We start from the raw sequence: 144,179 nt of genomic DNA, 5'->3' as shown, positions 1-144,179 counted from the left end.
GCTACGTATACATAGACGATGTAATCATATTTTTGCTGAAATAGTAGTTACCTACTGAAAAGTCATTTAATTCCAACTTAATAATCTATTTGTCAATCATCAAATTAATAAGTTAACAAAAGTTAGAACAAAAAATAAAGACAATCAGCTAAGGCATCTCTGACATTAATCGCTTGTAAATTACAAATTGAACAATTTGATGCCTACAGTAGTCAACTAGGTATGAAGTAGGTACTATTAAGTATTCTATGTTAATACAAATGGCGTGCCCTGACAACCTGAACACCACAGAACTAGAGAGGTCAGCGGGACTTAATTGTCACGGTAATAGACGAGTCGCGTGACCTGTGCAACGACGCGTGACGCTGCAGGACTAGAAACCCGACGTTTTGCTTCTTGCTAACCTAATGGGTGTAACAGACCTACAGCTAGCACTAGTTGGTTGTAACATTTATTGATCAAGTCTAGTATATCGTCCTTATTCGTGGTTTGTTTTTGTTGCTGACATTGGTACTCGTACCTACATAAGCAATTGAAAACAAAATTGCATTGCTTATTGAAGGAAACAGAAGCGTTGATTCTTGTGTAACAGACCAATCAGTAGTAGGTTGTAAGTTGTATATTTATGATCTAGTCTAGTTCGTCGTCTAGTAGCGTTCCCCTTGGCTTATTTAGATGGAGAGACAAAAGACAGATCGATTAAATGATGGTGAGAGGCGCGTGGGAGACATGCGACGAGGCGTGTCGCCCATGAACCAGAGTAAAAATCAAATCATGTTTGTTTTAAGAACCTTTTTAGGAAACTTAAGAAATAATTACCACCACTTCGAGACAACATACAAGCCGACGATAAAATGAAGTACATAAAGACCTACAACCGTACAAAATTTAGGAGAAAAGATATAACTTAGTTACTTTATTGACACCTTGAGTGAAGCGTAGGCAGTCGTCGCCGCCTAATCTAAATGGTAAGCAGAGTAACTCGTAAAGTTCAATGAAATTATTGTTGAACACCCTCTCTGTTCTTCAAGGATAAGGGTCAAGAATTTCATGGTATGGCGAGACTTAAGTCATTATCCAGTGTGGGTCGCAAGCGTAGGAGTCAGAGACCACGCGGCTCTTTGCAATCCTAAGCATATTTTTTGTTATTCAATCAACACGAAGATTGTTACGCTTGGGTGTGATATCATCATAGTTTTAATTGACACCATCTGCATAGATATGACGGCTAGAGTTCCACGAACTACGAAAGACGTTGACAGAGGTCCGGAATTGGAATCCCGTAGAGTACTTAGTAAAATATGTGTGTAGCAAAGGCTCTACTTTGGAACTACGAATAGATTAAATGATTCATGTTTACGAGACAAGAACCTAAAAAAATTAGGAGCTTCTTTGCTATAAATTTTCAGTGGTGGTTACGTCATCAAATCAACTATGAATGGTCACTTTAAACACAATCAACAGGTTAAAAACACCTCCCAGAAGACATTTTTCAAGGACCAAAGGCTAAGTCAGGTCAGGCCGACATAATTACAGCGATGTAGGCGTCGGGCCGCGTGGGAGCGTCGCAACGGCGCGTGACATCACAGGACTAATGCAACACGCGTCCGTTCTGAGGGTAGATATGCAAATCCCTTTGCTGCCACACTGATAGTGTTTTGTTTTACATTTCGCATTTATTTTTAACTTAATCATTGTGTAAGGTAAAGAAAACAGAGTGCAATTGACTCCTTTTAGTAGCTCCTCAAAATCATGGTAAACGATTGCATTCATGTTATTCTATGCAAATATCAAAACATCGGGTTAAGTGATGCGAAAAGCATGCATTAAACGCATATTATTATGTATTTCCATCTCCAAGCCACGTTCCGCCGATGCTGCATTTTTTTATTGTTTGCGTGTACGAAAATATCTTGTTCTTAACACACGCGTAGTTAGAATAGAATAGACTGCTGTTTCTATGCTAAACGAGCACGTACTGCAAAATGTACTACAAAAGTACGTTACATTTGCGAAACAAAGTTAAAATTTAATTTAGTTCGTTCAATTTGTAGTTCACTGTAGTTCGCTACTCAAGTCAGACTTTTAGTTCGTAAGAAAAATAATTTAATTTAAATTTGGGTTCAAAGAACAATACACGTTCGTAGACACTGTTCTGTGCTCACGTTAGGAAGGTGAGATGCAAAGTTCAAAGACGTGGTGTCACGTTGTGGCCGATTAGAACGCTCATCGAGATAGGTGCAATCTTGAGACGTGCTGACTGAACAGCTAGGGTGCAATCAAGTAGTACACCTACCTACTGATAAGTTACTCATTATTTACTTTGTTGCTGGTAACGATTTGTAACGAGAAGTAGAGTTGATAAGGTCGTTTGGGTACAGCGATTAAAATTCAAACTCTCATTCGAAGCATCCGAAGAAGTATCTGTGGTATAAAAATCTTTATCAACATCAGAATCAGCCGTAGTTCCACTTACATTTTAAGTTAAAACTCTCGTACATATATCACCAATCTATCTTAACCAATTTCCAAAAGTAGCCAAAGTGTAACAATCGTTATCAACATCAGAATCGGCCACGGGTCAGCAGTGCGGACAACGAGCCACTTCCTGCGCGCGCGCCGCCTGACCGCGCCCCGCTTCCTTCGCGTCACTTGAAGTCTCCAACTTTGTCTCTCTTAACGCAAACTATCTCCGATTTGCACTACTGCCTACGACTTCCGAAATCATTTTTAGATGACCATGATAAGAATAACTTTCTTGTGGGATTTAAAACGAATATCTTTCAATTAGCAATTGAAGAGCTCTACCATTAAGTATGAATAAGAAAGAAAGAAAAAATGTTTATTCAGTAAACAAAACATCACTTCAATTTGGTAACTAGCCCAAATCAAGGCTCCTATTGCATCTGGTTCACGGATAAGCATGCCTAAAATGTAGATCTATATTATCCAAAAAAGGATATCCTATACAAAAAATTGTGCGTGAGTCAGAGTGTAATTGCTCCGAAATCATAGCCTGCGTTGTAAACCGGTATAGGTACCTACGCGAACCACCAGGCCAGGCTGTTATTGTGTCGAAAAGGTCCTCTAATTCATTAGACTCACATGTCATTAAATCCATCCGATCGCATTTTCGGGGCGAGTGCTCCAGCAATACTGCACGAAGCCCGCTAATCTCGTAATACGAAGCAGACCATGTGTAACGGTTAGGTTCCGATAAACGGCGAGCTGTTATGAATCGAAGGCTCGATTGGATTTAATTACGTGCGTGATTAAATCTTACGGTTGAGAGGCGATCCGCGATGGGACGCGAGATCGGGCCGACGCGACGGGATAAAACATCGCAGTCCAGGTGACCCCGCTGACCTCGCGCCAATTACCGGCCATTATCGCGCGCGCACAATACGCCGCCATTAGGCGGATGTCCAGCCTGATGCTCCCGAGGCTCAATTTGCATTTGTTTGGAATTAGATCGTCACCGGCCGGCTTTATGTCACCTGTAATGCCACTCGCACTGTGTCGAGGCCCGTTTTAATGATCTCGCATACGTAACGTGCGGCCGCCTAATCGTTGCCATTGTAGACAGATTCCACTAACATTTGTAACTAAACGCGAGCCCCGCAATTACGGGCTGCGACGCAAAAACGTTGTTTGCCCCGCAAATTGAACTGATTGATGTGAATGCTCTGTAATAGAGACTCGTTTTACATCTTGTTTTTATTTGATTGTTTCAATCTATGAAACGTAGCCTACAATTTTACAAGCCGGCTATAATTTTATGGACCCCGTCGCCCGTCATATCTCAGTTTTTACAAGATTAATTGATGGTACTTACTTCACGGTCATTAATAGATCCACCCACATTATTCAAAACCTTTTTGTATGAACTTGGCTCTTTGTACGAACTTGTGGTTTCGCTTGTGTTCAGCCGGTTCCTATCACAAAGACAAAATTCCTCTCAAATTCATGGTCATATACGACTGCTCTATACAAATGCGAGACGCATGCGGTGAATTATACAATAACCATTACCATACTAGGCCGACTACGGTCACGCAACTCTTATTACGGGGACTGTAATAGCAAAGAGAACACACGCAGTCCCATGACGTTCAATTTTATCGGTCATCTTCATCAAATGAGATTCATCAGAATGAAAAAACGACTTGAAAGGCAGCAATTTACTAGTCCCGATACAGCAATTAGGTAAGTACTTACTGTTACCGCATGAAGTTCCAAACAAAAGTAACGAAAATTCAAACACAGCACTTACAGTTTGTAAACCATTTATCCGTTTTCAAAATGAGTTAATATCGGCGAAACATGAGTTAGATGCAAATGTGAAAATTGCACTTTCTGTACATAATATCAGAGCGGTTTCTTGCAAAATTGTAACGGTTTTCTCGGCGTGGTGAAACGTCGAGCGATGTCGTTAGCAAAGCCTCATTCAGCTGATATCTCCCTCGCTACCCTTCCTGGCACAACGAGCCGGAGATAACTATTTTCACCTTATCGGAGATATTGCGAAGTGTGCAACTTTTAAAGTGCTTGTTTTGTCGCCAGCGCCCTGAATTGCGCCGAATGCAATCAAGTTTCTTTCGAACAATGGCGGAGAATTTGTTGAAAATGAAAAAATCTAACGTTTTCAGTAAGTTCAGACGGCTTTCGCATTTGGATGTGGCAGCCCGCCAGTTGCAGAGTACCTTTCTTGTTATGTACAATAGGTGGAGATAGCAACGTCGTCTTTGGCTGAAATATATTGTCCCGGCTTGCGGCGCGCCCCGCACCCACACCGCCACTGATATGCAAATAAGCTCCGGCAAGATCGTAAACCGTTTCGCATCAGATAACGTAATTCGGAGCTAAAGTACACCGAGTTATAGTAATGCCACTGCCATAACTTCGTTAATCGGATGCTTTATTTTCATTTCTTAAGATTTTACAATAGCCGTAATGTCATAACGCGTCAATTTTATGTGACATAGCCTGAATGACCTATTGTTCCGATTCAATGGTGTAGATACTCGTAGATGATTAATTTGCTCACTCTGCTTTTGCTATTGTTGTTGTAGATGAAGATGTTTTGACATGTAAAGATAGGTATATAAACAAGTAAAGTTAGTTTACGTTACCGAGCCTAATTTCATGGTGGGCCTTATTTGGGGTCCCCGCATAATGAGGGTAGACTAGTTCCCCGCGGCGGAACACAAACAAACTGTCTGAAAGCAATTACGGGAAGTAAATTTGAATTGTAACATCTTTAGTTTATGGTGATTGTGTTGCGTCGCAAGCATTATGCTCGTGACAAATGTTTGCGATAGCCGTCCTACCTGCAGCAGTCTATCGGCAATCTTTGGCCGACCTCTTCCCCTTATCTGACGTAATACGTAATTCTGGAGAAAGTCCGACGCTGTGTCGCCATAGGCAAATATTTCTCTGTGTTGCTCACAATGTCTGTACATTGTGAATTAGTCATTCCGTGATTCCTTTTGGCAATTTAAAAGGTTTGAAATTCTGCCTACCTCGCAATTATACTAATACCCATTATTAGGTAGAAGAGACATTTGAAATCTACATAATAACGTTACGTAACGTTGGGTTACAATCATGTAACTAAGATAATATTTTGCACTCTAAAAAGTTATTTTTATCACTGAACAGATGCATTATGTCGCTCCGACTTTTGGCATTTGATGTGTTGAGCTTATACAAAGTAGTGAAACTGTTTAACAGAGTTCGTTTTGTAAAAAATAAGGATATTAATAAGTGGTTGATAAGATACAGCTAGTACTCNTACAGCTAGTAGGTAGGTATGATGAGTGCCACTTTTTACTTACACTACTGGCACTCCTATAAATAAATCTTATAGCATGCACTTTGTAATATATTACTTTTTAATCGACAAATTTGCGATAGATTAAATTCAAACCCAAACCTAGACAAATTAATGATCATAATAAACTCGAAAGTTGTCTACTTCTCGTAGCTCGTAGCTTACGAGTACCTACTTAAAGTCAGTAACACTGACCAGTTGCTTCAAGGTGATAATTTAGTGGATCGCATGTAGGATGAGCGACATTTATAGTAGCGTGAAATCGTGGCGGACCAATTAGTAGAAAATGTCCGGAAAACGACCGCCCACCGCGCGCTTGCTTCATATTGCGGGCACAAGCTCTCCTTGTCAAGTCGTATCGTAAGTTCAGATATCTGGCCCAGAAACGCCCATATTACTGATCCCAGCGATGGCTCAGTCGAGAATACGCCCCGAGAATGCATGCATAATGTCTTTAAATGTAGAGACGATGTTGTTGTTATTAACAATCAAATCTCTAGGCAACAAATAAGGGCTCTAAATGTAAGCATATAATTTACCTTAATTACTTCTGGAATAAAACTTTAACCCTGTAATGGACAATGGACGATGTAGGTCCAACGTTGAAATGAAGGACTAAGCTCATAAAGTAATCAAATTCGTATTAAATATTTTGTGGAGTTTGAATTCAAAGAAACCCGGATTTTATTGTAGAGTCGTCAGAAGCGTAAGGCAGCATAATAGAATTATCGCAGGTACCATCCCAAACATCACCTGTCACGTACAAATGTTCCCACAATAAACCAAAAAGCATTTATTGCCAACTTTTATTTCCTATTCTCCCTAAATAATTCCAAATTCCTTTACCATATTTAGCAACCACGCTTGCCGGTTTTCAATTATGAAAGTAGTGAAATAGGTAATCTCTTGCATAATTCACCTTTATTTCTGATTAATTATTCCATTCCATTTGCTGAGTAAGTAATTAGCATGGACTACCGGTCTAAGCAAGAATTATAGTTGTTACCTAGTATGTCATGGACTTCAAATCCAACCTGAGGCAATCGATTTTTTTTCAAGTGAAAAATCTTACCATCTCTCTCTCTCTACTCTACATCTTCGTTTCCTATTTCTTTCACTTAACTCTACATCCTCAATAAAATATAAATTTTGTTATACCATGACGTTTTGTTTATTGTTTTAACTTGACAATGGTCCCTTCCATTGTGTTTCACCAAGGGCGAATACACTATAATATTTTTTGTAATCACGAACGACTCTACTACCTGGCCGCATAGCGAGGGGTGCGTAGAATCGACTGGGATTGCCACATGTGGCGATCTTTTACGGCGTACGTCGTTAGCATTACTTCGAGTATTGTTATGTTTTCAATACGAATATTTACTAACACTGAGTTTTTAATATTGCATGCATGTTTCTTTCAAGACTAAACTTCGTGATTCTATCTGTAGGTCAAAAACCGTAGGTCTTAATTTTTACAATAGCTGCAACGACTACTCTACCAATTGATGCCCACTTATTTCAATTAAGGTATTAAAATTTTTGAAACCAACTAATGGACAAACTGATGTTGCGAGTTACCCTTGAAAATTTCGAACATCTATTTTATGGCCTCTCATTTAGAAGCGTCAATACAAAACAAAAACACCATAGAACTGGCTGGGGCGAGCGTTTGCTTTTGTAACGAAACGCTAGCACCGGCGCACGCGCAGTTAGAAAAAGACGCAACGATCTGGACAGGCAAGTTCGTGGCGCGGGAGCAGAGGGGCGCCGCCGTCGCCGCCCGCCCCAGTACCCTCGCCGAGCGCGACGCGACACCACGTGCGATCGCAGCGCTGCCGGTTCAACGCGCCCTGTAAACACTGCAACGCCAGTTGCTGTTGCACTCCTTACTTCAAAACCGGTTCCGACTTTGTGTTTCCAGTGACAGACGTCGATTGTGGTTTCCGTGATCAGTGCCCGTTGTGACTACTTTCGTTATGCCCGAAATGGAATGAGTGAATTTTATAAGTGGTTTTAATTTTTTGTGACCCACATGCGATGAGTGCATATGCATCAACTGAAATTGGATTACCTAAAATTGTGAATTGATCACGGTGAGTCCTCTTTGCGGTACGACAATCGTAGATTGTAGAGTGCGTATAGTGTTGATGAGGCGCATAGGCGCGGGGCATTGTGGAGGCGGCACAAACAAAAACTCGAATAGGGGAGCGAAGGAGAGAGCGCCATTGTTGACACGACAAGCAAGCGTGCCCGCTCCACGAACGAGTCGACGACTCCACGGAGTAAATTGTACAGTCAAATGCACACTGTCTCTATCCTCTTTTGTTGTGTGCAAGCCGCGCTCTGGATGTAGGCTATCATTTGGAAAGTAGCAGCGTGCTAATTTTGAAAGCCAGCACTAACTGGCACATGTTTGTATGTCTCGTTACTCGATACATCGCTGAAGCTTATCATTAGTTCCATTTAGCGTAACTACAATGTTTTGATAAATGAACAAATTGCTTCAAAGGCATTGTTGATAAGATACTTGTTTAATTCTTTCAAAGATAAAGTCAAGATAATTGTAGAGTTAACGTACGAATCGAGTAGTTTTGATTCAGTAATTGGTATTTTGTAACAAATTCAAATTCTCTATTTCTCCACGTTGGTATAACTCTTTGATTATTATTTTTAAAACCAGTAAAATATTCTTAAGAATATTTCCAACATCATTGGTCTTGAATAAATAGGATCAATGTCAATAAATCGTTAGTAAATTGCACGCTCCATAACGCAGAACAATTTCCTTTTATATGTCTAAACCGTAATCAAGAATCTATTGTTTAATGTGAGTAAACCTTGATCTAGTCAGCAAAAGGGCAAAAAGTTCACATAACATAAATACTGGAAATCTGATTCATCGTTTACTACTTCCTGACTGTGCTTTTAATAGAAGAAGAAACAATTACTTTAGTCAGAGATAATGTTGGTAATGAATGAATGACATTATCGTATCCTGTGCTGCATGTACCTAATTACGCGCACTCTGCGTCATACATCATACGCCTGGATAATTAAAGGTACACGAACATAGTGTAGATGGAAATAACAGATGCCCGGGCGCAGTCAAATTGGTTACTCAATAATAAATAAATTAAGAACAACGAACGGGTAGAGTTTTTACTCCTAGCAATTGAACACGTTTCTGTTCGTTGTCATAATCTAGAGCAGACTGATTAAACTTTAAAAGAAACCGTTTCAGATGTAAAAAATGGACGTCAGCACATCTAATTATCGTTATTTTTTAGTGAACAAACATTCAGGTTACATTTTTTACGGCGGCCAACAGTTACGCTTTAACTTTTAATTGTAAAGTTTTTACTAAAGTCTACTCTTTTAGCTTAGTGAGATTTGTGAGCTCCAAACTTTTAACTGGTTCCATAATATCGTGTTTTACAATGTAGAGATTTCAAATTGGTGGGTAAACTTGATAAATATCAACTCACAAAAACTCTACCACCATTAAACAACAAACTCCTAACGCCATCTGTCGCTTAGCCTCTAAGACTTTGCGTTCATTTTGTAGAGACGCGAAGAAAGAAATAAAAAAAAAGATCTGCCTCACTAACAGGTTCTATTTTATTTTTCTTTGCTGAATACTAGGTATAGGTATCATAGTGTGAAAAGTAATAGCCCTACCCTTTACAAAAAGAGGGTAGGGCTGTTTACTAGAAGAATCACACAAAAACTAGAGAAGTCACTCAAAAAACTAAGAAAATCGCTCTGGCGAACTTTTATAAGAACATAGGTTAGAACATTCGAAGTGAAGAAGTATAAATTGTTGGAATTGTATGCAAAGACAAAAGCACATCAGGCTTTTAATGTTTAATGCAAAGTAGCACTAATACCTTATTATTACCAAAGTTTTCATTGAAATACAAAATGCTAATAAAAACCAATATAACTATGTATGAAGACTGTTAAACATAATACTCCATTATTCATATTCGTAGTGCGTATAAAAAGAAAGAAAGCTACGGAAATAATATTTATCATGAATGATGTTCCAATCCGCGTTCTCAAGTCCCATCACGTAGTTATCCTTCTATCCCTATCACGTCGTTTTGTGAAACACATCTCACACGTGACGTTGCCAGAAGCAGCTATAAATTGTATGCTGATATGGAAAAATGGCGAAAAAGTGTCTTTTATCGTCTTAGCGTAGTCCTAGTCGTATGTATATCAGCCCGCGGCTTCTCAACGGGGTTTATTTATTGCGGTTGGAAGAAAAACAACCGCAGCTTCCCGAGTTGCGTGGGACCGGGCAGGACTTCAAGCTCAACACAGCCCGAGGCTCGAATGACAACCGCGTCTGCGTAATTGCAACCGTATCTCGTTTATACCACACACAACCCGTCGCCGGCCATTCGAGAAGCACTTGGAGTTATAAAACTCGCTTAATATGCGGGATATCCAACCGGCTCACCTGCGTATTTTAATAACAAGCGATCCAATACTCTTGAGAAGTGACCGCGATATACATTTGTTAGTATCCAACTCCCCGCATAAAATATTCATGTGAATGTCTCTATTAAAATTTGATATCATTGTCATTTTGTATTCCATGTAAGTACGCAATGACATTTTTATTGATCTCTATCTTGAACTTTACTATGCTCCTATTGTATTTTAGAGATGTAAGGTATCAGAGATGAACTACCTAATTTCAGCTTTAATTTACTAAACCGGAAAATAATGCACAATGATTAGCAATTACATAATGGAAATTGAAAAAGAGGACACGATTACTACTTTCCGTTCGTCATCAATTAACCCCAATTGTTGAGAGTGACGGTAAAGACACGATTTTCAAGAAGAGCCATACCGTTTGGTATTGTACTGGCACAGTTTCGTAAAGAACATCATGATTTCGTTAAAATAACGATGCTATTACCCTCGGCTCGATAACCGCCCGTTTGTTTAGCGCAGTAATTGTGCCGCCAGATCGGGCCCCGATAAATTACAGGTTACAGGTTCGAAGCGTAATATACAGCGATGGCGGAATCCGCCCTAACAAGTTACGGCGTGACGTATTACAACAGCAATCGGCAGGGAATGCTGCACTAGCACTATCGAAACTGCGACGTACCCAGTAATGCGAAGGTGACATTCTGTTTACGCAGCACGAATTGAACCTAATCATGAACGCCCTTGTAGCTCTAATTACGACTAAATTGCGAAAAGAAAATCTAACTCTCTCTAGGTTACAAAACAAAGCTCAAAACTCTACCATAGATTCTGTTTTATAAAATTATCATAATATTCAAATTCAACAAATCAAAAGCTTCTGTAATAGTGACGCACCTTAAACATCTGAAACATAAATCTTAATATTTCATGTAGTTAAAATCTTGAAACGCTACGCTATCGAAACCTCGTGAGTTTTATAAATAAATCATCCAAGTTGTCGGAGCTATTTTAAAATTATCGATCTGCTCGGACCATGCCACTTGTCTTGCCCCATCACTGGTAGTTAAAACAGATGGATAGAAAGGAGCGGTATTGTGTTACAGATGCAGCGCGCCTTTGTGTGACATCTGCGATGCACCACGCCTCCTGTTACTGTAATCCCCAACCCTTTTACCAGCATTAGAAATAATTTGTTCCAAAGCGTACTTTGCAATTTGCAATGTCGTTGAGCAAAACTGCGTTTTCCAAGAATTGATTTTAAAGGTACATAACGTTGTGTGGGGAATTTGACTGGTTTGGTTTATCGTCAAATGTTTGCTTTTAAGGCAAATATTGCCAATTTGCCAATGTTGAACTTTTGACGAAATATCAATTTCAAGTAAACCTTAGGTCTTTCGAAATGAGCACTGTAAAATTACCGACCAATTTTAGTTGCTTGAAAGTAATGACAATGATTTATCAGACTAGCCGCCATGATCGATAGTGCTTTCTAGCCCCAACCCCTAGTTTCAACCCTTTTCGAGGGGATGCGCTTATTCGGAACAACTGACTAAATTGCATTATAACAGGGCAGGGTTAAATGATTTTCCAAAGATTTCAATTATTAATGTAACACGTGATATTGCAGTGCAGGCACTCACTTTTTCGTTTACGAAATTGAAATTTTGTGTTTGATTAATAAATGAAAAGTTATAATTAAACATTACACAATAGGAAATATGTAGGTACCTATGTTCTCAGTAATAAAGGAAAATACAACATCGTTCATCATTATTAGTGCTCTATCTACCTAACTTCGCGTAGAGCAGTTTGCCCAGTCGTAAAGTGCATTAAAAAAAACTCGTTTATTTCTCATTTCAGTGATGACCTACATATTATTTGCGTACGATCAAACCGAACCATAACTTCTAATTTTAGAACTATAAATAATAAGTTATTGCTTTATATTACTAGCCTCATTTATGCATGTGCAAGCAATATTTTACTATGAAGACAACAATGTGTAAAAGCATACAATTACACGCGTGCATACTCCGCGCCCGCCAATTCAATCGACCCAATTCGAAAAATGCTTGCTTGGTTAGTAACCTACTACGCGCGTTACAATGTGGCTACTGCGTAAATGTGCAAATAACTAAAGAGTTAAGAGTTGTGCAGTTTTCCCGAAAACCTTCTCCAAGTTTGGTATACCCAGAATTTTCCAATTTAGTGGGAATATTAGGCCCATTTATATGGTCCTTGGATTCTCCGACCCAATTTAGGAAGATTTCCGCAGCACATCTCTAAAGAACTGCATTATTTATTTTTGTATTTTAATTAGTGTCATTTGAAAAGACCTAGTACCGGATGAAGCCAATAACGCTAATACGTTATCTCATCTAAGTGTGATATTCATATATGAGGTTAAACGGAAGTAACGGTACAGAAAAGAGAGTAAAGAAAATACCTACATAGTTAAACCACGTAATTATGTGTAATGACTCATTGAAAATGGACTTTCAAAGATTTTTATTCAAATATTAATATATTCATTGTGATTTAAACAAAATTATCAATTACAAAATTTTGTAATCAACATAAAGTCATTTCATAACGTAATTAAAATGAAAATGATATGCACCAGTTGGTTTACGGTTGATTTTAATGATGTTAATGAATAGGGAGATATAAATGTAGATGTATACAGGGTGTTTTTTGGCCTTGGGGGAGGCCTATGTTCAGCAGTGGACGTCCTGTGGCTGAAATGATGATACAGGGTGTTAGGTAAATGGGTATTAGTAAAGGTAAATCCGATTTGTATGAACATTAAAATAATTAAAATGAAGATATCAATTTTTGACTTCACCATACCATTTATATGCCCATGTTAACATGGGTCTAGTGTCGGCTCATATACCCATTTACCTAACAGCCTAACACCCTGTAATAAAATTATAACATAGACATGCAAAATGTCCGTAAGGCATTATTTCAATGAATCCTAAAAATAAACATGATAATTAGGCATATAACCGAAGCCTATAAAATCATTATTTACACATGAAAAACATAATACACATGTACGCCAGCCACAATATGATCGTAAACCAGTTATAACCCATCCTACAACGTTATTCTGTTTACGATAGCAATTCAAAGTAAAAGATCTGCATAAAAAAACATAAATGTCCTGCAGTAAACCGTATCGGAGCATAAAAGGTGGATTAAAAAGATATCGTAACGAAGTGGATGTCGCTGGGATCACGATCGGGACAAGACAATCGGGTTTTTCTTCTCACGATACGATCATGGGAATAGTTAAAAAATATAAAAAGGAGAATGCCAATCCAGAGTCGCGCGGATGCATACTGCGTGCGTACATATCGGGCCGTGTGAACGGGAACCTGACTGACCAGCGAGTGCGTGCAACGACATCCTCGCTTATAATTTTAATTAATTACGCACTCTGACAGCTACTTTTTGCCATTTGCCATCAAACCGACGAATTTTTTTACTCACTGTGCGTGTTTTGTTGAGCTGTTTTCCCTTTGCTTTAATTAGTACCTATCCCCTGACTCGGAATAATCAAAACTAAAATAATGTGTTCAATTTCATTTTATTTTCAGTAGTTTATCCGGAAAAGATAAACTACTGAAAATAAAATGCGATCGTTTTTATGAATTTTATTGGTTTTTTCACATAGGTATTCGTACTATACCCGTTATGTAGAGTGCAAACAACAGTAGCTAATAGAGTGCATCAAGCAAACAGTGCTTACTTTATTAGTTTTTCACAAATTGGGATCAATTTTTATAGATTCATAGGATTAAATTACCAAATGTTGGAAAATCGTCAAGTTTTCCGGAAAATTTTACTGGTTTTCAATGAAATCTTATCTTGAACTGCAAAAAGAATCTTTTTACAGAGTAATCTCGCGTGTATTCCAGTAAGAACAACGTTCATTTTTACTTTTAAATCTCGACGATTCTGAGTAAATATCACAAATGCGGCTCTACAGCTGGATTATCCGTTTATTTAACGATCTTTTCTTTTTTTTCAGTGGGCAGTGGAAGATGGCGTGCATAGAAAGGAGGCGAATCTAAGCCACAATGGCGGTAGCCCGCGCCGTCCTCGTCCTCCTGGCATCGACGGCCCAAGCATGGATGCCAGACTCCAACGCACGTATCCACGTCAAATATGGTAAGTTGACACAGCCTGTTTTACTATACAAGATACTATGGACGCGACTTCATACTGGAATCTTTTTTTGAAAAATAGCGAATATATTTGTTCAAAATAAAAGATTACGGTGAACTATAATAGTTCACCGTAATCTTTTATTTTGAACAAATAAATATCTACTTTTAAATAGAACCATGAACCTTTTACAATTATTATTTCTCTTTCTAAGTATACAAAATTATGTAACTTACTATAGGTAGGTAGAGGTCCCTACTTGTAAAGAAAGAATGGCTAATGAATATGGAAATTTAGCCACCTCAAGGCTATCTGGCATTGTATCAGTTTCCAGTTCAAAGTCTTTAATTATAGTAATTACGCTTGCCACTAATTGACTGGTAAATAACTTAGAATGATTCAGATGCTCATCAATAAGATGTGAAAAGATAAAATAGTCTTTAAATTTGATTGGATCGGGTAGGGTATCTTAGATTTAATTAATGTTGCCATTAACAAAAACCAGAAAGATATTTTTATGTACACGTGTTGTTCCGATGCCTATATCAAAGATAATATTGACTTGTTTTTCTACCGAGAAATATTAACGCCCACGCTAAGACGTTATCTCGATGGTGCGAAATCCACAGGTGCACGAAGGTTCGCAGATGTGGTGGCGACGCACACGTGAGAATTTCCCAACCAATTGTTATGAAATCGCAAATCCTCGGTGTTGTTTAATCACCGTACAATGGGAACATTGTTCGTTTGATCTGCGCATAAAAAAAGAATTTACGGCAGCCAAAAAAATCGGCCATCAATCTCAAATTACCTTGTTCTTAGATAGGGAATTCGATTTCATTCACATGAATTGCGGGAAAATATTTAACTAGCACTTGAAAAAAATAGAAGCTAGAACAAGAAGTAATTGATTAATTGAACACATAATTATAGCCTAGGGAGTTTCACATTGAATGTTAAACAGTTGGGAAATCTGCACATGCAATCACGTCAAAGCTACCCAGGCTTGGCTATGAGCGATGGTGATTACTTACCAAGTGCTCGTTTGAACCCCTCAAAATACATTAAGTAGTTCGCTGAACCCTGGTAACTTTTCCGCGAACCCCTTTCCAACTTGGAAAACCCTGACATATCTAGCATTAGTCATAGACTAAAAACATCAAAATGTCTGTGGTTAATAGAACAGCAGACAGAAACGCCGGGGTTAGATTAGCCTCGCAAGTTGCGGGTCATGCCAACTCACGGTTAACTCATGCGTTCACTTGGTCATTCAAGTAATATCATAAACTGTTACTTAATAACTTGGGTTGCGCTTAGTTGTATTAAGTCGCAGTGACTCTGTGAAACTTTTAATGAATTGGTTTGTTACAGGCGATGAAACTTCAGAACAGTTTGTGGGCAACGCGACGGCGCCGCACCACTTCCGCATTTTAGACAAGGATAACCTATCTATTATAGTAGGAGGCAGGTTAGTAGAACATTTATTACTCTTTAATATGTTTTACATAATATCAAAAGATTCAAATTCTTTATTGCTATCCCACATGACGATGATAAGATTCAGGCGCAATTAAGTGTAAAAAATTGATTACTATTCTAATCAGTTGAGATAACAAGTAACAGAGGACATAATATGAGATTACTTACGTAGAGTCCATGCCAACAAGAATACGTGTGGTCTCGGACGCACATTTTCCTATTTATTTATTTATGAAAACAGAAAGCGACATGCTACTTCAAATTCATTCATGCCATAAAACGCTAAGCGTGTCGATTACGCGGAATTAGCATCGAATAGAGTAATTTCCATAGAAGGTGCTCTCGAGAATATCAAGTCGTAGCACTCGTAGCTACCTATTTGGGCAGGTGTCGCGGCGACGAGACGGTCCACAGATTTTCCACAGAGCACTCATTGAAATGCGCATATTTAATTGCAGACAACACTCCACAGCTAATACATTTTTATTTCGTTACAGGAACACTGTTTACAATCTCAGCCTCTACGACTTGTCAGAAAACGTTGATCAGGTAAGGAGTTCTCTACGTTTGTTCAAATTACTCATTGTCATTGCACGACCGTGTTATTGAAATATAAACAGTGTGTCACATAATCAGCATACATAGTTTAGTCATAATTCTTTTAAACAAAAACAAAATTACTAAGCTCTTCAATGTAGCCATAGTAAAACTTATCGTTACCTACTTTACGTAAAATACTATTACGGTTAGATTACAAGGTAGGTTTGTAGTTCAGAGTGCAGCAAGGCAGCATGGTTATCAATAAATAAACATTTTTATCGACGCTATATTTTTTAGATTAAAATACGGGGCACTTGATAACTGTCGTCTGCTAAAGCGGTAGCTGAGACCGGCTACTGGCACTGGCAGATAGTTTTTTGCGTGTAACCGCGGTCGCCGACCTGCCGCGTACGACACTAAATAGATACTACACTGTTGAATACAGGTTTATGTACTCGTATCTAAACTTACACTAAGCTACTTAATAGTATTCCTAGTAATCCCGCGTCCTCTACTCTGTTTATTATTACTGAGATTTAGTTTGCGGTAACAGCTTGTATTTTCTAAATGAAACAAAGTGGCTCGCTTTACCACTCCTCAAACCATAATATAATTTTATTTGCACATTTTGTTTAAATGTTGTGATTTCTCTTAGTAACAAAGAGCGTTGTAAAGGTTTTCTAGTTTTCTGTATTTGTTCTTTTTTTTCTTGTGGTCAAACAGTCTCTGATATTTATAGAATCATCTGATATGGTACCCTTATCATGAATCAGTTTATCATACAATGCTATCTTTTGTTACAATCGCCTAAGCTGTTTTTCTTAGTAACTAACGTTACTCGCATATAGAATGCATATTTATGCAGTCATTGACATGATAGAAAAACGCGATATAAAATACTAATATCGTAAAACTATTGGATATAAATTGTGACATATCGGTCTTACAGTTTATTTATACCTAGCTCAACAAACTTCAAACACACGATTAATGCCATCACAATGTGAGCACTAAATAAAAAATACGAGACGTATCGGGATTCAAGGTGCGTAGAGCGCAACGCAACGTTGTCTGCTGGCGTTTTGCCATATCGAAGCCGTTATTACTAAAGTTCGGCCAGTCAAAAACAGGATTTATATTTTATACTCTAGAGATTAATCCTTCTAATTTGTGTTTGAACGACAGACACAAACAAAGCACATCCAATTTACCGTTTTTTCTTAAGCTTTAAAGTTCAAAAAGTGTTTTGAAAAATATCCGATTATCGTCAAGCTTGCATTTTGAATACTTGTCACATATTAGTAGCGTTGGTGTTGAATTATTCACGAACAACAATGTACCGCGTCCACTAGCCCGCTTTCGAATACTAATCAACTTAATATCGTTTTATTTTTTCCCTTTAGAAGTAGCACCTAACATAACAATGTACATAGCTCCAACATTATTTCTATTTACTACCAGTAGCGTCATCACATCGTCTTGCATAATACTACTTACCTCAGTTTAAGGATAATAGGTATTTTACTTATGCAATGTCTCAACACGAGTGCAGATTTCGAAACAAATACAAAGAAGATGTTATAGACGTGCATATTTTGTTCCGTGAATCAGACTCTCAGTCCAAAAAGCCGCCCACATGAACAATTTACTTAGAGGATGTACAACGCGCAAACTTTTGTTGTCATGTGAATGTAAACGTTCAACAATATAGGTTTGGCATTTTTGTATGTTTAGTAACATTGTGCTATTGTCCACAGAGGTTAGAATGGCAGTCAACGGATGCGCATCGAGAGCTGTGCCAACTGAAGGGCAAATCAGCTGATGAATGCCAGAACTTCCCTCGAGTGGCCGCTCGGGCACACGGCCGTCTGCTCGTGTGCGGAACCAACGCCTTCAAACCCCTGTGTCGGCGGTATGCAAGTCACTCGACGACCCATCACCTAGAAGAGTTCGATGGGTCAGGACGCTGTCCTTACGACCCTCAACACAATTCCACAGCAATATATGCTGGTGAGCACAATATACCGTTAATCATTCTAATAATATTATTATACGAAACAATACGACATTAGAGGTAAATTCAACAATTTCTTGCATTCGGCGTGATCACACATTAGTTCACATTACTATCGTTTCACAAAGACGGCACGAAATAGCACGCGCGCGCGAGTCTCGGTGAGGGGTTGAGCTAAACACGACGCGGCGCCCGCGATACAGATCGATTTATTACCTTTACAGTTAACCATTTCCATCCAGTCAGGTTCGCAAATGCCGTTTTAGTTATTTAAGCTCAGTTTAATTTTCACTAGCAAGATTGAGTCCACGTTAGAGAACAGGCACAGAACAAACAGTGTGTGTGCAATAAATTACATTTTAATACAAAATATTCTGACTTAGGAGTAGTCGTAAGTAATGGACGACTATAAGCTAAGTCAAGACCTATTTAGGACATAGGCAGGAGGAGACTAATGGACAGTAAGTCTGAAGCTTGCTCTTTCCTAACAATTATTTTTTTTGTTACAGATGGTCAATTGTACACAGCAACAGCTGCTGACTTTTCCGGAACCGATCCCCTAATATACCGAGAACCAGTTCGAACAGAACGATCAGACCTTCGTCTACTTAACGACCCATCATTTGTTGGGGCGATTGCAACAACCAGCCACGTATACTTCTTTTACCGCGAGACAGCAGTAGAATACATGAATTGTGGAAAAGTGAGTATCTACAGGGTGTTAGGTAAATGGGTATATGAGCCGACACTAGCCCATGTTAACATGGGCATATAAATGGTATGGTGAAGTCAAAAATTTGATATCATCATTTATTTTATTTTAATTTTCATACAAAATAATTTTTATACAATCCGATTTGTATGAAAATTAAAATAATTAAAATGAAGATATCAATTTTCTGACTTCACCATACCATTCAATGACCATGCTAACATGGGCTGGTGTCGGCTCATATACCCATTTACCTAACACCCTATATAATGAATGGAAATGAAGTGATATCACTAACTTAATTTTTTCGAAGAATAGAAATAATAGATGTTCTTATTTACAGGCCGTGTACTCCAGGGTAGCGAGAATTTGTCTAAATGACAAGGGAGGACCCCATACTTTCAGCGACAGATGGACATCATTTTTAAAGACACGGCTTAACTGTTCCATGCCTGGAGAGTATCCGTTCTACTTTGATGAAATTCGTAAGTTATTCACCTTCTCAAATAACGATGAATAATTTTTATACAAGTTTTAACGTAATTAACAATTACAATCATTTTACAGAAGCAACAACTGAACTCATTAGCGGCATTTATGGTGGCGGCGGTAATAGAAACGACATAGTATATGCTGTTTTTACAACACCCCAAAACGCAATAGGCGGCTCAGCCGTGTGCGCTTTTGCAATGAGAGATATCATCGACGCTTTCGAAGGCCCATTCAAAGGGCAAGAAAGTATGAACTCCAATTGGTTGCCATTAGAAAAAGAAAAGGTCCCATCACCGAGACCAGGCTCATGCGTTGAAGACAGTCGAACGCTATCAGACTCTGCTGTTAACTTCATAAAGACTCACCCATTAATGAACAAAGCCGTACCCTCATTTTTAGCACGCCCACTTCTCATAAGAGTCAGTTTACAATATAGATTCTCAGCAATAGCCGTTCATCCGCAAGTTCAAGCGATGAATGGCAATAAATATGATGTGATATATGTCGGCACAGACGACGGTAGAGTAATAAAAGCTGTGAATGTAGCATCTAATGAAGGTGTAATCGATGGAAGTGATGAGTACAACAGAAGTCCCGTGAGAACAGCAGTGATTTCAGAAGTGCAGGTACTGCCACAAGGCGTGCCTATAAAACAAATGCATGTCGCACTAACTACAGAAAAACTGATAGTAGCATCTAGTGATATCATCAAATCTATAACTTTATCACATTGTGGAAACGTGCAAACATGCCGGGATTGTGTCTTGTTGCAAGACCCCCACTGTGCATGGGACGCCAAGCTCCAACAATGCTCATGGGTTGGTAATAGACAATTCCCGAATCCCGAGAGATTCCTACAGAATGTGGAGTATGGAAAGACTGATATTTGTAATAAGTTGCCACCTCTATTCTCCGGGGAAAGGAATGCTAATAGAAACCCAGGTACGAAGAAGCCTGTACTACCTGAATCCGATATACGTCAGAAGAATGACGACATTCAAAATGAGATATTGATTGAAGTTGTTGAAACAAACGTTTTATCGGAAGATAAACCCACCAATAATAAACATGAAACAGGTGAGTTAGAATTTTACGTTGGTTAACAACTATGAAATGTTGAGTCGTAGGTGTACCTATACTATTTTTTCTTCCTTATCGTGCACGTTTAATTTGCAATGGATATTGTTTTCAGATTTACTAACAGTTGAAGCTGCCGATGGAAATATCTACAGCGCGCAGGCGCTGCTCACTGCAGTAGTGGCATCGTGTTTGGTCACACTTATGGTGGGATTCGTCATCGGCTACCTATTCTCACGGCGATTTCGTCACCCATTTTTTACCGATACCTCACCGTTTAATGAACAACACAATCATTTAAATAGGTATTTATTACTTTATGCTGGTATTTTTGAAAAAATTTAATATTTATAGAGATCTAGTTACTTTTTTGTTCCTATACAATGAGAAAGTGGCAACTGAAGTCTCTATAGAAATAATTTCACGATTTAATAATATTGTTCATTACTTTCAGACTAAGCCCCTTGGAAACGCCACTAAATGCAAATTCAGCATACATGCCCACCCGATCAAAAAACGTAAACATGGTAGCAAATGTTTGTCCACTTGCCAAGCAAGATAACTTGCACATGGATTTGGGCAAAGAGCGCACGCTCGACCTAAGAAACTCAACTGAATCGCTGGACAAGGACCTCAAGTGCGGAACCTTACAAAAAGTGAAAAAGACTTATATATGAAATATACCCAAACAAACTATGTATGGATCAATAAATAAGTGATTGAGACAGTGTTTCTGCGCGTAGCGTGTGCCAAGTCTTTGCGTGCCTCGGCCAAGACAGTGAATGTTCAGTGTGGTGTCCCTGTTGGTGTTTATTATGTAAATATTGTTGTTATTAATAATTGTACAGTGCAGTTGCATTAAGATACTTTATATAGGTACATATTCTTTACTCTGGTATGAAGATTGCATTTAAATTAGTAATCATTTTGAATCCACTGACTTAATATAGAATGAACTGGCAAAATACTGCTTCATAATAGCATGTATTCTTTAAACAACTTATTTTTGCCAATTACAGAAGTAGTAGGTATTAGTTTTTTTTACATTCCATGATTGTATAGGTAAGTATAAAGTATTAAGGTCTCAGCACAGCTACCTACTGTAAATAAATAAATAAATAAATGTGTATATAATGATAAAATTAAGCCTATACAATCAAGGACATAAGTCCTAAATAGTTAGATTATGATTTTAATTAATTGTAGCAAAATTGTCCGATTAAATAGATCTTGTTTAAAATTTAATTTGACAACCATTAAAATGTATTTCAATATTGACACAATAATCGCGACATATTATTTTATAACTGTGTACGTAACTAATGGCACTTATTTTAGCATTTACTCCTTAAAATGTAAACAATTGTATAACTTTTGTGTAATAAATTGTTCTGACATTAAAGTTCAAGCTAAATATTATCTATTATAAGAAAAATTGTTAAACTTACGTAATTCACTTTTCAGAAAAGTAAATTCTTATTAAAGACATCATATTGTTAAAAAGAATGAAGTTAAAATTATATTATAGCATAAATTGCTGTGCTAAATGCATAGTGCCTTGTAGGTTGCCAATTTAGTGCCTAATGTAATTTAGAATACATCGGGAAAGAGAATATTATAATTATTGTGTTTTAGGCTGTTATCTTCAGTTTACATCAAATGAACTGAATCCAGCTTGACAAGCTTTGTAAATATAGATATAAACCAGATTGAACTTTTTAGAAAATCAATTTCATAGCATATTTCTTTTATTTTTAAGTTTTGATTGTATCCATCATTTTTATCTCAATATTGAATGTGATTAAACTAACAATGTGGATTCAAATACTGATTGAAGCAACCACCAGATCTAAAAATCAAGTATTCCCACCGTGAAATTATCAAAGTCTGTTAAGTTAAGCAGAAATTATATGTTCTGTATATACCTGCTACACATGGTAGGACTATAATAAAATTATTGATATTATGTATTTCAAAGCTGAGCATGTTTTTAAAGAAAGCTTTATTTTAAAAATGATGAAATGAACCTAAAATGTAGGTAGGTTCCTACATTGTATTAAACTTGTGTTTGTAACAAAGGCAGCTACTATAGTGTAAATTTTAATACAATGTACATTTTGCAGAATTCAATAATTGAATGATATTCAATATTTTATTTATATTTTTTATATTACAAAAAATCAATTTAATAATTAGCAACTTTATCAATTTCCCATATTAGTGGTGAAATAAAAGTATTATTAAATTATAAATGTGTTTCCTTTTCATAAATCATTCACTGGGGAGGTCAATGCATTGTCTAAATTAATGTAATTTATATAATTACATAAAAATTGGCGCTTTTCTGAGGCTGTTTTAACTATATTCGTGTCAATGGTAACTCCTTCATCACATATGATCATCTCCTCTTTAATTTCTGGACAACCTTCATGTAGCAATATGAAATTATGTAGGACACATGCAGCACAAACTAATGTGTTCACAACTTCTGGTTTAACAACTTCCATATAATTTAATTTTCTGAATCTTTCTTTGAGCAATTCAAATGCATGTCCAATATAAGAACGAGCTTTCCAGTGGACTTCATTGAATTTCATTTCTTCACTAGTCAATAACTCTTCACTTGAAAATGGAGTCATTAAGTTCTTTCTTAATTTATATTCAGCATCACCTAAGATATGATTTTCAAAATCAATGAAATTTTTTATTTCTTGAGCTAATGAGCTATCTTTAAAAACCTTGTTTTTCTTAGTCCTTCCAATATCACCAATGTGTATGTCTATGAACATTAGAGATTCATCACAAACTGCTTGTAGAAGAACAGTATCTTGTTTGCCTTTAGTGCGGTGCTTTGCTCCCACTTTAAAATGACAAGCATCAATAAACCCTACACAGTTAGGAAACTTATATCTACTGTTAACTTTTATCCTAGTAACATGTTGCTCTTCTATAGATGGCCAGCTAATAAAATTATATCTCTGCTCACAAATTAATAAGGCCATTTTGTGAAAAATATAACTAACTGTTGCTTTTTGAAGACCAAACAAAGTTGCAACTTCATTGAAAGAACAATCACTAGTTAACAACCATAAAAATATATGCACTTTTTTATCCAGTGGCACAACAGTGTTTCTTTCTAAGTTCTCCTTCAGAAAATTGATCAGGGCCTGAAATAAAAATGAGACAGATAAATTATGGGTGATTTATGTACGTAAGTTAGTCAAATTGTTTATAGTCGCCCAAAAGTTCACAAATACCTGAACCGTGGATTTCTTCATTTTAAATCTTGCTAAGTAATCTTCATTATCAAAAGACCGCACAATATTTTCGTAGTATCCATTCACCTTTAGGGAATCAGGACAACTTTCAATTCCACTGTCAACCGCCTGCAGGACTTGTCCGAAATCTTTTTCCAACGCTTCGTTGAATACAATAATATTTTCACTATGTTCAGTAACAACATTGGCAATTGCCACAGTTAGTCTGTTTACTGTAGAAACATGGTCACTGTCGAGAAACATTTGTGTGATAAATTCTTTATCAAAACCATCCATATTATGCGTTTAATTAAATATTACTCCATGGGTAACACAGATGAGAGTATGATGGGTAATGAGTACGAACAAATCTCTTGTAAATACACAAGATTCGTGTGAAAGTGTGCAGGACGCAGGTTCAAATTCAAATCACATTTCACTGTCAGCATCAACAAACAAATCTTATTTTGTTTGTTTATATAATTAATGCTGATTATTGCTAGAAATTGAAAATAATTACAATAAAATTTCATTCAAATCGAATTTGACAATTGACTTCATTGACATTATTTATTTTAACGTTTGTCTGATTGCCGAGAGAATGTAATAACTGTTATACTATGGACCGGGCATACTTATGAAATAAACGTGCTTGGTACATATACAATTTGGGAAATGAACATGGTGGCCGAAAAATTACTTACAGGGTGTTAGGTAAATGGGTATAATATGAGCCGACACTAGCCCATGTTAACATGGGCATATAAATGCTATGGTGAAGTCAGAAAGATATCATAATTATTTTTTTTAATTTTCATACAAAATACATTTTATAAAATCCGATTATATGAAAAATAAAATAATTAAAATGAAGAATACATACAGTGTGAGTCACGTTAAAGTGTACATATGAAAATAGATGAAACTAGACCTATTTTTATCGACAAAAAAGTTGTCAAAAATTTTTTGAGATTTTTTTTTAATTTTTTATGGAATTTTTTTTCTTCCAATTACTTATTGCAAAGAAAACGTAATAACTTTTAAACTAAGCAGTATATCCTGATAAAATAAAAATAGTAATAATGCTAAATAACAGGCGATACTAAAAAAATACATACAATACACAAAAAATGCCAACAAGTAATAAAAAATGATACTTTTTGAAAAAAATATGCTTAAAAATTCGTGTTTTTTTGGTTATTTGATAAATTTCTCCGAAAAATGCCCCTATAATAGGTGGTTTTTATTGTTTTGTATTATTCTCTATTGTATTACCTTTGTAAAACCAAAAATTGCATGTCTCTATCCCTATCACAACATTTGCTATGATCGTTTGAACTAAGCCTCTCCGGGCGCGCCATTCAACGCTTCGTTAACAACGAAACTGAAAATGGCTCTAGATTTGTAATTTTGATAAAGACAAGTTAGATTTCAAGTAAAAACAAAAGATTTCGAAGTAAAATAAACATTTTAGTTAAAATTAAAATTGTCCCTACCTGTAGAGGAGAATAATGTTGTGGTAGGCCTTTGTTCAAATTATCATAGCAAATTTTGTGATAGGGATAGAGACATGCAATTTTTGGTTTTACAAAGGTAATACGATAGAAAATAATACACAACAATAAAAACCACCTGTTATAGGGGCATTTTTTGGAGAAATTTATCAAATAACCAAAAAAACACGAATTTTTAAGCATATTTTTTTCAAAAAGTATCATTTTTTATTACTTGTTGGCATTTTTTGTGTATTGTATGTATTTTTTTAGTATTGCCTGTTATTTAGCATTATTACTATTTTTATTTTATCAGGATATACCGCTTAATTTAAAAGTTATTACGTTTTCTTTACAATAAGTAATTGGAAGAAAAAAAATTCCATAAAAAATTTAAAAAAAATCTCGAAAATTTTTTGACCTCTTTTTTGTCGATAAAAATAAGTCTAGTTTCATCTATTTTCATATGTACACTTTAACGTGACTCACACTGTATGTATCTTACAAAAATTTAATACAAATATTTGTAAGAATTTTTTTTATAAATCTATACTTCCTCTCCACATAATATTCGTATATCCTTGGAGTTGAATGTCAAATTCCCTACCGTGACAGACGGTCAAATAAAAATGAGAGCAAGTGCAATTTTTCGAAGAATCGAAAAAGTGAGTTTTTTATTAAAGGTGCATCAGTTTATTTCATTTGAAACTTTCCGCTATTTTTCATGAATTAAAAAAGCCTATAAATTAAATAATTCATCTTACAACAATTCTTGCACTTCAATAATTGAAGTTTTATTTAGTCTTCGAACCGAATTTACTAATTAATTGAATTGATACTACTCTGTAGGTGTATAATAACATCGTTATGAGTTCTACTAAACTTGTATCGAAAGTTCAAGATTTTGCCTGCTCCTATCAAAGTAATGAGAAGTAAGTTTCTAACCTCTATTGTGTCTTCACACATTAATATTACTTATAATTAAAGTTTAATTAATTCCATAATATATTTTATTTACAGTTACAAAGGAGAAAAATTGATCTATCCCGCTGCCAACAGAAACAAAGAACCTATCCTGCAAGTTCTGAAAAGATTCATATTGTCTGATATTGATAACTTAGAAGATGAGAGTCCATTATTTTTGGAGATAGCATCAGGCTCTGGGCAACATTTGGCTCATTTTGCGCCTAACTTCCCTGGTGTTAAGTTTCAACCAACAGAAGTGGACGAAAACTTATTTGGAAGCATTGCCTATTATGCAAATGAATGCCCTACAAAAAACATACTCCAGCCTGTGTTGGTAGATGTTTGTAATAAATTCTCTTGCTATGGTTTCAATGAGAATAGCATTGACTACATGTACAATGCTAATATGATCCACATAAGTCCATATGAATGTACTATTGGTTTATTTGAAAATGCTGGCATCTATTTGAAGAATGATGCTCTGATGATCACCTACGGGCCTTATAGCAAAGATGGAGTTATAACACCTCAAAGTAATATTGATTTTGATGCCTCATTGAGAGCTAGAGACCCCTCATGGGGTATACGTGATATTACAGCATTAATCAAATTAGCTGAAGAAAATAGTTTATCCCTAATTGACACTATTGAAATGCCTTCTAATAATAAGACCTTGATTTGGAAAAAGAATTAAGTATGATGCACAATAGTATTGAAAATGTATTCAAGGAGTATTTTGAAGTATTAGAATCCTATTTCAAACACCCAGACAATTGTATACTAAATTCTTAGAAAATATGTAAAAAAAATATGCATATTGAAATTCTATACAAAGTTGACAAATAGTTTTAGAATCAATGATTTATGTTGATTTAGTTTTGTTTATATGCACTCTACATTATAGATTAATTAATTAGATTAGATTTCATCAATTTCCAGTATTATAAATCAGTATTGTAATCTCAGTATATCTGTATTGTATTAATTCGCAAATAATTTATGTTTGTGTCTAGTTGTTTTTTTATTAAATATTTAAGGATTTAGATGTATACCAATACCATGACATAAAATTGTAAGTAAAAAGTACTGTATAGAAAATTGTGATACCTACCTACAGGTTTGGCGCCGCAACATTTATCTGATTAGCTTTAGAAACACATTAGTCCTAGATAAAAAAATAATTGATTAGGATTATTTATCAGGACTATTCTGTAGCAAACATACAATTTTAAGTAGTAAAATAATAAGCCCATGACTTAACATTTGATGCGGCGCCTAGCAACACTGCCTAAGTATTCTTTATAAAAGCTTATTAAATGCTATTGCAATTATTTTATTGTTTTATTATGAAACTAAGAACATAAACATGTAGGCCTAGAATGCGCTGCGATAAGCGGTTATCGCGCCATTTTATCGATTTTGCCCATACATTTTGATGTCTATAATCATCGTGGATAAATTACGGCGCGCATCCTAGCCCGAATGGTTCCCTAGACCCGATACTTCGTTATCTCAGTCAGAGACTTGGGTAGGCTCAAAGGCAGGAGTTACGGGGTACGACTTTTAATTAATTGCCCATTGTGACTATCATCAGCACACGATAGGTGTGTGCGAACCGGTTTTTTTTATAGACTTTTCCTAAATTTTATTGACCCAGCTGTGAGAATCGAATCTGCAGGGCAGGGCTAATGAGTAACTCAAGTAGTCCTAAAATACCAATTCTAAATATCTCAGCAAGTTTATGACGAAAGGAATATCTGCCATTCCATTCTATGTTCGGCATCAAAAGTGCGCGAAATGTGCATAATAATGAATGAACCAATCATCAAAAAACATTACCCTCCTTCTAGCACAGTCGGGTATTTAAATACATACCTACCTACATACCCTACCTATTTACAATCATCAAATTATGTATAAGGTGTGGTGTATTATTGGTGCTAGTGTATCATCGTGTCATGGTTGTTGCTTGGCCTATGTGAATAGGCGTTAAGAAAAAAACAGAAATTGATTTGATCCTTTATTTGTTTAATATAGTTAACAAACATTATTTTCATTATATGACTAGTACGATTCTTGTAAAGAATTTTATTAGAGTAATAATAATATTATGTCTTGATTATCAAGTTTAAATACCCACATTACATATTGTGTCTACCTACCCAGAAAGTCAGTGTTTTAAACATATTTCTTCAAACTTTCTCCAAATACTCCTCCAATAAACATTTGCATGCTGATATCGGTCAATATCTTCGCGATTTGATTGATTAATACAATAAATAATGTGATCACTTGGACAATAACAAACTGTGAAATTGAAGTGCCTATATCCAACCAACTTCCGTAGTTCTTGACGTTGTAAAGCAATTGTATTCCCATTATGTTGGAGTAAATCAATACTATGATATGTAAATAACCCGTTGGAGCCTGAAAAGAAAAATATGGTGAGTATTACACAGATTAGAGAAGTAGTTACATATGAATTAGGATGACAAATTAGACAAAAGTAAGCGAACACGAGTGTGCCACGTGCGCCTCCATTTTAAAGCTGTTAGTCGATCCGATCATTGTCTTCCTAAATGTGGCCAGATTAATATGAGAAGTCAGCTTACTAGCCACGTTCAGCCGATCAGTGGCTACTGCATACTTGACAGTCAGAAAATAGGGTCCAGCCGGCTATGAGCTTAATTTGAGTATCGTTAAGCATTCTGCTGAACATCATAGGCCTCCCCCACATCGCATTGTTGGCAGCGGCCTGCATCCAGCTCCTTCCTTTCTTTATCAGGTCCTCGTTCCACCTTGTAGGTGGACGTCACACGCTGCGTTTTCCGGTACGTGGTGGCCTCCACTCTTATTTGATATACTTCATAGGAACTACATCAACCAACCTTTGTTAAATGCTGAACAGCTCTGAACGTGCAAGCTACACACAGGAATGGCGACAACGTCTTCAGAAGTATTAACCCAGTAATAATAAACGGTTTAAATGATGTTATGAAGCATGTCACCCATCTCACTTCAAACGAATTGAGCGACGCGATATTCCCTGTCCCGAAAAATGCTAAAATGATGTATAAGGTCTGAAATATTATTGTTAAGGAAATATTTGTAGCAGATCTACAACTTTGACCTTTTTAAAATAATAAATCGACGAGTTCCGTTTATCCACACACGACAAACAGAGATGTTTAGTCAATATTTTCAAAGATACTTATAGGTATAAAAATTGTGGAATGAAGAANTCTCAATTGGAAACTATATTATGGATAATCAATAAAATACTGAATAATTTAGATTTAAAGCCATCTTCCTTCTTCCAAGGACGTCTTTTTATAGATAACTTTAGTAAAGGATACGAATATAAATGCTCTCCTGAAATCTTGCCTGCTTATGCTTCTTTCAAAAGTTAGCAAATTTTTTGACGAATCTTCATACTCATCGAATTGGTATTCTAGTATCTGTAAAAACCATGTTTTTTTAATTAAATTGTTGTGTTTAATTATGAGATTAAAACTCATTTTGAGTAATACCACTGATGTGGACTGTAGAATACTCTACTTACCCCCATGTTATTTGCGTTTAATAGTTTATGTTCAATAACCATCCAACAAGCTGCATTGAATATTAGAACGACCATAAAAAGTCCTTCATGGGAAACAGAGAGCAGTAGATAAAAGTTTAAAATCGAAGTATATATCGCCACTAGACGGCAAATCAGTCTTTTTGAGAATGCTAGTGGTAATATGAATGAAATAACTGGAACAAAAGAAATGTAATTAGCCATCATATAAATATCTAAGGGAGAAGCAATATTAGTGCCCCAAAGAAATAAAGGGCAATATCTGATTCCATTATGTATATGTCGTATGGAAGAGTCTATGGATATACAGTAAGCATGCTATTGCAAAACTGGTTTAATAATAATAATGTACACTCACCAGAAATAATCCACGCAAACCCTTGATATATTTGCGATACCGGTGTCCCTGTATCAAATCTTATAGATTGGCTATAAATATTTTGTAGTGAAGCAGCTAGTAGCAAAATTTGGATAAAATTTAATACTATAGCTTTCCCTGTTTCTTCATTGCGATGATAAAGGGGGAATAGTACTTTCCAACTGTATAAAATAAGGAATGTTAACCAGACTATGCCTGCACCTATTCTGAAAATAGAAATAGACTATTATGTAAATAAACTGACAGTACAAAGACATAGCTAAATCGATAAATTATACTTACACCAAGTCTATGAAAGTGTCCTTTCCCACTACTGGCATAAAAGAGAAAATACTTAGAAGAATACAGCTAGCAGGCCAGGCCAAAAGTATTTGTTTTGTCAGGTGCTTCCTAGATGAGGAGAGGAAAGGCCATATAGCCATCCCCAGAAGTGGTATACTAAGCATCCATCTATATGAGAATGACAAGCCCTGTAATATATTTTTATATTTTTAGTATCAGTCTTATGATATTACACACTTTATGTGAGAGCTAGACCATGTACCATGAGGGTGGGAGGTGTATTTAAGTTCGTGTTTCGTAATTTTTGGTTGCAATTTTTATAAGCCTAGGCGCAGACTACCGATTTTTAGTTGGCCCATAGTTGGGTCGGGCTGTTGTTGCTGTTGATAAGTATGGAGATGTATGAAAGTGCGCAAATTACACCGATTTGGTATTGGCCGATTCTTCATACAAATTAGAATCGGGCCCAACTATCGGCCAGGCCAATTAAAAGTCGGTGGTCTGCGCCTAGGCTTAGTCAACATTTTTCAATGTATACCTAATTTACTTGTAAATGTAATACATACTTACCAATGCAAATGATCCTAGAGTGTAGCACAAACTTTGTATCCACACAGCATAAATCTCTCTAACACTTTTGAATTGTTTTAGCAGCTGTATCCACAAGCTGAAAGGCCTTAGTGCCCACCTCCATAAGATAATGGGCATCAAAAAATAAATATAATACTGGAATGGTAAACTTTGTACTGGAAATAGAAAATACAGTGTTAGTCACAGACAAAAAAAGTAAATAATCCTTTATGTAGATATTATTTACTCACCAAATACTAAACCAAATGCTATTACACATAGTATAAAATAAAAAGCATTTGAGAGGTGGCTGAAATGTTTCAAGATTTTTCTCTTCTTGTAATGACATATATTTATACTAGAAGATGATTCTGTTTGGTTGTTTATTTTCTGTTCCAATAATGTCTTCACTAAACACATTATCCAACCAACAAACGATAATGTGACTAGCACCAGCAAGGGATTTTGATAATAATTTTGGTAGTACTCTAAGCCAATAAGGCTTAGATCTGATATTTCTTCACTCAAAAGAATGAGTTTCTCATATTCTGCAGGGTCTAAGGCTTCACCCTCAAGCATCCTTTCAGTGAATTCTATGGCTTCATTGTACTTCTCTTTGGTAAACGCCTCAAAAGGCTTATAGAGTGCTGTTAGAGCACTATTTTCTACATCCTGTCGTTTTCTATCATACTGTGAAGCCAGCTGTCTACTATTGCTGTATACAGCTTTAGCCTTATCAGAAAGAGTTATATTTAGTACTTCTGTAGACAATTTACCCTGTAAAGAAAAAAATACATTATTTGCTGCTTATCAATAATTTTAGAATCTAATATTCTGTATCCGCATATCCTATGACTTAATACTTAGTGAATGATTCTTACCACTGAATTAACAGGAACAGGAATTGAAAGTATTGTGGACATGAGTGGTGCTAGGTCAGCTTGATTAATATCAAATCTGTGATTGAGAGACATGCCTAAAGTTTCAGGATCCATCTGCTCACTCTTGACAGGTTGGACCCCAGCACCCCATATCACATATGGCGTTTCAGTTTCATGTTCTAAACCAGCTCCATGGGAACCTGAAATTAGATTAACAAGAAACATTAATTATGGAAAAGAAATAATATTATAATTATGATTGTTGATTAAATCAATATATTGCAATATTTACCCCAGTCAGTCATGCCATGATCAGAAGTCATCAAAAATGTAGTTCTCCCATCATCATTATAAAAATTTGTTACAAGCCTCTCTATATCTTTGATCCCCTCATCTACATGCCTCAAAGTAGTCAAAAAGTTTCTGTAACAAATAGTAAAAATAGATCAATATTTCATTTAAGTATATCATGCTGGATAATTGCTGCTACTATAGACAAAATACTCACTGTGTTTTAGGCTTGTGTGTGTGACCAGAAGTATCAGTGCCCAGTAAATGTAAAAAGAAAACTATCTTTGGTACACGCAACATAGCATTAACAGTAGTATCTAGTTTAGCATTATAAAAGAAATTTTTAACATTGTCGAAGACCCAGGCATCCAAATGAGTTGTGTTTTTATCAGTACTAAAAGACTGATCGTAGGGATCAAACATGCTGACAAAAATGTGGTCATCAACATCTCCTTTCGTGAAGATTTGTACAATATCATATGCACCCCAACACCATGTGTAGGCACTCTGGTTGAACACAGAGTCGAAATCTACAGGATTTTCTTTCCAACCCTTAAGAACAGCTGACGGATCTTCATAGAATCCTGCAATTACAGCCACATGCCCTGGGCGGGATTCTGTAGGCATACGTGTGTTGGATATGCCCCATCTTCCATGGTTGTTTGCCACTGATCTGCAATCAAATAAGAAATCTCAATTTATTGTTTACATACAGTGAAAGTTATGAAAAATAATATTACTTTATTGCGTCATTATAGAATTTATTCATAAATATAGTAAACAGAAACCAAATCCAAGGAGTAATATTAGTTATTTTACTGAACATACCTGAGATAAGGCATTGTAGAATAATTTACAAACGATTCCGCTCTAAGTCCATCAACAATAAAAAGAACAAGCCGGTCAGCAAGGGCTTCATGACGTGGCTGATAAGGAATTACATTCCTTACAATTGGAGACTTGAAATAAATATCAAAAATTGAGAAAAGAAATATGAAGTGGATAACGATTCCTCGGATGAACATATTACAATGGGTAAGTGTTGGTCCAAATTTTAGTGAGAGAAGTGCGGTAATATTTTAGTAAAAACAATTCCGCAGCATTTTATCTCATAAATCACATAGTTTAATTCACAATTTTATAACTCTGACCGAACAAAAATCTGCACTCGGCCAACAACAAACAATCCATCAAATTATACTGTCAAAACTGTCAATGTCAATCTGTAATGTCAACTGTCCATGTCAAGCATGCGGTGCGGTCCAACAAAGGGGGTCTGAAAATTATTTCTTCCTTATTTATGGCAAAACCAAGCGCAGATAGCGCTACAAGCCCGGACTGTACTGCCCCCCTAGACAAAACGCACTTTTTGATCGAATAGAAAATCGAATCCGTCAAAACTCCATACAAAAAAGGGGCCTTTCGACCACTTTTCGACTGGTTTGTGATTATAATTTGCACTTTGTCTAGACCCACTGTTGTCCGTTGCCCGTCAAACTCAACATTGCGTGTGACTTATCTCATTCATAACCTTCCTCTCTCTCTCTCAAGGAGGTTTATCGAGCGTGAGATCTCTTAGAGCGGCAATACACGGACCGCTTGAAGCAGTCAGGGTCGACAGCTTCAAGCTGTCGACTGCACAGTGAACTGCAGAGTTCTATGGACGCTTATACACGAACCACTCGAGCAGTTGCAAGTTGCAACACTTGCAACTGATTCGGGCGGTCGACAGCTTGAAGCTGTCGACCCTGACTGCTTCAAGCGGTCCGTGTATTGCCGGCCTTAAAGTGTGCTCTATGTAAACTCAAGAAAAAGCAGTGAGATTTACCGAATTAATCAAAACTTTATTATTGCACATTGTGTACATATACAAAGGACGTGAACCTAACAACAAGACAGTCCGTTACTTTCCTTTTTGGTAAAATTCAATTCATTCGATTTAAAAAAATATTATTAGTTATTGTCAATATTTAAGTTAATAAACGTAACAAACAATATACTCAATAAGTCATACTATCAGATGTCGTATCTTCGCTACCTTCAGGTAAATTCATACCCGCAGCTAACAAACTGTAAAGTTCTGCCTCTTGCGTTTTTCGTAAACTATTCATTACAACATCACAAGGAATTCGGTCTTCAAGCGATTCTTCTGGAGTAAGTCCAAGTGTTATAAATGCTCTGCGTGTCTGTCCAGCACTCAACCAGCCTCTTTGACCTGGATCAAAGCTTTTTACAACTGCCTCCAAATGCCTGTAACGATTAACGATAAATAATGTTTGGTAATGTAAAATAATCGTTTTTTTTTATTCATATTCTTACATAATTACAATTATTTGGATTTACATTCTTTAGAAACTACAGTAGAGTGATGATGATAATAATACAATGTAAATGAAGTTACCGATTTTCATACAATACAGGTGCAACTCCATGTCCTGCACGAAATAGCATACAGTCGTTTAGTAGTTTTTCTAAATAAAGCATAGGCTTGTTCGAACCTTGTGATATTAACTTGGTAAGAAGAAAACGAACAAGTTCAGGTATGCGGCGCTCTCGCAGGTAGCTTTCAGTTCGAGCTACAGTGGATAGAATCTTTTGCTTACGCTCAGGAATAACAATAGATTCTGATGAATCCTGATCTATCAAGCATTTGCAAACTGAAATAGGTTCATAAACTGGCCCAGGTTCAAAAACGCTGATTTCCTCATCCATCATATTAGTATCCATTGTTGTTGAAGGAGATAATTAAATATTGAGACAATAATACAATTTATTTAAATGTATTTTGCTGAACAAACGAAAAAACAAAACGTTCGCTTAGACTTTGATTGAAACGTAATTGACGTTGAAACTATGTTTTTTTTATATTACGCTATGAAATAAAGAAAAAAAAGGTTTATATTACGAGCAAGAGTTGTTGAGACCCCTATCACAACCCTTAATGAGACCGGTATACAAATACCTACAGGGTACAGGTACAGGGTGGCCCATAAGGGACACTAAAAATGTTTTTTGGATTCCTGACATCTAGATGTACCCGGAAATACCCCATGTATGTTGTATATTCAGCGATTTTTTCAAAATTTTGAAGATTATTGACTTGACCTTGCTTGACCTTCTTAAATTTTTTTTTGCTCAGAAATTATGCATCTTTTTTTTTATTTCTTTTTTGTAGCATAGACCTCATGACATTTACTTTCACCAACTTTCACACATAAAATACCCAGCTTCCTGCTATACTTCCTGCCGTTAAGGCGNTGGTCAGGCTATATGTTGTATATTCAGCGATTTTTTCAAAATTTTGAAGATTATTGACTTGACCTTGCATGACCTTCTTAAATTTTTTTTTGCTCAGAAATTATGCATCTTTTTTTTTATTTCTTTTTTGTAGCATAGACCTCATGACATTTACTTATTGACTAAAAGAAAAAAAAACTTAGGCAAGCTAGCATAGAGGCAAGCTAGTCATCTAAATGAAATGAAAAATGTTTTATGACTTTTAAGTAATTTCAAAAACTTTGCAAGACCCTAAACTTTAGCTTTAATAAAAAAAAATCTACAAAAAAGGTTTTACCCGAAATCTGTCTTCAAAGGTACTGAATTCCTAGTTGGACCGCTCTTAACTGTATACTAAATCTGTGAAAAAAAAAAACAAAATCCAAAATGACATTTCTGAATTCTGAATAACCGACAAATGTTTTGAAAATGTGTAAAACCTGCGTGTAAAACAAATGTGTTTGCAATGAATTAAATAATGTTTTATTGGTTTACTGCGCAAATAAAGTTCTGACGAAACATTCAGTTGAATTAAATTATGCTACTCGTGGAATTCCCAAAATCCTAGTAAGCATACAAAATGTTTCCTATCATGGAGGAAGGTGCAGAAGATAAACACATAGGAAAAATAGACGACTGTAAGTACCCTATAAGTTTTACGTATCTGTTTAATTTAAAACAGTAGTGGGAGCATAATTAGGAATGTATATAACATCAGGGTTGTTATTATCTTATTACATTATTTAAATGAGGAAGGAAACTAGTGGATGATGATTAACACCACAAGAACAATTTACAATCAGATAGCAAGTAAATTATGAATAATTTTACCTTCTAAATATTATTAGAATTATATTGCAATTGCAGTCCCTTATTATAAATAGTTACAAATTAGTATTAAGATTGCAAATCACTTGTATCAAATTCTAACCATTTTAGCCTTCTAACACGGAAATTTAAAAAACTGCCAAAAATATGAACTAAAAATACATTGAACTCATGTGTTCTCACAATGTTATTTCTAGGCGATACAGATATTCGCAAGACTGGACAAGAAATGGACATTATTAGACAAAGAACTATTGCATATGAGTATCTTTGTCGTCTTGAAGAAGCCAAGACATGGATTGAAGCGTGCATTAAAGAAAAACTACCCCATCCCACAGAGTTTGAGGAAAGTCTGCGAAATGGAGTGTACTTGGCAAAACTTGGTCACTTCATATCTCCAGACTTATTACCTTTGAACAAAATATATGATATCGATCAACGGCGTTACAAAGTATGTGTTTTAGAATATTATTATTTTCAAATAGTCTTTTGCACTTGTCTTCAAAATTCTAATTTACTTAACACAATTTAATTTTAGGTCATGGGACTTCAGTTTAAACACACTGATAATATTAATAAGTTTCTGCAAGTTTTAAAAAAGACTGAGCTACCTGTGGTAAGTTAAACTAATAATAAAAACAAAGGAAACTGCATGTTCAATTTGTTCGTTTAATTTATATGTTTTATGTATTTTCAGACCTTTCAACCAGAAACAACAGACATTTATGACAAAAAGAATATGCCCAGAGTAATTTATTGCATTCATGCACTCAGTTCTCATTTGTTTAAAATTGGTAAAGCTCCACTTATTCATGATGTTTTTGGCAAAGCAACATTTACAGGTAAATCTGAAATTCTTTATTCTTCATCTATAGATAGCATGTCTTTCTGTAATGTGTTAGAACACACAACACTCCTTGCCATAGAAATAGAAATGAAGTATAGAAACACCTCATGGATGTGGTCATTCATTGTAGTAAGATCTCATGTTTAAGTTATCCACATGCATAAATGTGATTGTTATTGTATCAAAACATTATGTTAGATCTTGATAGGTTGGCAGTAATAATCGAGACCCAGTATAGGTCCTTGTAGTAGGTATACCTAAGATAAATTAGTGGGAAAGAGTAGTTGTTCAATTTGTCCTCAAGCATGTTGAAGTATGGTCATAGGAGAACAACTGTCATGTCAGCAATTGAAATAATGTTGAAAGTTTTATAATACCTCTTATTTACGATTATTGCCGAAATCATCAAAATATTTATTTTTCCAATTCATATTTTTCAGATGAAGAACTAGATTCAGTTTCTAAAGATTTGCAAAGGTGTGAACATCCATTGCCTATGTTTCAAAAGATTGGAGGGATTTTATCAAAAAATAATTCAGATGACTCTAGTGCCTTACATGATGCTGTTCTTGAACTGAATAAATTGGTTGACTCAGAAAAGCCTATAACTTCGGCTATTCTAAATCCTCAATTAAAACTTAGTTATGTACAAAACAGACTCATAAATGAGTACAAAAAAGTTTTGAGAGCAGCAAAGCTAGAGAAAGTAAAAGCTGCACATAATCGTTCTTTAAACGACAGTTACATTCCTGACGAATATGACGAATTACTCACTCAAGTTGAAATTCAGGGCCATATTACATCTGTTAATTATAAATTCTTATGGAAATCATTATGTACTGCAACACAAAACAATGACTTTAACGCCATACACAAAACTTTCAATGAAGATTGGGTTAAAATAAAAGAATACAACTCCAAAAACTTAGATTTCTATTGTGATGTAGTGAGGGAAATCATAGAGTGCAACAAAGATATTGACGTCGAGAGTGTTACCAATTGGCATAAAATATTCCAAAACATTATAAGTGAGGGAAACCAGAAATCATTAGAACATGTGGACCACAAAAACGCGATAGCCTACGTGAATAAAGCATTGGATGAAGGGGACCCAGAGAAGTTGTATAAGGCTTTGAGAAACCCTCATTTGGAGTTGAATATGAAGGTGGATAGGTATGCGATACCTCTTTTGTTTGAGGAGATGAGGTTGGAGAAGTGTGAATTGGAGAAGAATTTAAATGAGAGTGAGATAGCTGCTTCGGTGTCCTACCTGACAGCTATAGCAGCTGTATCACAGGCGGTAGATAGGGGGGACGAGGCTGCAGTTTGGAACACCCTGATGTCAAAGCAGGTGCACCTAGAAGGCTTGCGGCCTCACTGCAGACGGCGGTATCTCTCGGCGCTGGTGACGGCCTTGCAAGTCAAGGTCAGGGAGCAATGTGCGTGCCCTCTGCTTACCTTGGAAGATATCCGTGACACCATTGACATGGTTAACATGAAAGACGACGATAATGAAGAATGTAAGTTTTTTTCGTTTTCATCCAATATTTTGTTAATTACTGCTTATCTTTTTTTTCTAAATGTACCTTTTTCTCAATTGTTTTTCTTTTTCAGTGGTTAAAATAATCGACGATATTAACAAAGCTGTGATGGACGAAAACAGCAATATGTTAATGAATTTACTGAAAAATCCAACCTTGAAGTTGACTGCTCCACTACACAAGGAGGAGCACCATCTGTATCTACGCATGTTAAAAAAGAAACTACTTCATAAAGAATCCGAAAACTTATGGTTGGATGATATTGTTAACACTATCAATGATGTCAATGCTGAATCCTTGAAAGTAAAGGAACTCACAGATGCTCTTGTTCACTTGAATTTGGCAGTAATTAAAAATGACATTAATGAATTTTGGGATGCTCTTCTTTGCCCTTTGCTATCTAGTCCAGGTGCCGTTGAAAGTAGTTGTAAGGACATTTACTTTCAAATGTTTTCAAAGGCTCTAAAAAAGAGGGGACATTATATTTGCCCATGGATTGTATGTCATACAAATGCTGGCAACACAGTATACATAGATGTAGAGTCTTATACATACTGTTGGTCTACTCCCAAGGACTTCGTACCTTACGCCCGATATTTGACTAGAAAAGATGTTCATGTTATCATAGACAAGACCAATAAAAATCATGTAAACAAATACAAACAGATTGTTCTAGAAAAGTCGATTGTAAAGATTCAAGCATACTGTAGAGGGTATATTTACCGTAAGCAGTTAAGTGCGAGACTGCAGTTCCTTGAGGAAAATGTCGATTATGTTATAAAAATCCAAGCATGGTGGAGGAGAATAATTATGCAAAGAAAATATGGCACACTTATTAAAATGAAAGCGATCGAAGCTAAACTGAACCGAGAGCGAAAACAAAATCCTTGGGTTTGGTATAAAGTTCAGGTACATACTGTGATTCATTTTTGAAAACTACCCTCAATATTGGTAATCTATTGTCAATATTCATGTTTTTTTTATGTTTCAGGAGCATAAAATAATCAAAATACAGGCGCTATGGCGTGGAAAACGCGCTCGCGACGCATTCACCTCCCTATTTCATTCTGCAAACCCACCCCTAAAAGCTGTAAAGAAGTTTATTCCGATGCTCGATTTCTCTACCGAAGACTACGACAGAGAAATAGAATTGCAGTCCCTGAAGTCAGAAGTGGTGCAGTCAATGAGAAAGAATCAAGAGTTGTCAAAACAAATAGACGACATGGACTTGAAAATAGGTCTTTTGGTACAAAACCGCATAGCTTTACAAGAAGTAGCCGCGCATGGCTTGAAATTGAACAATTTAGTCAAACACAATTCAATGACGAAGCTTGTATTCCAAAATCGAGACGGGAAAGGCTCTCTAATGACAGTTTCTACAGCTGTTAAAGGATTAAAATCTTTGACTAAAGAAAGCAAAAGACTTTTAGATGGATACCAACATCTCTTTTACGAGTTACAAACCAATCCCACTTATTTGTCTAAACTTCTTTTTTGTATACCCCAAAATAAGACTAACAATTTTGTTCAAAATGTAGTGTTGAGTCTTTATAACTTCGGTGCGTATGCTAGAGATGAATATTTGTTATTGAAGTTGTTCAGATTCACATTAGAAGAAGAGATCAGTTGTAAAGTAGTAATGCCTTTTGATATTATTGCGTCAACGCCGTTAGTATTGAAAATGGCCGTGAATTTGTCGCGGCAGTTGTCTGGGTTGAATAGTCTCAAAACTATATTGGGACCACTGATTGAGAAAGTTATAAATGACAAGGACTTGAATATTGAGACTGGACCTGTAGAGATTTACAAGGCTTGGAGAAACGAGACTGAGATGAAAACGGGACAAATATCGTGAGTAAATATTCCTTCAAGTTTCTTCCACTATTATTGGTCTATTTTCTTAAAGTTCTATAACTAATTTGTACCATTTGTTCTTAGATCCTTACCATACACTGTCACACAAGAAGAAGCCCTAAAGTATCCTGAAGTTCGAACCAGGCTGGAGGCAGCCTTGAGTCAACTTAAGACGATAGTCACAATATTTTTGGAAAGGATCACGAAGTCAACGGAACTCTTACCGTTTTGCATCACGTACATGGCTCGTGTGTTACACAGGGCACTTTCATCAAAGTTTCCTCACACTCCGGAGAAGGATGTTTTAAAGGTAAGCAAGCATAAAATTGATTGATATTGATAAGGAAATAAAATTCTTTCAGGCCTCTATTCTTGATCACCTTTTAGAAAAAAGCCTGTGATTGCTCTAAATATTTAAATGCATCCACCTATGTTGAATTTTGAGATGAATTTGAAATGTGCAGTTGACTGTTTTGAAGACTGAGCGAAAATTAATTATCTTGAAAATTTTTAAAATTCTAACGTCTTAATTCTAGGTTATTGGCAACTTGGTATATTACCAGTTCCTCAACGCCGCGATAGTAGCTCCAGATGCATTCCATATTGTCAATTTGCCTAATGGAGCTGGACTTACGACGGATCAACGGAAAAACCTAGCGTCCGTCGCCAAAATTTTACATTTTTCTTCAGCGAAAAAAGGCGTAAGTTGACAGATACCTAATAGTGTTTATCTAAAACAGATTAAGGTTCAGAATTGTGAATTTTTTTATTGTTTTTAGTTTGGAGAAGAGTCTCGTCACCTCCAGTGCTTGAATCCGTTCATAGTGGAATGCCACGAAAAGATGAAGGATTTGTTCAGACGTTGCTGTCGTGGGCCTACTCTTGAAGAGTACTTTGCTGTTGACGAGTATACGGAGGCCACGCTGCTACACCATCCTCATATTTATATCACAGTTCAGGTAAATTACAAGTAAAGATTACATAATAATTTATGTTGATGATTGTCTCATTATGATGTAACCTACTTAAAAGTATACAAGGTGCATAACAAAAAAGTAGCAATTTTTGCAATGTGTGTTATATTAAAATCGTGTCTTTTTTATTGCGTCATACTGGAATTTTTCAAGTAGACAAGAACAAACGACGACCGGTAAAGGTAAGCAATGTAACTGCTATCTTTTGCAACAAAAATGTAAGTACGTAGCCTGCACATTTTTTTCTTTGAGAAGCCGAAATGTGTTTTTTTCTACATTTTCCCATGGTAATCTTATTGACTTCAATATCTGATAATCACATAGTTCCAGGACTGTTTTTATTTTTTGCCCACCCTGTATTTATTTATTTGATCACCAACAAGGTTACATTGTAGGTTCACAAAAATAACTTACACAAACGACACTTGTTAATGCTAACTTAATTAAAGGTGAAAACAACATGCATTAGAGACTAAAGAATGTATGCATGTATTAAGTTTACATTACAATAAACATTTTTACAGGAAATTGTCGATACACACGCATTACTAGTGGAATACCAAGATATCATAGCGCCAGACTCTCGGGACCGCCTAAACGAGCTACTAGATGACTTGGGTGACGTGCCCTCAGTCGCGGAACTCGCATCTCGGGACGTCGATTCGGTAAGTATTCAGCTTTAGTCATTGCATGATTTAGGGCCATTCTGTGGGTACATTCTTTGCGATCTCCTGGAGAGTTTACCGTACATTTTCAGGGGTTCTGTACAAGTTTTAAAAAGTTTTTCAAACAAATCTTACATGTATCTTTTGTCTCTCGTCTTTCACATGCTTTTTTTCTTAGAAATTAGTTTTCTTGATTTTTAAATAGAACCTTATGCCCTCAAGTATAAGGCGCATAATCATCATCATCATCATCATCATTTCAGCCATAGGACGTCCGTCCACTGCTGAACATAGGCATCCCCCAATGCTTTCCATGTTGATCGATTGGTAGCGGCCTGCGTCTAATACTAATACAAAACTCGAAATAATTCAAGTATGTGATTGATTGAATACGAGCGTTCAAATATTATTTTTCAACAGATAGGAGAGACTACAGAAGAGAACGCAAGACTAGATGTGTGTCTTGCGCTCGTGAACAAATTCCAGGCTCCAGCTGATGACTTGACGGACTTGAACAAGCTGTTCATAAAGACTAAAGAACTGTGTGTGGCCATTATTCCCTTCTTGAATGGTAAGACTTGTATTATTATTTGCATTCTAATACACGAATATCACACAAATTACTGCCAAGTTTTGACTGTGTAGCCATTTTGATACCTAGTATTGTTCTCATGAAAAAATCGTATATTTTAGGTGAGCATCTTCTAGAAGCACTCTGTATTGGAACGACAAAAGAACAGCAAGAGCAATACGCTAAAAAGATACAGCGGCGCATATATTCAGGGCAGGCCAAGCCAGACGACGTTATGACGTTGCGCGAACACATAGCCAAACTCCGTCGTAACCTGCAAATGCTGGAAGACGAAGGCTACGTCACTCGCGAAGATGGATACCAAGCCCTGGTGACGTCAATCGCTCTAGACTTGTGTAATAAAGGCAAATACAGGCAGGCGCAAAGAAGAGCCTTGGCAACGCTCACCAGAACCAAGCAGAGTTTACAGGAAAAAACTAAGTATTATGAGGAGAAGTGCAAGTCTTACGACCAGTACATCAAGTCTTGCTTGGCCAACCTTCATACTGGAAAAAGGTATGTGTAATTCTTTTAACATATTGACTTCATTGATCATAATGTTTTTAATCTTTTGAATGAGCTAAACGGTTCCTTTTTTTGTTGCAGAAGTGTTCACGCCTGCTTGAGAAGATCAGGTAAGGATGCACAAAAGTTGAAATCGAAACTAACTGCTAGGTATTCCGGTGCTAAGTTATTGGAAAGAGGTGTCCTGCTAGAAATAGATGGTCTCTCTCCTCAACAATTTAAAAATGTGCAATTTGATATCACACCGACTGATCACAATGGCGTTTTTACTATTAAAGCTAAGTTTATGGGAGTTGAAATGGAATCTATCGAAATAGATATCCAGGATTTGCTGCAGAAGCAGTATGAAGGATGCGCTATAATGGACATGTTTGGCAAAGCTAAAATTAACGTTAACTTGCTTATATTTTTACTGAACAGTAAATTTTACGGTAAATAAGCATTTTTTAATCATGTTTATTCATATTTTTTAATTCTTTTTTTTTATTGCACCTCGATAAAGAGTACCTTAAATGATATTGTGATAATTATTTTAAATTGGCTGTTACATTTTACCTTTTTACGTCGCCTATCTATTATGTTTTAATTTTAATTAAGTTTTACTTTATTACTTAGTCTTCATATTGGAAGTTAAAATACTAGTGTACACGCGGGTACATGGAAAATTAAATAATAATAAAGTGAAAGCTAGCTTCGGTTTTGTAGAGCACCGCTTTTGTCATTCACGCTTAGTTTTCGGCACCAAACTATTCGGAAAATCGAACCGCTGGTACAAGTTCTTGCAACTCACGAAGACGAGTGTGCTTTACTTGTGTGTATACCTACGTGTACATGCACATAACGATAGTGTAATGTCTGTCAAAACTTTTGAAAAACGAACAGTGAGCTTAGTGTGAGCCGTGGTGTGAGTTTACATCAAAAGTCGTCACTATTGAGCGCGTCAAAAATGACATTAAATACATGATGGCTTGTAGCGGAATCTTTCAAGAACTAAAATTTTCTTATTTTTAACACGCTCTAGTGAGGACGTTTGAAGTAAACTCACACTAAACCCTCAGTAGCGGAGCCACCCAACATATAAAGCTCACTCGCCTTCATGAATTGTAACAACTATAGTGCATGCAACATAAAATTATCAATATTCGCACCAATTTTGAAACATTTATAAAAATTAAGGCCCTAAAATGAAATTATTTTGATGTTAAAACTTTGATTGATGAGAGTACAAATAATTATTGCGTCTTTTTCGTTTTGTCACTTGCGGTTGAAAAGAAACGTAACGTAGTAGATTCATTATTTTCGATATCGTCTTGGACTAGTGGTAAACCCTTTTTTAAGTTAACGTTTCTTTAACTTTAGAGTAAATTAACAAATAATAATCTAATGAAGTCCTTTAACAATCTAGTAATAATATCTTTTTTAATCTGAAATACTCGTTAAGCGGTAATGAATTTACAAAATGTAATTTAAGTTGTATTTATTTTAAGTATTTTAAACAATATTTTGTAAGTGTATCAATGCATTTGAAGTTTACTACATCATCATACAATGAGTGACATGAATTATCTCTGTTACCGATCCATCACATACAACTGTACCTATATTAAAATTCTATACCAAAAATTCTAAATTGTGTAGTATTATCTAAGTACCAAAAACTTATTTATTATTATTTTATTGCAATAATGCCCATTGTGTATAGTTTGTAAGATTTATAATTTTTAATTATTATGATATCGACTCTTGAATGAATTTAATAATTTGTTTGTTTATTAATATCCTAAATGTAAACAAAAGTTGTTTAATGTTAACTGTGCGATATTTTTAATAGTTCTATGACATGATATCAAAAACGGTTTTTTGAAATAACGTTATTTATAACTGAAGTCTAAATTGAGTCATAAGCTCGGATACTAAAAATAAATTATCCTAAAAGCACAAAAGACTAAAAAAGAACTTCCTCAGGATAGGAGTCGTAAGTCGTCGTATTATAATTTAACTGAAAATTAAATATGAACAAATATAAAGGTTCAATGTTAGGTTTTAATGAATTTTTAAGATTATTTTGATAAAATCTCATGAAATACGCCCTTTCACAATATAACTGTGAGTATTGTTTTGTCTAAGTAAATACTAACAAACTAACAATAGATTTAAAGTATGAAATAAGGTGAACTTAATTTCTAAGATTTTGATAATGTTTATGTAGTTACAAAAAATAAAGGAGGCTACATCTGACAAACAAACTTTTCTAATTTTTATTTTTTCAAATTAGTCCTACCTACCTTCTTTTAAATAAATGACAAAATACTAAAGCGGTTTTAGGAAGTAGAAAGAACCTCGCGCGGTTTATGGTCAAAAATCTTGGGAAGCTGTTTTGATGTAAGAAAAAAAAACAACCTATTCCTATTGGTTCTATTCTCGAGTTCTAACACGATGGGACGATTTTCGCTGTTTCGAAATTATCTTCTATTTCAGGAGCATCGCTCCCTGAAAGTTAAAATTACATATTCTCTACTATTTCATGGTTTTGAACGATTCATTAAGTTTGAGCACCATTTATTTTAATTAATGGAACAGGTTGGGTAAAATTAAAGATGTTGTTTGTAAATTAATCTCAAGACTATATTTGACAATAAATATTTTTGACAAGATCGAGCACTTTGTACACTTTATACAGTAGTTACACCTTACATTTAAAACTGAACATTTCTTTGAGTGAAATTGTTTTAATTATAAATTATCACAAAAGGACCTAGTTAGTCTAGTTACATTATAATTCAGCTGTCAATAAATTAACACATAGAAAGTAAAGAGGTAGATAATAACATACTAGAGATTCATTCACTACTCACTATTAATAATAACGAATACTGGTATTGGTAATGCAACATAGAAATGAGAGGAATTTGGAGAAACGGGCATTTGAGGCAAATAAAATATGCCACAAGTTAAGTTCTAAAAAATTAAGTACCAAAACGGTAATATGAACAACTAAATGTTACAGGCATAACAGTATTATAAACTATCACCTTGCGACCGCTTAACACTTATGTCTATAAATCAGTCTATCAACTCGAAAATGAGTTACATAAAGGTACATCTACTGAGCATTCACGTAACTACCAGTATACATAATATCCAACTAAATAAGCCTGTATTATTAATACATTATCCATCCATGTTAATATTACATTGACATATTTGTGGTACTTACATACATTATTTAATATTTTTAATATTCTTTCAATGATAAAAATTGAACAACATTCTTTTGTTTAATACTTATGTTTTAATATCAAGTCTATTCCAAATAAAAACCAATGTAATGAACTATGAAGTGTACCTAATACAAGGATAATGATGTTGGCCAATTAACTTCAATACGTTACAAAGAAGCAACTACAACTACAGCCAACGCTTTCATTTTCTTTGCATGGGCGGTAAATATGCCGATGTCACATTTAAAATTAATATAGGCCCATTTACTTTAAATTAAATTTTCACACCGAACGCTGACACGCCACTCAAGGTTATTTTTGTGTCGTAGCATGTTTTAAATCAATAACATCCTATATTTATTGTCAAATTGACCATAATGAGATATAAGTCGTATAGGAGTCATACATTTGAGTGACGCTCGAAATGTAATCGTGCTTTTGAGGCATTCGTACAAATTTTGAAATAACAAAACCCTAATCTCTGTTTTACAAAATTAACAATGCTCAGAAATGAAATTTCGATCCTTCCTTCTGACATATTAAGGGTTATTATAATTTTATTATGTACTATCAACTTGATTTTCATTCAACTTAACATTTGAAAAAAATAGTTTCGATTAAAACGTACGGAACCCTCTTTACACAAAAAACGCGCGTTTGATCGGTTTTCCATTTTAAATTAAGGCACTGAATTTTTACGAGTATAAGATCTACCATACCATGAGATTTATTATTTTCTCATGAGGTCATGCCAATATAAATTAATTATTTTATTTAACACCATAACATTACCCTTGGTTTTGTCACGCCTCGCGGTATTGTGTGTCAATTAATGCATAATGCCAATACATAATAGGCCCAAGAATAAAAAAGTAACTTGAATCCTTATACATTATTATTCAGTACCGTATCACTAAATCTTGTTAAGTAATACATATCATTATTATGAATTGATTCTAACCTAATAAAACACTACACTTGTCTTCTTTAAATACTGATTAATGTAATGACTTTAACGACGTCTTATAATTACTTAATATTAACGAGAATATGGTCACACTTTGACCGTAGTAATAATTTAATTTCATTCAGTACAGCTTTTGGTAACTCAATAATTTAAATACGATAGTGTACCGCGCGATTAAAATGTAGATGGACAAAGTCGTCGCCGACAATGCCCATACCTAAGTTCTATAAGAATATTATTTGTAGCACTCTGGGTTGCTGGGTTGTGGCTTGGGCAGGCAGGTCGTGGGATCGTGACCGCGAGTGGTGGTGGGCAGCGCGAGGCGTGCGCGGCGCCGGCGCATGTTTTTGATGGTAGCCGGTATGAGCGTGACGCGCCGAAGAGCATATCACCGCATGTAAATACCGATCGTACCGGCACAAGTTAGAATCACCACCACTCGCCAAATCCAGATACCCGTGTCCAGGATTGTCAGCCTTGGTTTTTTGAAATGCATTCGTCGGCTTTTCACTCACAGTAAACGATCTATTTCGGAGCTTCTGGTATTTATTGGTGATGTCTTCTTCGTTGGCTACAGGATCACTGGGCTTTCTGAAATTAATTAAAAAGAACGAGTTAGAAAATGGCATAATGTGTTTTGCTGCAAAATCGCAACTTTTAATTAGGTGACATTATTTTAGTTTACGCAATGAACTATTTAGTTTTTACTGATAATTAAAGATAAAAACAAAAAATATAAAATAAATGATTTCAAAAAAAGTTAAAAGTTTATAATAGTTATTTACCTAGAAGCTTGAAAGCTCAGGTGATTTTTTTCCATGTTTGCCTGAATAATCTCCAGTAGCTCGCGTCTTTGTAAGCTGCCTGATCGTTTTTTTGTATGTTTTCGGTCCCTGTGATCTCTTCGATGATGGCGATGGGGCCGTGAGTTCTGGGGGGGAGGTCGCTGCGGTCTTCTGTCACCCGAGCACGACGATTTGGACGATGCGTCATCATCTTGCGATAGTCTTTCTCGTTGTTCCTCGTCGCTGTGGTCCGCGCATTCCGGCGGCGCCGCGGGCGTGCCGGCGGGCTCTCGCCGCCGCCGGCGCCGGCCTTCTCGCCTTTCACGATGGCTCCGTGAGTTCCCGTCTTCCGGTACGACCGTTAGTCGCACTTGTATGGTTTTCGAACCATAATGTGGGACCGTGACCGACTTCCCTATCGACTCGTATATCGTTGAAACGATACCCGCAATGTCCTGCAACCGAGAATGCTTTTGTTAGTTTATCGCGTCTAATTTATTGCGATTGTAAATGAGGCAGACAATAAAATCGGCTGACTAACATACATCTTTTGTCATTCGACCGTGCCCGTCGAGGTCGTAAAGCGTAAATGAGAACTGAAGAGGCTGTTGTTTTGAAGGTTCAGGATGCTGCAGCTCTACATCACATGTCAGCTCCTGAAATAGAAAAGATATTATCGTAAAGTTTATGACTTGCTTATAAGTGTTATTGATGTTCAGATAGAATTTGTTTATTTATTTAAATGTATGTGAATTTCGTGTAATCGCATTAGTGTGTTGTATAGTATACGAGTGGTAGAGATAACCTGCGTCCCGCCAGGCCGAGGCGGCGCGGCGGCGGCCTGGCGCGCGTGTACTGTAGGCTAGCGCCCAGCGGCGGCCTTATCTTGTGCATAAAAGGAAACTAGCCGCGCCTTTACGATCAATGAGATACGTGAGCCAAAGGCGAGCCGCCCGCTCTCGCACTGCGACGCGACACAAATAGATGATTCATCTCGTTATTCAATGAATTACAAATTACTACGGCGACGTACACATCGCTTTATTTTTGTTATCAAACAATGACATCGGCCGCGATAAAGCGATATCTGTAATCTTTAATAATACCCTATTACTCTTCTATTTTACTTATGCCGCGGCAGTCGTTGAACTTCAGTCTAATTATAACATCGACGGACATTCTAGGTGGATACTTGAAATAAATCCAGGATTTGAGTACTTGTTGTTGCTATTAAGACAAGATCTTATGTCACGTTTTTGGAGTTATCGCTGACATCTCGACTTTCTATCGCTCATTCATGGGTTCATGAGTTAAGTAGTACGGTTGGAATGTTTTTGAGAAGACTATGTCCGTTATTTTGTCTTCAAGCGCTGTTAGGTTGTGTAGTCACTAGTCAATTGTTAGCTCACCTCAAACCGTAGTCTAGGCTTGTCGTCATTGTGGTCCGGGGTTGGCGGCGAAGGGGGCTTGTAGGGGGGCTCGTGAGTCCTGACGGGGCGCGGGGGCGGCGTGGAAGGCGCCAGCAGCGCCCGGGCCTCGCTCGGCAGCAGGTCTGGAGGCGCCGAGCACTGCGACGCAGCCCGACCAACCAGCTCCTCCGTATCAGTCCGCTCGCTCTCCGTGCCAACTGAAATAAAAGAAATTTATGAAGACATCTCTAACAAGGCCAGTAATATTTCATTGTGGACTATCCCAAGTGTGACCTTCCCTCTAACATCAAATAATATTCGAGATAAATTCAACAATAGGATAGATACGTAGGTGTGTGATGTCGCCGCGTCCGCGATTGGAAAACCCAAAACTTTGTTTTGTCCGCCAACATTTTAGTATCATCCATTGACCTTCCTTCCTACATAATTTATTCATGTAGATATAGGATATGTCCAAACTTTTATATGTCATAAAGAAACTTACCTACCTAGGTAAAGTTTGTTAAAATAGGTTAATGGTGAGTTATTTGGTTCAAAGCAGCTCGCTGTTGAAAAAAAATATTCGGAAGGTGGCCTCAATGGCCTAGTGATGTCAGCGGTAATGACATGATACCCTTGCATTGCAAAATGGACTTCCTCGCCTCAAGCATAAGGCGCAGTCATTTTTAACGTTAAGACAGCCTACTGTGCCGGAGAACAGTATCGAACATATACCATAAAATTGAGTTTGATCAGCTTCCCAGAAGTTCCTCAGTAAAAAAATATACTGGGTAGGTACTCCAGCGCTGGTCATTGTAATCGCGGCAAAGAATTCCACTATACAAATAAGTACAATGGCAAGTAAAATACGACGAAATTATCCTAACAAGTCGTCGGCAAAGTCAAAAAGATCGACGGATCAGTGTGAGACCGACTCGGCCGGGCCGGGGGCGGCGCGTACTCTATTTCCTGGAAGGCCCCGGCGGTCGGCCCGCAAGATACGCGGCCCGCTACGCCACATCTGCCGCTAATGTTATTTTTCTCAAAAGGTACCGATTCTTTTATCTGACATCTTTAGATTTGCTGAGGTTTTAGGGCTCGCAAGCTGGAGGCGTCTTGCATCATTCTTACTTTTATAACATTTTGATAATACCAAACCAGTTTAGTGTTTATTTTTTAGGAAAATTAAGCCTTGGAAGGTCATTCTCGTAACACATTCCATGTTTTATTACTTCTTCATAATAAGTAGGTACCAGTGAATTTCTGGACTTTGAAATTTGCAGCTTTATCATAGACGAGGACATTTCAACATTGCTGAATTTCTACTACCAACCACGTTTATAAACATATTTTAATCAACATGATAAGGTTAACGACTGTTCCGTTAAACTAATCATTTCATTAATCAGCTACCGAAAGAATAATGAATCGGAACAGTGATTGTTATTTTGTTTAATTGGAAAAATCATTAATCAATCACTGGTAGCTGATAATTATTTCAAACGTAGATCGATTGAAACTTAGGTGTTAGTTAGCTGAATCAGATGTAATATTAAATGTGACTGCAATGTAATTCAGCGCGTAAACTCGAAATAATATGGCATTTAAGCTAATCAATGCAGCATTTGACACTACAAAAGCTCGTATTAAAACCACGGGTCCGTCTGTAGGTAGTATGGCTGTAGGAATGTAACACGATACCCTTGATAAACTAAATCAAAGCGAAGGAATGTGGCGAGCACGCGGCGCGGGACTGCGTTGCGTCGCGCGTCGACTAGGCCCACGGCCCGTGGGCCACGGGCCACGATACTTGGATCGGTCGGCGATCCTTTCATCTGTTAGCTGATCGACGATTTACAAATGTTGTTTACTTCGGTAAGTATTTAACATAATCTACTCTGATTACTCTTGGAACTTGGAACTAGTTATCAAAATCCAAAGAAGTCTAAATGATTCACGCAATGTAAACATCAAAGGACGCGGCGCTAACATTGAAATGTTTTGATTAGGTATTGTTTAACGTGTAAACTTTATCAGATGGAGCAATATAGATTGGGTTTGTTTACTATCAGACGGCGACTCACAGTCATAGCTTGGCACTCATAGTACACAATACAATTTTTATTGCAATAATACAGAGCGAATATTACTTGTGTAAAATGCACTAACTTCTGTCTGGATCCAATTATAATTTTCAAACCGCAAATCAAAGCGTTGTGAAACTTAGCGCACACTAAACATGACGGTGCCAAAGTAACGTGTGACGTAGTGCGTAATGAAACACTTCTGAAAGTGTACATTCAGTTGGCGTAGCAGACTGTTAGGTACCGAGCCACGAGAGCTTAAAACCAGGGGCGGGAACTTCTTTGATCTCAAATAAAAGGTATCATTGTCTCCGCTTCGGCGACGTGCTTTCAACTTTTCGCTTTGAAGTTAATCAAATGAGCGGCGCGACTCGGTTTACATCCAAAGCTTTATTAACAAACTTCGCCTCGCAGGTTTGACGTGTGTACGGGAATATTAAAATGAATGATGCTGTAGATATCGTCTTCTAATATAAGTATTCTGCTTTCGTATTTCGTAACTAAATAGAAAGAGATCAAAGCGACCTCTTTCCACTTTGATGTAGGATTAGTCGTTGAGAGCGGAAGTTTCAAATTTTTATTTTCAACATCTAACTAAATAAACGCTTCGGTGGCTGTTAGAATCAGCATTTTATTTGTTCTTAAGTTCGGTCATGATTAACTACAAAATAAGAAAGTTACGGTTAATTTGTCCGATAATAGGCTAGTATCCTATCAGTATAATTCCAGAGATTAATGTTAGGTTTCTACCCATTTCAGTAGGCAGGTAGGTAATCCCCATTATTGTTTACACAAAAACTTACTAATACCCTCTTTTAAGCTTGGGGGCAAAAATTAATGACTTGCTGACAGCTGTGCTATTTTATGCCCAGTTGGTTGACATTATTGTCTTATCATCCAATCACTTCTTCAAATTCTGATCAACTTTGATGGTACATATTTGATGATATGTCGCTATCGCTTAGATCAGATATTAGCAATCTATATTCAACCCATATTGTCTTTTTAATTAGCTTAGCTCATGTTAGTTTGTAGAATCCATTAAATTACCGGATTTTGTACGTCATGTGTTTGTTAGTTACAAAACATCGAAATGAAAACTAGTTTTTACTCATTTCTGTCGGCATTTCATTAAGAGCGAACTGAACTGTACGTGAGTAATTTTCGACTGGTTGTCTCGGATTAACCACCCGCTGTGATTTTTTATCATCATTTTATTTTTCAATTCATTCTTGCGGCGCGGACGGCGGCGTCTTTGATCTGTAAATGCGCGACTGAGATAAAAAAAGTATAGGTATTAAGTAATAGGGTTTAAAGTACCTAGATAATTGCTTTTATCTTTTGTGTTGGTTCTTTTAGAGATTCGTGTTTACTATAATAACTACCTGACAAAATCCCACTTGTTTGTGAAGAATTTTAACGAATACCTATACCAACATAGCAATATTAACGTCCATTTTATAAAGGTTTAAGTTTAAGTAAGTAGGTAACTTGAGTCAGGTCTTATTTCGCCAGCGAATTGTGTAGGTGAGGCTTTTAATTCATCAATGTTTCAGTAATATCGAGCATCAACAATAATTAACATTACCTTCTACGAGCTACAATGAAATCTGCTGAATTTCTGTGATCGAAATTCATATTTGGTTCAAGATTTACAGAGAAGAGTTTGAAACGAAGAAGATTAAAACTCAATAAAGTTCCTGCAGCAGCAGAATGCAATACAAAACACTCTTGTGTTCAATCAATTGAAAACCAAGTGGAAGGTAGATTATTTTCAAGTTATGTGATTACGATGGTCGTTGCAAAACAGCTGACTGAACATTGGTGTGAAGACCACATTGCTCAACAACAGAGGTAGTTGAAAGTAAGTACGTACTGCTAAATTTCTTGTATCCATTTCTAAACTTGTTGCGCCACCACTTGACAAAGTGGTGCGCCATGGGGGCGTCCGCGGGTGCCGGAGCTCTCAACGTTTCGTAGCACGTCATGCGCTGCGCTCACGCACGCATCCCGCACACTTCAAAAGGACCGCTGTTTGCCACTACAAAATCGGTATCCACTGTCACTGAATTGATCCACACGCTGAACACAAGCGAAGTTTTTCGCGTCACAGTTAATACACTCGTGACCCACTTGTCCGCGTGAACAACAAACAAGTTTAGATAGCGAGACGACCGCTCCGCGCGCGTGTTGTCGAGTGACTGAGTGACTGATGGATGAAGCGAGCAGGGAAGGGGAGGGCCGTAGTAGCGCGGTGCGTGCTCGGGCCGGGCGCCCGCCGAAGGTACGCCGGCTGTTGCTTGCTGCTAGCGTGAACAAAACAGCTTAACTACGATCAAAACTTTTGCTGACTACCGATTCTCTGGGTTTCCGCACGCAATACAATGATCGATAAAATATTTTCAGTGGTTACTACAGTTTGCAGTGCGATAAAATTACGGGAATACGCATAGAACTTTGTTTTTAAGCTTAGGGAAAACAAATTATCTGCATATGGCAGTATGTATTTGTTTTCTCCTTGATCCGATGATCTTTTTATGTTAGGACTATCAGATTGCAGACACTCGGTGATCCCAGTTGGCATTGGTTCGCATGTCCCAGTAATCAAAAGGTGTGAAAAGGGACGGGTCTTCAAGTTTACCCCTGACCGGGACTATTAATCTTCCCGTTTTGGATCAACCGGCAATCTCCTTTTAACAATAATATTTTTGTTGAAAATGTATCAGTTCCATACCCACCTATATGTAATGCTGCTAACTGCAAAAGTGCAAGACACCTTAAGATCTTGACGGATAATTTTGTTAGTGAAAAAAGATCGTCAACATAACAAGGGTTGACGTGATAGACATAATATTATTTTATAAATAAAAGGAGAAACTGACTGACTGACTGACAGATCAACGCACAGCCTAAATGGCTAAACGTAGGCACTTGAAATTTGGAAGGGACGTAGTTTAGGTACCGTAGAGGTGCACTAAGAAAGGAATTTCCGGAATTCCCACGGGAACGGGAATTAGCGGGAAAAACGGGATTCACGCGTACGAAGTCGCGGGCGGCCGCTAGTATTATTATAATCGGCTCGCTTCACAATTAATTAAAACTGAAGGGATTTTAATTATAAATCGATATTGTTCATAATAACTGCAAACAGCAACTACCCAGTCCTCCTACCTATTTTGTTTGCCCAGCAAACTCAAAATCGAAAGTATTCAATGTAATCAAATCAATTTTCTAACTAACCATTTGAAAGTTCATAATAGGTTGCCATGAAAGAGAGCTCTACATTGTTTCATAATATTATTATAGGTACGGCTGTCTACTAGTGCCTGCAGATAATGTAGTTAGTGTGTTTACAACACACTATACATTATCTTGATGAAAAAGAAAATGTCTCAATCAACATTCCTTTTCTTCGAATAATTTCGATTTAAGCTCAAAGCAGAAAGCTCTAGGTGTTTCGGAATATATTTGCCACATCAATTCCTGTTTAGTTAAGATCTACGAGCTTGACCGTTAGTGAAACCTCACTAATAAGATCGGGTAGTCCCTGGAGAAAGGTAAAAGTTAGGGTAGGTACTTATTAGTAATCGTGGATTCGTTGGGTAGGGTAAAAAATAGGATAAAATAACCAATAGTCAGATTTATAAGTTAAAAGCTGACATTTAACTTGTATTTTGTGTCTTTTCATCAATTCAGTTAAGTTTTTAAGTATTGATCAAGTAATTAATGTTTATTGTATAATTTCAGATGTTGAAAACGAAGCCCGTCAGTACCTAGTAGTGGGACCTGAAGATAAGGAGTTCAAAAGATGTTTTGATATGTCTCCCAGTTCAGAACTGCATCCCACTGGATACGGATATCGAGTAGTACCAATTTATCAATATCATCGGTAATCTGCAGAGAAGAGACTACTAAGTGAGTACTAAATTAATTTTTAAAGCTAAAGTTTACTTAGGAAGGAAAGTACTAGAAAATATAAAGCAGCAGGGCTTGAGAGAAAGGTGCACGCCGCACGCGCATCCGCTACTTGGCAGCCTCCGCCCGGTCGACGACCTTGTGGCGGCGATTACAAAAAAGATTGTGGTAGGTAACTTCTACCTAGTCAGAGAAAAGCCATCTGTAATCCGAAATCTGAGGAGCATCTTTGTCTACGATTATACGTCGTCGGTTACTCAATCTAGATTGGATAGGTCCTTGGAACATTCATTTGTTTATGTTCAAAGAGAAGTTACGTTTGCGTAATCACGTTATCCCCAAATTGATCCAATTACGTGGGTACTTCTGTAATAGGATTCAGCCTTGTTTGAAGTTATGCCCGCATTACTTACCTAATAGGCTATCTCTACATTATAATATTATGTGGTAGCTCTACATAGCCTGCAGTTTATGTACCGCAAGTAAAAATTATTGTCATTCATAAATGTCTTCAAATGAGCTTCAAATTCTAAATCCGCTTCCATTTGGCTCTACCTTATTTGTAATATTTAAATTGGTCAAAAGTTCTATTTTCGTTTCACGGGAAACTAATAAGCATTCGGGCTATAAAATACACTCTGACACAAATCAAGTTGTCAATCTATAGAGCCTTTGTGTCCGATTCTAGGAAGGTGACGTTTCTTATTTTGGGCTCAATTTTAGCATGCCTTCCCTGCTTCAGCTTAGAGCTATGCCAAGCGTGCGGGCGTCTCTCTGCGCCGTAGGGCCGCGGTGCACGATTCAAATTAGAATTTTACGGCCTCTTCGTGTTAGGTTTATCGTTGATGAGTTATCTGCGACCGAGATGGGGTCGTATTCCAAAACTGACTTACAACAAACACAGTTTTATGCCCGTAATAAAGAAATCTTCAGGAAGACGATGGATTACTTACTTAGTCACTTGGTTTACTTTTTTGAAAATAGACTTTAATATAGACCTCAGATACAAAAGTTCGACTTCCAGAATTTGGTAGTCCCAATTCTTTGAATTGTTTTTTTATGGTGTTTATATAATTTTAGATAGGGTCCCAATAAAATGGCCATGTTTAATGAGCACGATATGGCATACGGGTCTCTTCGTGGGTGGGCGTATTCCACGAAATAGTTGATGGCCACTTCGACGGCATTATATTGGCTCTTAAGTGTGTCAATCGATTTTTTGAAATTGCCAACAGAATATTGTAATGTACCTACAATAGAATAATGTACCGCCAACATGAGGTGATTCTGATGCGGTACAAGTGTTAGATGCTAACGGACCACCCTCATCGATACTGACACATGTTATTTTGTTCTTATCATCGTCCACCTTTAATCCGGTTGTCTTAAATTGACAGGGCTTGGATTTTAAGTCCCGTTGGACCATGGGTACTCACTAAACTTGATCAGTTACCAAATCTTTTATGCGTGAGTGCAAGAACATTTAACATTTCAATAATTTTATGAGAAAATGTTAAATGTGTGAGATTTGATCCTACTCTCGTACCTACAGAAGCGAAAGATGTTTTCGCGTTTTTGTCGGATTGTTTACCATTATTTACGACTGAATTTTTGGCATGTGCATTTACATAGACATAATTTACTGTAGAGGGTACTTAGGTACAATAAAAAGATGATCGTAAGAAGTGACCTGGAATGTTGATAGTGGCGTTATTTCTGCTATTCAGTTGTCTGGCACATCGCCAGTTGCGGTCGTTCGGTTCTCTCGCGTGGGCATTGCCCACTCCTATTTATTTCCATCAAACGTTCAACTTTGAATCGGAAAAGTCATTTCGAGTGGGCACTACCCGCTAATGCAATGTTGCAGCTCTACGTGATGTTTGAAATATCAAAATTAAAACGGTTTAAACTTTTCAATTGCAATTTCAAGTTGCAAATCGCAATACTTACATTGCAATTCGTGATACATTGGGATCTACGCTACCAATAATATTGTAGTGTAGATCAACTGTTAATTATAAATTACGCACACAGATCTTAATTATGATTTTAGGAATTATTCTACAATTTATTAGATATCCATCAGTTGTGCAGAATTTAATACATCAAAAGTACTTGAGCATTCGCAGCAATATATAGTCTCGCGGAAGTTTTAGTCGGCTGAAATAAAACTTTTTACAGTCACTATAATCGAACATAAATGTGCGTTCGTCCAAGAAGTTGCGGCCATCGAGACCCTAGCGCGGTACTTCAAAGCTATAATAACGTACGATTACGTAGGTACCTCCTCCACTCACAAAGCTCGCGGCGCGAAGACTTTTTTTTATTTAGGTACATTTATATCAGAACCTGTTCTCTCCCATGTCGGACGCTCTCAAAAGTGGTTCCGACTTAATAGCCATGAAGTGTGATTATTAGTATTATATAACGCTCTACAAAATTCAGATTTAATAATGGCTTTGGGAGAGATTTACTTTTCTATCTTCTCGTAAGAGTAATTTGGTGCCGGCGAGGAAAATGTGTCGATTATAATTTATAATAAACACGCACTGGTGTCCTACAAAAACACCAACACAAACGTTGTTTTCGATGGAAAAGACGCCAATCTCCATTAATTTTTATGTTTTGAGGCTTTATATTACAGACTCTACATTGCCGTAACAAAGTAGTGGTTCCTTTCAATACGATACGGTAATGTGTTTTGAAAACTTTCCGTTATATGTTTTGTAGGTTCTTTGTTTTCATTGTAATTATGATAATAATATATTACTGTAACAACTAAGTATTACAAACATACCTACTGCATACGTTGGTCTAGTCTCTACACGCAACAAACGACAATAATAATAAAAATGGTAAATATTAAATTAACGAATTGTAAATTTAAAATTTTAAAAATATTAATAATATCATTTTTCAAATCAACAAAGCGTGAAGTTGTTGAGAAAAAAGATATGTAATCAACAATTAGCTGCCGATTAACGGTCGAATAAACATCAGTACGCGCAACAGAGGGTTGATAAAAGAGCCCGCTTTCCCACAGGGATGCAAAGCGACGCCGGCGACTATCAAAGGGATTTAAATGATATCAATAGCTTTGTGCTACTGGGGCCCTTTGTCGGCTCTTGAGCGGCAACATCACAGGCGACAAACTGTCGACGGCGATCCATTACCGGCTCAAAGCGGACATCAAAAGGGCCGCATCCTATTGCATCACGTGCCATTACAAATTGCAATATTGCGTTTGGAAAAAATGCAGTTTATGCTGAGCTTTATAGCAGACGTCGGCTGCTATGCAGTTGTCATCGAAACGAATGGGGCTGTAACGGTTTAATTCGAGATTCTATAGTCAGAAAAAATCCACGCACATCTTTAAAGCACCGACTCTATAAGTAAATTCACACTTATTTATCCAAATGAATGAAGTTTATTTACCGAACAATCGATAAGTTTAATAAATCAATAGATAAAGTGTAATAATTACCCACTAATTACTCTAAGTAGTAATTTATAATATTTGGCTTTTAGCCCGAATAGATGTATCTTATCTAAAAATGCTTGTTATCAGTCCATTGACTGCTAGCTGGGCTTATGTATGTAATGTTACACAACAATAACATCTCTTAAACTCTACCATCAAATAAAGCTGAAGTTGTCAACCTAATACGGATACATTTAATTTTATCATTATAACCATAAAACGAGGAAACGTACTCCGGTCTACATGTAGAGAGATAAGACGCGAAGCTGTTAAAAAGTATAAAAAACAAGGGGCGTGGGCTCTTCTGCCCGCGGCGGCGCGGGCGCAGCGATACCATCTCGGGCGTTTGATGTCGCCGCTGCCGGCGGGACCGCTTCGCCACATTGTCTCGTGCGTGGCGTGGCTGCTACACGTATGAATAAGATTGGATTTATCGAGTCGATAGCCCGCGAAGCTTTATCATTACGTTGGCAGCCTCCACGATTATAGTCTACTAGCTTTCCGCCCGCGGCTTCGCCCGCGTGGAATTTTGTCTGTCACAGAAAAACTTTATCGCGCGCGTCCCTGTTTCAAAAACCGGGATAAAAACTATCCTATGTTCTTTCCCGGGACTCAAACTATCTCTATGCCAAATTTCATCAAAATCGGTTGCGAGGTTTAAGCGGGAAAGCGTAACAGACAGACAGACAGACAGAGTTACTTTCGCATTTATAATATTAGTTGGGATTGGCAAAAGTGAAAACATTTTGTAAAAAGAGTCTCTACCTTTAAATCTAATCGCACGAGTCAAAGTTTTTGAACCTTTTCCATTTCATCATTAGGTCTAGGTATTGTAAACTTAAATAACCTACTCCAAAAATCTCAAATTAGTAGTCAAATTAAATTTAATTATATTTTTTAACTGGTAGAATAAAAATACGCCTATATTCCATGACCGATTATGTCGACTTACTTATCAATTAACGTTAAAGTCAGCCAATTCCGGTTACTGTAAAATGTAAGTACTGTAGAGACGTAAAGTGGCGTCGTTGTCGGCGTTTTAATTTAATGTGCACTTTAATTTGGCGTAATACGGAGTGATAGTATCTGGCCCGATGCACCCGCGTCGGTCGCTCCGGTCGGCACCGCAAGCCGCAATCCGCATCCAGGGTTGAACGAACTTCTGAAATTTCATATTTTTCTTCGCTGAAGATGTGCCACGAATAGTTTACTGCTATATTTTTCATTCTTTAGTTACAGTTATGTGAATAAAACAACAGAAATGGTAAATATTCCTTCACTAGTAAACGGTGTTGAAAGTACTGTTACTAGTGAAAAAATCAGACCCTATTTTCATTTTCATTAGTTTTCCTGAATTAATGATGTTTACGCTCAGTCAATAAAATTTGTCCATGAATTGAAACATAACTTTGTGCACGAGATTTTAATGGCATATAAACAGTTAGCTAGGGGTCTAACAAACAAGCTTAATATTTCCGTATTATTTAAAATCACGTTCACTCGAAGAACAGACCTGCCTATCTAACAATCTATCACAAGTTTTTATTGTTACCACAGACTCATCAATATGTTTAATCATCACATCACAAATATCGTACAAAAAACAAAAACCAATTATAATTTTTAATAAAATTAGGTATTTAATTCGAATAACAATTAAAAAGACATCAACGAGATACAAGAATTGTAGAGCGTTCGAGCGTAAAGTTTGACCGCAAATTATTATTTATTTCGTTTTGTGAATAACAAAAAAGTGCTCGTACTGTAAAACTTGTATTTTGTTTTAATAAATTATTTAGGAACATGCACGCAAGGGGCTCGCATATTTACAAGCTTTTATATGAGCTCCACCTGTCCCGGTGTCTGTTTGTTGGTGATCAACAATTCATCATATACATACATACATGTTATATGACGAAATTGACCCATATTTAGGAGTTTTACTGAGCCAAATCACATTTAAGTTGGCTGACAAACTGGAAAAATTACTAGAAAAGACAATTTAAGATATTTTTTCCATTTCTTTTTATCAGACCTTGAGGCGGCTTGTTTACCTTGTTCCAAACTTGGCTATTATGTGTCGCATTTCTGTATCCGGCGGCAGCCGCTTTTTAAACACAAAGTGCGTCGTTGAGCGTTTTTTGCCGTAATTGTTTTGCACGAGTCGCCAGGTGCGGTTGCGATTGCAACTGCAGGGGTTTTCAAGTTTCGCCGCGGACCGGACACTCGGCATCCCTGCGCACGGCTTGGCATCAAATTAATTACCTCTATATTTTATCTCTTTGTCGGGTGCCGCGGCTAAAGTCGCCAACCGCATATTTGCGCGAGCTTGAACGTTAGTTTCGAGTTAGCGGGACCATTTTCCTAATTTATAAACCGCATTGCGCGACGGTATGATTTATTTGACTGCAATGCGCTTTTAATACTGTGTATTGCAGTGTCACTTGCTCGCAAACATGCTGTTACATTCGATATCGAAACTAACATACATAATACACGATTGATAAATGTGTAGGACGTAGATAAACCCAACTTCCATTTGTAATTTTTTAAAGTACACATTCCGAACTTTCAGATTTTTTGCATCAACATTTTTGCTGACGCTTTGTACAGATAGAGAGGTAAATAAATATGTATTTACATCTCTATCTGTCTGTCTTTGTCATGAAACTCGATTTATGTTATTAATATAAATAAACATTTAAAAAATAGAGTAGATAAGTAGCAAGTACAGCGGTTCAGCCAAATTAACTTTACACAAAGTAACTGCCTACTCATTATTATTCTGACATTGAGTTTAAAATGTTTCTTTTTTGTTGAGCGGTTAATAATATGGTAGAGCTAATAAATACTGAACAACTCGTATTTCATCGCAAATGTAGACATTATTGAAAACTCGTAACGGCAATATATCATAATTATCTGTAATCTAACACAACGCGACTTGTGTTAAAACATTTACAAATAAACTTGTACAAGTTAACGTGCAAGTCTCTAGCAATCACGAAAAAAACTAGCGACAAATTGACTATTTCGAGGCGTGCCCGGCGGAGGCGGCGGCAGTCAAAGGCTCGTTGTGATCAAAGGCGCCGCCATCGGCCGGCCGCTCTTTGATCTCGCCGCGCGAAGTGCAAATTATGTTATAAAGACAGTGAGTGGCGCGCCCGCCGAGCGGTGTGCTGCTTGCTAATTAATTCAGGCCGGCTCACGGTGCCCGTGGGCTGCGTTTGATGATACATCGCATCGCCATTATAGAGCGTCCACTGCACAGTCAAAAGCACATCGGACTCTACATTTTTGTTGAACAATAGCCCGTATTACAAAGAGATAACGCCGCTACGTTAAGCTTGATATGCTGTCCGTAAAAGTTACAACACTCGCAAGCAACGGTTCGCATCGCCGCGCACGCAACGACTTTACACGCCAACTTAATTGAGTTCCTATGACTGATTTGATGAATCTTAGGGTTAATATAACTTGTGCATAAAAAGGAAGGACGATAAAGTCTTTTGTTATTACCACGCTGCTTCAAAGCTCAAGGCTTTTCAAAACAAACAATTATGTAGGCCGTACTGACAGAGGGGGACACAATAGAAGCTCTACATAATAATTAACCCCAAGGCTACCTAGCATTATTGAGTAGCTGAAAAAGGAGAAATAATGCTTAATGCAATTATCTAAGTAACGCAAAAAAAGACAAGTTGAAAACAATTTTGTTATAAAAGTGGAAAGAGTTGACTTCATTCAACATTTAAATTAGATTTCACATTTCTTGAAATAGAATAGGGCATTTTATTAATGAATGGCTAGTGTTTGCATTTCCTGTATAAAATATTGAACTATTCTGATGTTCTCTATATCCGTAGCAATAGGCTACGGATGTGATTATGAAAATTAGAATTTAATAGTGTCGTAGTCGGTTCGTAGTCGCAGCTAATCATTCGGCGGCGATGAAAAACAACGCGCAACGTCTGTAGTCTGTAGACTTACCATTATATGATAGATGTAGTGTTTTTGTTACTTTGCTAATATTTAGACAGTAAATAGACATTTTAGTCCTTATCGGGCTCAAGTTACAGTTTACATTACTTATATCGCGGAAGGGGTATTTCGTAGAATAACCACGCAACGATATTTCGTTGGGGCAATTTATGGCTATTAAACACTGGCCGTTTGTAAACAATAACCGGTTCAAATGAGGTTCTTTTGAGCATTATTTTGCGCGCGCGCCGACTGCGATGAGCTCGGGCTTCGGGGAGGGGTTGGGTTGGTGGGGGGAGGGGACCGAGGTCCGGAGCCGCGTGCGTCGACCGACCCGCGGCGAGCTTTGATCTTTGGATGCCGGCACTGACCGTTCTGGCTGTGACGGCCACGGAAAGGTTCCTGCTTCCACACTTACTTACCTACCACAACGGACGTGCGGTGCTCGACCCGACGTTCAAAAAACATAATAATGCTAGGCGAGATTTCAAGTTTCACCATCTCATAAAACTGGTTGTGCATTTCAATTTTGAACTGCGCATGAGGTCGAATAAAATTGTATCTCCCAACGTTTTATTCAAATTGGGCACACTACACAAAGCTAAGATAATCTCTCTTTACCTACAATAAAACAAACAGGATTGTATATTATTTATTTGTATTCGTTTGGGCTCAAATAGCAAACATTTGTAAGTAATTAGTTTAAGATAAAAAAATGGGTAAAGCAAGGATCACTTGCAGACACAATTTTACTAATCGGTCAACAATTAACCAGAACTTTTAAACTCCAAAATGTAGAGTCGGAAACACATCTGGGGGCNCATGAAAACACGTGTAAATTAAATGATTTAGTGCGATGGCCAAGTCAATATTTTATGTAAAACGTTAAAGATTTCCTGGCCTGGGCTTGGTATTACATGGATCTCACAAGTTTTTACCGTAGAACAACTGAGTTGCGAGACTTGGTTTTTTTGACAAGTATTGTTTTTGATGGGATTTTACTAATTTACTCTACGTTAAACCACATACACACCTAGTAAAGAATGAATTCCGGATTAGCCATAAAATCCTATTCTCAGTAGGCAATTAACTTTCTAACTGTAAATAAATTTAAAAACAATTCAGCCGTAATTATGAAATCCCGGTCAGAATAGCTGTTGCGGCGTAACTACATTCTGTTATTACTTTTTAATGGTCACATCTGTTGATTCGATTATGCGCGCGCGGCGCCGGCCACACAAGTACACAACACATGGGGATATTGCCATAATGCGTTAACCAGATACACCAGAATGCGCCTGGTGTAGGTTTCTAGGGTAGACAAGATAAATATTATTACCGCGTTAGAATCTCGACTCTACATTTTGATGTTTCATATTCATATTCATTTATTTGCTCACTAAGTGTAGTACATAAGGTCTTATAACTAAATACAGTGCTTAAAACTTAGTAACCTAGTTTAGGTATTGCAAATTTTTTGGAGGGCTGCATGCATGCTATATAAGTATTGATTTTGTAGGTAAGTATAATATTATATTTTAAGTATTTATTTACAGTCCAGAGCGCCATTAAAAGTTATTCCGTTTACGTTAGTGTATCACAAAAACTGTTGACTGTTTTATTGCCGTGTACACTTACAACCAAACTGCTAACGAATGTAAGTATCCAATAATAATAAAATACACAACCATATTCATTTTAAAATCAGCAACATACCAGTATGTTTTCTATAACTACAACAAACTATAAACGCATCTAGGAGATGATCTAATAATGTGGTTTTAAAATTATCAGCCGTGCCCGCTGTGGGTATACCTACTACAATTTTTACGCCAAAATAATCTCAGTCGCTACTCATCAAAGGGTTTTCTTTGATGGCAGACAAGATGTTATTCCGATGATACAATCGCCGCTCTACATCAGATAACGGGCTCGAAAATAAACGCGACCGGGCGACAAGAGATCCGAAGCAAGAGTACTCGGAAGTTCTATTTCCGACATTCGTAGAATGTGTCCTCTTCAATAACATGTCTGTTGATGACTGTTGAGCGGTTTCGCTTTGTCTGCTGAGATTGGTGTGGAATAATATCAGCCACCCTAAACATGTTGTATAAATACGGCTGTGTTTACTTACTTGACTACCTTTTCACGCCGAAATCGCGCAATCGAATCCTATAAAATACTATGGAGATAAAGACAATATTATACGAGTAGCTAGTTATATTTTTTTTTTTCAAAATTCAACGCTGATTACGATTTGAAATATCCAGTAAAAGCAATTTTCCAAAATACTTCGGTATAAGTTTTCGTGCAATATGAAACACCTACAAAAGCTTCTATGTAAAGCAATACCAGCAATATTACGAGCACTTAACTCGTAAGCTCGTATGACCGAGCTGGTATGATGTACACAGATGGGAATGGTGCGAAATAGGCACTATACTATCCGATGGCGGGTACTTAGTATAATAAGTAGGCATTTGAGAATTAACAACCATAGGCGACATAATGGCGACGCAGTGACCATTTAATGGACACTTATATGAAACTAGACCCTTGGAATAATTTCGTTTTACGATGGTCTCGCGAGTCTCGCGTGACTGAACTAATGATAGCCGTAAACGCGTTGCATAGCCGCGTTGTACCTTCTTCTTGTGTCTATTTTACAATATTATCATACCAATCCAAAATATCCTTTACTGGTTTAAATAATAAACATAAAAACAATTGAAATTCAGCGTGAGGCGTAAAGCTAACATTAAAAACAATTATGAAAATAAAAGACTGAATGTAAGTGTAGTTCTGTAAAGATAGATAATGTTTTACCTTTATAATGTGTTGTTGTTTTTCACGATAACTGCTTATTAATTCCATATACCAACCATTCAAATTTTACCACTGACTGCAACTCCAACTTTTAACGAAGTGCCGAAAACCAATGGAATTCGGATCCATGAATTGGAACTTATAACGATTTCCGAGTAGGGCTTTTCACGTGTTTAACGAGCGGGCCGCCTTCCATATTCAAATTACAGGTTTGAAATGTGCTATGCAACGCTGCGGGAGAGTCGCCGTGTGCTCAACGAAGCCGAAGCCGCTTTCTAGGAAATTTCTAAATTCTACCTGTAGCGGCGCGGCCTAGTGCAATTTATGGCATAGCGCAACGCGTTTAATGGGGATGTTGCCTGGGTCAAAAAGCAAGAGTTTTAATTAGTCCGTCAGTTAACTTATCAAAAAATACTCTACACGTAGTATTTTTCACTTTTTCAAACTAATGAAAATTTAAAGAGATAAAGCGCCCCAAAGTTCATAAGAAGAGGCCCGTGACGTCAACGCTTGCTTAAAAATGCCGCACGTTGTGACGTCGTGCGCAACTTCAACGCACCATAACTATGTAATTATTTGTTAGATTGACAAATAAAAATATACGTGTCCAATATTTTTTGATATTAAACATTACGGACTAAAAAAATTTTTTTAGGCAACTAGTCTATTGTACCTATTTAACTAATTACTCAATAGTCTCTTTGCATCTCACTTTGTATCAACTTTAAATTGTTTATGACGTCAATTATACACGTTAACAAAGTGCCAGGGTTATGGTTTTTGCCATCATTGTCTCTTTTTTTCACTTTGACTGCGCCTTTCAACGATCCCGAATTTAAATTAAAATAAATCACCTTAGAGTTTCGTAGTCGTTTTATCAAATCAAACAAGAATTAAAACATGTGCGGCTACCTCTGTAAATTTAATTCCGTCCCTTCGTTCAATAAAGGCGTTCTTTTTTGATTTAAATTCGTCTTCGAAATCCAATTCCAATATCCGCGAATAAATTGAAATCGGCTCGTAAGCGGAGGCCTCGTCCCGTGCACTCGACATCGAAAATCGAAATCAAATCTGTGGTAAATGTTTGCTTACTACAGCCGGATCTTAGAACGATAAAATTAAGCCGTTTTAAAGTGGGGTTGGTAGAAGTTGATTTTATCCTTCCAAATCGCGAATGAAAATGTGTTTTCAATTTGCGAGTTCTTTTCATTGAGTAGTAGAGCTGATGTTTGTAGATTACATTGTCTGCTAAAGCTTATTATGTATTATTATTATGTAGTGGGTGGGTATAAGATGCCTACTGACTTCTGTTTCAATTAATTGTTCATTCAATGACTCAGAATAAAACTTACTCTACAAAATTTTTAATTGTATCTTCATTAATCACAATCTCAAATAAAGGATGTATCATATGATGTGGGAATGCTTATTACATAAAGGATGTCTTAAAGCTCTCCTTATCTAGGATAAAAGCTCACCCGCAAGCTCCAGTCGGAGCACGCACAGTTTGATGTTTGCGTTATCACAGCTACCCCCAGTGTTACACGCTGGACCGTCTCGTTATAACTCTATTTGTTTAGCTTTCTTACTTATGACAAGAGTGCCGCTTCCCTATCGCTCTTTATCTATCAACTTGTGTAAACAAACCCGGAATCATTGCTATAGCGTAAATAAAAAAGAATTATTATCAGGCGAGTGTAAACTTTCGGGGTATTATCACCGGCGGAAGGTAAATAACACGAAGAATTACAGTATGAGGTGAAGAGTGTTTAATGTTTTGAACACTTACAGATACAAGATACTTACGTTTGAGTTTCAGTTATATTTTCAACGCTGAAATATTTTGAGAATTAGCTCACGGTCACATTTTATTGAAGGAGTTTGAGAGTCTGATGTTAGACGTAATCATAAATGATAGTGTAAATATTAATTTAAATAAACAAAAGATAGAATTGTTATCCGCATGTATTTTCGGAAAACATTAATAAACGACAAACATTTTGACGTTTATACTGAAAGTAAATTGAACAAAATTGAATGTTTATTATAAAGAGAATGCAGAGATGTGCCAAAATTTTTCCTCGAGCTTTCTAACAATCGTAATATTTATTCTTCGTATATTTTTACGGATCCGAAAATAGCTAGACGCCACAACATTTGAAAACATCGCAACGTGTATGTAAAGTTGACAACACATTTATTAACCATTGGATTTAATTTTAAACTCAAATTGAACGTTAGTCGTTCACACATAATGTACTTAACTACTTTGGAATAAGTATTTACCTAATAGGTAAGCTAACTGTAATACTTAGGTTCATTTGACTCAAATTACTTAGCACTTATTTAATTAATAACAAACGCAAGCAACTTCGTCTTCGCGACTTCCTGTTTCTATAACAAAGTTAGAGACCCGTATTTCCGTTGCACTTAGAATTTAATGAGACTGCAATATTAGAGCCTTATCTCTATGAGAAAATAGACATTTCAAAGTGTAGAGTCGGAGAAATCAAATCAACCCAACCCACCGTCTCTACATCTGTTAAAAATCAGGCATGGCGATAGATGGTAAACGTTTTAATTTAAGCGTTATTATTATCATGCATCCATTCCACATACAAAAAGTAAAGTAACGTAGAAAACTTTTTGCAGAAAACAAAACGCAAGATACGTCGGCTTTATTTACTTAAGTGAGATATGCCAGAGGAGGGGTGAGCAAACCCTCGATATGTGATTGAATTTACCACTCCACTCTCCTCCACTTAGCAGGGAATTGCGGAGGTATGGAATGTATGTTTATGTGCGTCCAATCCGTAAATGAGACCGAACTTGGAAATGTAGAGCATCGTTTNACAACAATAAAATTTCCAATTTTATACACCTTCTAGAGCAGATGCCGCAAAAACTATACAAGATATAGAAAAACTTGACGGTCTCACCTGTAGCAAATTGAATAAGCTTTTTTTGGTTCATAGTAGTCATGTCACTAGGACGCATAGTTTCCGAGGATTAAGCGAAAAACCGAAAAGTGATACCTTTAAACCCCCCTCTCCCCGCCGGCTCAAGGGCTAAGGGCGGGGACTTTTGCTATGTTCACCACCTAACTAGGCTAAATAAAGTCCCGAGGTCAGAAATTGTGTTCCACGGATTTCTCTCTACACCGTCGTTAAGGCATTCATTGACTGGACTTTTTGTGTAACCAGTGTCAGTGTCGAATGAGTAAACAGCGAGTCGTGCGTGAATGGCATCGGTATCGGATTGTGCGGAAGTGCCCGACCCGGATTGAATGCAGGCACACGCATTCATTCCCTCGCCGATCTCGATATCCAATTCAATCCATCACATCACTAAAAATATCACCAATTTTTTACATCGCTGTTGTGACAAGAGAACGCTGAGAACAGACGAGTTAACATGATTCCGTCTAAAATCGCATCCTGTTCTTTACATTTTATTAGCGTCGGTGAATGCATTCGCGTCCGGTCGTGCCAGCTATAATCATTTCTGTCCAAATATTGATCTTTTTTCTCTTCCGGTTCAATCTAGCGGGCGGAAAAGGGTGGATTTCACCGACATATTGTAATCAATACCATTTTATTTAGCGTTCACCCCTTTACAAAACCTGACACTCGATATGCGAAGCCGTGCTGAGCTGTCATTCGCAGTACGTCTGTTATTGTACCTACCTGTCTGAAGGCAGTGTTTCTGACATCACAATTTTAATTATGCAATAAAATAGATAGCAAGCAAGTACTGTAACCACAATGGTTGCAGTTAATACACGTTTAACTTCCACTAGATAAAAAAGTCTTACCCAATATCTCAGATTCTCTACAAAGGGTAGCTAAAAAGCTCCCAATAAATCATTGATTTTTGTAACCAATTTTCTTTTACTTTAGTATTGTAACATAAAACAGTGAGGCATCAAAATGACGATTAGGGGTCGGAATGTCTCATCGATTACGAGAATCGATAATAACGTCGCATGAGGCTATAATACACGATGCTCGTAAAAACGGCATAAAAGGAAAGATGGTAAGGTTTGATTTAATGTTATTATTATAGCTTCTATAGTTTTAGGGACGAAACTAATGTCATGTCTAGACAGTGCGCCGCTTATGATAAACTGCTTAATTTATTTTTTTACACTTACCAATGATTACCTTATTTAATTTTTATAAAATAGAGACTCAATAAGTTAACTAGTTTGAGCTTTTTTGATTTCTAAAACACGACGGTTGCATGGCGGTTTATGTCCTTCATGTGCCGCCATTCCAGCACAGCAAGCCGTTACGTGCCGCTTTTTAGTTCAGCGTAATCTGGATTCGTTCTGGAATTCAAAAAAGCCTGCATGCGCACAATACTCTATACTCGCCGATTGTAACAGTCGGCTCGTTGTCAAATGGAGCGGCCAGGATAATGGTATTTCTGAGAACAACCCTTGTGCGTGTGGGGTGTGCCGCGGGGCCGCACGATCCATCACGCTGCGGGGGTGCAATTAGGCTACGCGACCTATATCGCCGAAAACCTTTGGGACTTTCCCGGGTTCGGAACATCTGCTGAGTTTCACGGTAGTTTACTGTGTCGTGAACCAATCTGTAATCGCAGTTTAGGAATTCTACACGGTACTTATGTATCGGTACAGTTAGCACTTAACGGAATGGAAATTCGTGGGATATGGTAGTTTCCTAGATAATAATTTGTTATTTGTAACCCATATGCTCATAACATGATAGAAAATTCTCATCTCCTCAAAAAACACCACCCGTAACGCGGTGCCCGTTTCTGTATTTAGGGTCTCTGTTGCTCAAGCGCGCACCACTTTATGAGTGAGAGGAATAGTATAGGTAATATCTGTGAATTCAATGTTGCTTAGTAGTAACAGTGGGGCCACTGTTTAATAGTAAATCCGGATCAAGAAAATCAGTGTATTTGGTTTTTAAAAAGCGTGGTCACCCACATTAGGCGGCGTAGATGTGCTGACACGCCGCGCCGCCGACGCGCATACGCCACGTCTATCACGTGATGCTCACCAAACGGCTCCATGCATATTTAATGGGATTTTAATTAGTTGGCTTCGTGCAATTTAATTTAACGTCATGATGATCCGTCATCCGCCGTTGTGACGGATTACAAAAGTATCTTCATATCAAAAGCGAGTTAGAGCTACATTATTGTGGCGGTAGGTAGAGCACTACGCGGTTAAAAGATAAGGATTTTTTTCCATAAGGTAGAGAGATACAGAAAAGTGTTGAAACTGACTTAACAATCAATAATATTTAAGATTTAAGTTAAAATAAGTATTATGATACGGCAGACTTAATATAGAGCCTTGGGAGCCCCCTGTTTAAATTTCAGGTACGCCTTTGACTTCCAATTTAATTAGTGCGTATCTAAGTAAATGAATAGTAGCCCTTTACTTAGGAATTCATCTAATGTACGTAAAGTCCTTGCGGTATTTAGCAACAACGTTCGTTTAGAAATCGCTGGCTCTATCACCGGACATTCCAAGCCGCGGGAGTCATGCTCTCCCATTATTTCGTAATCATTACATTAGGCCCTTTGTTATCTATTCGAGTAAAATCCTTTAATAGCTTCCATTTAGCGGTCTCGGGATCAGACGCTGGCGGCATCGGTGCATAATGATTGTCGGTTTCTTTAGTTTAATTCCCTATAAAATTTCGACAAAAAGTTAATGTCCATCCTGCGATCTGAGGGGTGCGGGCGCGGGACGGGGGCGGCAGCGCGGTAGCAGCCGCGATTATCCGCCGATAAGACACAAAAACAACTTTTTGATTTATGAAGAAAGCTCGAGAGTCGGCTACCGGGCGCCGCGCCGCGCTCCTCGCTGCACTTTAGTGAAGCCTCGCGGTGACCTGCTTACATCGATCAAATTAATGAGTTTTATTGAACTAATTTAATCGTGCAATCTTTATAATGTTTGAACTTTTACAAAGTTTACCCTTGACTAACTCCTGTGGATGGTTTTCCTGTACAGTGAACTTTACCATACCACAGAGCTTTTTAAGCGTTTTATTTACTTACCTCAATTTTGAAGCACGTATTTTCTTTGGAAAATGGTCTTCATTTCACTGTAGTTTCTAAAACAACCATTGTGATACATATATGATAGGTACATATTACCAATAAGCTCACCTAACTTTAATTATTCGTAATTAGGAACCTAGTATGCTTATGCTGCTGCATGCTGTTCTTAAATCCTTATTATTGGATCATAATGATAATGGTCAATACCAATTATAATGCCAATACCAAACATGCTAGCATAGCTATGCATGCATAGCTGCTTCATCTAAGTACCATACAAGAAGGTACATGTTCAAATCAGTTAAAATGGAAATGAGTTTGTCGATAGAAGCTGAATCGTGCAGCACTAGCGGAGCCGACGAGTCCGGCGCACACCGCCGGCCAGATTTTGAAACATATGTAAATGAGGCTCCGGCTCAAAGGCGCCGCCTGCCTCTACGCCTGCGCCCAAGCCTTTTATTAGGTACGCTTTAATTGTACATAAATAACAGCTATAATTCCGATAAAATAATATATTGCAGATTACCCACTCTAATGTTCATTTTATAACATTTTCGGCGTCTGATTGATTTTGAAATTGCATGCACAGATTAACATAGTTTTGTAGTTTGGAAATAGGCAGTAGGTTGAATTTAAACTTTTGGTGGCAATGATTTGGAAATAAATACACTTACAGTGACAGGACTGGACATAGTATAAAATTCAGCTTAAAAATCTACCTACTTACGCTTCTAAGAAAAGAAACTTTTCAAAGATGTTTTCTCTAGATTTATCTAACACTAACAATCCAACTGAACTCTACACAACCATACTTTACCCACTCATGGGTATATGCTTAGCTAGAAGGTCCGTGTCAGTCCGCACTTAGTTTCGTGCAGTCAGAATGTAAATGTAACTCCTTCCTAGGCTACACTTTTCCGTGGCACGAATCCAAGAAAGTAGCTCGCTAGCTCCAATTTCCTTTTGGTAATGGGTCTTCGTTGAATTTTATTTTTACTTGAGACCCTTGGATATTTGGTTAGGTAAGTAAGTAGGTACGTTCGTTAGTTTACCTGCTTGAGAAAAGTTTCAGAAGAAAATCGTTTCAAATGCTTAAATCTTTATTTTACAAAAGTTCTACATAGGTACTAGGAGTATCTTCTTTTATAAAAAATTTGATAGAAAATTTTTCACTTGCGTTTGAACGATTCTTGTTACTATTTTGGTTATCGAGCATCTAACTAAAGTGCATATCTATTAGGGAATAGAGGCTTTAACGATACCGAGCACGTGGCAGCAGGTCGGTAAGTAGGTAAGTAATTCGTGCGATGGTATGGAACTTTGTTAGTAGGTAGAGTAATATTACAGTTGCGACGTAGGTAAGCACCTACTATCAATTATACTTACGGATAAGTGAATGAGAATACTTACTTAGATTCTACGAAGTGCATTTCCGTCCGCAGTACCGAGCGCCTGGCTGTGGCAACTGGCTCTCAAGTTACCAAAGTTTGTGAAGTTGGCGCAGTTCCGCGGCGCCGGGCGGGCGCGCCGTGTTTGCTCTTCCAATTCTACCTCCCCGCAGTGTTTGAATACCGCCAACTTAGACCTAGACGTCTTTGCATACCATGCCTCCAACCACAACTTTCCTTATTGTATTTAGATGAATTTACGAAATCATGGAGACTGCAGTCTTATGCCGCTTCCATCTGCACATCTATGAAAAGTTGTGGAAGTATTGCGTGAGTTTTATAATTGAAAATTGAAACTTTTAAAACGAATTATTCCGTGTACACTGTACCTACATTCACAAATCGGCCGTTGGCTCATTTTTCAAAAACAAACTGCTGCGACTACAAGATAGGTATCCTTTGGTATATAACTAAACTGGACTGACCAAGATCAGTTGCAAGTCGATGCTACTAACATAGTTTAAATTATAGCTTGAGTGATAACTTGCAGGAATGGTCGCGAACTCGCTATTAGGTATCTACTTGCTACCAAGTTGGTGTCGGAGACTGTCATACATTACTCGAAGACGTTTTCTTGCAGGAATGCAGCCATAACTGTAGACAATGGAAGTTCATCTTGCTAGGATGACTCAATGCGCCAGTCGTCAAATCGTCGCCGTCCCCTGCCGTACCAATCAATCAACTAGGGCAGATTACTTTCGGACGTGCGTCTGAGTCAGGGGAGATAAACTGTTTGTTCATTTTCATTCTTGTCTTATTAAATTAAGCGCACAGTATCCACTACCTATATTGGATGAGACGATTGGAGGTTAAATTGTGATTGAATGCGACACTGAACTTAGTGGATTTTCTGTTACCTATAGGTAGAGACTAGAGTTGTTATATTCTTGACATAATGGTTGGCGGTAATCATGGTGTGATTTGTTATGGGCGAATGTTAATTATGACAAGAATATAACGACTGAGAAGATAGGTAGATGAGGCGAACTCAGGCATAAATCAGAGAATCGAAACCATTTTCGTGTCATTGTCATCATTGTCATGTCTCGTGTTAGTGTCGAAAAAGCTCTAAAATTCGTCGAAATTTTCCAAAAGGTTTCGAAGCCCTGTCCAAGGGCGTAGGGCCGACCGAACCGAACAGTCCCGCCAGGTAATCACTTCCGACTGTTATTATCCTCGCAGCGTGGGGCTCGTCGGATCGCTGTAATGACTGTGCAAATATAAGGGCGGCGTTACTAACAAAGATGAGTTCATGTGCTAGGAATGCCGTACGCGCCGTTACCTAAAAAACTAAGAGGTTTACCTATTACCAAAGATTTGCTTCCCTATTAATGCGGCTTACTTAAGCGATAAGTAACTAAGTAAAAAGTTAAATACACAAAGTGAAACGGATTTGGTTATTTACTTCGAGCTTTGTGGGCTGGGGGTTTACCAACCAATTAATTATGGCTAAGAAGACTGAAGAAGAGGTAGATGAGCTAAATACCTATAAGTAAAGTAAGTAAAAGTACCTACCTACTTAGTAAATAAGTTTTGGACAATTAAGTATTTGTGGTATAATCTGCTTCTGCATGAATTAAAATTAGGTAGTTATTCCAATTATTGCAAAGGTAAGAACCTCCCATAGTCCCATCTCATACGATCAATTCTATCAACTTGTATACCTAATCTTATAATACCAGGCGAAGTATAATATCTTCTTGGTACTTGGTTAGTTGTTGACCGTCCACAGCTATATAGTTGGCTTCTTAGTCCATCCCAGAATGCGATTTCGGTTAAAATTGTGCTATCGAGTGCCGGTTCGGTTTGTGTCACCGGGACTACAAAATAGAACCCTCGTCCTGGGTATCGGATCGCATCGTAACGTGTAGGTACATTGAGCTTGAATTAAGTTTTAAGAATTTATACTATGGGGGGTTGTTTACAATCTCACTCGAGTTTATAATTTACTGTTATATATAAATAGGTACAATGCGTATAATAAAATTATAGTTAGTACAAGTGCCATTCAATTAATAGTCCAGTAGAATTAGCTTTTAAATCGGAAATAATTCCTACAAAAGATTTTACTGTTTTAATGGCTTCATTGGTTGCCCATTAAGACTCTCCTAAGTTTTCGACGTNGCTATCGACTATGGAGGTGTTTTAAGATGAACCAATTCCAACAAAAGTCCCATGCGCTCGGAACACTTTGAAACTTACGGTCGCCTATTTTTCCGAAATATCCGATTATACGACAGAAACGTCACTAGAGAAATTTAGAATAGTTAATTTTTAATAGTAAACAGCCACTTTTTTTTCCAAAAGTCTTCAGTTTAATAATGGAAACTGACCAGCATAGTCGAATCGCCATTCGTGACGAAAATGTGAGCTTTTGCACGTCTCGTCAAACACTCAAAATATGAAATAAACAGGTCCAACGCTACAAAATTCTTGCTTGGAATCTAAACACTTCTTTTGGTACCCATATTAAATGCGTCAACAGCGATTTATGTAGCCAGAAGCAACAGTTGGTGCGGTCAAAAACCATGCTTTGGAGGTGCTTCAAGCTGAGTGGAAAAAATGCTATCAAAAGTGTTTCGGACGGATTACTAATGTTTGGCCAAAAAACGTTTCCCAAATTATCACATCGCAAACAACGTTCCGCAAATTTTCATTTGGCAAATTCTCATTTGGCAAAACAACTTATTGCAAACTTTTAATTCGCAAATGTCGTTTTTGGCATATTATTGTTTAGCAAATTATTGTTTGGCAAAGTATGTTTTGCCAAATGTTTCATTTGGCAAAAATATTTCACGATAAACTATTTACAAAACAATTTGATTGGTGCATAGAATGGAATACAAATTAGCTTGTGGTTATTATTTGGTTTAGTGGGTAGTTAATATATTTTTTTTCTAAATAAATTTTCATATTTCATTCTTTTTATCGAAATTTCCAAATGATTCATTAACAATAGAGATGATTCTAGCGCTCGGCGGCCGCTGCCGCGGCACGCTTCGCTCGCCTTCGCGCATTAAGGGTCACTGTTCTAACCTAACCTAACCTACTATTTTCTACAATACCTACTTTTTGCAACCATACTATTTTCTGCAATCTCTCTGTTTTACATAAAATTATTGTGAAAACCATGACCATGTGCCTTATGCTTTGATTTGTGGGTAACGGTGGGTACTCGTAAGTATGTGAAGTGTCAATTTGACCAAGCAAATTATTTGGGATATAATATTTGGCAAAATAAAACATTTGCTATATAAACATTTGCCAAGTAAAATTTGGCCAAATGTTAATTTGACCAAATGAATTAGTTGCGAAAAGTACAGTTGCTAAAAGTTTATTTGGGAAATGAAACTTTGGCGATAAGTTGTTTGCGAAGTGAAATTTGGCGAAAAGTAATTTGGCCAAACGGAAGGATACCGTTTCGGACACATTAAAAAGTACATAAATCATGAAAGACAATACCAATATACGCAATACCATTTTAATAATAAATTACTTTGTTTTCATAGTTAGGCTCACAACTTAAATAGTGTCCCACGTATTATTACCAATTAGCTCACCTAACTCTACATTAATTATTCGTAACTAGGAACCTAGTATGCCTATGCTGCAGCATGCTGTTCTTAAATCCTTATTATTGGATCATGATGATAATGGTCAATACCAATTATAATGCCAATACTACACATTTGCTAGCTGCTTCATCTAAGTACCATACAAGAAGGTACATCNCCTTCTGACGCAGTTGGGTAATAAACTAAATGTATCAAAACATTTCAGTCCAACTTACTGTCAACTCGACGCGCGCTTTAGAATCAAAGATTGACTTTTTATGACTTATTTTACAATTCACATTGAAAACAATATGCGTTGCTTGAACTTTTTCGACTTTTTCACAAAAATAACAAACAGTCAAGAAGAGATTACAAAAATTTTGCAGCGGCTGACAGATTTCATAATTTTCTTTGACAGGTGACAATTAAACCATAGACAATTGCCATATGAAAAACACACTTTTCCAATATTTTTGTTTGCCATGAGATTCTGGTACACCTATACTGGCCTATAAAGAGAAAAAGTTTTTTACAGGCTATAAGTGCTTGTATCAATTAATTTTATGTTGAAAATAACGTGTTATTTTTCTATATCTGGCAGATAATGCCATCCAGCATTAAGTCCGCCACAGTGCATTGTTAGTTTGTGTGCTGAAGATTAAATAAATAAATAAATATCTGTTTTTTTCTGTATGGCTCCGACATCTGTTTCCTTTGCTATATGACTAGCAGCGCAAACAATAAAAAAAGTTATCAACTGTCATCTGTCAGTTTTAATGACAGTTGAATAGTGCTGTTCAGCAATCGATAGTATTATTGTGTAAAGATCGATAAAAAAACTTTCAAAACTAAACCATAACCATAATAATTAAGCAAGTTTTTATCATAAAAGGAAGTAAAAAATCTATATAATATCATTTTTCGTTGTGTATTACACAAAAAGTTTTATGCCGTCGTAGAAACTATTGAAGATGTAAGTACAGGAAGATTTACAGAATTAATGATCTACAATGAATAAATGAATTGAATTGTTTATAAACCAAAAACCAATGACAAATTAATTGTATAACCAACGTAATAAGTAATATAATAGTAAGTTTTAACCATTTATAGAAAAAGTAGGTAATAAAAAGTATGTTCAAATAAAATAATGCATAACCTAATATTCTACTTTTAGTATTGTCCTCGTACGTAGTTGTAGATACTAAGCTGTATCGAATTTAGTTAAATAAAAGCAATTATTTAAAAAAAAAAAATTATATTGCCTCAACTTACATATCGATAATCTATTCTATTAAATCATTTTTCACTTAGTACAACACTAATTGACAGCTGGTTCTGCTATGTGTCATGTGTCATTTTCTCGCTGTAGCGCGGCGTGCTAAATTTGAGGTTACAAAATTTTATAATTCTCTAAACAATGGGGAAAGTTAAAAAGTCAAGGCCTGCAAGAACAAAGAAGAATGTTGTTGAAAGCCATTCAGTCGAAGAAGAAGAAATGCCAGTGGATTCCAAAGAAAATGCACTGCAGACTATATTGGATCAATTACAGGTTAGGTCTATTTTACTGTTTTTCAGATAACTTGTATTGTCCTAAAATGAGCCGATACTTTACTCTGTAGTTGTTTCTATATACAGTGAATTTTGTAAATAATAATCGAATTGATAAACTATATTTCAGACAGCAAATGTTGAAGAAAAATACTGTGGCTTACAAACACTGGCAATGCTTATTGAAAGTCCAGAGAATATTGATGAGATAATTAATCGAGGTATAGTTAAGGTGGCGGCACCTTTACTCATTGATGCTGCAAGTTCAGTGAGGAATGCAGCTGCCGGTACCTTGAGGAATCTGTCCACTGTAAAGCTGGAAGTATGTGACCAGCTGATGGAACAAGATATAATGACACCACTTACGTGCTATTATCATGAGGTAGATAATTTCTATTGTATTTTAAGAAATTGTTTAATTTACTGAAGCTGTAAGTTCTCACCAAAACTTTTATTTACAGCATGCTGCTGAGTGGACTCCAGAGAACAACTCTAAAACTAAAGACGATGATAAAGACACTTTTATTCAATGTACAAACTTACTTCTGAATTTATGTGAGAGCTCTGGTAAGTGGTTGAAGATTATTCCATGGTTATTGACATACAATCTGTTCTTAATTTCATAATATTTATTTTTATATTTACAGAACTTGCTGTCAAATACTTGGGACAGTCAAAAATACTTGACATTCTACCGAGGTATTTGAACCTGTCAGTTTTTGGTTGTGATGTTGTCATTGCTGTATTACAGTGTCTATTTGTGGTTGTAGAGGATAACCCCTTTGCTATGGAAAAAGTGAAGGCTAACTCAGAGAAACAATTACAAGAATTTATATCATTGGAAGGCACTGACCCATCAGTACTTTTGACAAAGACATTGGCAGCTGGTGTGATTATAAACACATGTGGAGGAAATGTTGTAGGTTTACCAGCTAATGTTGTGAATGATATCATTGCCATTCTGGCTAATACTTTATCAGTTGACCACAGGCTGGCTTGCAATCAGTTATCAAGTAATGTGCCATTAGGGGATAACAAGGGAAATATTGTTGCACCCAAAGGGAGTGAAGCCAAGGTTTTAGAAAATCAATTGAAGGCCGTGTCTCAGTTGTTAGATGCACAACAAAGTGCTGTTGAAATTGTTGCGAATCTTTGCTCTTGTGAAGGTTAGTATGCTATACCATGCATTATATTATTTCTTTTTATAAATATTAAGTTGTCTAATGACTGAAGGGAATATATTAACCATTGCTGATGGCTAATAAAGTCTGCTGCATACAGATTTGTGTCCTCAATTGTTTCAATTAACGTTAAAGAAGAAAAAGTTGAATTGATTATTTTCTGTGTTTCAGAGGGTGATGAAAACATAGATGAGGATGATTCAGACAGTGAAATAGAAGAAGAAATATGTACTAATACTGATGAGCCACTCCTCTCTGAAGACAAACTACCTCCAGAGGTCATGGAGGCATTGATCTCACTGGAAATATTTGACAAAGTATGGTCTAGGACTCAGCTGCCTGCACAAAATGTCATGATGATTTTGCAAGAGTATGAAGGATCACAGTTGATTTATAAAAAGTATGTATTTATTTTAAAATAAATGCTAAGCAATGTTATAACAAGGTCGAGGTCTTATCTTATTACTAAATGCCTATGCAAGGCGTAATGAAATTAGTTATTATCTTTTTTCAGATTACACAATGTCCAGACAAGAGCTTTACTTTGTATCAACAACATGCTATCCACATTACCCATTGAAAGTTTGGGGGGAGCCAGTAGGGTATATAAAATATGGGTGGATACAGGCAAATTAGTGTTCCAACAAAATGCAGAGAATGTTAACTTATTGGAGTCTTCCACGGCAGTAATGAGAGCTTCGTTGGAAAAACTGAAAGTCAAAGAAAATGGTGACCTCAATGGCTGTAATTTATTTAGTGATATGGCCCTAACAGATATAGAGGTATGTGAAATCCATGTGTATGTATACCTAACTATAATTTGATTATGACTTACCTTCAGATGTTGATTAATATACGATTTTTTTATTTACAGATGATGTTGACAGGGATAAAAGAGTGTCAAGTTCCAGAAATAAGAGCAAACCTTATCAGGATGATTGGAATCTTAGCCCTATTGTTAGTCAACAACTTAAATGAAATTACTTCGAATGTGATATGCACAATAACTGAATTTATCTTAGAGCAGGCTCATAAAGAGAATGAGGTCTGGGTTTTAGCTGAGGCTATTGACACAATAGTTGATTTATATTCTGAAGATGAGACAGATATTTTAGCAGCAAAAGTTAAATTAGTTGATAAATTGGCCGTATTGGCGCCTATACTGAAAAATAAGGTATGTATCGGCTATCGCGATTAACCCTTCATTTGATTTTGTTCACTGGGATGAACATTAAATTGAAAAAAATAATATGCCGAGTGCATACGTCTTAATTACTGGTAAGTTTTTTTTTTCACTAGAAAATATACTTAAATTTTGGTAGAAAAATATTTTTATGTGCTAGCTACAGTCTGAAAGCGTTAATTTTAGCCAAAATGCCGACATAGCGAAGACCAGGCTTTAGTGTCAAGGTGTTTATTCAAGCTTTACATGTTTTTTATTATAATTGAGTAATGACAGTGGTTTTAACGTATTGCATAGTGTTCATGCTCAATAACTTGCTTGATTTACAATGCTCATTTAATAAATAAGCCATGCTATACCAGGTCAAAGTCGAGTGTTCATCCCAGTGAACATTGCCAAATTACCAGCAATGTTTGATTGTTCATCCCAGTGAACGTTGTCAAATAGGCTATCAAACCTTTATTTTTGCTTAATTTTATTTTAGTGGACCAATTTCTTTATTTAGAGTTAATTTTTATTTTGTTTGAGTTGTTGGCAGCTTGATACTGTATATTGCATGAAATGTAATATCAGAATAATGTTTTGTTGCTTGTAAAAGTGGACATAATTGTTTTCTAAATTTTCATGCAATATAGTTACATATTTTAATTTAGCGGTTGTTTGTAGATTCAAAGTTTGTAGTTCCAAAGAATATTTTTGATTAAAATCATTTTTACTTTTTTATTTAAACCCTGAAGAATATATTTTATAAATGTGGGAGCTGTTTTTTTTATTATTTTGTGCGACTTGTCCACTTTTAAGTTACATGAACAAAAAAGTTTTTTTTTATCTTTAAAAACTTTAAACATTGTTTTACCTCAACGATCACACAAAATTGTATGGTAATGGTTAATTTCTTACTATTTTGTGCACCAAAAAGCGTTTAATACTATAAATTTTACTTTTTATATGAATAATTGTTTTAATTTAATGCCTCTACCTTAAATTGGCAATGTTCACCCCAATGAACAGTTAAAATTCTCCATATATTTGGCAGTGTTCATTGGGATGAACATTGATTTTTTTCTATTTGGTGAAGTTCCGATTTTTTATATATTTTTTTCTGACCTATAAATAATCCTAAGAACATAAATCCGACGATGTATTTTTATTTCTTGATAAATAATGAGTCTGCCAAATTAAGGGTTAAGAATATTTTGAGTAATATATTTATTTTAATAATTGATTTCTATTTCATACATATACATTTATTTTCCAGGCAAGACAGCAGAAACGACTTCCTAAGGAATACAAAGTACTGGTAAGCACAGCAACTTCAAACTTGCCTAGATTTATAAAGTACAAAAAAGGAAGAATAAGTAGTTTGTAAGTAAAATATTAATTTATAATTTGGTATCGATGTTGATACAGTTCTATATTATGTGTACAGCTTATACTAATTATCATTACATTAAAGTTAAAATAATATTAGATTGTTTTATTGTGTGGGTGGGACTTGTAAATGAAACTCAAATAATATAATGTAATAATTTATCAACAACGATTGAACTAGTAATAAATATTAAACTTCTAATTCCCTCTTGAAAATAATATTAATTAATAGGATTCTTGTACATTTTTACGCCATTCATGTGCGGACTATCATAAGCTATCATATTAACTTTTGATAGAGACTATGTGCATCTTACAGTAATTTCACAGTTTGGAGTACTAAACACATAAAATAATGTACAAGGGATATAAAAAATCTACTCTGTTATCTCTACTTTTGACATAAAACTTATGTATTATATGTATGTACTTTATTATTAAAAGGTTGCATACTGGGTTAAATTACAGGTTAAATGAATTCAATATTTCAACGCATCTTTGGAATATAAAATAATTATACACAAGCAAAATTATAATTATACGTAATGTACAGTTATCACAATCAGGTCTTAATCTACTGCATAATTAATTTATGGCAGAATATATATTATCCGTTGTAAAATGCCACTGAACTTTCAAAAATAATATGAATTGCTATTACGTATGTTATCTTTATTATTGTTTACTCTTTTGAAGGCACTGTTTTTTCTTAGGCACGACTATCAACTTTGAGATCCAACCTTTAAACACTTTCATGCTCAATCATTCTTCGCGCGAGACAAAGCCTAATGAATGTTTTATATTATGAAGGAATATTCCCGTTCAAGGGAGAACCAGGTTCTCCATAATGACTCCTCCTTGGCTTAGGAATAGGGTTTGGCGACGAAACGTCAGTTTTGTCGAACCTTCGTTTTATATCAGAAACTGAATGTTTTGCTCCTGTCTGCAAGATATCGTCATCTTCATTCAGCGCCGAGTTTAACTTGCTTATCTCTCGTTCGAGCTCCCGCGTCGCCTTATCAATTTCTATAAACTCCTTTTCAGTGCTTGATATAGTGTCGATGCTTTGTTTTCGAGGCAAATCGTCATACAGTTTACAAACCACCTTTTGAGGCTCTTGATTGCTGTTGGCATCAGTCGTTATCTTCTCTTCGTTTAAGTTTATGTCGTAAGTCATGTAGCTAGAGTCAAGGGCATTCGTAAGACTTTTGCTTCTCTTGCTGGACAGCGCGTGAAAATCTTCTAGGTTACCGCGACGCAATCGTATGTCATCATCGTTTACGCTGGAATTTCGTCTATACTTAACAATGTCAACTTTATCAAAATTAGTTTTCGCGAGAATATCATCTTCTGAATCAGCGTTGTGTATAACATGGTCTTCGTCATTTTCTTTGTTTTTATCATCGGGGATTTCTTCAACTTTTGATGCCGCAGTGTCTTCTTTTATACGACGTTCTTTTTCATCTTCGTCCTCAACAATTTTAAGTTCAACGTTGAAGTTTAAGTCTTCCGATTCCAGTTCCCCGTCAGCGTTTGTCAACTTTGTATCGTTAACATCACTGATATGGAGTTCAGAGCTGTCTTTGCTTACCTGAAAAACAAAATAATAATTTAGGTTTAACTTTACGTATCTATCGCGTCCGAAAATAACCAATAAACATTACATAGAATATATCATCGGGTCGGGTCATCAGCCAGTGCCAGTGATGTCAAGAGTATGGGATGGGATCCGCGCCAGACAATATCGTTTAAAGAAACACGGTAGAGTTTGCAGTTTGTCGATATTTTTCCGGTTATTAAAACTTTACTATGGTGGTTAAACTGCCAATAAATATGTATCAAGAATTATTATTACATCAAGCGTGGAAGCAGAGACGTCGGCGGAAGCAGGCGCGGGCGGCGCCGGTGCGCGCTTCTTCTTTCGGCGCGCGCGCACCGGCGGCACTGGTTCGTCTTCGTCGAAAGGATTGTTGCTGCCCACGCTCAGTCTTGAGCCCGTCACCTCGCTCCGCGCCATGCGGGGAGTCGCACTGGAATTTAAAAAAAATCTTGTTACCTAAAAACAATATCAATCTTGTTTTGGGCGTAGATTGGCGAAATAGTCGGACATCAGCCTTCTTCAACCCGTCTGGCCCGTGTGGGACTGGGGAGTGTAAATCTAAGGTCCTGCCGTTTTTAATTAGAGCCTGCAGACTGGTGGAGACGACATAACCTGTGGGCGTAGTGTGACTTTACGTCAAACGCATTTGACATCGACTGCGTTAAAAATATATGAAGATTTTAGTTCTTGAAAGTTTCCGCTAGGGGCGCTGTACAATCAAACGCATTCGATATCGACTATAAAATAGTGACATTAAGAGTAGGCGCACACCGTTGATTTTTAGTTGGCCGATAGTTGTGCCCGATTTTAAATTGTATGAAGAATCGGCCAAATCGAATCGGCGCGGCGTAGTGTGCGCACTCCCATACTTGCCCATACTGATCAACTGCCCGACTAAACTATCGGCCGACGAAAAATCAACGGTGTGCCTACTCTGAATGTCACTATTTTATAGTCGATATCGAATGCGTTTGAAGTAAACTCACTTGGATTGGTGCACGGGCCATCAAGTGGTTGCTTACAGTTGAACAGAGAAACTGGCAGGCCTTCATTAACATGATATGGCTAGGTAAAGACTTAGGTACCTCGTCTTAGGTAGTACCTAAGACGATGATAGATTCAGGAGGACTTGGAACAACCCCAACCACCCTAAGCGAGCATACAATTTTGCCCCACTGGGAATCGAACCCGGAACCTCTGGATCAGAGATGATCTTGTTGTCTTACCAAGTTACCACTATACCACAGAGGCTGTTTCACAACACATGTTGCATAACACCAAGGAATTTGATCATTCATGTAGTCAATTGTTTTGAACTCGCAGTCGCAGGTCAATAACGGAAGGAAAAACATCGCATGCACTCAGATTATATTTAAATAAAGGCTCAAGGTGAAAATGAATAACGTGGCAAATGCTTTGATTCTTGAGACTGGTAATAATGATATTGTTTTGCTAATAAAACCGTTTTAAAAATGAATCTTATGTTTTCTAATGTTTCTAGATGATGGAATGTGGATAAATGCAAAATAACAGCCACAATAGCCTTAAAAATGTTGTCATTGTGAGTATGACAACATTAATAAGCGAGGCAAAACATAAAGATGACATCATTTTACATCTTTATCTTGCGTGAGTGTAAACTAGTGTTCGTAACGGGCCCCATTTTCTACAAAATGTGAAGAAAAGATAGAGTCGGCCAAAAATATGACGCAAATGAAGCAATTTTATTTCAAACGTCAGATCAGAAATCAGTTGAACCGTCATAATTTTAGAAACTCCTTAAAACAAATGAATTAATTAATCTATGACCACAAGTTGTTATAGTGGTATTCATTTATGTGCTGTACGTAAAGTTAATAAGTTACAGTTAGTACCTTCGTGGTTAGTACATAATACCTAAGACCTCCGTAACTTTAGGTAGGTACACATGAGCATAATCCACTATGCTAAACTTGAGGTTTACTCCATGGAGGTACGTTTACTCTATGAGAGTATCGAATAGGTATGTGGACATTTGTTATCTCTAGTAGTAGTGTTGATTCACTGAAGCGTTTATCTAGATAAGGTATCTAATTATTGGCCAACCTGAACGAGTTTTATAAAAGTGGGATAGAGTTCCGCGTGTAGAAACTCTTAAAAGTTACGCATTAATTCCCTAATAAACAAGGATTTAAGGTTCGGCCAAACCAACGCGATCACACGCGATCAGCCGGCGTGCAGCGATGGCGACCAGACTAAAATGCAGTGATCGCCACCTGCGAACCTTTAGAAAGCCACATCTAAGACAGCAAACGAATACCAGCTGGATATTAAGGGTCCATTTTTGAATTCGTGACGAAATGCGAATGGGACGGTCTACGTTAAACCCGCTATTTAAGTAATACGGGCATGGGCGCCAGACATGATTTTCAGGAATTTTTAAGCTTAGCAATATGAATCTATTTTAACAGAAACACCCTGTATGCAATGACTTGCGACCGACACGGGAATGGGGTATAAGAGCAACTCGTGTTGTTCTTAGTTTTCCCCGTTGTAAGTATAACTACAGAATAATAATAAGTACTACGTATAACTAAGAATTTTGTGATTTAAGTAAGTATAGTGAGTCGCGGTCTTCATTCTTGAACATTTCCTTCGGGGGTTACCAAGTGCTCTTGCTTATCAATAGTTATACAAAGCATTTAACCTCGTCGGTCGTTATGGAAATCCTTGACGCCTTTGTCCAGCGAAATAAAAAAACGCAATCGTGGTTGCCCCAAGGAAACTTGGCGGCGCACTGTAACAGACGAGGCGAAGAAAATCGGCAAGACTTGGAGCGAGATCAAACGCGAATCTCAAGACCGAACGCGATGGAGGACTGTTGTGGACGCTCTCTGCCCCATCTAGGGGACATAGGACCTTTAATAAGTCAAGTTTGTCCAGCAGTAGACGTCATTTTGGCAAAAACACATCTAGGGGACGTAGGACCTAAGTAAGTTTGTACATCAGTGGATGTCATTTGCCTTAAACGATCAACTAACCTCAGGGAGTTGACTTCATACTGGCTGGAGCTGCGCAGTCGCTCCTGAAAGCGCGAGCGCGGGAGCGGCGTGATGGAGCCCCCGTACACGTAGCGCTCCGGCGACGCCACCGTGCTGCGGGCGCCTGGCGAAGCTGCTGACGAGTCTGAAGTCATTATACATCTTATATTGGGCTTTTAAGGCCTATTTTCGTGTGACGGACTAAGAAAACTTTGACTGTAAAGATAAAGTTAGTGAATGAAAGCGACTATGGGAGAAATATGCGAATATCAAGCCTCAACCAGTCTGGCCAGCATGGGCCAAAACCACACAAATCAGAGAGGGTAAGGGTCCTATAATGGAGATGAAATAACCTTATGATGAGCCTTTGAGGTTTAATTTCATCTGATTATGTACTAGGCAGTAGGTACTTAGTTAAAAAATATGAACGCAAAGATAAAAACGCAGGATAAGATTAATATCATGAAATATAAATAGACATTATGTATTACGAATATTTATCAAAAATGGATCAGGTAAAAGATTACGATATAATTTTTAAGGTAGACTTACGTCTACCTAGGTACATTTATTTTTATTGTAGTGCATAATACTATAGCTAAAGGCCTAAAGCTCCTTACATTGTAATGCACGTCGGTAAACTATAGGACTGCTCTCTCCGTTTGCTTGTGAAGTTTTCTCGTTCTGTTGCCCTTTTTTCCCCTTTTTCATGAAAGATCGGAATGCCCTGAAACAAAAGCACGAATTCATTTAGATTTATGAAATTAGTGTGCTGTATCGGTGGTTTTAAGATCAGTTGTTGTGTTGTTCTATGTCGGAATTAGACTCTATAATATGTTTCTTGGCAGCATTTTGACCTGATATTTAATGGACGCAAGATGAATCTCTACACCTTGATAAGGATAAGAAACTGGAAGTGGAAATTAGGTATAAGTAACTTAGTTTCCAAAGGATGGATCTGATCGACTAAAACAGTTGAATGGATAAGCTATAATCGGTTTTCACAACAATTGCGCGTGACTAGCGGCAGCTGACCGTGCGCAAGATAAGGTTCGAAAAAAGGCTTTATGAAGATGATTTTAAGGTCTACGATCAGAGCATTTAGTCGACCGCACGAAGAGCTCTCACGACCCGTTAACGGATGTCTGTAGGCGCAACTCTGACAAAAGTAATGGAAGTTTAGTGCACTTGATTCCACTTGAGCGGGCGCAATTGCGGCGTGACGCGCCCGGCCGCTGTCGCCCACGCGGACTTCGCCATGTGAGCACAGGTGAATGAATTTTGGGATCAAAACAACTTATAGTCTAGGTAAAGTACTTTGGTATACCTACTTATTTGTCTAGGACTAGAAAAACAGTAACTCAAGTCCCGGAAAAGCAGCCGGATGTTAAAGAAAAGAAAATGATATCCTAAGTTCCGGAAAAGTGCGCGGCGCGAATGTTAAAGAAAGTAAAATGGTGAGATGGCGTATCATTTTCTGATGTTCTAAGTTTTTTTTTGACTGAAGGAAGATCCTGAACTAAATTCCAACACAAACTTAAATCATATAATGAACCATAATAATATTATTATATGGTTATCCCATAACTTCCCTAACCTTCCTGCATAATGTAAAAGCTTTTTATTTTCGTGCCGCGCCGCGGCGCCGTTATGGCTATGCTTGGATAGACTTCATGAATAATAATATGGTCATCGTTGATTGCTATGGATCGAATTTCTAATTTTAGTCGAGAAACGAGGTATAAAAGGGTTATTTTACCCTATTGCGAAGAATGCGTGTCCTAATTAACCATAGTTTCTACAAAGATTGCATTAGCACTTGTGTAGGAGATAACCTGTGATTTATGACCGTATGTCACATGTTTGTAGCTCACAGCACAGTAGCCGGCATGTGCATGACATTAAATCTCCTAGGTCGTAAAGATAATTCCAGATTTGCCCGACCTGCTCTTGAACCTACTGGACTGACGCGAGTGTAGTGCAATAATTGCTTTGCTTATCTTGAATGTTGTTATGCAAAACTTGGAACTTTGGATCCTACTTTTTGATAAGTATATTCGCGACAGGCAAGCCATCAGTTGGTTTAGTTTTTGCTCATCTCTATCAGTCTCTTTTTAGTTATGCTTAAGTAAGCCTAAGTCATGTATCTAAAAAGAATTAACACTTTCCATTAATTGTTTGTTATTTGCGTTCTTACGGGAAATTACCCACAGGATGTGTTAATGTAAACGAAATATACCTACCTAAATAATATAATTATGTTAGTTTTGTTATTATTTAATATTTACCTATATTAAACGCATATTCGTCATTGAATACATTGAATATTGTTTGAAATTGTTTACAGTTGAGTAAGCTGGCGTTATTTCAAAATTGTTATTAATAAATAAAAAGTTAATGATTGAATTGATAGGTGGTCTAATTACCTCCCTTAATAGACATAGGTAGCAGGTTATAAATGTTTCTCATCAATTTCAAATTGCATACAAAAATAAAATATTAGAAATCCTACTCGTATTTTTAGAATTTATTCTGTTTTTATTTTAAGAAGTAATTAAGACGACACTAGACAAATTGAATTTTAGAGAAAAAAGTTCTCTTTTTCACCGTCATGGTTGCTATCCTTAATTTTTACAACACAAAACTTTCTGAATGCTGTGCCCTATGACCTTGCGAAGCGAACTGCTAACCACCAACTCGTGTTGTTGCTCGTAGCTAACTCCTACAGCAAACTGTACATGACCCACTTATGCAGTCTACATAATTTTATCACAATTTTTCATAGCAAGTGACTCACTGACTTATCTTTGTGAAGTAATTCTGTAAAGTCTGTTCTACTAAGATGTTTACAGTTACTTAAATAATTAGCTCATTAACTGCCAAGAGCTCTTAATTGGTTAGTTACAAATAGTTTAAGAGGCTATTTTATTTTATTTTATTTATTTTATTTTATTTTATTTTATTTTATATTTCATTGGGTTTTCCATGTTTTAAATCTTGGCTTCGAAAATTTTGTAATCGGTTAATATAGTAGAGTTGGTAGAGTAAGTAAGTTATGTTTTTGTTAACTCGTTCGTTTCAGCCGAATGACGTCCACTGCTGGACAAAGGCTTTCCCCAAGGATTTCCAAAACGACCGGACCTGCCCCGCCCGTATTCAGTCACCTTCCGCAACCCCCATCAGATCGTCGGTCCACCTAGTGGGAGGTGTTGGCAGCACATTACGTTACTACTTCGTTAACTCATAACCATGATTCATACAGATTATACACAATACCGTTATTAGTACTGAACTTCAACCACTGGATAAACAAGCAGTGTAGTGGAAAAATCTTGCTACCAAGTAAACAAATCACGTCACTTTTATACCCAATAATACCCAATAAACATAATTAAATTAACTCTATCCAATCAAAATTTACAGACAGACATTGGCTATAAAAATTTAATGGGTCTTATTTAGAAACTTAGGCGTCCTAAAATATAGTTTTTATCTGTCTTTATTATCTATGGGCTTAAAAACTACTAAGCCTATTTTTACCTACCTACCTTGTTTTGTTTGATAGCATAATGTATTTGTTAAAATCTGAGGTAGGTTTAATTTACTTTTAATATTAATGTTGATCAATGCTGCCCGAGACGCAGACTGATTCATCATCTACGAGTATTAGCTCCTTATTTATTAGGTATGTGAGGTCTTAGTCCAGTCTGGATGTCTGACTCAATAATTCACTTTTAAAAAAAATTAAACCGACTTCAAATGCGTGAACACAAAAAAAACTAAAAATTGAAAATATTGGGTATAAAAATTTCATCCCCAATTTTCCACCCTTGGGGGTGAAATATTTTCTTCAAATTCGCATGAAACCACCCTTTTGATAATACCTATTCAACAAAAAAATAATCTTTCAAATTGGTTCATAATCGGCGGAGATATTGCGTATAAAAAAGTTCATCCCCAATTTTCCACCCTTGGGGGTTGTTTTTTCTATTATTAAATTTAAATGGGACCACCCTTGAGGTATTACCTATACGCAGAAAAAAGATTTGTTCAAATCGGTTCATAATTGGCGGAGTTATCGCGTAACAAACATAAAAAAAAAAAACATACGGGTCGAATTGAGAACCTCCTCCTTTTTTGAAGTCAGTTGAAAAAAAAAGTAAAAAAACTAAAACCCAACTACGACAAAAAACGACGCTGAAAAAGTATAAAACAAGATTTTCAGTATACTGAACTGAACAAAGTTGCTAATGTAGTTGCATAGTAATTTTCATGTTTGGAAAACCGCAGTCACACGTTGTCAAAGTGCTACGGTAGATAGGTATATGTAACGTGTGACTACGCCTTTCCAAACATGAAAATTACTATGCAACTACATTAGCAACTTTGTTCAGTTCAGTATACTGAAAATCTTGTTTTATACTTTTTCAGCGTCGTTTTTTGTCGTAGTTGGGTTTTAGTTTTTTTACTTTTTATTTATTATTTGTAATGTTTTGGTGTTACAGTGTATTTGTGGCGCATAATATTAACTAAAGTTAAATTGATGAACTGATAAGTAGCAAAGAAGGTATGAACGAAAAAATGTGAGTTATATGCAATCAGCCTATGAATACAGGTAAAGTCACAAGCAAATGCTACTAATATATATATATTCGAAATGTACAAGTAAAGCGCTTTCAAATGATACCAAACACGGCATATTTATCTTAACTTTATTTTTTTACTCTGTATGTTTTGTCCGCTAGAGGGCGCCACATTAGATTTTGTAAAACCCCATATAGCCTATAACCAGCGGACAATTAAGATGCTTCTAATGATATGTCATTTGTCGAATTCTGATAAGAAGTTTAGAAGTTACGAGGGAACAGATGAACATACATACATACATACATACATAGCCTGTCAAAATCATAACCCTCCTTTTGCTTTGCCGTAGTCGGGTAATAAACAAAGTCATGACTGATATATTACTTTTAAATCATGATTAATACATATTTAGAAGCCGAAATTAATAGCTAAGCCCCTTTTAGTGTGAAATCGCCCAAGAAACTCAGTCCCTAGCTACTCCCTCTTGATTAATTATTATCTATTATCTTATACCATGTTTAATTATAATTAATTTTGTCTGTGCAATCAATCAGTAATCAGCCGCGTGATTAGTCGGATACAACACTACAGCGTTTACAAACGGAAAATTTTAATAAATCATCAATGTTAATTTAGCATTGACTTACAATCAATCAGTCATCGAAGCCCCTATTGTTTCATAGTGCAATTTTATTGTCGTAGTGTATATGAGGCTCGTATACAGAGGCATATACATACTACAATCAGTTATATTGTGGGTGTAAATTAGTATTGTTTATGTATTGCGCGAGGTTTGCGCCCGTCGTACTTGACTCCATGAACTTTGCTTCAGCAGCCGGTTACAGCGGATATATTTCAATCATTCTAACCGCGTATTGTTTTCTATTTATGAGGGCTATTTACTAAATATCAAGCTATTTAATACAGTTGGGTAATTTTATACTTTACAATTTTCGAAGTTAGCTAAAAAAAAGGTTCTTCACCTTTTCACGTAAATCTCGACCTTTAGGTAAGTATAATATTCTAAACAATAACCTTCATAAAACCCCATGGACGATGGAAGGTTTCACGTTTTAACTCCTATACAAAAAGTGGTGGTGTTACTTTAAAATTAATATCATCGCCGACTCACAATAAATTGCCACATTGTGTGCTCTACGATATAAATATGGAAACGTACGGTAGTTAGTTACCTGCCTTCCTACTTACAGCATGTAGAATGTAGATGAAGGATGTAAGAATTAACAATGATGATTTACTACTTAGTACGCGCATCCCTGTTACCACGTATCATATCACAAGAAGCCACCACAATTCACAAGGCCGTATTAAGTAATGCACTGCATGAATTGCAACACTTGTTTATGGGATGCAGTTCATAAATGCACTCAATTTAAATAGATTAAAACGAGCGAAGTTTTGATTAGGTTTCATCAAAATATTTAATCATTTTTGAGGGAAATCAAAACTAATGTAATTCTATTCTGTTTGTTACAATAAAATTTCACGCCTTAACTCTGACAGTTGAATTGACTATAAAAAATTTTTGGGATAGTGATGAGATTGATTGATTGATGAATGTTCACATTAGGGTGAAATATGGAATTAAAGCGCATATTATAACTTATCAATTTCCACGTTAGGATAATCTATGTTATTTATATTTTCAGTGACGGGACGCGNAGTGCTAAGGTTGAATTATTAAATAATCACTGTTAACTGTGATTAATTTATCACTTTCACCGCGACTGTCGGGAATTATTCATAATAACCGGTTATTATTAATAATTTTCAATTTATCACATTAACCGTAACATATACAAAATGATTTTGTAATTTTAAACTCCATAATCAAGACCTCTTTTAACCAATTATCCGCGGAGATTTTCATGTTTATTTGGGTCGGTTGTTATAAAATTAACTACCAAAATACTTTTTATGCAAATCATATTGCAGTAAGTACTAGGCACATAACCAAATGAAACATTTGGATCGAAGCCAACACACGCTTTACTTCATGATATCTGTGTAGGTTTGGTAAATGTGTTCAATAGTGGGTTATTATCTGATTGTGATTCATTTTATTTGGATTGGTAGAGACGTTCATTACTAAATACAGTATCTTTATCAGAGCATTTGCAAACTTATTGCAATTGCATTAAAGCTACGACTTTTTGCAAATTAATAAAATAAGTATATCTTAATAATTGGTCCTTAATACGGCTTACTACCCTACATTTATGTTGCAGTGACAACGATACTCGTAGACAAAGTTTCTCTAATAAAAACAAAAGACATTAACTAACTAGTAAATGATAATGTCAATTTGGAATAAATTAATTGCATATTTTTTACTTAAGTACTAATATTGTTTTTTTAGGTTAGTTTTCTAAAATACCAGTTAGTAGAATACACTTTGTTGTGCTTTTGCTCTACATTTCCTACAAAACATGTTTTCCTCGTTGGTTGTACTTTTAAGTTATCTGTCTATTGTAATATTAATTATTTTCATTGTGGCTGACTGAATGACTAAATTTAAACTTCTCTGCACTTCTCTTATCACTATTATATGACTATGTACTAACTAACAAGACCCAAAAAAATGTGTAGGGAAAGTAAAGCTGAATACATACAAAGGTGTTTAAAAAATACAGTTACTGAAATATTTTATTGATGCCTTTTAAGGTCGGTAACAAATATCTAGAATTACTTATTGCGCGAGTTCCTGCGAATATCGTAGATTAAAAGCCGATTAATGCAATTAGATACTTCCATAACTTCAAAAATATGTTCAAGTATCTGTTGGCAACGTACAAAGTACAAAGTGAATCACGTTTTCAAAGAAGTGGGTTATTCACATCTTCAGATGCAATTCAAGGAAAAACTCAAAGGAACTTTATACCTAAGTAACTTACTCTTGATAGTCTGTTGGCAAAACATTCTAAGTTGAATTTTGTTTCTGTACACGTATTCGTTCGCACGTTTCAGCCAAATGACGTCCACTGCTGGACAAAGGCCTCCTCCAAGGTTTTCCACAATGCACGGTCCTGCGCTGCCGACATCCAGGCTCTTCCCGCGACCTTTACCAGATCGTTGGTCCACCTAGTAGGAGGCCTGCCCACGCTACGTCTTCCAGCCCGTGGTCGCCACTCAAGAACTTTTCTGCCCCAACGGCCATCGTCTCTACGAGCTATGTGCCCCGCCAACTTCGAGCAGTGTGTGTTGCCAGTGTTGATAATATATGGATCTGAAACGTGGTCGCTTACTATGGGCCTCATAAGAAGGGTCAAGGTCACCCAAAGGGCGATGGAGCGGGCCATGCTTGGAGTTTCCCTGCGTGATCGAATCAGAAATGAGGAGATCCGCAGGAGAACTAAAGTGACCGACATAGCTCGCAGAATTGCTAAAATCAAGTACACGTATTAACTTAATAAAATACCAATCACGTTGCATATTCAAATGTACGCTGTACAGCAGTGTCAATAATGACTTCAGAGCTAAAAATACTCCTTACGACACTTGCATTATTCCGTCGGACCCTAGCTTGATATGATAACAAAAGACTTGTGTAGGTCCCACCATCTCACTCTGTCGGTAGATACAGACTATAGCACATCAAACTGCACATTTTTGATGCAAAATCCCCCTATTACAATTACATTTAAGATGCCAGTGTATAGCATAACGTTCCATTGTTACAGACAACGCAGCATAATAAACTTTTTTTTTTCACTTTATCTGCAATCGACTTGGATAAATTTTTATTTTAATGTTCGGAGGGGTATTTCAGTAAATTCTCCCCCCGGTCTTCATTAATTCACATACTTAGTATTTAGTCCGGCATTCTAATATTCGGTCCAAGCTTTTAGCATTTTTGGTCCAACTGTATTTGCCATCTTTTCAGTCTTGTGGGTTAGATATACTACAATTTCTCTACAGAGTTGGTTTGTGATTTTTCAGCCTCTCCTTATATTTGGCACAGTAGGTATTGGCTCACCTCCTCCCTGACTGTCGGCATTTCCAACTCATTCAATAAACTTCTGAAGACGCTACCATTTCAGTCNGGGACGCGTGTTACTTTCTGAAACTCGACATTCTGAACCAACGCAGTGAGCTGAAAATATTGTTTGTGCACGTGCTGTAGATTGCATCATATCGATCGATTTATAATACACTGGCTGGACCTATTGTAACGTGGAAAATCAATTCATCAGTCTAGGAAAATGGTTTCACGTTTATCTTGGATAGACTCTAGACTTGGATATTTTCGGAACGTCAAACCAATCAATTTAGGAAAATTTATACAAAGTGATTTTGTAATTTTGATAAAACCTCCTAATCAAGACCTTTTAGAGTAGGCGCACACCGTTGATTTTTCGTCGGCCGATAGCTTAGTCGGGCAGTTGATCAGTATGGGCATGTATGGGAGTGCGCACACTTCGCCGATTCGATTTGGCCGATTCTTCATACAAATTAAAATCGGGTACAACTATCGGCCAACTAAAAATCAACGGTGGTGCGCCTAGTCTTAACCAATTATCCGTGGAGATTTTCATGTTTACCTATTTGGGTCGGTTGTTATAAAATTAACTACCAAAATACTTTTTATGCAAATCATATTGCAGTAAGTAGGCACAAAACCAAATGAAACATTTGGATCGAAGCCAACACACGCTTTACTTCATGATATCTGTGTAGATTTGGTAAATGTGTTCAATAGTGGGTTATCTGATTGTGATTCATTTTATTTGGATTGGTAGAGACGTTCATTACTAAATACAGTAATCTTTATAAGAGCATTTGCAACCTTATTGCAATTGCATTAAAGCTACGACTTTTTGCAAATTAATAAAATAAGTCCTTAATATGGCTTACTACCCTACATTTATGTTGCAGTGACAACGATACTCGTAGACAAAGTTTCTCTAATAAAAACAAAAGACATTAAGTAACTAGTAAATGAAAATGTCAATTTGGAATAAATTAATTGCATATTTTTTACTTAAGTACTAATATTGTTTTTTTAGGTTAGTTTTCTAAAATACCAGTTAGTAGAATACACTTTGTTGTGCTTTTGCTCTACATTTCCTACAAAACATGTTTTCCTCGTTGGTTGTACTTTTAAGTTATCTGTCTATTGTAATATTAATTATTTTCATTGTGGCTGACTGAATGACTAAATTTAAACTTCTCTGCACTTCTCTTATCACTATTATATGACTAAGTATGTACTAACTAACAAGACCCAAAACAAATGTGTAGGGAAAGTAAAGCTGAATTACATACAAAGGTGTTTAAAAAATACAGTTACTGAAATCCATGCCTTTTAAAGTTGGTAACAAATATCTAGAATTACTTGCGCGAGTTCCTGCGAGTATCGTAGATTAAAAGCCGATTGATGCAATTAGATACTTCCATAACTTCAAAAATATGTTCAAGTATCTGTTGGCAACGTACAAAGTGAATCACGTTTCAAAGAAGTGGGTTATATTCACATCTTTTGATGCAATTCAAGGAAAAACTCAAAGGAACTTTATACCTAAGTAACTTAGGTACTCTTGATAGTCTGTTGGCAAAACATTCTAAGTTTTGGATTTTGAGTCTGTACACGTATTAACTTAATAAAATACCAATCACGTTGCATATTCAAATGTACGCAGTAGCAGTGTCAATAATGACTTCAGAGCTAAAAATACTCCTTACGACACTTGCATTATTCCGTCGGACCCTAGCTTGATATGATAACAAAGACTTGTGTAGGTCCCGCCATCTCACTCTGTCGGTAGATACAGACTATAGCACATCAAACTGCACATTTTTGATGCAAAATCAACGGACAGCGGACATCAAACAGACAACGTAGCATAATAAACTTCTTTTTTTTTTTCATTTTGTATCTGCAGTCTACTTGGTCATAATCAGATGTTTTGTCTTTATTTTAATTTTCTTAAGGAGGGGTATATCTGTAAATTCTCTCCCTCGGTCTTCATTCATTCACAAAGTAGGCTAGTCCGGCCTTCTATAGGTACATATTCGGTCCAAGCTTCTAGCATCTTTGGTCCAACTGTAGTATTTGCCTGGTAAAGGTTCTGCAGTGGAGGCCGCGTATCTCTCTCTCTCCTTATATTTGGCACAGTATTTGCTCACCTCCTCCCTGACTGTCGGCATTTCCAACTCATTCAATAAACTTCTGAAGACGCTATCATTTCAGTTATGATTCTCATAGCTGCAAGACAATGGCAATATAATCACTTGTTTAATGAGAAAGCGGAACGTAGTGAAGGTCCTTAGTCCCGGATAAATATAAACTCTCGTTGCATTCTATAATCCATAAATAAACTTACGTAAGTCTTAATGTAGAGACATAGATCAATTTAATGCTGCTAGGAGTATCTATCGAAAGATTTGAGATACCTCTGGTCCATCATACCATCTAATATTACATTTTTCCAAGTTAGTAACGTCAAGTATAGAATAATTCTCGCTCTCATGTAAATTAGCAATAGGCAATGATGACCATTGAGCCATTGCAGATTGCAGAGATAATGTTAAGTGGAATGCTGACTATATCGTGCCCAAGTCATAACGCAAACAATGTGTCGCTATAACACATCCTCGCAAAGCTGAAAATGTTTCAAGTACCTAGGTACGTATTTATGTAAGTATGAATATTCAAATCTAAATAACATGTCTGAATATGAAATAGAGGACAAGGAGTCTCTCGAGTCGTGGCATCGATTTTTTTATAAAAAGGTTGGGTTATTTTTTGTGCAATTGCTGCAAGAGGTCAGAAAACTAAACATGAACAAATAGTAAATATTTTATCTAAATAATCAATGAAAATGGCAGTATTTTAGACACCGCTAAGATTAATCAAAGGTGTGGGGGTTGCCCCCATTAAACAAAATGCACAGACACAGACGTTTAGCAACTTATTTATGCAGGAAGGTCACGGAAAGACACATTGTTTGTTTTTAATGAACGACGTCGCGTTTTGTGTTATAGTTAAAAGAAGTGAGGATCATTTATTATTACATTATTATAATACGATACATACTGCATGATACGGATGCAATGATTACGTATTGTGTGTTATGGTTTGTGGTCAGGATAGAAATTGTGGTAAGAAAGTCGAAAGATTATGAAATTACAGTAAGAGTAAACTATAGAATCAAGAATGCTTTTCCACAAATGCATAGTCACATTGTTTGGGGAAATTGATTGGGTATTAATAAGTAAGCCAATGCTATAATATCTTATCACTATCAGACTCTACATTTCTTATGACATCCTTTAGATTTTTAGTCACCAAACGTTGCTGTCACATGATTTATATTTTTATGATACGACGTTTATTAATTACTGATTTCATTATGATACGTCTTATCTACCTACATCATCCGTCATCTCATTGAACCACGTCATTATTAGTTTAGAGCTAATAATGAAAATGCAGAAAACCAGTTTCAGACCCACGTGATAGAATGCGATTTCTAAAGATTATGCATTCGTCTTATATTTATAACAACATGAGTGCATAATTGTTTTTATAAAGTGCATCGTTAATAATAAGTAATTATTATACGTAATCAATTAAGAACTTTGCTACTTGCTGATCGAAAATACATGTCTTGAATTATCTACAAATCAGAACCAAGGCTAGGCGGTTATAATTTGTAGTTACATATTAGTTAAGAAGGAAACTGAAAGGTAGGTCTGAAGGTATTTCCTTACCTACTATAATCCAAAACGCGATATTTACCAGCTCTATTAAACTACAAAAATCTGTGTAGGTACTCACCATGAGTTCTTGATATCCTTAATCCCAGAGAAAGTGATGCTGTTGGAACGATTCAGCTTCCTCCCAATAGTCCAGAATCTGATCTTGTTGTGGTTGTCCTCCTCGTGGAAAGGGTTCAGGTGCTCTGGATAGTCGTGGATCGAGAAGGACTTCCGTGGACCCGCCATGGCAGTCATGATTGAAGATTCACTTGTCAAACTTTTACATAATACACAGTGCAGGCGTCGACCACTTCGTACTTTATCTGTTATCACACTAGTGAGCTATCGCGTTGATAAAGTTGTATCGTTTAATCGCGCGAGATATCTAATTGGTGTTTGTTTGCGCGCGAGATCGGCAACGTCGCGGCGCTCGGCGTCGCGCGCGGGGCTACACTACCGGCGCCCGCCGCACGCGGCCCACGAGCTGTCACATCTTCACCGCCCGCGATCGTGCCACCTCACATCACGCATTCGTGTGCCTCAACGCTACGTCACACCGATGCGGCTTTTCTCGACGGATAATCGATTACGAATCGAAATCGTAGCAAATGACTTGACGATTTAGCGCTATTACACAATTTGCGAAGTAATTAAGTCGTTATGCTATGCAGTTTTTCGCAAGGCTTACGTATTGCTTGCCTGCTGGCTGGTTCTTAAGTTTTAGTTACTCCTAGTATAACCGAACAGTGTTGGTCACGCACAAAAACTATATTCCGACTTGCTCTACCTAGGTAGAGCAAATCGAAATTTGGTAGACNTGGTAGACTCTATAGTCTACCAATTACCTATCAAAATTTAAAAAAAATAGTAAAAAAGTAATTTACTAAGTAGGTACCTAATTACTTTCATCGTCATCATAAAAACAAATTAACAGGTATATTTTTTCTAAATACCTAGCTAGCTGCTTAATTATTTCAGCAGTAAGGATTAGCTCCTGCGTTTAACTAATATTGTATTGTGTAATAAAACACAATGTATGGATGAAACCAAACAAATAGAATTAGTTGCAGTCGTGAACAAAGATTTCATTCTGAAATGTGCTGTTTCCATAGTTATGGGTTATAAAGTTACTCGTTTTATGTCAACATGCAAGCCTGGTGATGACGCCAGCATCGTGACGAGGCCGCGTCACCCACCGAAAGGCGAAGGTCGTGTAAACTAAGGAAAATATTACGAGCGCCTTTAAATATTATTAGACACCAACTGACTTCATGAATTACGCAATAGTGGACACCTTGCAAACAATCGCATGTGTGGCATTTGAATATGTACGATTTAGGTACGTATTTACGATACGAACGTGTTTCTAGTCAAAAATGGTAGGAGGTTTTGTTGGTAGATAATAGGAATTTTAGTAGGATGTCCCACTAAAATACAGAAAGAAGACCTCGTAATATCAAGTAGTACCTACCTATCTACTGTACAATATGTAGGCTACTGTCTGCTTCGAGCGCATGTTTTTACCTACAATTCTAGCAATGTAGCCTCGAAAGATATTAACGATTTATAGGGGTGTTCTCATTTTCACAACCCCACACAACAATGGTTGCTATACTTAGCTATAATTTTACAGACGGTCAAAATACCAACTCAAATGGACTGGCACGCGATGGTATATCGATCCTCTGACTTAGTAAAATAGAGAATGTGCCTTTTAGTAGAGCTTAGGTAGCTTCAAATTTTCCGATTCAAGTGGAGAAAGCATAACGTTCACCAATTTTGTTTTTCTTCGAAATGAAATGCCAAGGAGTTGGCTAGGTGCCTGATACTCCACAATAAAGACAAAATGTCTTACTCATCGTGGTCATCGCACGCTTTTGTTTTTCGTATTGTAGGTACCTACATGTATCGCTTGGAACAAAGGTTCAGAAAAGTGTTTTGTTCACATGCACATAATAATCCACAATGCAAGAATTTAAATTAACACGCAATTTAATGAACGTTTTAATTCCACAACTGTTATTATTACGTATGAAATGAAACGAAACAAAATGATCACAACACAAAAGCGTAAAATTTAAGAAAGGCAATTTTTATTAATATTAAAATTGCGCGCTCATTAACCGCATTCGCTAAGTTTAAGCAGACTACTACCGTATGAACTTTTTCATTCGTTTCGTGATTGGTGCCAGTTACTTTATTATAGTAACCAGGAAACCATCGAGCGAGTAGATTACATTGCACCATCAATTGTGGCCAATATCGCCAATTCATTGACCGGGTCACTGGATGCTATCTGATTGCTCAACCGTTCATTGTTCAATGGAGGGCTTCTTTATGCCCAGTTAATATTTGTTTACACTAACTACTAAATTTAATGGAAAAACATTAACTAAGTATAGGTTCGCGCGTTCGATTTGACGAAAATTGAAATTATATTATCTACGTATTAACTTTACCTACTTTCGTTTCTACTTTAATTCAAGGGTCATTAAATATTTCCTAAATAGCTAGGTAACTTGAAAAGTTTTATTAAAATAGCTAGCATCATGCGTGACGAACATACTTTCCGTTAGATTAAGCAACGGGAATGAAGAGTTACTTAGTTGTTTGTAAAACAATCAATGAGTAAGTCTACATTTATATTGATCCACAATGCCCTTTGAATTGATTGGATCTAACAAGGATTGATTCTTATATAAAGGACTTGAAAAAAAATATTGTCTATACATCAAAACTTGAATAGGTGTAAAACTAAATACCTACGAAACAATTTTTAAGCAAAAGCACTGAAGATTCATGAATCTTAGCACCGCACCATGGTGCGGTGGGACTACATAACTAGGTACCAACTTTCCCATGAGTGAAATTGTGCTTTCAGTTTCAAATACTTCTCAGCCCATTACAATAAACTTCTAATCAGACGATTAATTAAAATATTGTCCATTGTTTTGTTCAGAACAAAAGAGAAAGCTACCGACAGACTGTACAAATAAAGTGAGCCGTAAAACCAGACCGAGGAATTAGCATTTGCAGAAGTGTGTCACGCAATCTAGATTTCACTAGGTATTTTTGCAAGTGTTTTAATTTTGAGTGTGCCGAACTCATTTTGAGTAACTATTGGGATGAGGCACGTGCTATCGATGTTAATTAACTGCTGCAATGAGGGCAGACGTGTTCAGATGTCGCTTCGTTAGTTAAACTAGGTGAATTCTTACTCCTCTTTCTAAATAGTCCAAGCAAAGGAAACAAGTCAAAGGTAAATTAAAAATAAACGACAAAAATGAAAACAACACGCCAACTCATCCGTATCAAAATTAGGTTTTGCACGTCCTAATTGTGCATTTTTGTATGCAGATTACGCATTTTTTCACGAAAAGTTTGTATCTCTACATCCTGCTCTGATGTTTAAGACATCACTGAAATAGTCTTGTAAAAAATAAAGATTGCTGTAAAAAGAAATAGTGGACAACGTAATAAGCTCTAACAACGCCTCCACGGAGAACGATTAACTCGCAATTAATTAATTAATTAAAAATATTTTCTGGTAGAGTTTTTCTGTACAGATCGAGATATTGTTTCACCTAGTTTTTATTGATCGTTTACGAGTGACCTACAATGTTAATCACTTTGAGAGTACAACGTACCTACGTGATCTAGTTTTGTAAAAGGAAGTATCAATCACTCACTAAGATATAGCTAAATACCTAACTCTGATGAAATGAAAGACAAACCGATTTTGTAGCCGAATTTTTGAAGTCATCACTGAAATGGAAACTTAACATAAAAGAAAAGAAAGCAATACTATTTTTCCTATAACCTAAAACTCTATATTAATATTTAATTAAGTTACTTTAAGAAAAAACTTTGTAGAGTTCTTTAGCGCCTTCCAAGAAAACGTGCTTGAAAATGTAATACGTAAAATTGCTAATTGTTTTCCTGAAGTTAGTATTGACTTTACTACTAACTTACTAATATAACAAGAGTCGAGGGAAGAAAGTTTACAGAAATGATTTAAAATAATTTCAGTAATATTTATACCAGATGTTCTTAGAAGACGACAACGAAATTTAAAATGACCCCAATACTTTATTTGATGAGACCGTGAATCATCATTATTTTGATCTGACGAGATGGAAAAGAACATAATCTATCCAAAAGTTCCTGTTTATACATACATTTCATAAGTGCACAGCTGTATTAGCCGTCATAACCCGAAGGAAGCTGCGACTTATCTCGGAAATTGCAAGGCGGATGCTGTGCCACGGACGGCATTGAGGACCAATCATACGATCACAAATGACCACCGCTGGAAGGTAAGTTTAGAATGCGCAGTTTGCGAAGTCAGTTACTTAGACGCATAACATTTGCTAATGCATTTATGTATGATGTTTCAAGATGTTACGAGTACAAAACATATAAAGCTAAGAGCCTAGGCTACGAGTAAGTATTTAAGTAATGATGTAGGTATATGGACCATAATTTGGCTGCTATCTACTGACGCATGCTGTAATAAAGCATTTTATTGTCCCAAATACAAGACTTATGTAAAAGTAGAACGATTCGGTAAATGGAACAAGTAAAGTGTGAAGAATACTGCGGCTTTGATTGATCAATTTCGTCCTCTTTGAGGTCGCTATCGGGGTCACTCTTATTTACTATGCCTTTTCGGTACACGACAGTAGCCATAGCAACCAATTATTTTGACCATTTGAAAGAACGCGTTTATTGCAGTGGTTTTCTTTGTATTGATGATTTTATTTAAGTAGTGATAATCATTTTAGGTTTTCTTTTATATAAACTACACGATCATGGCTACGGCAACCCCACCAAATATTTCTGCTAGGATATTCTACGGACTGCGTACAGATATTCAGTGAGTATTCTATCATATCTGTAACGGTATTTTTAAACTGGATTAAAAAATAACTAAATCGAATCCTTGCTTCAAGCCTTCTTAGTTCTTACAGACTCAACAAGGCCCAAATGTTAGTAATCATCGTTTTAATGAACCGCAAGTTTCACCTTCATTTTCCAGGTACAATGCCCATTATTTGACGGAATCGGAAATCATATACCCAGCTGGGGGAGTGATTGTCATTCACAATCATCTTCAGAAGAAGCAGAAGTTTATAAGGCTTCAGGACAAACACAAGCCTATCAAATCATTAGTTTTAGCGCCAAATAGGTTCGTACTTTGTCAAATCTTTCCTGCTCTTTCCTAGTTCAATATAAAAAGCGGACTGTACGGATCATGTGATTCCATTTTATCATGCGATTTCTATCAATAAAGTCTTTGTTTTATATTTCTGGTTTATAGACGATGGCTGGCACTCAATGAAATAGCTGAAGAAGGGCAGAAGCCTATAATAACAATATACGACTTGACAACATACAAAAGGCGAAAAATCTTGACCGTCCCCTTCGAAAATTCGACGGCTAGAGAATTCGCATGTGTACAATTTACGTATGATTCAAAGTATCTCGTCGCAATAACAGGGGAGCCTGATTGGTATTTGTATTATTACAATTGGGACAAGGGGAAGGTGGAGAGTCATGCAAAGGCGCAGAACCCAAGCGGGCAAGGAGTAGTCGAAAGTGTGAGTGCTTCCTATTCCAATCAACAGACGGAGTTATAAATAAACTCGCACCTGTCTAATGCCTATGTTCTACATTGATATCATAAAGCTATTAATACCACAGAATAATAATAAGTACCTACTACGTACAGAAGTTTTACTTCGCGAAGGTATTTAAAAAAATGTATGCTCAATGTCATAAACAATATGGTGTAATTTAGCCTCTCTCAAGAGTCAAGCACCATTTTGTTGACAAACGTCAGTGATCGGCACTGCGCCGAAGCTATAGGGCTAACTTCGGTAAAATGATGTGACGTGAGGTGCCAAACTGCGGAAAATAGCGGAGGAAATACATGATTTAGCATGAATTATCATGAATAATATTAACTACTTATTTACCTCTCAGTGTCTTGAGGCAACTTAAAAGTACATTCTGTGTTTTTATTATTACTTAGGCAGTTAAATACTGCACAGTATTTAGTACACCATTTTCTTTATTTTCTTCCATCATACACAATAATACGCGTGCGTGAGTCAATGCTCGCTCGTATGTGAGGCCTTGTCGAATAGTATCCTGTAGGTGGGCCATCGTGCGTGTTTTGTTTTCGATGTAAACTCGCGGAGATGTACAGGCCTGCTAATACGTGCATGTAATTGCAATGAGCAGACGCATAAGAGTTTTTTTTTTATTTACAATGGGATTAAACTAAAATCGTGTCGTAAAAGTTTTTCAAATACAAACCGGAAGGCATCGCGCGATTTTTACGAAGCATCAGAATTATTTTCACGATTTTCAGTTTTTTCTGTTTAAGACGGTCTGGTTTCATAGTTAGAGGAATTTTCCATTTCGTTGGACAATCTGCATTACAATTTCAAGAAACAATGAGCATTATACGCTTTATTAGGTTAGGATTAACTTGATAATGAGGAAATTAACAACTTCCTCACGTATACTTCATTTGCCGCGTCTCGATACATAGTTTTTACGATAGAGATAAAGTTCTATTGCTTTTCTAATTATTGGATACGTTTTTAATTGGCAGGTGCAATGCAACCCTTCGGATGCTACTTTGGTGGTCATTACAGGGCCTTACACTTTCCGCATCATGAATGTTTCGGAAACGGTTTGGAGGCAATGGGGGTGGTGTAAGGCTGAAAATGTACGTGTGAAAATAATTTTAATTACTTAAATTTTAGATGGTGTTTCTTTGGTTTGTAATATTCGCCTACCTACCTACTTTAGCACTGAAGTGCTACCTATTAAAGAAACTAAGTGGACCCCTCTGCAAATAGTGAAAAGCACGGAGCATTTTTGTTCCGTGGTGAAAAGTTAGTTGAAAATGTACGTACAGTACAGTACTGCACTTTGCGTATGTGTAGACTTCTTACAAATATTAATAACACCACTAGCACTAGAGCACGCGTTGGCAATTGTTTCATTCCATACGTCCGGCAACAGATCAACATAACCACCGCCATGTGGTTGACGCCGGATCGCATCATGTTCGGGACAGACAACGGCGTCATCATGATGGTGGAAAACGGCGAGCTCAGGCAGAACTGCATCTTTAAAGCTGCCGAGGTTCTAGAAATGTCCCTGAAGAAAGTTGAAGCTGAGTAAGTGCTGTCAGTTAACATAAAAAAATATCATCGGTCAGATTTTTTGAGGTCAGATAATAGGGTGAAGATAAGTTAGTAGTGGTCCTTGTGAGCAATGTGTAAACATTTACGTAGGCTGATTTTGTTTTGAAATTTTCATGCTTAGCCCGGAGGCTGCTAAACCAACGTAAGTTATTTTTTAATGCATTTACAATTTACATTTAAAAAATATAAAATTCTCAGAAAGCACAAAAGATCTATATTAGTAGGAAAATAGAGGAACTAAACAAGTGCAATTGATTGAATATAGGGCAGAAGAAACTGCTGAGAAGGCGAGTACTTCAAGCAAACAAGAGGAAACGAGCGACACAGGTGCTGCTGGTGGCGTTGAACTCCTCGAAGAAAGTTACCCTGTCACTTGCTTTGTGAACTTTCCAAAAGGTATGATGCATACTTAGGAAGTAATTTAAAATACTGATAACATCTTACACTATCAATTAATATAAAATGCTTATAGGGTTCGCATTTGCTTGTGGGCCTGGTTATGTGCACATGTTTGAGAAAGAAACGCCACACCATTGGAGAAAGAGGAACCTGTTCAGGATATCCAAGAAGTCCTACAAGTATGTATGTTTCGTAAATCTAGTAAGTGATTATTGAAACTGCTTTTTGTATAAGTTTTCACGATGTCCAGGCACACACGGGACAACCCACTCTGGTCTCCACTTGATGCCATTCAGCACATCACGATAGATCCTAACCAGGAAACGCTGCTCATCACGACTTTGCGGAAGCAGTTGTATTACGTGAAGCTATTTGGGGTGCATATGTTACAGGTACAGTTCAAAGATAATTCTTCCTTAAATGTTGTTTTTATACTATCTTTCTATTAGCTTAGCCTCAGAGGCTACCGCCGTACGTATCTGCCGTATCAATGACACGGAGCCCCCGGAATACAGGGGCCCCAGTGCCAGACTTTTACGAACAGACTGAGTAGGCGTCTGCCTAAGGAAGTTCTATAACTTTTACATTAAAAGGGCCTCATGACCTTTTTTGATAGAGCTCCCAACAAATTTTGATATATGGCCCACCTAAGGCACGCTACGCTACTGCTTAGCCTGTATCTATGGGAAAACAAATCTTGGAAATGATTTTTTTTAATTCTAGAACCCTGAAATCTCCTTCACGGAGCTTGGCCCAGCAATGCATTACGGACGAATAAACTCCCTTTCCATGTGCGCGTGGAAGCCAATCTTCATGACCTCCGGGGAACAGGACAAGAGCATCAGGATATGGAACTACATGACCGACGACATAGAGTTGATCAGACTCTACCAGGAGGAAATACACTGCGTTTCTTTACATCCCACTGGTTAGATATTATTTTGAGCCGCGATGCCATAAAAAATATTCATATCGTCCAACAAGTGACAGTTATTTATTTATTATCAGAATCTGTGTTTGTGCATATTGACAGGTTGGTAAAAAATCTCTCTTTGCAGGTTTATTCGCTATCGTCGGATTTTCAGACAAGCTGCGTTTTATGGTGGTACTGATCGACGATTTTGAAGTCATGCGAGAGTTTCCTATAAGAAACTGCAAGCAGGCCAAATTCAGCACTAACGGTCACCTGTTCGCCGCAGTCAATGGTCAAGTCATACAGGTGTTTTCGTCAGTGTCCTTCCAGAATGTTTATAACTTGAAGGGTCATAACGGCCGGGTTAGTATTATAAATAATTATTTTAACAGATTGATAGTAACTAATCGAAAGTGCAAAGTGAAGAACGGTATATAGAGATTAAGGCGAAATTACAAAGGATTAAAATTCAACTCAACATCTATCATTGTCCTTAGCAATATCATGTATGGTGCCTGCAGCCTTGTTGTAACGAACACGATTATAAAAACTTCTTCTTTTGTTGACTTACCGGAACTTTCTGAGCCATTTCTCTAAACATGTAAAGAAAAATAAGTTAAGTACTTTTTTGGCTATTAAACACTTATTATTTTCTAATAGTAAATAAAAAAAAACGTGCGGCTGGATATAATTATATGGTAAAGTAGACTAGGATAACAGTTCAGTGCCGTATCAACAAATACGTAAATATTCTTGACTTTCAGGTATACCCTATAAAACATTGTTTGTTTGTTGATTGTTGTTTGTTATGACAGACGGTCATTTCAATGACGTAATAACATCCATTTTGTGAGTGGATGAGTGATAGATAAATAATGTACACTGCAGTACCGCAATGCAAGGTCAATTGAGTTTATCAAGTGTGAATGTAAATAACTTAATATTAACGTTGTACTTGTATCGAAGCGCGAACCTACAGAGCATCAATTATTCCAATTAAATATCATGTAAATATACAGTGTGTCCGGGCATGTAGTGATCAAACTTTAAGGGCGTAATCTATGGACAATTTTATCGGTGAAAATACTTTAAATTTGGGGCTTGACCCATTTCTCGCATATTTACAAGGATTTAAGTTTTTAATTTTAAGTTTTCACCTCTTCCTTCAAAAACAAGTGATAGCGTGGGTAACTTAACATTAATAAGCAAATATTTCATATCATGCGATAGCCAGTAAAATTATCTTTTAGTAGAAGTAGAAAACAGACACAAGTTTCATACATTTTAAGGGAGTAAGAATGGATTTAATTAGAATTAAACATGATTTTTTTCACACCTTTTTCAGTTATTTCCCAACACAAGAAAAACCAGGTCGTTAAGGTATGTTTTATTTGCATTGTATTATTAGTATTTGAGCCATTCTACAAAACGAATGTAAATTTATTAGTCTACGTCTATTAGTTTCGACGTAATTTTTGAACAGAGATACCCATTCCCAGCGGTTTCCATAGTAATCGGAATAGGTTGTGTAATTCTTTCAGGCAGTGCATTTTCGCATGTCGCGTGCGCTATGGAAACCGCTGGGAAGGGGTATCTTTGTTTAACAATTACGTCGAAACTAATAGACGTAGACTAATAAACTTACATTCATTTTGTAGAATAGCTCAAATACTAATAATAAAATGCAAATAAAACATACCTTAACGACCTGGTTTTTCTTGTGTTGGGAAATAACTGAAAAAGATGTGAAAAAAATCGTGTTTATTTCTAGTTAAATCCATTCTTACACCCTTAAAATGTATGAAACTTGTATCTGTTTTCTACTTCTACTAATAGATAATTTTATTGGCTATCGCATGATAAAAAAATTTTTGCTTATTAATGTTAAACTACCCACGCTATCACTTGTTTTTGAAGGAAGAGGTGAAAACTTAAAATTAAAAACTTAAATCCTTGTAAATATGCGAGAAATGGGTCAAGCCCCAAATTTAAAGTATTTTCACCGATAAAATTGTCCATAGATTACGCCCTTAAAGTTTGATCACTACATGCCCGGACACACTGTATATTTACATAAGTTTTCTCTTGGATTTACTGCTTTTTAGGGTTTTTTGTAATAAAGTATGTTTTTCAAGCCCATTTTTTACTACTTTCACTTCAGCAGAAGCAGCGATAGCATTAGACGGGATATTTAACTAAAATAACTAATGTGAAGTTACCCTGGCTAACTAACTGATTGCGCAGGTAACATGCCTGGCGTGGTCAACCAACGATCTGACCCTGGTATCTTGCGGCACAGAGGGCGCTGTATACGAGTGGAGTATGTCTACCGGACAGCGAGTCGGGGAGGTCATACTCAAGACCAACCAGTTCAACGCATGCGCCGTTAACAGGTAAGTGTTTACTAATTTTCACACTAACTACATTAATTACAACCATTTCAATTCATTTTGACGTTTTAGCATCGGAAAAACTACATACGGAATCGGCTCGGACGGCGAAATCAAAGAAATCGGATCAAACACCATTCGAAGGAACCTACCCTTAATCGGATGTGCACTAGACACGATCGTGCTATCTCGCTCTGACATGATGCTCTTCATAACTGGTGGAGAAGGAGGAGTGACTACCGTCCAACTGCCGCTATTGGATAAGGCTGTGTTTAATGAATTTCACATGCACAATAAGAAAGTGACTTCCATTGCCTTGTCGTATGACGACCAAACGTTAGTGTCGGTAGCAGAAGATTCCTCTATCTGTCTGTGGAGGCTGACAAACGCAGATGGGAGAGCGATTGCTTTAGACAAGGATTTCGCATATTCGAAAGAGATTTTGATCAGCAAGAAAGATTTGCAAGAGAAAATAAACAGTATCAATGTCAGTATAATAAAAGTATTCTTCTTTTTCGTGGTAAAGCTAAAACTAATACAGCAATAATGTTTTAGTTGCTTAGCACAAGGATGAGTGAGTTGGAGACGGAGCACACGTACCAGTTGCGACAAGCGGAGGCCACACAGGCGGAGAAGTTGAAAGAAGTCCATGAAGGGTACTGCGCTGCCATTGAAGAACTCAAAGAGAAGAATGAGGTAGGTCTAAAAGACTTTAATTTGGATGATATGAAAGATAAAAGACACAAAAGTGTTTCAAGAATAGAAAATAAATCTTTATGCATTAGAAAAACTGTCATCTGCATTTGATTGATGATTAATGAATAGGAATATTTTCCCACTATTTACAATATCATTTCGTTGTAGACGATGGAGAATGAACACACGCACGAGATTGGTATGATCCAGCAAGACATAGCCAAGCTGCGCTCAGGCCACGAGCGGACGTTACAGGCTCTTGAGGCTGACTTCAACATTAGACTCATCAGCGAGTACGACCGGTATCAAGTAAGTAAAGGTTCAATAAGTAATAGAAACTTCATGAAGATTTAAACTTTAAAACTATTATGGTTTATTGTTAGAGCCTCGAAGACAAAACAGCCCGAATGAGGAAAGATTACGAGCAACGGTTGGAAGACCTCGCCGAAAGCAAGCGCCAGGCTCTCAGAGAAATGAACAAAATGTTTGAGGCGAGACTCGAAGAGAAGGACATGTTACTATTAGAGGTGAGAAACACTCTATACGTAACCTTATGGTTCTTATTTTGGACAATATTAAAAAATTGAATTAAATCTCAGTTACAAGAGCAAGCTGATATGGAAACGAAAGAACACGAAACTATAAAGGCCTCAATAGAAGAAGACGCCGATCGTGAAATTATAGAAATTAGAACGGCGTATGAAGTGCAGCTGAAAGAAGAGAAAGACGCCAATGTGCGTTTAAAAGGCGAGACCGGACTCATGAAGAAGAAACTTATAAGCGCCAATAAAGAAATAGACGAGTTTAAACATCAAATCTCACAGTTGAAAGGTAAAACCGAATGAAATCATTTTTATTATACCCTGAAATAATGATTTATCAAACTGTTGACGTTTCCAGCGGAACATAAACAATTTCAAAAAGTTATTTCTACTTTGGAAAGAGACGTAGCCGACCTAAAAAAAGAAATATCAGAAAGAGATGGTACTATTCAAGATAAGGAGAAGAGAATTTATGAATTGAAAAGAAAAAAGCAGGAACTGGAAAAATACAAGTTTGTCTTGAATTTCAAGATAACTGAACTAAAAAATCAGGTAAAACCGTAATCATAATATTGTCTTTTAGGTGTATAATGACGTGGATTATAAATTATAATCTTATCAATAGATAGAGCCTAAGGAAAGAACCATCAGAGAACTTAAGGTTCAGATTGATGACATGGAGAATGAGGAACTAAAATTACTGAACGTAAAACATGACCTCGGTATGGTTTGTCATAATCACTGCACTGTAAAGTGATTGCGATACTAGAACTCAGCCATTTTCATTTGAAAAAAGTTACAGCTGTAATAAAGTTAATTTTAGTGCCCATTTACAGTTTTATACGATGTAAACATACCTACCTTTGTTTTATTTTAAACAGATAGAGCCGTTAGAACGTGATATAAAAGCGAAAAAGTTACGTATCCTAGAGCTGGAAGTTTCGCTCGAAACCCTTTTAAAGCAGAGATCATTTCGCGGTAAACTTATCAGTTGTAATTTTTTTCTCTACTCACATTTACATACATTGATGTCATCACCTCATCACAACTTAGAACTAATTAGTAGCACATCCATTTGTTTTCATTTACCGACACTCGCATATGAATATCAACTAGCTAGCTAGTGCTAATTTGTAGTTGTGTTGTATACCTACCTACTCATATCTGCATACTTAGATATGTTGGCAGATTTTACGATGCTAGACAACAAGTTATAACTTGAGTAAAAACATAAACATTATGACTCTGACGTAACTAATGCTATTATTGTTTATTTCGTGGCAGAACTTAAAATCAATCAGCTGAACGAAAAGTTAGCATCGGCCAAGAAGGATTACCTGAGCGAAGCCGATCGAAATATGACATTGAAGAACACATTGAAAAAGATAAAAATTGATTTACATAACATGACAGCGAATTTCCAAGACCCAACTAAACTCAAACTCAATGTTAAAGTAAGTAGTTAAAAAAAATGGATGATTACAGTTGACTTTTGAGCCCAATATCTCTATCCGAGACCTTTGGATCCAAGGGCCAGTAACACCGTTTCCCGATAAAGTATTAGACAATCATCCTAAGTTCTTAATAGATTATTAGGAACTTAATGATAATGGCTTAACAAATGGTGAAACTTCGCCTATTTTATACATAAGGAATTCATTTGTTTTTTCATTCCCCAGGCTCTCTTCCACAAATACGTGGAAGATATAGACTTCGTGCGCAGCCGCATCGCGGAGGATGAAGCGATACGGGAGTTCAACCGCCAGCGCGACCACTTGGAGAAGCAGGTGGCAGCCCTCAAGCAACAACTGGCTAAGTCCCTTGGAGGCTCTAAGAGCGACATCGGCAAGATCATGGACGTTAGTTATTCCTTTGTTAATGTCCAAAGATTTTTTCTGGGGTGATGGGACATTAATTCTGATATTCTAGGGATATCATTCCAAAAACATAATGGAAATTAACAAATGAGCCTTCCTAAAAACCTCGGAAAGAATGACTGTTGTTTTGTCTCACACAATTAAGACATCATGACAGTGATAAATTAAGAAACAAAACAATAGACAATGTACGAGCAGCAAATTTTTTTTCATAGCATGTTCGTCACAAAATATTTTGTGTTAGTTTTTATAACACGAAATTATTTCTTTACGCTTTAGGAAAACTGCACACTGTTGTCTGAAATCAACAACCTACGTACGGAGCTGAAGTCAACGCGAACGCGGTGCTTCCAAATGGAATCGATCCTTGGACTCTCGGCTCGATATATTCCGCCTGCCACCGCTCGAGCGAAGTTGAAATACTTCACTGAAGACCGGGAGAAGCTGGATGAAAGATTCAAGCAGAGAATTGAGGTCAGTATCCTTTGCATTGCAACTTGAATTTTTTTTAAGTTTTTTCGAAAGAAATGAATTTTGAATTCGGCAAAGACCAAAAAAGCTACGCAATAATGTACGGCTATACCTCAAGGGAAATTATCTTTGTAACCATAAATTGTGTTTCATTTTTAGGAAAGAGAAGAAATAATAGTCGCTCTCAAAGAGGAAAACGACCGTCTTCTCGGTAAGATTAGATGCGTTGAAGAGATCCCGAGGTTTTCCGACTCCGAACCTGCCATGCCTACAGAATAGCGATGTTTTTTTAAGTTATTATGATAATAAATTACCACAATTTTCCATCATGACGAATTTTTAATGCAACTAAAAATATTAATTACGCTTGTTCTATTACTATTAATATTAAGACTAGTTTCCTTCTCATGGCCAAACAGTTAATTGGTTGAACTAGAATATTTTTTCCTTCTCTAAACAAACCTGCCTTTGCCTGAACAAACTTTGTGGGTACAATAATAACGATAATATTTAGATTAAGAAAGTATTTATTAAATTTAAATGCACTGGTTGATTGCCTATGAATTGCTTCACAATATTTGCCCGAAATAAAGTAACATAAAAATTATCTTAGAACTAAATAACGACGTTCTATGAAGTTTAAATGCCCTTTTTAAATAAAAAAAATTAAAACTTACTCAATTCATTCATTGTATGAGAATATACTTTCATGCATTCCATAATAAATAAAGCCATCACCTGTACTACAGCCAACCCATAACCTGACCATTATTACTCTAGCTAGAGTGGTAATTGCTATTCTAAATATATTATAACTTTTATGTAGAAAAAATATGTCAGTACGAGTTTATTCTCTAGATAAAAGTTACCTGGCAATTTTAAATAACGGTGATATACACACACAAAGATGCCGTGGTCTGGTTTACCGGATCATCCATCAGTGTGGATTATAAATAACAGTAGAGATATAGAGTGGTTGNTGTGGATTATCACATTTTACGACATGGCAGATTCCAAAAAGTAAATCCTTGCTATCAAATATAAAAAGAAGATAATAATAGAATATTTTTAGAGAGCAATACCATGACCACGGCTTTTTGCTTTACGGGACAATCAATGAGATATTAAACAGCTAAAGGGGCTATTATAAGATTAGATTTAGATAAACTAAGAAGCGGTCCCCTACAACTAACTACTAATGTTTTGAAGGGACAAATAAAAAATATTGACTTAAAGGATGAATGGCAAGATGGCTTTGCGTCCTTTAGGGTACTCCGGGAATTCCTTCTTGTAGTTGCGATGTTTGCCGAGTGCCCAAACAGCCATTTGATAGAAGCCGGCCGCCGCAAACAAACCAGCTGGAATGAAAAATCATAAGATAAATATTATTGAAGTCACTCAGTCAAGTTTATGGGCAGGTGTAGAATAATAATGCACCATAAGTACAGGATTATAAGTACCTAGGTCGCTTAAATAAATAAATAAAACGCAAATAACACAGTTAAAAGTAATTACAAGGCTTAGGCTATGGTCTCCCTATTAAAGCTATACGCGGCGTACGACGTCAGCAACAAACGTTCCTATCGACGCCATACGCCGACGTCAACTTCTGAAAGAGACCACAACAGTAGGTACATTAGCTTAAGCGCAGACCACCGACTCTTAGTTGGCCGATATTGGCGCACATTACACGGATTTGATATCGGCTGATTCTTCATACAAATTAGAATCGGGCCCAACTATCGACTAACTAAAAGACGGTGGTCTGCGCCTAGGCTTAATTTATCATTGTGAAGTGGCCTACTAGGCCAGTAGAATTAAACACAAAAATGAATTAAATCGGAAATAATTCCTACTAAAGATTTTAGTGCATTAATGCTTCATTAGTTGCCCATAAATACTCCCCTAGGTTTTCGACTTCGACGGAGCTGTGCTTAAGTGGTGGGGGCCCCCGAAAGGGGCGCTTTTTCGGTTTTCCGGTTATACCGCGTAAAGGACTTACCCTATCGAAAAGTGGTCTTCCTGACGGTTAAAGGGCATTTAATCCTGCATTAAATAAGACCAAATTCATATGTTTGAACAAACCGTTCTCGTGCAAATGTTCGGCAAAGTAGAAAATATGTGTATAATTAATGACCCTCTCCACGTCCAATGGCTTGTTACTCGCAGGTTTCCAAGTCTTGAAAAGGAGCGCCTCAACCAGTGTAACCCTATCAAGGCTTACGAGCTGGATGCGCCTATCCTTGTTCGTTCCAGCCGTTCCATAACTGCGGTTGCTGCACCTCTTCCTGGCACTTACCTGAACGACTCTGTGTTACCTACTGTGGCTGCCCCTCTTCCTTGTATCCTCCTGCACGACTACGTTGCCTAGCCGTACGCCTGGTCTAAGGTTCGACGCCAAAAATCAACAACAACTAGTTCATATTAAAACGCTGAAGAGTTTTTAATTTGTTTGTTTGAACGCGCTAATCTCAAGAATTACTAGTTTGATTGAAATAATTGTTTTTGTGTTGTATTATAGCTCATAAATTGAGGAAGGCTATAGAATATATACAATCACTTTACGACAAATAGAGGCGAAGCAGTAAAGAAAAATGTTGCAAGCACGGAAAATAGTATTTAAACTATTTTCACGCGTACGAAGTTGATTTTGTGGCGTCGAACCTTGGACCAGGCATATGGCTAAGTAATGCAATCGTACAGGAGGGTACAAGGAAGAGGGGCAGCCACATTAGGTAACACAGAGTCGTTCAGGAGAGTGCCAGGAAGAGGTGCAGCAACCGCAGATAAGGAACGGCTGGGACGAACAAGGATAAGCGAATCCAACTCGTGAGCCTTGACAGGGATACGCTGGTTAAGGCGACCCTTTACAAAGCTTGGGAGCCTACGGGTGACGAGCTATTGGACGTGGAGAGGGTCATTAATTATACACATATTTTCTACTTTGCCGAACAATTGCACGAGAACGGTTTGTCCAAAACATATGAATTTGGTCTTATTTAATGCAGGATTAAATGCCCTTCAACCGTCAAGAAGACCACTTTTCGATAGGGTAAGTCATTTACGCGGTATATCCGGAAAACCTAAAAAGCGCCCCTTTCGGGGGCCCCCACCACTTAAGCACAACTCCGTCGAAGTCGAAAACCTAGGAGAGTCTTAATGGGCAAATAATGAAGCCATTAAAGCAATAAAATCTTTTGTAGGAATTATTTCCGATTTAAAATCTAATTCTACTGGACTATACGGCATGACGCTGTTCGCGGCCTACGGCATTTATACATATTATAGGAGACCACAGCCTTAGCGATCTCAAGAGATTTATTTAAGTGTCATAAACGACTATTGGCCTCCACAAATGGGTGTAATAAAATATCTAGTACGTTTCGTCTACTCACGGTAACGACCGTTCAAAGTTCGAGCAGATAATATTATAGCAATTAAGAATAAATCAATAAGGTTCTAAAAAATGGTATCAAGTATCAAGGTAATTTTGACTTTGATTATAAGAGCTCATAACAGGTAACTAGCTTTAAGAATGGGTCTATAGTATATCAATCAATATCATACAAATTCATATGACTCATTAAATTAAATATAACACTATCTAAAACCTGTTCCTTTTTTACATGTAAGAACTGCGGTTTACTGAAACAGACTGCAATTCAAAGACATTCATGAAACTACGAAAATGCGCGCAGACAATTACATACAATTCAAATGAATTGGAAATTTATATTTCCTATGTAAATGCCGATTAACAAATGTCAAAGTTCATGGCGTTAAATATACATGAGATTTTAATCTTCCTACAACATTGGGTGAAGTTCAGTTCCATAAGTTTTAATGTTTTTAAAGATTTCTAAAAATAGATGTATAGTCAAGTATTAGACATGATGGTTGCCTAGTCTCAAAGAAGACATACATCAAGTATAATAAATTGGAATCACAATCTACTTACCAATTCATATGTTTNGATAGGTATATAAAAGGAAGTGTAATGAAAGTGATTATTTTTTAATAAAGTTTTCGTGTCAAAATAATATACATTATTACATTATTTCCTTTTCCATTTCCTTCTACATTTTTAGCCAAGGGCCTACTGTTACACTTAAGTTTAGCCGGCTAAAGATAGAAGAAACTAACATTAACACCTCGTCGAAAATAAACTCAAGTTTAGCCGGCTAATCTTAAGTTTATGTTCACACCTATCTTTAGCCGTAACATTTATACTATAAATATACGTTAGTTAGTAGTATGTCTTCTTTGAGACTAGGCAACCATGTCTATATTATGTATCAATGAATTTAAATGATACACCTATAAACTTTATAGGAGTATCATTTAAATTCATTGATACATTTTTTTTTTCCTCTCTCAATGACATTTTAAATAAATTGAGACTATCAATCACGCGAGGGACATAAAACGAGTAAAAATGATCATCTTACTGAGCGATTATTTCACTTATTGTACGGTGAGAAGTTAAAATCATAAACAAACTTAGCTTACTTTCTTCCGCATGAAATATCAAGTACAGGATAGGAAAACTTTTACAGTGAGTAAATAAAATATTTACCTGGAGCACATTTGGTCATAATTGTGAAGAAGAGCCATGATCCAAACTCGTAGGTATAGTTGGGACAAGAGACAAAGTTGAAAAGTTGAGTTAGAGGATTTCCATCAGGAACAGGGATTCGTCGCACTTTGGTGCCCGGTGGCCTGAGGTTTTTCAACAAAATGTGAATGCTCAAATTTCCCAATTCGCACAGCTGAAAGGAAAATAATAAAGCTTACAATAATTGATAATTTCAAAGGATAAATTAATTTTAAAACATGCCTCAAACATTCATTACATTTAAAAGTAAAGATAAATACATAGTATAGGTACTGATAACGTAATCTTGTTAATCAAGACTTTGTTAATTTATTTAACTGTTGTACCGTTTTATTTCACTTTTGGTATCATTATGTAAAGGTGTGCCAAAAATGTACTTACTACAAAACCAGTCAAACCAACATAGAACCAGGTATCACTTGGAGGTGTGTATAGAGGATGGTTGACGTGGTATGCCACATATAAGGTAAACATCCAGTAATATCCACAGTTCTTGAACAAGTTGCTGAGTGGCATTGTGCCATGAGAAAAGCGGTGCACAAATAAAGTTTCTAAGAGCCTCTTAGCATAATGTCCAGTCCAGCATAATGCAGCAACACTGAAAAATTGTACATATTTAGGTTAACACTTTACTTAGATAGCATGAGTCTTACAATTGACAAAATATTAAATTTGACATTGCCTTACTTGGCAACAGCTCCAGGGGAAGAATTTTGAGCACCATAAACGAGCCATGGACGTTGATAAACCCATAAATAGACAAGGAGAGGTCCAGCATATTCAGCTAAAAACACATTCTTCCAAGCAATCTGAGGACCCAGATCTTTTAAGTACAACTTGGCACCATTTTGCACATTTAAGGATTTCAGTGAATCCTCATCATTCAAAGCTTTTCCCTTTGCTTCTAATTTGATAGCTTGACGGTCAGGGTAAAGAAACTTCTTTATACTTCTATGAATTTTATCTTTTACGTCTTTTACCGTTGCATCTTCTTTCAGTTGTATTTTTCCAAGCGGCTTAGAACCGGCGACGCTTAAAATTTCGATCTGAAATGGCAGGGATAGAAATGATATGAATGATAATGATATTTTTACTTAACTACACAAAACTGCAAAAAGACTTACTTCCATTTTCTTCTGTAGCCACACAACTAGATCTCTTCAAATCACGTCAACCTGTGTTTCTATGTACAGCAATACAGCCCAAAGAATACTCCCGCCTGCCATAAAATGTTGTTAATTTATGGTAAATCCGCCAATGGCAATCAATCAATGAATTTTACAAAAATGAATGTGCAAACATTGTGCAAATTAGTACAGACCGAAAGAAACGACGGCGACGACGAGTCGATGCGAGCGAGCGAGCTCCGTCCGTAGTCCGTCCGTCCGTCATTCATCAGTCAACCAGTGATTTGTTGAATTGAATTTATAGATGACCCACGCTGAACTGTCCCGCCAAACTCAATGACAGGGGGGCGCTACCATCGTTCAACTATATGGTTTCCAACATGGCAAAAATCTGAACCAGCGATCCGGTATTGACGGTGGCGCCCCACTGTCAATGTCATCGACAGGACAGTCCAGTATTTTGGAACTATACATTAGTGTTGTAATAAAGATAAAATTATATCGACTCGATATTTTAAATACTAGAATACTTTACTTTAGTATTTAGATTTTGTAAGTCTCTNCTACGTGCAAAGCGGCAACCAACGGCACAAGAATTGTATGTCATCTTGATCGCCATGTATGGTGCAATAGCTCATGTGAGTACCAGCCCTTCAGTTCTATTCAGTTTAAAAAAAATCCACTTTAAGTGTTTTTTTCCATACAAAAAAAAATAAAATATTTTTTTTCTCACACATGGAGGTACTCATACCCTTCATACTATATTAGTAAAACAAAGGGAGGTATACTAAACACAATGCATATTTTTATTTATTAATTTCTGACATTAAGTTTCTATGGTATGGGAGCTTCATTTTCAGACCACTGTGCGACGAGTCGATCTGTGCGAGTCGATGTGAGTCGATGCGAGCGAGCTCCGTAGTCCGTCCGTCCGTCATTCATCAGTCAACCACAGATTAGAGAGTATGAAGTCAACCAGTGCAGTGATTTGTTGAATTTACATTAGTGTTGTAATAAAGATAAAATTATATCGACTCGATATTTTAAATACTAGAATACTTTAGTATTTAGATTTTGTAAGTCTTTNAAGTCTCTATAGATTAGTTTAAGTACTGGTAACAATTAACTGTAAAGAAAACAAGTAACTAATTAAGGTATTAACATCGGTTTTTAGATAATGACTGATAATGACTGCATCTAAAAACTGAAAAAAAAAGGTATGTTCAGGGTCTAGTTTTTTTTTATATTGATTGATAAATTTTAAAAATCATTATTTTTTTATGTTTCTTAAATGGGAGTTGAAATACATAAAATATTGTGTTCATTTCATTTTTGGAAAATCTTTAATTATTTCTCCTCTGCATACTTTTTTTAGATGGCCAATGTGTTCTCGCTTGACGAAAAACTTCGAAAAAAAACCGGCCAAGTGCGTGTCGGACTCACGCCCAAAGGGTTCCGTACCATTGATTTATGAAATTAAAAAATTTTTTTTTTATTTAAGTTATTTGTATGAAAGATTACGCGGTAATAAGCGGTTACGATTTACGAGTTATTAAAAAAAAACTACTTACTAGATCTCGTTCAAAACAATTTTCGTTGGTAGTTTTTATAGTATAATGTTTTTTTTTAGATTCACGCAAACTATTCGGTTTAGAAAAAAAGTATTTTAGAAACCTCGATATCATTTTTGAAGACCTATCCATAGATACCCCACACGTATGTGTTTGATGACAAAACCGACATTCGACTACGGAACCCTAAAAATGGTTTAAAACCATTAAATCGATTCTAAGTATCGATTTATCGCTTTGAGAAAGAAAAGGATACGGTGCAATGCGGTGCAAGGTCACCTTACTAATACTTGACGTTTACGGAGTACGGACTCAGAAACGATCAGCAAACGATTTTGCAGCTCGAACTGAAAGATTTCGGGCTTTGGTCCAAAGCCTTTGAAGCAGCAGATGGGCGCTGGGTGGAGCGTAGACAACCGAATATGACTTCAAAATGAGCCGAGCCAATCCTCCACTCATTTTTATTTTGTTTAATTTCACACTGACACTGTCTTTTGTGGATAAGATGACGTTGCCCGCGGGCTACGAACTCTACTTGTTACTCTGTGGTGGTTTAAATTATTATGTTGGCACAATGTATGTGTATCGCGAATGTTTATGTGTGAGTGTATTCATGGCTGGTTTTTTGTCAATGTGTATGGTGGTGCAATAAATGGCGATTCGTGAACGATAACTATTGATGTGTACAAAAGGAATCTTATCGCTATTACAGTAAAAAAAAACGCAAAAAGTTCTCCTATTAATACTTATTTCCGTTATTAAAATGCGGTCTGTTGTGGAAATAGGTGCTAGTGTCCCTGCTTTTCTTGGGAAACTGTGGAAACTGGTCAATGATACTGAGACGAATCATTTGATTTCATGGAGCCCCGTAAGTACTTAATTTGTTTGTTTTTGTATTATGTTTTGTCAAGTATTTATCAAATTATCACATTATAGTGTATAGTTACTATAATGTTGATTTATTACATGTAGAAAGTATTACGAAAACAACCTAAAATTTTGATTTAAGCTGACGGCCCGTCACTGATTGCCGACATAAATACATAAATATCTAGTCACGTTTTAATCCATGCTCTCAGCTCTGCTTAGGAAATTGGTTAACATATTGACCTTATGTTCGGATAAATCTAAAATTTAGGTTTAGTTTTCATCAGACTTCAATTAATGTTCTGAAAATTTATGGGTAAAATCGTATGTTTATTAAAATGACACTTGTACAGACGACAAATTAGGCTAAACACTGTGCCATCTTACGCACTTTTAATAAAAGTTATTTTGCAACAAAACTCCTCCGTTGGGCAGGATTGTAGGATTCATTTAAACTTTTTTTTTAATATTTCAGGGAGGAAAAACATTTGTAATAAAAAACCAAGCAGATTTCGCTCGGGAACTGTTACCCCTTTATTACAAACACAATAATATGGCAAGTTTTATAAGGCAATTAAATATGTATGGATTTCATAAAATAACATCTGTAGAGAATGGAGGTTTACGCTATGAAAAAGATGAAATTGAGTTTTCCCATCACTGCTTCATGAGGGGTCATGCTTATCTTTTGGAGCATATTAAAAGAAAGATAGCAAATCCCAAATCTATTGTGACCAGTGGTGAAAGTGGTGAGAAGATACTTCTTAAACCTGAGCTCATGAACAAAGTTCTTGCTGATGTAAAACAGATGAAAGGTAAACAAGAAACACTTGATGCAAAATTTAGTGCCATGAAGCAAGAGAATGAAGCCCTGTGGAGGGAGGTAGCAATTCTTCGTCAAAAACACATCAAGCAACAGCAAATTGTTAACAATGTAAGTTGATAAAATATTTAATTACTAAGCCTGGCTGTGAATGGTTTAGTGACAAGTGATAATGAGATTTTTGTTACTGACAAAGATGAACTCTCTTATCAAACACTTGTCACAATTCACAACTTATAAAATCCCTATTGGAGCCATTAACATGTCTGCTCCTAGAAGTTTATCGTTGTTCGGCATTGACTTCCGCAGATTTATAATTGGTAAAATTTTACAGGGGACAAAAATCTTTGTATGATTGTGATACCAGATCGTCGGTCCACCTAGTAGGAGGCCTGCCCACGCTACGTCTTCCAGTGTGGAAAACCTTGGGGGAGGCCTTTGTCCAGCAGTGGACGTCATTTGGCTGAAACGAACGAACGAACGATTGTGATACTGCAGTGGCGCTTTTATGGTGATTATTCGGCACTGAGGAACTGACGTGTTTGCGGTTCTGGCGGGAAATTATGTTCGCGGTTTTGGATGACTCGCGATAATATCAGGACCAGAGTAGATTTAAAAAAAATAAACATTCATATTTTTCATTGGACCTTTAAAACAGTAATAAGGTTCAAAATATGGCTAATGAAATTTAAAACTGGTGACAATAATTAAGCCAATATCAGCCAAAGAGTTAAGTATAGGTTGAAATCCAATTAAAACGGAATTGAATAACATAAAAATCTGGTTTTCGTAAAAGACGCTATGTTTGCGATTTTGGATGCCGAAAGACGATTTATGTCATGATAAAACAAAATGGCGATGAATAAATCATAAATAATCAGTATTGTATAGCAATTGACTGATTTAAATCAGTATACTAATTATAAATATCTTAATTTAGTTTGCAATATTACTCAGCTTCCTTGAGTGATGTGATTGTTTAAAATACTAATGCAGTTGACAGGCCAAGGCCATGATTTTTTGATCCGTTGAAAATTCATTTTCAGATTTTTTGAAACATCTGGGTTTTGAAATGACACGAGGTAAAAACTAAAAATAATGGTCAATTTTTTATTTCATTCCAGTTAATCCAATTCCTGATGTCATTGGTGCAGCCTGCAAGACCACCTCCTCCTGGTGGCAACAATGTTGGAGTAAAGAGACCTTACCAGTTGATGATTAATAGCGCAGCACACAACACACTTGATGGCTATCCCAACAAGGCGAAAAATATCAAATTGGACAAAGATGGCCTTCTTGAAGAATTGAATGAAGAAAATAATTTGGTACTTTTATTAATTTATTTTATTGGGGGAGGCCTTTGTCCGGCAATGGATGTCATTTGGCTGAAACGAATGAACAATTAGTTGAAATATGTATTAAAATTTTAAACATACAAAACCTAGCTTGGGTTTTAATAATTATCACAGGATTTAATGTAACCAATCTTTTAATTATATTTTTTTATTTGTTTTACAATGTTTCAACAGTTTTTCATTTGTTATTTTTATTGGTTTGCAGGAAGATGGCCCCACGATTCATGAACTTGTCCATGATGATATTTGCCACAATGATGCGTCTCAAGATCCCTTGGATGCTGCTAATTATGTCTCGATTGATGTTCCCGGTATTACAACTTACCCTAGCCCTACTGACCCCTCGGCATTGCAGTACCAAGTTACCATGGAAGATGGAGATGATGTTGAGACAGGTATTATTATAAAAATTGTTAAAATATACTCAATACTATGTAGTCATCTATGCAGCCATGCTACTGCACTGCCGAGATTGTGGCGACAGTTTGTAAGTAACACATACGTAACACATACACAACACATAAATTCCCAGTAAAACTCAATAGATAGATAAATTAACACTTTAATGTACAGAAATGAAAAAGAAATATGTACACACAAAAGAGACAGTACAATTTAATTCAATAGTTTAAAATCAGTGCTATGTTTAATGTTAAAGAAAATACTTTTTGCAGATGGAGCTGCATCAATCCGTTTCTATCCAGCAAACAGGACAAATGGGAATACCTTAAACACGACGGAAACCTTACCTGTCGTCAACTCGCCAGTAGCTGATCCTACATCACCTGGACAAGTAGTTAACAATGTGATGGCTTCACCTGGAACGTCCAAACCTAAAGCAAGAGTTAATGGACACAAAAATGCAAGAAGCATGATGAATTCTGCAAACTTTAATTCTATGAACCCATCAGCAGATTTGAAACTTCCTGCTGAGATATTCGCCAGTGACGACTCTGTGAGCGACGCTGGCTTGGCTACAGCAGAGGATATCGCTGTGCAGAATTTGCAGGATACATTACTGTCTGGAGATATTTGCAAACCTTCCAAGGACAAAATGTTGGGTACTGGTCTTAATATTAAAATAGAAAAACCAGCAGCAACATCCAAGAGTTCTAAGAAGTCCAAAAAAGAAGCTAAAAACAACGAGAATATGAATTTGAACCTAGCTGATATCAAGACGGAACTTCAGGATGACTTGGACTGGAATAATATGACTTTGGCTACTATCAATAACAACACTAATGTAAATAGATACCAATCAAGGTATGTTTGTCTTGAACTCTTGTTAAATATCCAATATATTTATTTATTTTATACTTAAACAATTATTTCAAACTTTCAAAAAAGGTCAAACTTTTAATTGGGTTATTAATTATCACCAAGGAAAATGGCTGACTGGTAATTTTATCATTATTGTATGTAAAGTGATTGTTATTTGATATTCAGGAATAGAAGAGATAACATCGGCATAAACAGAGAAGACTTTGCTTCTCTATTTGGAACAAATGCAAACAAGTATGTGAATAACCAGTATTTTTGAATAACACTGTTGGCAAATGCTATAAATATTTATTGATATTTTGACACATGTTACGTTGTTCTTAAAATGTAATATCTGCTTCTTGTCTATAAGTATCTATACTGAACTTACAAAATTTCTACGAATGATGGATAGTACTGAATTATGATAATAAACAATACTATACTAAAAATACTTTCCACAACGAAAATTGCTAAATATCTGAATCTCACATACTTATAGGCTTTGTTAAGAACAGTGCTGCGGCTACTCTTCATGCTAATATAATTAATTCGGCAATGAAATGCTTGAACACGTAGTTTTTGAACCAATGATACTGACTAATTTTTATTACGGGTGCTGTTAAAAACGTAGTCTAATTTAATATTTAATTGTTAAATTAATTAACATGGTTTTGGTGTAAAAAGAGATAGTATAAACGTTTTTCATTATCTCAATGTATCAAAGGTCATTATTATTTTTATCCACTTCCAATAAGGAAGAAAAAAAGGTATTTATGCTTTAGGCAATTTATAAATCAATGCTGTTTTTTTTTAATTAAACCACTAAGGTTCTTGTCTAATCGATTGTTGTAATGTTTCAGAAATGACATAGATGACCATTTGGATTCAATGCAAACAGATCTTGAGTCACTAAGGGAACTTTTGCGAAGTGATTCTTATGCTTTTGACACCAACACGTTGATGGGGGTAAGAACCAATATTATTTTTTATCATCTACAGTTCGTTTTCATTCATAAGTTTCGTCATAATAAACTAATACTTGTAATAAAGAATTGTGCATAATCACCGTTACAACAAAATTTAATAACTTTTTCATAATCAATCAAAAGTTTTATTTGTTTTGTAAAAATTAACTAAGTCGTAAACATCAGGTTGATCATAGTGCTACAAAAGTATTTAACCTAGGCCAATATAAATACAAAATATTAAATACGTACAACAGATCTAAATATATTGTAGGAACAAGTTCAAACATTAGTTTTAACGCTTTTTATAATATACAAGGCTAACTTGTTACTGTATGACGGAGCAATGTCCACTGATAGGAATTCGTATTTCGCGCGTTTATTTCACACCCCCCTACATCGAGCGAACGGCAACTCACGCACACACTTGCGCAGCTCGATGTAAACAATGACGCTTCTGTTGGCATGTTGGCAACGCAGCTCCGAGTCACGTTGCAGCCAACGTGTAGGGACCTCGTGCGGCGTCGTGTGTGTGCGTGTGAAATTGCTCGGAACCCAGGCAATTTTACACGCACACAGCTGTAACTTCAACATTGTGGGTCGACTTCGCGATATTGTATCTCGGCGACTTTCATGATTACCTAATTTGTGACGCAGGTTGTTTGTTACCTGTTTATATCAATAAAGATCCTTTATATTAGTTTCATTCATTTGATTTGATACAGTGTAGGTAATGTTAATGAACCGATGTCAAACTTCGATTCAAGTTCACATTTGTGTATATTTTAAATTCCGCATAAATTAAACTGCGATTTCCGCCGTGCCTCCTTTGAATTGTTGAACAAGGAGAATTCGATATTTTACTCTAAACGAGTTTTTTTCTTGAACATTAATTAATTATGTTGGGTTTTGTTGGCATATAAACCTGTTTTCAGTTTACCTCAACTGTATCCATAGCAACACGATTGATTTTAATAACTTTGCTATGCAATAGCAATAAAAATTTAAGATATTTATGTGCCATAATTATTGTAGCTATCCTCACATTTCTGATATACAAAGTTTTTTTTGTATGAGGTAATCTTCAATCAAACTATTAACGTGCTAGTTAGTCCATTCCTACTAGCAATTTGGGGTTCGTTCCAAGTTTCAATAACAATGCGTCATCTACAAAACAAAATAACCAGTAGAACTTGCCGATAATTTGCTCATCGCAGCTTTATAGGATTATCTTACCGTGTTATGAGCCTCCACATAAAGCAAACATGTTTCGTGAAAGTTACTTTGTATTTCGATAGCCTATTTTGACTTTGTGGAGAAGTCACTAACTTTACCCATTAGAAAAAAATAGAATTTATTCAAAGTAAGAATCAATGATCATACGAAAATTAAAGTAAAACAACATAGAAATAAAACAAACTAGTGTGCCAACGTGGTGCGTGGTGGTAATCTCTATGCTCGCTCATCGTTTGTATCTAGAGATAGAGACAGTTTTAATTTTTAACAATGATTTTGGCACTCAAAACCAATAAATGCAAAGTGGATTCTATGATCTATTACCTGAATCGGTACAACTATCCAAATAGGTGGGAGAAATTGATACAAACTCACATTACGTAAAGAGTATTTATGCACAACTTTATTCCTTATCATCATATTTAATTAGTAATCGTGGATTATACAGGGTGTAAAGGATAGGTTGGTAAATGTTTAAACTTTTAATTCAGATCATAATTCTTTGGTGAAAGTAGTCAAATCTGCTATTTAAATTCACGACATTCTCGCAATTTAAAAAACTGATTATATTTATAATGTAAAATAATGTTTAACTATGCCATTTTACACTAAAAATACAATAGAATTGAGAAAAATACTTGATTACTTGCAAAATTTTAAAACTAAATACTGAAAGTCACTCCAATACTCCAGAATCAGTATTTTGTGTATTAAAAAAAAGAGAAAAAAAGTAAATTAAATTACGGAAATGTGAAATTCCGTGTGTGAATTCGGGAATGTGATCCGTGTTCATGGTTTAAGTTTTTATTAACCTGTCTCTTACACCATGTGTATCTACCATTCCTAAATGGTAATTACACAATTGAAATCAAAGCTTTTTCGTTACTTACATTTTGAATGTTAATTCTCATTAACTTTCAAAGCCGCTGCGGAGTTAATACATTTGAAAATATTTGCTATGTCGTGCTGTATATGTTTAACCAATTTTTGTACGGCTTATCTCCAAGCTCATTTCCCATTTATACCCTGTATGCTATTTTCTTTCATCTACCAATACAAGGTTAATTTTTCACGCGTGGAAACTAAATCTGCAACATTAACTAGCTGAGACTCTGAAATAATTGAATTTGAAATTACACATTCTGTATTATTGTTATACCAGCCAATAGCATAATATAATAAGATCGTTCTGTATAAATATTTTTCTGTAAAGTTTTCTTGAGTCTTGTCTTGGGTATCTTATCTTCGACATCTATTTTTAACATTTTTAAACAATTGAATGTCGTCCTAATTTACTTTGTATGTATTCTGATCAATGGAAACAAGGTAATATTATTTTTTGGGGAAGGAAGTGGTACTTTATGAATTAATAAGTCTATTACGTGGAAAAAATGTAAAATTAAAGGCAATAGAAACCCTTTGTGGCTTCCTGAATGCTATATTTATTTATTTAGGTAAAATGTAGACATAGAAGATTGATTGTGATTTTCGCTCATGTAAACTGAAATTCAGTTTCTCTAATGCTTTAACTTTAAAGTAAACATGTTTTTCTTAGTGAATAAATGTAAATATGTAGTAGAAAATAGACTTATTGGGAGCGTAAGTAAGACAGCATGTTTTTATATACCTTATACTTTTTTCAGTCGTATTACTCGATGCCCTGTAGGAGGATAAACATAAACACAGTAAGGTTCATATTTCCTTTTAACTATTTTGCTCAGCTATTTAGACAAGTTATTTTCAATTACATAAGAAAATGAAGGAGTTAGGTCTTTCATAAAAATTAATCATGACGGCACATAAAGTGAGTACTTCGAACATTTGTTTTCAAAATTACATTTGTTTGGCGGGTGTCCTTATCGAGGTACTGTTGCCTACAAATGATTTAAGCTGTGGATTCAGATGTTTTTTAATTACCATTTACGAATATGAAAGTTTTGCTATAACGAAAATGTATTATTTAAAAAGGTGGAATCATCATCAAATTGTCAGAATATGCTTGCAGGACCCTCTGACATAAACTCTGTCAACAAGGTACATAAAATTATTATACTTTATCATTACACTGGTTTCAAAATTACACAATATTCCAATAATCACACGAATTACCAAGCCACTTAGGTGACTTAAACTTTTAACGCGTCAAGTAAAAAAAAAGTTACATTGCCGTATACAGGACTCGAACTAGCAAACCAGAGGTTTCTTAGTTTGAATACCTTGAGGCGGCTACTCATATATCAAGAGAGATGGAAAGGAGAGTCTTGCGCGTGGCAGACTTGCGAATACGTACTTACAAAAGCAAGCTTAAACCAAGAAAATAAAATTTAAAAGTCGGTAGAGCTCGTATTCTTCTTTTGAAGTGGGAGTGGAAGAGTGACTATCTACCCTAAATTACAAACAAGTTTGACAAAATTCTGATTTGATCGCCTTTTATGGCGATTCCACAAATTCCATTACGTCGCGCACTCATCAGTATCACTCGTTTACAAAAGGTTAACTCGTTAATTCTTTTATTAAAAAAAATATATCTTTAAAATCTAAGAAAATGCAATTAATCTCTTATATTATCGCTAGCTTGCTCGTCTCCGGACTCCACTCCATTATGTTGTATTGATATTGTTGATTTTGGCATTGTCCTAATTTAATTTTAATGTTGATTCGAATTAAATGCCTATGAAATACTCGTAACCTCGTTTATACTTATTTCTTATCGTTAGTTTGGAATTATAAAAATCGGACAGTAAAACACACATAAGATATAAAATGACGTACACATCCATTTTTATGAACCATAATTTTGATGTATTTGTATTGCTGACTAGTAACAGGCGTCAATTGTAATTTTTACCGAATATAACAATTGATTAATTATTATATTTAGTGGAATGTATAATTTTAACCTAACTAATCTGTACTTACAGAGATATCGGCGTTTGGCGCATCTTCATGGTGTTGTCCTTCGTTTCATGGTTTGATAATGAATAAATTGATGATGATTAAAACTTTTTTTTCAGCTATTTGGTTCCGACGATCCCTTCTATGGACTATCTTACAATACTATGGATGATAGAACGAAAGCGGCCAATGGTGGTAAGTTGACCATACAGTCCTCCCTTATATTATTTACTTTTCTTTTAGTCTCTCATGTCATAGGTCGCCTTATCTATATCGTCACTTCAAATAACTCAATGTATCCCAAATTATGTCTGCATTTGTAAAAAATGTTTATTTATGTTATGCATGTAACAATACAATAAAAAGTTTGGTATTACATTTAAAAATATACTTAGAAACCACTATTTCAAAAACCTACTTGGAAAAAAAATTGTCTTCTAATCGGAAAGCGAAAATGTGTAGTAGATAAATAAATAACATACTACTAAAATGTGAAAAATGACGTTAATAATGAACTATGCACACAGTGACAAAGTGAGATTCATTAATTTATATGTCCTGGTTACTTGTGCAGTGATAGTAATACCAAGAGATTTTTCATACTAATCGTCATAAAAAAGAAATCCAGCGTTTACGCTAATCTTCGCTTTACCATTAAACCGCGGGCTGCAAAAAGGTTTAGTTATGACATGTAAAATAATTTCAAAGTTTTATTCACATTTGTGTTAATTGTAGATACAACAAAACAGTATCCGATGATTGATTTTGATTGGCTGATCGGTAACTGTGAGGCCTCGACTGGCAAGTAGCCTGTCACTACTGCTACCTACTGAACTTTCAAGATTTTCGCAAGAAATTAGTTAACGTCATTAATGTGACGAATTGGATATTTTTGGTAAAGGGGTATAATGATTGTGGTGGTTACAACTCGTGGCTGGCACAAGCGGTTGATGTCGCGGCAGAAGATCCGGTTCTAGTGACAATAACTCCTGTAATGCGATCACAGTGTATGAATGTTACAACAACTGACCAGTACAGTCACGTGACAGCATCAATATTTTGTTAAGTATTGCAGAAAATCAGCCCCTGTTTGTTTTATGCTGGTTTAAATATTAATTTTTCTACCAAATTCTGGTTGATAACATCGATTTGTTATGTGAGAGAAGTATGAAAGCTTTTGTTGCGAAAAAATAACAGAATATTCCTAAAGACTATAAGCTTCGACATTGTACCTATTCGTTATTTAGATTGTATAACTATCATAATAGAGTTTATTTTCGCACACAAAATCATATGACGTACAAAGTGTTAATCTTCTGAAAATGTTTTTTGTCGCGACATGATGTGTGTGGAATGTTAGAAATGTTGTAAGGGATTACAATAATATAGATAGTTTATTAAGATTATACAATAGGAAACTTAACGGTTTATTTGTAATTAATGTTATCTAAGTGTACTATAGAAAATATGTTTTGTTATTAATTAAAGCAAAGAAGCAGAAAGGTGAGATTACCGATCTAAACGGTGAAGACGAACACGTGGAGGTCCAGTGTACGGATGATGACGGTACTAATAATAATGCACTTTATTTAAACACTTACTTTAGTGCATGATTCGAATGTAGTTTGTTCCGCTTGTCAAATAAAATAACTTGCAGCAATAGTGACTGAAACAGGGATCAAAAAGAATCATAATACTGTAATCATAATACCTATAATGCGAGTCAGTAAAGTGATATTAGCATTGTTGCTTGTTCGTAGTATGTATACATAATATATTTAGCATTATAAATGCAAAACAACCAAATATTCAACTATAGTACATATTCATGAATATTTAAATTATGTTACAGTCATTTTTATTAATAAGTTTATCTAAGTTGCCATCTAAGATTAACGATTAATATATTATGTAATAAATACGCTTTCCGAAATAATAATAAAAAAACAACATTATAGCCCTTGATTCAATCTACATAAGACATTATATCTTCAAATCGTCCTATTTTATATTACCCTGGTGTCAGGTTTTCGCCACAGGCGACTGACATGGCTCAATTTATGTTACGATATTTATTTTTCTTATCGTTGAACGACTTTGACACCAATTTTGTATCTGGCTACACTATTTCATACCAGTAAAGTGACAGCGCTTAATGTAATGTCAAATCACTGACTCGGATTATTTCAAGTGCAGAACTAATCCAAATAATCAGATCGAAGATAAATCAACCATTCTCTTAAAAAAAAAATCTTATTCATAGTTTCTGCTATTACTAACCCAGATTCAGTCACGTATAAATTAGGCAGATCTTTTTTATAGTGGAAACAATTTTTGAATGGCATATTATATTATAAATATTGTAGTGCCGCACTCGAATTTAGTCCGTTTTCAAAAGTTGATAAGTTACATTTATTTTTATCATATAGTACTTTGTTTATTATATTAGTAGCGGTCTTAAAAATAGACAGGTATTAGGTAGTTGTAAGTTCATCAGTTCATTTCTTATAGTTATAAATAATGATATTTTGATAGTTTGGCCTTTATTATAAATATTTAGGCTATTTATAATAAAGTTGACAAAAGTATTTTTTTATAATATTTTCTTAAATGGATCAATATAGTGTCAATGCAGTTCATGGTGCATTTAATACGCTTTTGTGTCTGAAAATCGAGCATAACAATAACCCTTTGACTAATTTACTGTCTTAATAATTTTAATCTCTAATAATTACATATTTCAACGATTTTAGGCTGTACATTTATGATCGATATGACGAACGTGCTTTTTATAGTAGAATTTAGATGGTACTTTATAATTATATAAGGTGTATTTACAATTTATAATTAGAAGTAACGATGTGAAGATCATAACAATTTTTTGCATTTGGTGTGGGGTTAAAATGATGTTCGCATGGTTTTTATTCTATATTTATGTGTTAATTCATTACAATCAAAATATTTGTAACATTTAATAGTCATAATCGAAGTAAAATTACAAAGCAAGGATACTTACATCTGAAATTACATGAAATGTAAAAAAAAAATCTTACGGACTAGACCCATTGGGGTAAATAGTCACTCGACCCTTGAAGTCATTGTTACAAAAACTTATTTTTCTGATAATGTAAGCATTCTCTGTGTTTGGCTCGATTTATGTATGGTTACTGACAATATGTTTTTTCTTGGGTGACTTTCAGTTGAAGGGAATCAGCTAATATCGTATACAGGAAATATTCCAGACTTTGAGTATATAAATATGCCAGATTTGGAGGGTGACAATACGGAAGACGCTTGCATGTCACCCAGTCCGGCCAGCACGACGTTAAACACTCCTCAAGTGGAAGTTCCGTCCCCGATGAGCAGGCGGTCCTGAGTCACGAAGGAACGACGCTGCAGGCGACGGGCGGGCCAGTAAACTTTCTGCAGTCGGCTAAAATACGCAGTCACTCAACAAATTAGAAATTAATTGGTTATTGTACCTATATTGGCGCAATCTGCTCATTAGAAAGTAGTCAATTTTTGTAACTATTGCATAGTAACTATATTATTATGTACAGTTTCAAAATTTATTATTTAAAGATTTTGGTGTGATAATCACATTAGGATTACACGGACAAGCATGGTTGATTTTGATTAATTATAAGTTCCAAATGTTTTGTTTGAAGATTTATACGGCAAACGCCACGAGATTAAAGGCCATAGTAAATAGTAAAAAAAAAAATGATAATATTGAACAAGTAAATCTTAAGTTTTTCAAAATTTTGTTACAAAAGGCGTTTCAAATACATAGTACAGAAAAACTTCATTAAAATCATAATTATTTCGAATTTGAATTTTTTTTTATTGAATCGGTAAAGTGAGATAAGAGTCCAATTAATTACGCAACTGTATTAACAATAAAATACTGTAATATTAGCGTCGGCTAGTGCTAGCAATACAAATTAATATCATCAAAAAAGATAAATGTTATTTAGAGAAATCTTGCTTAGGTGCCTTATAAAAAATATAATATAGTCGATATGTACCTATGTAACTTTTAGACTTATTTGTAGAGTCAGCATCACAAGTAGCGGGCCATATGAAGTTACCCCGCTTATTATAAGAGATACTGTACCTTATATATTTAAATTATAAACTTTCTGATGCAGCTTTGACCTTCATAGTGCAATAAGTATAAATTTGTATTACTACTGTAACAATACGTCATGTCACGCCAATAATAAATTAAAAGTTAGCTGTTAAATAGACATGGATATTACAAAAATGTGAGTTATAATGTGACTGCAATATAATATAAGACTGTGCCGAAATAGACGGCTATAAAGTTATAAAAGTAGTTTTGTAAACGATGATAGGCAGATTCGATAAAGATATGGTACATTTTTATAATATCGTTGTTTAATGACAATTATTTTATTTTTATTGGTTGATTGAAAATCTGAATTGAGACCCAAGAAATTACGATTATTTTGAATTTATGTTTAACACAAATTACCAGTCGGTTTAATTGTATTTTGTGCATGGTGCATGCCTTTTAATTTTGTACTGAAATATGCAGTTTAACTGCTTTAAATTCGGAATAACATAATGTAATGTTTCATTGGGTTTCATACGAGAAAATGTAAAGTTGACAGGTCAAGTGTAACTGTAATAGAGGTGTCAAGTCAACTTAATTAGGCACAGTATAATGTATGAAAGAAATTAGATTTAGAGTTCATGGAATATCGAGATCTATAACTAATACTCATTATTATTTTGGCTGCATTTTTTCTCGTTTTAGACCTAGTGAGATTTCCATAATGTTTGTAAAGGAAAAGTGAAATGGCCCTAAACTAGTTTGTTTACTAACTTACGAATAGTTAAGCAAAATTGTAATAATAAATCCTAAACTGGTGGGTCTAGTTTCGTCGTTTGTGAATTTATATAGATTTTTTTGGACTATAAATTAGTACAAAAAAGTCAATATGGCACATGCAATATTATTTTGTCGTAGGATAATATTATTATTTGTAAATATGTATCAATGTATAATAATTTATACCACATAGCTGCTTGTTAGGATTACCTACTCTTAAAGTCTCGAAACGATTATATTTAAATTTTGATCACTTGCCCATTTACGTAGCATCAGTTTTCACTGCTAGTGCCTATCTTCATTAATGAATAGGTACTGGTGAAATTGTAGATTTAATAATCTTAAAATTTTGCATCATCATAAATATTCATTTAATTTGAAAAGTATTATTTTAATGCATTTTAACTTTTTAATTTTGTGTCCAACTCATTTGGATTTAATTATCATTTATATGTATTGTTTCTTTTTATGTGAATATCTTGTTGTTTTTCTGGTTTGAATGCAGATTTTTTAAATAATTAGCACACTACCTACTCACAGAGTATAGTTTTGTGTAAGTATGTTACGATCATACATTCTGACCCCTTTACTAATAAAAAGTTACACAGTAGTTGAACACTGTTTTAAAATGACATTTCCATACTAAACGTCACTTTAAAACGCTGTTCAACGAGCGTGTAAGTTTTATTAGTAAGGGGGTCAGTATTCTGACGATGATGATCTTATTTTATCGGGCAATTCTATAAGTAGGTAAGCTAAGCTTCGAAGTATCCTTATTGTCCTTCCATACATAATTATGTTTGTATTGGTCTCTCAACACAGAGAGTAATCATGTTAGAGAGTAAGCAATTAAAAATGAGTTCATTTTTTAATTACTTTGTATTAAATACGATTTACCATACGAATAAATTTGTAAATGCTGTAAGTCGAATTCGATTTCGACTGAACTTATATTGGCCATTATTTATATCTATCTATAGCGTATAATAACATTGTATATAACATTTCATTATGAACAAAGTTTGTTAGTGTGTAATAAAAGTATAAGAATATACCTATATTTAATAATAAGTTATTTTTAAATAAATGTATTGAATATTATAAAAAAGTTTTTTTTTTCATTTTTAAACTACTTATTCCCTTTTACCACAAAAAGTTAAACGCGCTTTGAACATTAGTTTAAATTGACATTTAATCTGGCAATGGATGTGTAAGATGTGTTCAACGCGCGTTTAAAGTTTTTGTAGCTATGCCTAAATTTGAACATGGACACCACGAAAAAAGGTGAAATTGTAGGTACCCTTCCCTGAAACGGTGTCTACGTTCGAAGTGTGACAACTCAGCTCAGTAACATCGAGCGAGAGCTCCACGTTAAGTAGGTACCTCAAGTCAAGGTTTTTTTTTACCAGTGTGCCAGTGTGCTGCTAGTAAAGACATAAGAAGCTAAAACACGCCTCTGGGTTCCCTGCATGAAAAGAAAGTTGAAGAAACTGTCATCAAATCGATGGTACGTCATATAAAAAGAACTAATAACCTTTATTTCCAGTTATGCTATTAACCAAAATATATACAGGATGTTAGGTAAATGGGTTTATATGGAAGTCAGGAATCAGGATATCATCATTTTAATTTTCATACAAAATAAAATTTATAAAATCAGATTTGTATGAAAATTAAAATAATTAAAATGATGATATCAATTTTCTGACTTTACCATACCATTTATTTATATTTATATTTATATGTTAACATAGGCTAGTGTCGGCTTATACCTACACCCATTTACCTAACATCCTGTAGATGAGATGATTTAAATTTGATACCTATTGTAGTGGTGGGGAAAGCAACAAAACACTAAAAATGATGCAATAATTTATTTAATGATTTTCACAGCATAAAATAAACATGTTATCACAGTATCTACTTAACTATTTCCTCAAAGGAACATAAATAACATTGATAAAAACATAAATTATTACTTATTGATGAAAATAGCATTGCATTAAAGTAAATATAAACAAAGATACATAAATAATTTATTATTTTTTTATGTAACAAGAAGTTCATTTCCACTCTGAATTATAAAATCATAGTCATTTAACAGGTAAATACAATCTGTGGTTTTGTATTTATTTGGGCCCCCCAATATTATAGTGTGAAGGACCATCAAACGAAACATTCCTAAGTGTTATTTTACAACAACATTCATGGGTTAATTTACAACAACATCAATAACAACAACAATAATTATACTTTGATTATTTTCTAAAAAAAGTTAAGTTACATAAAATGTAATCAATGAATATTATTTTTTATGCCTAGATTCATCTAGGTTGGTAAGTAAAGTTTTGTGCAGCTGCTTCTTAAAAAGTCTGAGAAGTAATTTGTCCCGTTATTTACAAAAATTATGCGGTCGTCCGTCAGTGTTCCAACGTTTTAATGGGGGCGTTTGGCCGAAAATAGCATTGTTAGCGTTAGTAAGAAAAATGTATGGATGGGAAAACGTCACTTTTGATGCTGGCAAACTTGTCCTCGCCGAAAATATGCTAAAGTTTTCGGTGGTTGCCATGGCGATCGCCATTTTGCTAACAATCTATTTTCGGCTAAACGCCCCCATTGAACACGTTTTAATTAAACAGTTTCCACAACACAGAGTTAAGCCATGTATAGTTCCAAAATACTGAACTGTCCTATGCATGACATTGACAGTGGGGCGCCACCGTCAATACCGGATCGCTGGTTCTGATTTTTGCTATGTTGGAAACCATATAGTCGAACGATGGTAGCGCCCCCCTGTCATTGAGTTTGGTGGGACAGTTCAGCGTGGGTCATCTACCCTAATTAGGCAACATTAATTTGTTGATAAACTGTTTATGACTAGGTGTGAAACAAGTTTACCATAAACACAGGTTTCTGAAACTTGGCCGTCCACACTTGCTCTCCACTCATAGCGGGGAGCACGGCAACATGTATCATAAACAATGTTTCATCACTTATGTTTATGGACTGTTTATAAACTGTTTACAGAGAAGATGAAACATTATGAAACATTGTTTATGAACAGTTTATAAACAAATGTTGCCTAATGAATACATGGCTTTAGTACAACATGGAAAAGCGTTAGTATTTATGTATGAACAAATGAACTTAAAATGTTATACCTACAGTTATTTCAAAAATTTGTATTACCTATTTTAAAAATTAGTACCTACACTAAGTAATAATAAATAAGTTAAGAAAAAAGAATATCACTGGTAAATTAAATTATAAAGAATCTATTAAAAAATCGACGAAAAAGCTCTACAGTTAATGTCTTTTTATTTAAAATTGTCAGTAAAAAAGGCTGCTTAGATTGAAAGTGACAACAAAGAAAGAACAAAGAAATCCAACTTGTCCATTACGTAGGTCATACAAAATCTAAAATAATTTAAGTGATAACGGAATGATAACGATAAAATTGTTTACATTGTTTTTGTATATTTCTCATTTTTATGTTACTACTTAATTTACATAAAATACATTAGTCTTCGTAAAAACTTCGAGCCATTTTAATTGTATGTTGTTTAGTAGGCGCCTGACCCTGAACATTTCAATGTACTGTGACGTCACATTTACAGTCTCCAGCTTCGTTTCACTCGGACATTGGACTTGTTGAAATCGAGAGCTGAAGTATTGTAAATGTTCACATTTGAATATGTATGCATTATAGTTCATGGCAGTTGCCATTATCTTATCTTCATTTCTTTCAGATGGAACAAATACATTTCGCCTCTTTTTATACATTTACCTACAGTTTAATACTTACACTCATTTACAGATTAATAGACATTTACAGTTAATATATTTTTTAAGCTCTCCAATAATATCGCCATTCCTGGCCATGTACCTACCTATCTAACCCAAGTGGGTTTTCTGTTACAAAATCTACATTCATCAACTTTCCTTCCCTAGGGCTGCAGACTCCGTCCACATCTCATTGGGGTACCTCACTTTGCTAATGCGCTGGACAAACAGCAGCAACCTCGTTCATCAATAGACTTTTTTTTAGGGTGACATTACCAGTATTTTAGATTAGCTACAATATGTATCTAAACATCAATAAACAGATTGATCAAGTCGCTTTCACATAATCTTATCATGTCATTTACTTACTGCGCAGCTGCGTCAGTAATATACCTACTTAAAATCCCAAAATAGGGATGATTTACATAATTTACGTATAGTGAGTGATTTTGTAAAAATCATACATTTTCTAATAATTAACATAAATGCCAGTAGGCAGTAAATAGGTACCTACTGCTGAGTCGAGACACGGTCACTAAAACATAAGTATGTATAAAAATGTTAAAAAGAAACAAATATTTTTCTAAATATACTTACGCCTCGATGTATGTGTGCTTGTAATGCTACAATTAAGAATTTAGTGTACTAAACGTAATTTCCTCAGCAAAGACGGGAAAAATGATGGAGCTGGTGGTGGCGGGTTGGTCTTCGGTTCTTCTGGCAAGGGACATCTCGGTTTTGATATTATAAGAGTGTGAAATGTTCGCAAGTTGCCAAGCGAGAACGCCACTTCCGGTGTTATGTAGCGACATCCTTGAACATCCAGAAACTGCAACTTCTTACAGTGAGCATATAAAGCTTCCACTGATTTGTCCGTCAGTTGATTGCAGCCCTAAAATAAAAAATTAAGTAGGTAAGTGTTGCGAAATTAATATTAAGTAGGTACGAGTACGACGACGTCTTTATTTATAAGCTGTTCTCTGCTGAATCGAGTTTGATGAAGTCATACCCAGTTTCTGGCATAGGAGGGGTTTCATACCCAGCTTCTGGCCGAAGGGGAGTCATACCCAGCTTATGCTTATGGCCTGGGGGGAGGGGCAAGCCTTACCTAGCTTCTGGCCTGGGGGGAGGGGCCAGCCTTACCTAGCTTCTGGCCTGGGGGGAGGAAGGGGGACGGGGGAGTCATACCCAGCTTCTAGGCTAAGATTAAATAGATTTCTAGGAGGGAGCAGCTGGCCCGCCCATGGGAACGGCGAATAGATAGGTAGGTACGTAGGTTTAACTCAGAAAAACTAAATAACAGGTAGGTATTGCGTGTACATCGAAATGATCTTCATAGCAATATCTTGTAGCCTAGGCAGAGTGTATCTGCCTCAGCTATACCTTATTGAACTTAGAAGTAAATAAATTAATACTTATACATTTTTACATTTTACTTGGAAGAAGATATGACTCTAACAACACTTATGAACACTTTATTTGAATAAATCGCCAAATATACCACCGCGGAGACCCCAATCGCGTCTCCGCGTTCCATTGAATCGTATGAGCGTATGGATTTTTTGCGATATTTTTCACAATTTCTATTTTTAAAAATTACCTATCGATAGCTTACTTTATTCTGATGAATAAATGTCATTACAAGATTTTCTCTAAAACTGATAGTTTGGCTAAAAAAAAATATTTTTCAGTAAACTTTTTTAGTAATAATTTGGCCATAACTTCGTAATTTTTTGTTGTAGAACAAAAATTTTTGGACTGTATATTATGGATTTCTTAGCCCTTTAAATCTGCATTCACAGCTAAAAATCGAAATGATCCTCATTAGGTATAGCCTCTAATGTTACTCTAAGTTATTAACAAACTTTATTCAAATCGCTCTAGCCGTTTAGACGCGAAGAAGTAACAAACGCCTTTATAATATAAGAGTGATTTTTATTACATACCTTTAGTACGAGGTTCTCCAATCTATGTAAACCTTTTGCTATTTCCACAACAGCTTCATCTTTCAAATTGTAGCAATCCATTAAATTAAATAATTCTATGCTTGGGCAATTTTTGACTAGATGTGCCATACCCTCGTGTGATATTTGTTGACACCTGCTCAAGCTAAGAACAATCAGTTCTTTGAAGTTAAATGTGTAAGTTAAACTGACATCTGTGATTCTATTACATCCACTTATATCCAGGTGTTGTAGGCATTTCAGGCGCGCCAATGAGTATCCAGTAGAGGAATCTAGTGTAAGTTTCTCGCACATAAGCATTACCTCACGTTTTTTTTGTGCATCTCTAAGAATCTCCTCCTCAGCTCTGGATCCTAAGTGAATTTTATGATGATGACTACTACATTCATAATATTGCGCCATTATTGGGACGTTGTCATTGATTTCCTCCATTTTCCCCATACCTGTTAAGCCTGCATCTGTGACTTTGTCACAGTAACTCATTTTCAAAGTTTTCAAACGTATTTGGTTCTTTAATATAACTTGAATAGACTTATCTGTAACACCATTGAGGCAGAAACTTATGTCCAGAAATTTTAATTTTGGTAGTTTTTCGGATATCATTATAAGTGTTTCTTGATCCAAATTAAGTGCGCTAATATTCAAATCTTGAAGCTCATTATTTACTTCATGACATATCCCTTTTTCAAAGCCAACTTTAGTAATTAGGTCACATTGAGCTATGTTTAAAGAATTCAATTTTTTCAGTTTCCTCAGTTCAATGGCACCTAAATCGGTAACAGCACGGCACCTTTGAATGTCAAGGCATTCCAAATTCTTAAGGTTTTGGCATATATAAACAAGAGATTGATCAGTGACTCTACTGCACAGCCCAAGATCAAGAGATACTAAACTGGTTTGGTGTGTTGTCAATGCTAAGATGCCATTGTTAGTTAGCTGGTCACAGGAATGCACAATTAAGGTCTCTAGTTTCAAGTGTTCAATCTCTGCTATGGATTTTAGAGCGACACCATCTATAAGAGTGTTTGAAAGTATTAATTGTTTAAGTACTTTGGCTCGAGATATAATGAACTGCATTATGAAATAAAATGTTAATACACTTTCAGAGGGATTTTCAAAGACATTGGAGCCAATTGGATAAAACCTTTTAATAAGCCCAGCGTGGAACTGCAAAGAACAATCTGATAAATCCAAGAATTCCAATAATGGTGCTGATACTACAAATCTGTTTAACAAGGCATCTGTTAAATACTTATTATTAGTCAAGCTCAAGGATTTTAAATAATCAAGGTTTTTCACTACTTCAGTTTTACCCCCTAGTAATCGACCAGACATGAAGATTTCTTTGCAGCTATGAATATTAAGTGTTTCCAAGTTTGGGCATTTTTGGAGTATGTACAGAAATTCCTTTTCACATACATCAACCTTCACAAATTCCAATGAATTTATAAATTCTCCCATTTTGTTCCAAAATCCATTGAGTCTGCTTGATATTTCTACATCGCAGAACATGTAATTGCGGTAAATTACTGAGGAATTTTCATATGTACTTAGTTTTGATAGGTCTTCATCATTAAATGCCCCTCTGTGGAATGTTACTAATTTACTCTTCAAAAAGTAATTGTCATTGGCAGCTATATACCAGGCGCGACATGTTTCACTTGCCGCTTTTCTATCTGCTCTTGGTAAATACTTAAATAAGTAAACCAACACCTGGAAGATATAGCTTAATTATTTACTAAGAAAAGGTACATTTCAATTTCATATAATTGGTAAGCACCTATACTGATTAAATGAAATTAAACTGCTATTTAAAGATACGATACTTTAAGTACACTGTTTCTTTATACATCTTATTTTTTAAAGAAATACAGTAAAATTAAGTTCGATTTACGGTTACGAAGCCTATCTAAGTATATGCTAGGTCTAGTACATATTAATGAATACAAAGACAGTTGGCTAAACTACTAAAATCACGTGAAAAATTATGGTGTAAAATACGAACAAGGAAAACTGGATTAATAGTTTTACAAACGATTTGTATTCAAAGTTTAGATATTACTTGATACGTACCTCATATGGGAGATCCATGTTGATCTATTCTGCTTTGTAAGAGTCGATGAAACACAAGAATTTGGTACTTATAATAGCATTATTGATTTGCGAATTCACTTCCGTGCAGTCGCAGCTCGCAGCAGATGATTTTTTTTGACACATTTACACAGGTGACAATGACAATGACAGATTGACAGATTTAATAGGAAAGTTTGGCCGAAAATAGAATTATTAGCGCTTCAAAGAAAAATGGCGATCGCTAATGTAAGTGTTATTACTGCTAAAAAATGTATGAAAAAAGTCACTATTAAAGTTAGCAAACGTGTCCTCGTGTCGTATACAGGCTTCTTACAAATTCTATTTTCGGCCAATCGCACTCCTTGATGATTAAGTTTCTTTTTCTTTTGAGATGGCATGCACGTAGAGATGGGTAGTGGGTAAAAACCCATTTCACCCGATTGGGTTTAAACTGGGTGATTTGGGTTTAAACCCGGTTTTTACCCATTATCACCCATTCTGGTGGGTGAAAACAAAAATAGCGTTTTTTTAAGTGAGAAGTTGTATTTGTTGCTAAGGGGGCGTTCTAGTGTTACGTAATGCAATCTGGGGGGAGAAGAGGTATTGAAAAACGTTACAATGCGTTACAATGCGTTACAGTGGCGGAAGGGCGGTTCGATTTCAAGTTTTTAAGCAGAAGTACTTTGTAGTTGGTGTTGTTATTTGTAACTTTATACCGTACTGTCATCAAAGAGAGAGTTTGGCATCTTTGGCATCCCCCCCCCTCCCCCCCTCCATGTCCTTG

General features: G+C 36.1%; 12 protein-coding genes across 22 annotated transcripts; 6 read left to right on the top strand and 6 right to left on the bottom strand.

Moving 5' to 3' along the window:
* The first annotated feature begins 7,610 nt into the window (after positions 1-7,610).
* LOC114349751 (semaphorin-1A) lies at positions 7,611-22,492 on the top strand. Its single transcript, XM_028300233.1, has 10 exons — positions 7,611-7,929; positions 14,325-14,464; positions 15,833-15,929; positions 16,438-16,489; positions 18,238-18,490; positions 19,004-19,197; positions 19,550-19,691; positions 19,774-20,775; positions 20,891-21,080; positions 21,230-22,492. The coding sequence occupies exons 2-10, from the start codon at positions 14,374-14,376 to the stop codon at positions 21,450-21,452; spliced, it is 2,244 nt and encodes a 747-aa protein (XP_028156034.1). The 5' UTR covers positions 7,611-7,929; positions 14,325-14,373; the 3' UTR covers positions 21,453-22,492.
* Positions 22,493-22,548: 56 nt separating this feature from the next.
* On the bottom strand, positions 22,549-24,606 carry LOC114349752 (uncharacterized). The gene is made up of 2 exons (XM_028300234.1): positions 24,033-24,606; positions 22,549-23,942 (listed from the first exon to the last, which is right to left on the bottom strand). Exons 1-2 carry the CDS (start codon positions 24,327-24,329, stop codon positions 23,040-23,042), a joined length of 1,200 nt encoding a protein of 399 aa, XP_028156035.1. The 5' UTR covers positions 24,330-24,606; the 3' UTR covers positions 22,549-23,039.
* A 1,531-nt stretch (positions 24,607-26,137) lies between these two features.
* On the top strand, positions 26,138-27,822 carry LOC114349827 (UPF0585 protein CG18661). The gene is made up of 3 exons (XM_028300391.1): positions 26,138-26,190; positions 26,375-26,457; positions 26,546-27,822. The coding sequence occupies exons 1-3, from the start codon at positions 26,155-26,157 to the stop codon at positions 27,183-27,185; spliced, it is 759 nt and encodes a 252-aa protein (XP_028156192.1). The 5' UTR covers positions 26,138-26,154; the 3' UTR covers positions 27,186-27,822.
* A 688-nt stretch (positions 27,823-28,510) lies between these two features.
* LOC114349721 (Phosphatidylinositol glycan anchor biosynthesis class N) lies at positions 28,511-35,252 on the bottom strand. Its single transcript, XM_028300193.1, has 14 exons — positions 34,876-35,252; positions 34,503-34,724; positions 33,303-33,425; positions 32,692-33,147; positions 32,476-32,606; positions 32,184-32,383; positions 31,554-32,079; positions 31,303-31,478; positions 30,733-30,920; positions 30,430-30,656; positions 30,054-30,247; positions 29,848-29,949; positions 29,380-29,571; positions 28,511-28,918 (listed from the first exon to the last, which is right to left on the bottom strand). The coding sequence occupies exons 1-14, from the start codon at positions 35,199-35,201 to the stop codon at positions 28,670-28,672; spliced, it is 3,312 nt and encodes a 1,103-aa protein (XP_028155994.1). The 5' UTR covers positions 35,202-35,252; the 3' UTR covers positions 28,511-28,669.
* Positions 35,253-36,129: 877 nt separating this feature from the next.
* LOC114349719 (ras GTPase-activating-like protein IQGAP1) lies at positions 36,130-46,481 on the top strand. The gene is made up of 14 exons (XM_028300191.1): positions 36,130-36,388; positions 36,776-37,029; positions 37,117-37,194; positions 37,276-37,420; positions 37,866-38,945; positions 39,040-39,875; positions 39,958-40,817; positions 40,905-41,130; positions 41,357-41,521; positions 41,600-41,779; positions 42,319-42,459; positions 42,880-43,030; positions 43,153-43,546; positions 43,637-46,481. Exons 1-14 carry the CDS (start codon positions 36,331-36,333, stop codon positions 43,992-43,994), a joined length of 4,926 nt encoding a protein of 1,641 aa, XP_028155992.1. The 5' UTR covers positions 36,130-36,330; the 3' UTR covers positions 43,995-46,481.
* nkd (NKD inhibitor of WNT signaling pathway naked cuticle) lies at positions 46,234-54,240 on the bottom strand. Its single transcript, XM_028300192.1, has 5 exons — positions 53,898-54,240; positions 49,938-50,155; positions 49,074-49,184; positions 48,529-48,983; positions 46,234-48,334 (listed from the first exon to the last, which is right to left on the bottom strand). Exons 1-5 carry the CDS (start codon positions 54,007-54,009, stop codon positions 47,968-47,970), a joined length of 1,263 nt encoding a protein of 420 aa, XP_028155993.1. The 5' UTR covers positions 54,010-54,240; the 3' UTR covers positions 46,234-47,967.
* Positions 54,241-78,619: 24,379 nt separating this feature from the next.
* On the top strand, positions 78,620-82,590 carry LOC114349749 (HEAT repeat-containing protein 3). The gene is made up of 8 exons (XM_028300230.1): positions 78,620-78,826; positions 78,956-79,207; positions 79,287-79,392; positions 79,473-79,991; positions 80,178-80,406; positions 80,521-80,788; positions 80,881-81,180; positions 82,448-82,590. The coding sequence occupies exons 1-8, from the start codon at positions 78,695-78,697 to the stop codon at positions 82,556-82,558; spliced, it is 1,917 nt and encodes a 638-aa protein (XP_028156031.1). The 5' UTR covers positions 78,620-78,694; the 3' UTR covers positions 82,559-82,590.
* A 223-nt stretch (positions 82,591-82,813) lies between these two features.
* Positions 82,814-100,029, bottom strand: LOC114349750 (uncharacterized). Of its 2 annotated transcripts, none has more exons than XM_028300232.1 (5): positions 99,569-100,029; positions 87,801-87,907; positions 87,181-87,313; positions 84,416-84,590; positions 82,814-84,151 (listed from the first exon to the last, which is right to left on the bottom strand). In XM_028300232.1, the coding sequence occupies exons 1-5, from the start codon at positions 99,742-99,744 to the stop codon at positions 83,363-83,365; spliced, it is 1,380 nt and encodes a 459-aa protein (XP_028156033.1). In that variant the 5' UTR covers positions 99,745-100,029; the 3' UTR covers positions 82,814-83,362. The 2 variants fall into 2 exon arrangements, with proteins under 2 accessions (XP_028156033.1, XP_028156032.1); XM_028300231.1 differs by having other exon boundaries at positions 87,181-87,325; positions 99,569-100,028.
* Positions 100,030-103,492: 3,463 nt separating this feature from the next.
* Positions 103,493-114,652, top strand: tous (testes of unusual size). Its single transcript, XM_028300354.1, has 22 exons — positions 103,493-104,365; positions 104,528-104,677; positions 104,810-105,089; positions 106,112-106,228; positions 106,528-106,685; positions 106,978-107,108; positions 107,185-107,290; positions 107,362-107,503; positions 107,835-108,039; positions 108,170-108,387; positions 110,269-110,417; positions 110,487-110,901; positions 110,970-111,110; positions 111,279-111,419; positions 111,494-111,637; positions 111,710-111,941; positions 112,011-112,204; positions 112,278-112,374; positions 112,937-113,106; positions 113,332-113,511; positions 113,809-114,003; positions 114,160-114,652. The coding sequence occupies exons 1-22, from the start codon at positions 104,301-104,303 to the stop codon at positions 114,277-114,279; spliced, it is 3,750 nt and encodes a 1,249-aa protein (XP_028156155.1). The 5' UTR covers positions 103,493-104,300; the 3' UTR covers positions 114,280-114,652.
* Positions 114,547-120,031, bottom strand: Sc2 (trans-2,3-enoyl-CoA reductase Sc2). Its single transcript, XM_028300355.1, has 6 exons — positions 119,951-120,031; positions 119,740-119,905; positions 119,303-119,661; positions 118,997-119,213; positions 118,577-118,769; positions 114,547-115,358 (listed from the first exon to the last, which is right to left on the bottom strand). The coding sequence occupies exons 2-6, from the start codon at positions 119,743-119,745 to the stop codon at positions 115,231-115,233; spliced, it is 903 nt and encodes a 300-aa protein (XP_028156156.1). The 5' UTR covers positions 119,746-119,905; positions 119,951-120,031; the 3' UTR covers positions 114,547-115,230.
* A 133-nt stretch (positions 120,032-120,164) lies between these two features.
* On the bottom strand, positions 120,165-143,535 carry LOC114349822 (F-box/LRR-repeat protein 14). Of its 2 annotated transcripts, XR_003655658.1 has the most exons (4): positions 143,396-143,535; positions 141,305-143,035; positions 139,663-140,250; positions 120,165-120,213 (listed from the first exon to the last, which is right to left on the bottom strand). XR_003655658.1 is itself a non-coding variant. In XM_028300381.1 (3 exons), exons 1-3 carry the CDS (start codon positions 143,411-143,413, stop codon positions 139,996-139,998), a joined length of 2,004 nt encoding a protein of 667 aa, XP_028156182.1. In that variant the 5' UTR covers positions 143,414-143,535; the 3' UTR covers positions 138,601-139,995. The 2 variants fall into 2 exon arrangements, 1 of the variants encoding a protein (XP_028156182.1); XM_028300381.1 differs by lacking the exon at positions 120,165-120,213 and having other exon boundaries at positions 138,601-140,250.
* Positions 121,929-136,472, top strand: Hsf (Heat shock factor). 9 transcript variants are annotated; one of them, XM_028300371.1, is made up of 11 exons: positions 121,929-122,181; positions 122,656-123,114; positions 124,128-124,328; positions 124,564-124,753; positions 125,033-125,621; positions 125,805-125,873; positions 126,482-126,587; positions 129,791-129,856; positions 130,837-130,912; positions 132,206-132,283; positions 133,918-136,472. In XM_028300371.1, exons 1-11 carry the CDS (start codon positions 122,077-122,079, stop codon positions 134,091-134,093), a joined length of 2,115 nt encoding a protein of 704 aa, XP_028156172.1. In that variant the 5' UTR covers positions 121,929-122,076; the 3' UTR covers positions 134,094-136,472. The 9 variants fall into 9 exon arrangements, with proteins under 9 accessions (XP_028156172.1, XP_028156173.1, XP_028156176.1 ...); XM_028300372.1 differs by lacking the exon at positions 129,791-129,856 and having other exon boundaries at positions 121,957-122,181; XM_028300373.1 differs by lacking the exon at positions 125,805-125,873 and having other exon boundaries at positions 122,077-122,181.
* Positions 143,536-144,179: the final 644 nt, after the last annotated feature.

Source organism: Ostrinia furnacalis, unplaced genomic scaffold (genome assembly GCF_004193835.3).
Source record: "Ostrinia furnacalis isolate ACB-3 unplaced genomic scaffold, ASM419383v2 OfSCF0710, whole genome shotgun sequence".
Classification (NCBI taxonomy): domain Eukaryota; kingdom Metazoa; phylum Arthropoda; class Insecta; order Lepidoptera; family Crambidae; genus Ostrinia; species Ostrinia furnacalis.
This window is presented reverse-complemented; position numbering and strand designations above follow the sequence as displayed.

Bases quoted from the DNA above. Each gene is read 5' to 3' on its own strand.
- LOC114349751 (XM_028300233.1), top strand. From the start codon at position 14,374: ATGGCGGTAGCCCGCGCCGTCCTCGTCCTCCTGGCATCGACGGCCCAA. The intron at 15,930-16,437 runs GTTAGTAGAACA...ATTTCGTTACAG, and splicing joins TCTATTATAGTAGGAGGCAG to GAACACTGTTTACAATCTCA. The intron at 19,692-19,773 runs GTAAGTTATTCA...ATCATTTTACAG, and splicing joins GTTCTACTTTGATGAAATTC to AAGCAACAACTGAACTCATT.
- LOC114349752 (XM_028300234.1), bottom strand. From the start codon at position 24,329: ATGGATGGTTTTGATAAAGAATTTATCACACAAATGTTTCTCGACAGT. The intron at 23,943-24,032 runs GTATTTGTGAAC...TTTTTATTTCAG, and splicing joins TGAAGAAATCCACGGTTCAG to GCCCTGATCAATTTTCTGAA.
- LOC114349827 (XM_028300391.1), top strand. From the start codon at position 26,155: ATGAGAGCAAGTGCAATTTTTCGAAGAATCGAAAAA. The intron at 26,191-26,374 runs GTGAGTTTTTTA...ACTACTCTGTAG, and splicing joins TTTTTCGAAGAATCGAAAAA to GTGTATAATAACATCGTTAT. The intron at 26,458-26,545 runs GTAAGTTTCTAA...TTTTATTTACAG, and splicing joins TCCTATCAAAGTAATGAGAA to TTACAAAGGAGAAAAATTGA.
- LOC114349721 (XM_028300193.1), bottom strand. From the start codon at position 35,201: ATGGATACTAATATGATGGATGAGGAAATCAGCGTTTTTGAACCTGGG. The intron at 32,384-32,475 runs GTAAATATTGCA...ATCTAATTTCAG, and splicing joins TCATGGCATGACTGACTGGG to GTTCCCATGGAGCTGGTTTA. The intron at 29,572-29,847 runs GTATCCTTTACT...ATAATATTTCAG, and splicing joins TCAGGAGAGCATTTATATTC to ACCTTATACATCATTTTAGC.
- LOC114349719 (XM_028300191.1), top strand. From the start codon at position 36,331: ATGTTTCCTATCATGGAGGAAGGTGCAGAAGATAAACACATAGGAAAA. The intron at 39,876-39,957 runs GTACATACTGTG...TTTATGTTTCAG, and splicing joins GGGTTTGGTATAAAGTTCAG to GAGCATAAAATAATCAAAAT. The intron at 41,780-42,318 runs GTAAATTACAAG...ACATTTTTACAG, and splicing joins ATATTTATATCACAGTTCAG to GAAATTGTCGATACACACGC.
- nkd (XM_028300192.1), bottom strand. From the start codon at position 54,009: ATGACGTGCTACGAAACGTTGAGAGCTCCGGCACCCGCGGACGCCCCC. The intron at 48,984-49,073 runs GTATGTTAGTCA...TCTCGGTTGCAG, and splicing joins ACGGTCGAATGACAAAAGAT to GACATTGCGGGTATCGTTTC. The intron at 48,335-48,528 runs GTAAATAACTAT...AATTAATTTCAG, and splicing joins CTGAGCTTTCAAGCTTCTAG to AAAGCCCAGTGATCCTGTAG.
- LOC114349749 (XM_028300230.1), top strand. From the start codon at position 78,695: ATGGGGAAAGTTAAAAAGTCAAGGCCTGCAAGAACAAAGAAGAATGTT. The intron at 78,827-78,955 runs GTTAGGTCTATT...ACTATATTTCAG, and splicing joins CTATATTGGATCAATTACAG to ACAGCAAATGTTGAAGAAAA. The intron at 79,393-79,472 runs GTAAGTGGTTGA...TTATATTTACAG, and splicing joins GAATTTATGTGAGAGCTCTG to AACTTGCTGTCAAATACTTG.
- LOC114349750 (XM_028300231.1), bottom strand. From the start codon at position 99,744: ATGACTGCCATGGCGGGTCCACGGAAGTCCTTCTCGATCCACGACTAT. The intron at 87,908-99,568 runs GTGAGTACCTAC...CTTTTGTTTCAG, and splicing joins AAGGATATCAAGAACTCATG to GGCATTCCGATCTTTCATGA. The intron at 84,152-84,415 runs GTAATAATAATT...TTTGTTTTTCAG, and splicing joins TCTCTGCTTCCACGCTTGAT to GTAAGCAAAGACAGCTCTGA.
- tous (XM_028300354.1), top strand. From the start codon at position 104,301: ATGGCTACGGCAACCCCACCAAATATTTCTGCTAGGATATTCTACGGA. The intron at 110,902-110,969 runs GTCAGTATAATA...ATAATGTTTTAG, and splicing joins AGAAAATAAACAGTATCAAT to TTGCTTAGCACAAGGATGAG. The intron at 111,420-111,493 runs GTAAGTAAAGGT...GTTTATTGTTAG, and splicing joins GCGAGTACGACCGGTATCAA to AGCCTCGAAGACAAAACAGC.
- Sc2 (XM_028300355.1), bottom strand. The intron at 119,214-119,302 runs GTAAGGCAATGT...ACAATTTTTCAG, and splicing joins TCCCCTGGAGCTGTTGCCAA to TGTTGCTGCATTATGCTGGA. The intron at 115,359-118,576 runs GTAAATATTTTA...TTTTCATTCCAG, and splicing joins TATGACCAAATGTGCTCCAG to CTGGTTTGTTTGCGGCGGCC.
- Hsf (XM_028300371.1), top strand. From the start codon at position 122,077: ATGCGGTCTGTTGTGGAAATAGGTGCTAGTGTCCCTGCTTTTCTTGGG. The intron at 123,115-124,127 runs GTAAGTTGATAA...ATTTCATTCCAG, and splicing joins AACAGCAAATTGTTAACAAT to TTAATCCAATTCCTGATGTC. The intron at 129,857-130,836 runs GTACATAAAATT...CTTTTTTTTCAG, and splicing joins ACATAAACTCTGTCAACAAG to CTATTTGGTTCCGACGATCC.
- LOC114349822 (XM_028300381.1), bottom strand. The intron at 140,251-141,304 runs GTATGTAATAAA...TTTTTATTTTAG, and splicing joins TGGAGAACCTCGTACTAAAG to GGCTGCAATCAACTGACGGA.